A 135,394-nucleotide genomic window follows, 5' to 3' on the forward strand; every position below is an offset into this window, starting at 1 on the left:
TTTAATCCAGTCCTCTAAATGTTTCCATTAGACATTGAAACTCTGAAAATGTAACCAACAAGTAACAGAATTAGCATGTGGCCCACTCAATGACTATTTCAAATTTGCCTTACTGGCATCTATTCGCCTTCTTTTGTACTTTTCTTTCACCCCTTCAGTCCACGCCCCTCTACCGGGCAGTTTTATGTCAAATATACTGTTAACATGTTGGTCCGAGCATTATTTAATTAATGATGCGTCTCAATCCTAAAGACCAAAATAGCTCGCTGCCTTTGGCTCTAAACTGCTGGGCTGCCACCTCAAAGAGTACAATACTCTTCTGAGAGAATCAACAGGTCAATATGCTGAATAAATCTGAAAGGAATATACATAGACATTTATTTTACGGGAAATCTCCGGTTGAGAATGATTTGAATGAAGGTTAAATGTGCAGTGAAACGCACGCTGTGGCATCCCAATGCTGGTGTGATTGGATGAGATATGTTTGAAGAGCGAAATTCCTTTTTGGGAAGCAAACTAAAACAAACTGACCTTCTACAGCAACACCTGTGCTTCTGAAACACTCAAAGACAGAACATGTGAACAATATCTGACTCACTTGAAAAGCGCAATTTTGGTCCATTTTAACCAATACTAGTGCTTGTTGCTTGCTAGTTTGATGTGTTAAAAGCTTTGATGGGGAATACAATAGAAATGTAAAAGCCACTGGAAAAAAAGCCAACATAATCTGTTTCGTCAGGCTTTGACACTTATCATTTCTCATGCTGGCACTGACAAACGCAGCTGAGTAAAATTTACAATTCTGAGTCTTTGAATCGCATGTGAAAATTTTACCAAAATCAAAATATTCATGAAATATGAAAAGTATTGCAATTGATATGGATACTTTGGTGAATGCATGCTACACTTATCCATCAGGATCACGGAGGGGCCGGAGCCAAGAGCATATGATGAACAGAGAGAGAACAGTTGTCTTGGCCACAAAAGAAAAGGAAAACCAATAAAGCTACAGAAGTCTATAATGGACAGTATTGATTCTTTCTAGCATCAATCATTCATCATTAGCACAAATAAAACTTTTAGCTTGAATAAAGTTTTGTATACTATGATAAGACTTTAATTTATCATTTCGGATTTTACACTTGATGACAACTTTAATTCATAGAAAAACAATAAAGAAATCTAAATGAAATATTATTTATTGAACAGTAATGAAAGCACATGTTGTACATGGGAGGTTTCTCTCCCAGGTGATGAAAAAGTAATTGAATCTGATTTATTTCAAAATTTTTTGTCTCAAGTCATTCTTGGTATTTTCAAGTTTGAAGCATAGGTAACATTGGTACTAATTTAAACTTATATTGAAGTTCAGCACATATTCTGGAGCTCTCAGTTCATATGTACATAAAATCCTCTGTTTCAAATCACTACTGGACCCGTGTCCTCTGGGCTTTTTGGCTTTTGACTTCAGGAAAACATTTTTCTTCTCTCCCATGATAGTGAGAGCCTAATTTAACCCATCTAGTCCTTCAACCTGACCAGGTAGGGCAAATAATTTATGGAAACAGGAGATATTCAAACAGAGCAGCAGCTTCCTGTTGAGGATCATGGAACAAAAACTCCAGTTCAGGGATATGACCTTGTTTAGAGAGGTAAGTGAAAGTTAATTTTTACAGTCAACTCACTCCAAATACCCGTGTGTGATCTGGGTATTTGAACTCTCTCACCCTCAGGCATCACATACACACGTTGACAGTCAGGGGATCACACAAACAGTGACAAAAAGTAGCCCCATTCAGCTGTACTCAGGTAAAAACTTTATTAACAAAACAGAAGAAGGCAAAGCGCAGCTCAGGATCAATTTTTCTACAGCACAGTAGCAAACACTACCCCTCTGTCAATTGCTAAAAGTGCCACAAGAATAATAACATCCATTGTTGTTACAGTTAAATATTAAAATAAGAGTTAGTCAGACGTACTGCATACTATATCATTTTTACTCTAAAGATCTTTGCAACATTAACAGCATCTACAGGAGGAGGAGAGCCTTTGTCATGCTCATTCTCTTGTATTGTAGCGCCATCTAGTGACTTCTCAGCATATGGTTACAGCAACAAACACAGCAGGAGGAGGGGGAGGAGGGGGAAATCTGGAACAATCACAATTTGCACCTTAAGAGTTTTGGAAATCAGGCTGGAGGAAGGTAAATTCTACTATATGAAGGCCATTGGGTTATAGCTAGCATTTTCAAATATAATCTTCCTTTGCCCCGCACTGAGTCAGTTAGTTCTTCAAAGCAGACATCATCCTTTCTTAAAGCTACAAGCTAATGAACAGGAACACAGAGCTGGAAAAACACACCTTCACAGGGTTACATTCTGTATGATTCCATCCCTGCTCAGGAATTTAAAGGTTTATTTCAGGTCATCGTTGGCTTCCAGAAAGAGCACAAAAATCTAGAGTGCCACCGTTACATCAATTTTTAAAGGGCCCCTGTTATTTCAAATCAGGTAAACTTTACATACTGCACACCAAACCGTAGTTCAATATATATTAAGCTGTATAATAAATTACACACATATATTTATGCATCAATTTATATCATATTTCTTTGTTTTCAGTAATACATTAATTCCATGCATTCAGTGATATGAAAATCAATCTATTTTGAGTCACCTCTAGATTGTGGTTATCAGGCAATGGTTCTTGAGTCAGTCTGATTTAATAAGTCTGTTATTCATCCACCTGGTCAATAAAACTGTAAAGTGCACATGATTTGTAATTAAGGAGCTAGATCTTTGAAACATACCTGTCCCCTAAAATAAGTGTCATTTCGATTAAACAGGGTTGAGAGGAATACAGTTTAGGTTAGTAGTAACACTAAAATCGATGTGACAGTATACTGTGCGTCACCAGCAGCAGTTTACAGCTCAGGTGGTGTTTCAGTAGTAGATTTTTTTTTTTTTTTTCCAGGGAGCATTCAGGATTAACCTTCTGCATGGCAATAAGTAATTTCTCTACATTCTATTACAGACAGCTGGACATTAATAATAATTCATTTATGACAATGATGGTGCATATTGCATCCTGTGTGACCCAGTAAAGAGTGGTGGTTTTGTTATTTTCCAGTAGGCATAGAGGAGGCGCTGCCCCTGGTGGCAGGATGACAAAAAAGTGGTGAGGCAACAGGGGTTAGATGAGATGCTGGTCTCCACCTGTGTCGATTGCAGATGTGGTCATTGTTTTTCCCTAGGCAACCACCCACTGCAGGATGCTGGTATCTTTCCCGCCAGTGGAAATCAGGTGACTGTCGTCATGCAGGAAGGCAATGTTGGTCACGTGACTGCTGTGGCCACTGCACTCTTGGCTCGGAGCCTGTCAATTTGAACATAGAAATGTAAGGAGGATGGATACATATATACAGTATATACATACACACAACACACACACACACACGCAGGTGGATGTATGAATTACAACACTGATGTCTACTCTGAAGAGACAGAGGTTTAATGGCCTGCTGCCTGGGCACGGAAAACAGAGCCAGTAACAGGACTGAAAACAATGTACATAGTACATAGTAGAGGAAGAGAAACAGGAGGGTGAAATGCAGCAAATGTTGGAGGTTGGACTCAAACCTGGCTGCCCAACTTTGTTTTTTTAGAAGTGAAACCATGAACTTTTGGTTTTCATCATCAGTTGTGGGTAAAACTTTTAGGATGAGTTAATAATTTCAAATAACACAGCGTGTTAACCATTTTCTGTTGCTGTTACAAACTGCAGTGTTGGCAGCTCGTCTGAACAGAGAAATATGTTTATAACTACTGTTTATACATCCTTGGCTGAACACTAGAAGAGCTTCTAGAAAAGGAAAAAAATATTAAAATATCTCAGTGTTTGTGAGAAAAATAAAACACATGGCAAAAATTGGGTCAAGACTAGTTGTTGCTTACTTTGCAAAACAAGAAACATAACATAGCATAAAAGCTCAGCACAAACCACAGTGTTCATAAAAATCATCATAATGTGGAAGAACAGAGATAATGCCTAAAAAAAAAAAAAAAAAAAAAAGGAAAGCTGGGTGACGGTGTGGATAGCATCAGGACTTAAACAATTCTGTACACAAACACACAGGCACTGATGCTGATGTACAACTGAGTAAATATGACAAACCCTTGGCTGAGAGCAGGGGAAGGAGAACAAGTGCACTTTGCCAAAGTCATCAGCAGAGGCCAGCAGGGATCCATCATGTGACCTGCATACAGCATTGATGTCTGTTCCGTCTGCTCCATCTGGCCAAATTCCTGGGAGAGACAGACGGGGAGAGAGAGAGACACAGAAATAGAGTGAACAGTCAATATTGACATTTCTCCACCAACAGAAAAATAGAAAAAGTCCAAAGAAATCCTCCCAACTTCCATGGGCATCTCCCACTCTTTACATCTTCACTGCTCAACGCTTGAAGTGTCTATCAACTAAATTATGTCTGTTTGATTATCTTGTGGATTCAAAAGCTTTGGTTTTATAAAAATGTCAGGCGAGCTTTATTAACCTACCAAAGGTATTGAAGGCCAGAGTACAGGTATATGTGGCCCACTCCAGGTTGCGCACCAAGTCCATGTTAGTAACATGTTTACCACTAGATGCCTCCCCTGAAAAAAAAAAAAAAAAAAAACACACACACACACAAAAAAAATCAAAAAAATCAGTTTCACGCTTGTGAGACATGGACAAAGTCACTTGATCTTTGGAAAGTGAGTGTCGTGGGTTTCTATATTTTAGTGGAATTTCTTATTTTAGTAGCAAAATATAAGGAAAAAATACAAGGGTGTGAACAGACACAGCAGGTGGGACCTACAAAAGAGGATCTCGTAGTCCCCTGAGTTGGTGACGAGGTACTGGCTGTCCGCAGACCAGTCCAGGTGAGTGACGAAGCTGGAGTGGCCCTGAGGAAGAGAAATACGTTATCAAGACACATTTAGTAGAAATTTGTTTTGGTTTTCAAGGTCAGATCTTCTTTACCTTTTTTGTTTTAAACCACAGATAAGAAGATGATATTGATAAGCTGCCCTGTATTGCATAAACGCTGCTGATGCTGCCTTAAATACAAGTAGAAAGTAGACTTACAGTGCATTTCCCTACACGGCTGTACTTTCGGCCATTCTCCGTCACAGAGTAGATGTAAACAAAGTTGTCATGGGAAGCGACAGCCAGGAAGTTGCCATCTAAAGGCACAAGGTTACCAGTGTTAATGGCGCTGCCAGCAGGGAGGAGACAATAGAGATATTGAAGTGTTTTGCGTATGTCGGGTGGTGAAGGGAACAGGCGATGCTTTACCTGGAGAGTATTTGACGTTGGAGATTATCTCATTGCCGTCTGTGTGCATAGATACAAGATCCCGAGTGTCAGTGTCCAGCACCAACCACCTGCAGCAGCACACATGCACCCAAGATGTTTACAAATGTACAAAACAAGTTCACAGTTTTCGGTTGACTGATAAGCACATTAACTAATTTATCTTTCTGTGTCTATACACTTGTGCTAAAACCTGGAACACAAGATAGTAAAAATAACCCTGATACCTTTGTTTGACAACTGTTATATCAGATGAGATGTTTTTTTTTTGTATTAATGATAAGCATTGTTATATTAGTGGAGTTGTTGCTTCAAACAGTAAGCTGAAGTTGTACTCAATCATAATTAGTTGTATTACATATAAAAAGGAACAAACCCTTGAGTCAGAGACTTGAGATTGAATGTGTTATTAGGTTTTGACAAAAATTATAAGTGGTGGTCATGTATTACAGATGTTCCAAATTTTGTTAATGTTTATTTTCTAATGGTTGCTATGGGAACAATAGCTGGGATTGGCTCCAACACTCCCTGCGACCCAGATGGGTAAGCAGTTGAAAATGAATGGATGAATGAGAGACTGACCTTCCAGTCATGGTTCCTACAGCAAGAACAGCCCCACTGGGATGGAAACCAGCGGACCTCCCTGGATCCTGACGGGAGTACAGGAGAGGATAAACTTATGTAATTGACTTTGGTTTTACCAGTTGTTGCAATCAGCCACTGTCAAGTCAGTGCTTAACATCTTGATGTTAAATGCTCATCTTCATCCTCTCCTCCTTACCTCAACAGTCTTGCTCCAGAGGGGCTGATGGGAGTTAGTGTCCCAGAGGTGAACCTGCTTGTCTTGGGAGCATGTGACGAACTGCTCCATGGAGGGATGAACATCCAGCCCCCACAATTCATCTGTGTGACCCTGCAAACACAGCACACATGTAATTGCTAATTTCCCAACAGATGGACTAATAAAGGATTATCTTATTTTAATTCAACACATCCTGAGGCTATAGTGTTTATAATGGCAGCATTAATTTGCATTCCTCAAAACAAAGCAAACTGAAAAACATGGTGAAGAAGAATACATACATAGTAGTAACTGATTTAAAAATCTCTCTTTATAGACAATGACCATATTCAAATTTCAAAAAAATAATATCCCTGTGATATTATTTGATCAGAATATGTGAATTGTGTGTGTACCTGTACAACAGGAGTCAATGTATCAGGGAATGCAGCCCTGACGATGGCATTCTTGGTCGTTCCAACAAACAGTTCTCCCGGTTTTCCTTCAGCCAGAGCGCGGACAGGACCGTATGACTCACCCACCTAGAGATGGACACACACGGAGCAGGCTCAGAAGGGACGCTTCTCTCTATTCTGTAATTCATCAAAGGACTTCAAAGGACAGTACAGCACTCTAACCTCCATCTCAGCCTGTTTCCTGTAGTCATGGTCCCACAACACCACCTTGCGATCCTTTCCTCCTCCAGACACCATGGTGCCGTCCTTCAGGACACATATGGAGAAAATCCCACCCTCATGGGCCCCTTGCACCACCTGGCTGATGCGGTTACCGCCTGCAGATTAGACCAAAAACAGAAGTTTTTTAGATTTGGATTTTTGGATAATGTTGATGTTGACCTGCTCTACAAACCTGCAAAACACAGCTATCAGTATTTAGGTTGTCCATGTATGACATGACAGAAATCCAATGTTTTATTCAAATTTTGGCTGGTTACTAGAGGACAGCTAGGCTTTTAGTGTTACACAATCTCACCTCTAAATGTGTCAAATGAAGGGTTAGGCCCAGAAGGAAACATTTGGAGTTTACCTTTGGCCCAGATGTAGATATTTCCACTGGAGTCTCCTGTAATGGCATCTCCATTCTCAGCAAATGCCACACACAGCACATACTTTGGTTTCTCATGTTTCTACAGAAAGAGGGGAGATGAGTCACTGTGAAGCTGTCTGTGCTTAATGAGATGAGATCAACACAGGGATTTCTTTTCTTTTCATTTTTTAAAATTACTGAGGTTTAATATTTGTTGATTTTATATTTGTGGAGAAAAAAGTTGCTGTTATCATGGCCATACTTCAAACAGCCCCTGTCTCTTGCTCAGAGTGTTGCCCTCCATTGTCCAGAAATTGATGTGAGATTTTCCACAAGTGACAATCAAATTGGGGTCCATGGGATGAAACACAGCAGCCAACACAGAATCGTTGGAGCACTACAGAAACAGGAGACATTAAGGCATAAACATCACGTCGCTACTACAATCTTAAATAATATCCATTCAGTTGATCCTTAGTGTTTGGTCCGTTTTTGTCTGAGGTCAAGGCTCGGTATACCTTAACATCAGCCATTTGCTTCTCCTTCTGCCAGTTCCAGACTGACAGGATGTGATCATTGGCATCATCCACAGCACACAGGAAGGCACCGCCATTCTGAAGTGGGAAAAAAAACAATAAATAAATAACTCACTTTTAAATCAACAATCAATACTTGATTGAAGTTTGGATTGCCACGTCCTCAGTAAAATCCTCAAGGTTGTGGAGCTGCCTACCGACTTGGAGAAAGCTACACATGTGACTGCTCTGTCAAACACTCCCATCCCGATCACATGGAGCGTGTTGAGACTCACAGAGTCCCAAACACGGACATGAGGAGCCAGCAGCTGGAGAAATGACAGAGGGAACACTTGTCAGATAGACAGCTTTCATTCATAGAACCAAAAAAAGACTTACAATAATTTTTAAAGCTCTAAAGCTTATTGAAAGCCTCTCTCCTTATGTAAAAAAATCTGCTACCCATACAAAACATGTTTAACATTGTCCTGAATATTCTTACTATGTTTTGATTACAAGTTAAAGCTTTGTCTTTGTTAACACTGAATAAAACTCACCTTCCCATCTTTGGAGTTTCCAGCCACTTGCCCCGTTGCTATGGTAACCATGTCAGGGTGCACACTCAGGCTATGAGGAGAAAATATAAATCATGACTCAATTTTAATTTTCACCATTCCGTTTTAGTTTTTATGGTAAAAGGCGTAAAATGCTAGTGGAACTGATTCAGATTCAAGCAAAATGTAAGGTGTCACTGACGGAAAACGTAAACGTGTCATTTTTAAGATCTAACGTTATTTGCTGTCACTTCCTTGACAGGAGGTATAACTAGCTGATCGGGGACACAGCTGGTGACACAAAGCGAAAATCCTGACGCAAGCCTTCAAGGTCTATGACAGCTCTGAGGGCCACGTCTTCTGAGGGATGCAGCACCTGACTTAGGAGAAAGCTTGTTTTTCAGGGAACTTTCATTTTAAAAATCAAAAAATATGAAACATGTTTTCAAAAGCATATTTTGACAATTGCAAACTACCCCACCCCACAAAGCAAGCCATCTTGCCTTTCTCATTGCCTTTCACTGCAGAAATGACTGTAAGAGTACAGCAGGATTATGGCGTGGGAAAGGCCAACTGCATTGTTTCCCTGTAGAGATGAGTAGCTTTCCCAACATGCTCCAGTGGGATTCAGTTTGTTTACATCCCAATGGCTCCAGTCAGAGAGCTCATTCAGGATTTCATTAAGTAAACCAAAACTCCTATTAATGATAAACAAAGCTAGCTATATGACGCTGTCAGTGAATGATTGATGAACCCTCAAGCTGTGAAACATCTGGGCTTCAGGTTTAACTGAATAATATGTGTTGTGTATATATATATATATATATATATATATATATATACATATATATATATACATATATATATATATATACATATATATATATATACATATATATATATATATATATACATATATAACCTGCTGCCCTCTCACCATTTGACATCATCATTGTGGCCCAGGTAGTGTCTCTGCTGCTGTTCCTCAGTATTATACAGCACCACCACAGAGGCATTGAAGTAGACAATCTCTCCTGTGGGCAGCAGGTAGAGGTTGGAGCGACAGTCACGGCCACGGTAGCCATACCTGGTCCATGCCTAAGCTAAGGAACAAGGCAAGACATCCAAGAACGAACCCACAATGCCACTAATTAAGGCTTTAGTTGATGCTTTTTTACTGATGTAGCTTATTCACCTCCTGCAGTTACTAAATAATCAACAAATAAAGAGTAAATAGTGCTGTTGAAAATTCTGAGCTGAATTTCCAAGAAAAAACTAATTGCAAAGAGAAACAAGAACATTGAAGACATTTTAAATAAGCTATATAACATTAACAACATTGCTATATAATATATTAATGATAACAAATAATGTAAAATGTACCACTTTTTAACAATATTCAGCATACAGTGAGGTTTTGTCTGCTTTTTTAATATGCTAGCATTCCATTAATCTATCCATCCATTTGTCAATGGCAATAATAACTCATTGCTCAGTCATTACTTAAATGTATCCGCAACTCCTTCACTCAGTCTCGATCCATCAAAAGAACAGTTTCTCAGTTTCAAAGATACACCCATTGCAGCTTGAGTTTGCGGTCAGGGAGCGCCACCTTGTGGTCAAGGCTGTAGCTCTCCCTCCGCTGGTCAGGGATGTGCATGGTGACAGGACGACCTCGGAGGAACATCCTCACATAGCCATCCTCTGAAGAAAAGAAAGGAAGTGGAAATTTAAAGGGAGCAAAGGGAACAAGAAAATAAAACTCAAGATTCATGGCTACGTGAGTGAGACAGAACTAGGAATCAGAAAACTGCATAAAATGAAAGTTGTGATATTTTATAAGTTTTCATTCAAACACTGACAGGCAGCAGCTTCAACGTCATTTATCTAATTATGTAGCTCTCGAGTTGTGAGAAAAATAGCAAGAGTCACAGAAGACAACTGGCCCTTTTTTGATAATGATTAATTGAAGTTGATGAGTGAGGCTAAGGGACAAAGTCTGCAGTCTAAATGAACAGCTGAAATCTTGCCAGATTGAATACAGCCAAAGGGAAACTTAAGAACTGTCCCTTTATTCTTTGACAGTTCTTGTTTTTTTCTTTAATTTTTCTGTTTGATTGCCTTCCCCACTGAAACCAGAATTAGTAAAATCCTTTGTTAGTTATTGTCAGGCAATTCAAAAACAGAACTCACACCTTCTTATTTTGAGGCAGCAACAAATTGACAAAATAAACAAAAAAGATGCAGGTTTTGTGCTTTTTTGGTTCACTACTGAAAGGTTTCCAATTTATGCAATGCTTCAAGTGTCAATACTTTTACCCAATAGATTTTCAGTGTTTCTAATTGGTGTCATCTTCACAGCTAATTTAAGTGTGGCAGCAATTGGACTATGAGACATTACACACTAATGGAGTCTTAAATTGGACACACATTAGTTTACACACACAAAAATATAGACCATAATTCCAGTAAAAAAAAATCTTCTTACCTGCATTGAACGTGCATTCTTTGGATTTGCTAAAAATCAAAAATAAGAGACAAAAAAAAAATATATTATTTGCAAATGACCTACCGTCTATAATCGATAAAGGAAAAAAGATTATGTGAGAAGTTCTTCTGCACCAGTAATAACATCAAACAATACACATTGTGTTCAGTATTCCGCTCACAAGGCTTTGTTCCATAACATCAAGTCTTCCCATAAGATTCTGAATTATTTATTCTTTGTGTGCTGCCACCTTCAGCGCTCCTTTTTACAGCAGCTGAATAATAGGGTTGTCTGTGGAGGAGCTGCAGGAACTGACTGTTAAGGCAGCGAGAACAACAAAACTGTGCATCATCGGCTTGGTGAAGACAGGAATCACACCACGAGCTTTGCAGTTTGGTTTGTGGTAATTTGATGCATTTAAATTTTAATAGGAAAGCACAGCAGTTTTAGTTAATTTTAAAATGAATTTCCTGTATCACAATAAAGTGTTAAAAGTGTTTATTTCTCCTGTTGGAATTGAGCTCCATAATGCAGGTTGCTAAATATAACCAATTTTTTCTCCCACAGTATGTGATGCGACGTAATAATGTGGAAAATCAAAACTGATGTCTGCCCAGCTGTCAAACAGAAAAGCTAAATGTGTCAGCAAGAAATGGAATCAGTGATTCAGCCACTTTGCCAAAGTGCATAACTGGTCCTATCGCTCAGAACCTGTCACTGCCTCATCAGTCTGCATCAGCTGAGCTCCAGTTGCAGCTGCTCCTGACTCAACTCTCTGTCAACCAATCAGAGTCACCCACTGTGCATTTCAGTGCATGCTGACCACTCAACCCAACATGTTAAGGTGATGAACCAATCAGACTATCAGGCTGCGACAGCTGTCAGGTGGGTGTCACCATGGCAACAGCGGTAAAAGCAAGGTTTGATAAGATAAAGGGAAAGTGAAGGCTCATCTTTTCTCTGCTCAGCAATAAGAAACACTCTTTGTGTTTCTCTAAATACACACAGGAAAGTCAAGGATAGGAGAAAACACGACAGCAGTAGGTTACACACACTTTCTAAAATCTTTTATTCTTTATACAGAATTTATGTATAATGTCAAAAGTGTCAGAAGAGTAAACGCTTTCATACAACAAATTATGGCTTCTATTTAATGATACGCACACAGGAGAGCCAGTAAAGTCTCCCATTGATACATGACCATTGCTACCTGTACAGGGCACTGTTTTACTAGCGTTGGGTCTCTGGTTTGTTTATATTGAGCATCCCCCTTGAAGTGTGTGATTTACATTCATAATACTAGTCTTTGGTTCCACAGGATGGCCTCAAGAAACAGGATGAGCTTTACTGCTACTGATATTTGTATAACAGGGAGTACACTGGACCAGGCAGGTGATTAAGTTAAAGGATCAGCAAAAGACATGAAGCATGGAGCGTCTGAGGGAGAAGAAAAGACAGGCCACATAGCAAACAGACTGATCTGAGAACCTGGCCAGTGTCTGTTGTGTCTCTGGGCAACTACAGACAACCAGGCAGGGTGTCAGCTCTGAAACAGCCACATAAAAGGCCCATTTGTCTCTTGAACTGTGTGTGCGTGTGCGTGTGTGTGTGTGTGTGTTTTTGGTCTGCCAGGAAGATGAGGCGTGGCCTGGTTTTATCCAATGAGAGATGAAGACTGATCCGAAGCTAATAATTAGCACGCAGAGCATGCTGGGACATTGGCAGCCAGACAGGCCAAATAACTGTGGATCTAAACCCATGTGGCTGCAGTCCTTGTCACCAGGCTTCCACAAAGAGGGAACGCACAAACAGACATCTCATTAACTTTGAGTGCTGAGTGCAGTGTTGGCATTTTGTGCCTGTCTGCTCTCTGAAAACACAATGGGTTGTTGTAAGAGCCTTGAAGGGACTAATGAGCAACAGGGACCTGTCAGGGTTCCTCTGTTAAATCCTACATCATTCCTGTTACATGTAATTTTAAGCCATATCCACTGAAATTTGGTAGAAAGATTACCTGGCTCTAAAGTTAGGGTTAGCCATGCCAGAGGGCACGGATATAGCTCTGCAGGAGATTAGATCAGCCTTCAACAAACTGATGGGCTAGCCTAAAGACGTCTACATGAACCAAGCCTGCAACTGAGCTTGAAGTTTTTTTTAAACTGAAATAAACATAGCAGCTGCTCTATAGCGTTCTAAGAGGTGCCAAAGCCTTCGCTCTCTAAACCATTCACTCCTGACTGGATTTGGACCAACTGCGCTTGCATAAGCATTAGTGGATCTTCATAATTATCATATCTGAGCTTTTTAAATCATATTTTGAAAGTGTCTTCCTCCTTAAAACATCAATATGCTAATGCGTGGGTCAGATTATGCATGATGGTCGGTATATTCCTATATATTAATATTGGTTAGTTTGTAATGTTAAACCCATTAAATATTTTGTTCATGTGATCTGAGCATATCACCTGTTCAATTCTTTATCCAAATTCACAACAACTCATTCATCTTAAATTACATGAATTGATAAAGAGAGATGCTTTGTAGGTATAGGAAAATGCTTCAGTCGGGAAGAGACTGCAGTGGTCGCATTGATGGGGGCAGAGAGAAGAGTGATGCTGTGGTCTGAGTGATGGGGTAGTCAATTTCCTGGTCCATTATAGCTGAAGTGCTGCATTGGTTCAGATAATGGGCACAAGCACATTTCATCAGCTCATCGGTTTCACACATGCCATGACAAAAATACACCACAAGACTTAACTTTGGCTGATATAACATACTTGCGTCATTGTGGCAACATCAAACAAAATATACACAGGAGAGAAAAAAGGAGCAAGGGAGAGGAAGGACCTCATCTGACAAAAGGAAAAGATCTTCTATTCAACATGTGCAGATCATTTGATCTTTTCCTCAATCAGAATTTGCATGGTTTGAATAAGCCTGAGGGAAGGGTTTGTTTTGTGTGTGTGTGTTTTTTTATTTTTTTAATCTAATTGTGGAGGCTGTTAACATTTGTAAGGTTACACTGGATTCATAAAGGATGCTGTAAATTTTTGAATATGAAAGAATATGTATAAGATCTTTGGTGCACAAAGTTTTCAACCCCAAATCCAGTCATGACAAGAAAGACACACAAAAGATGATAAAAATCTTTTTGCTATTCCTTGTATTTGCATTTTAATTTCAGCTTGTTTATACAATCATTTAATTTTACCGAGCACAATTGGACATCGTAACAGTCCCACAGCTGCCTCAGAGTCAAGTTTGTGGTCTTAACACTGCACAGTGTTTATTAACAAACCCTGGCTGCAGGACTTCACGTCAACTCTCCTTTGCAAGAGGTTCCAAAGTCTTACAATACATGTTAGTTTAGGCACAATCCAAAACTGGCATAGCTTATCAAATGTGAACAAGTCCTATATTTTCAGTCACCATATAAACAGTTTAAAAGAACAATCAGAGAACTTCTGAGCAGTGGGACCACTCAGCTTCCAGCTAAAATTCATTCATGTGTGTTTCATTACTGAACACAGCCGTGACGTGTGTGTTTGCTCACACCATCATTAGAAGGCCAAGGACAAAAGAGCCACTGATGACAAATCATGCTTTAATCAACATGTTTGTATCATTATGAGGCGATTTATATGAAATATTAACTCCAGGAAAAAGTTGCAGTTATAAAACATTTTAGTATTGCCTCACCAGTCAGATTTCATTTTTAAGGCGACAAAATAGTTCATTACACAAGGTCTTTCTAAGCAGATTTAACATATTCAACTACACAATAAAAGTATGACCAACTCTTTGAAAAAACATCATTTTGCGTTTTGTCTTTTCCTCAGACCTGATTTGACATTTTGTGGTCCAGACACCGTTGACTTCTGCCCGCCCCTCCCCATACACACGGAAAGCCCTACAGACAGGCAACCTTTCCATATCAAACAATTTGCGTGACAAGAGCGCTTTAGAAACAGCACAACTTCCTCAGGCAGTTGTGAACACAGACAAAATAACTGACTAAGGACTTTGTTTCGAATAAAATAACCAAAAATATGAAATGATGAAGCCTAAATGCATTTTACCAACCAAAGGCATTGTGTCATTGAGCAATCTATCTACAATCTATTCTGTTGTCCATTCAATTGTAATCCAGTAGATTTTAACTGCTGATTACAAGACCAAAGCTGCACTTTCCTCACAAAATACTTCACTCTGCTACCTTATTTTATCATGGATTAGTAAGAAGACCTTCAATTCTTTTTAAAAAGCTTCACCCGTGAATCCTAACTGCCTACAGTCTCACACTGTGCTGTAAAGCAGCTATTTACCTGGAGGATCGCTTCATGTCTGCAAGCTTTCCGTTACAGTAACAGTCAGCAGTGAGAGCAGCTCCTGTCCCGTCCAACAGCCAAAGCAACACACCAACTTCCTCGTTTCTCAGCAAACTTTCAGCTCTGCCACCAGCCAATCAAAACACACTTCCTTATTGTGTAGGCCCACCCCTTCTGCCTGGTAACCACACCTCCCCCTTTTACCATGAGCTGCTGGAAATGTGACCCATCAGCAGAAATAAAGCGTGCGAGTGGTAGGTAGAAAGTGGGAGGGGGTGGAGAAGGTCCATAAAGTAAAAATAGAGAAGCGATAGATGCAGACATAATGCAATGGAAGAATAAAAAGCAAACTGTACTGTTAACATAAACCTGTTTACTGATGACAGGAGACCCATATGCCATATTTACTTGTGACATATGAATGCTTTACTTTTCATCGAACTGAGTCGTGGCATCGCAAAGACCAACGTCCTGTTAAGTGTTAGACCTAATGCACTGTGACATCTGAGAGTTACTGCAGGCCAGCAGGAAGTGCTGACTGTGGCAATCTGACACAGAAGAGGATGAAGATGATGGTGATGTGCAGATTCCATCTCTGTCTTGTCACAAAACCTGAATAATTCAAAACTTTCCAAAATACTGAGTTTGTTTTAGCTGCAGCTCCCACAAAGGCAGCTGTTAACATCAGACAACAACAAGCAGCAGTTCTTCTTCCTGTCCTTTATTTACTTGCGATTATACTGGATATCTACCCTTATCTACAATTTAAATGGGCTTCAAAATAATAAATTTAAAGTTTCACACCTGTGTTAAATTCAAACCATCCCACCACTGTCATTGCTGAACACAAGGACAATTTGTCTTGAATTGGAAAACTTTTCAAGACCAGCGTAAAAAAAATTGTATTGTTTTGTTTTTGTCCATGACCATGCTGCATCCACCAGCCAGAACAGGTAAGAAAATATTTCACTCAGCGTGAAAGACCACGATTGCATGGAGGTCTAAAATTACAAGTGAAAATCATGATCAGAATTGGTAACTAGGCTTTTCTTCCTGCATACGGCAAAAACTGAGTTTTATTTACAGAGTAATGAAACTGTCCCAGGTAGCAAGAGTTGTTGTTTTTTTTTGTTTTTTTTAAGAAATAAGGTGTATTACTTTGGAGGACAGTGGTTACCTTTTGCCACCAGAAGAGCTGCTAGAGGAGGTGGTTCGACTCCGACTTTCTGTTCCCATCTCTCTCCTCACCAGGGTGAGACGCTCTGTGGACATGCTCTTCCTAAACAAGAGGAGAGCAGAGCCTTTAGCAATCAATTCATGTAAAGTGTAGAAGCAAGACAACAAAGTGTTTGCATGCACAAATTGTTGTGGTTTTGTCTACCTCTTTATGGACTGCAGCACTTCTTTCTTGGGAGAAGAAGGGGAGGAAAGGAGACGTTTCTGTTGAACATACCCATTACTTAGAGGTCTGGAGGGAAGAGCTTGCAGAAGCTGACGCACTGAAATGGAAAAAAGTTAGCTTTATCAAATGAGAGATCCACAGAGCCTGTTAACAGCTGATAATAAACCTGAATCACTGACTGATGTGTTGGAATATAATTAAAATTAAATTTGCAGTACCAGATTTATTTTAAACCAGCTTATTTGAAATGCTGGAGCACTCAGCGATGCATCACAGACATACCTGTCCTTAGGTGGATTGAAGAAATTCTCTGGTCAAAACAAAACGTTACTTACCCTTGGTGGGCGGTGCTGAAGCTGTGCTTGCTAGAGGTCTCCTCCCAGAACCATGGACACTTCCCGGCTGCATCACCAGGCTTTGCTCCTCACAGTAGCCCAGTCTGCGCAGGGCATCAGCCAAAGCTGCTTTCAGCAGCTGGATTTCATCTTCCTGCAACTGTAACCTCTGCTCCAGGTGGGAGACCCGGTCCTCCATGTCCATGTTACTGCTGGCAGATACTGTGTCATCTTGGCAGGAAGTCAGTGAGGAGAGAGGGCTTCAGTTTCTATTTTCACCTTAAATGCTGTGTGCATCATAAACAAAACTACAATGCATCATTATACATTTCTGTTCAGGCTGCAGTGTTTGAGTTATGGTTAGCTTAATGTGGTCGCTTTGCTAACAACAGCAATGATTAATGTATTGTTAAAGGGTAATTTGCATTGGAATCAATGTTGCTACTTCAATGAGCTACAAAATCTGAATTCCCTTGACTGCAAGTCAAAGTGAAGGGAATAATGAAGCTTCTGCCCAGATAATTCAACATAGTTTAGACTTCCTCACTGGACACAAACACAAGCTGCCAAAGGTCTGTATGATGGAAATCTGCTGCTGCTTTGTCTTTCAATGGTTTTGAATTCCTCAGGGAGATAAAGAGCAGAACAGGAAACAATACTAGCTTTAATAATTTAGTGTGTGTGTGACTCAGAGAAAATGAGAAGGAAAACAACATCAGATACCAGCTTGTGTGGTTGTTTTGCTCAGACAATGAGGGAGAGAGGAAACAAAGACGGTTGGATGGAGACAGAGATGTCAACAAAAGAAACAAAGCTGTGTCTTCATTGTATTCCCATGCACATTCATTTAAAAACGTGCCCTGGAGATTTTTCAGCCACCATTTATTTACCTTTGTGCTATGGGTCAACATTTTGATTAGCAAGTCACCAAATCGGTATTATTGCTTGTACCATTTTATATGCATCACTATTCCAGCTAGCCCCAGAGGGAGAATAGCAAATGTGGGAAGAGGAAACTTAGAGAGCTTGATAAAAACTACGGAAATGCAACAAGTGGAAAAACATGCCGAATCTGTAGTTATGAAGAAACACACAGCAGGTTTGAGTGGGGGGAGGGTGAATACATTTTTGAAAAAAAAAAAAACAAAAACAAAAAAAAAAAAAACACACAAAAACAAAAATGAATGTCTCAGTTCTGTAAATGTTTTTTGTTTCTCAAATTAATTTCTGGGCTACTTGCAAAATTTAGTAGGCGCAAGATAAAATAATCTAAACTAAATCGCTGTATGTACTTTTTTTTTTTTTAATTAATATTCTTTAGTCACATCGAATTCCTGATGATGTGGTTGAACTGCTGCTGTTTCCATCCCCTTTCATGCTGTTAATCGGAACTCTTTCCAGCCTAAATGTTTGCCATCCCCTTTCCCACCATGATGACATTACCCGGCGGGTCAACCAGATTATCCATTGCAAACTCCCCAGTGTCCTGGATTATCTAACACTCACGTTGACAGATTACAACCAACTCGAAAACAAGTTTGTGGTTGGAAAGAACATCTTGTTTGTTCCAAACTCTAAAACTGATCTGCTCCCTGTCATAAAACCAGCTCTGTAACAACTGTGTCCTCATAATCAGAAACACAGATCAAAGAGATGGTTAGACAACAGTTGTGCACTGGGACAGAAGGTACCATCAGTTTCAGTCTTGCAAATCAATGGAGTCAGATGAAATGTTCGCACATATGCTTTCTTTAAGGGACAACAACATTCTTCCAATTTATATCATTACCTGTTCACACCATTCTCCTCAAAATTTTAAATACTAGACTAATATCAAGGTCAAAGTTGTGTAAATTATCCACACAGGTCTACTCCTCTCCAGAACAAACAAGCCAGGGGATTAAAGCAGTAGTGAGAGAGAAAAAAAAGTTGCTTATATAATTTAAACTAAATCAGTGTCTGCATCTCACCCCAGATGAAAGACAATATATTTTAGCTTTTCAATAAAGGTTAAATTAAAAGATTTATTCAGAGATTAAAATAATCTAAAACTGTGAAATATTCATATTTATCAGATTTCTTCCTCGTTAATATAAAGGTCACCACGTGTACTTGCAGTTTTGAATAGATACTTTGGAAATGTTGCAACAGTTTAAAGTATTAATTTTTAACCTTTAAAGAACATGACACTGCCAGATGAAGTTTTATAGGTCCCAGATCTTCACTGGGTTCTACGGTGCTCCCAGCATGTCAGTGCTGCAAGCTGAGCTGGGGGACACAAGGAGAACTGTAACCGTTACCATATCACACCTTGCAGTCAAATGAGGCAGGAACTGGCCACTGGGAAATAAAAGCTTTAGATTTACATACAGAAACCTTGCTCAGTAGAGATTTGCATGGCAGACTTGGCTGACGGGCAGACAGAACAACACTAACATTGCCTCGCCTATTATTGTTTCCCTTCTTTAATTTCTCCAATTTTATATATCTAATGTAGTGATAAGCCTATTTTATACATAGTTTTTTTTTTTGTTTGTTTGTTTTTTTTAACAAGAAATAGACTGCCCTCAAACAAAGTCCCAAGTGCCTGCATTCTTAAATACAGGGGATGGGAATAAAAGCAAGCAATGAGTAGAAATAAAATACTAATTACAATAAATTAAAATACGAACTGAATGAGCAAGCAAGGGAGCAGTCATTAGCTGAATGAGAGAACAGATGGTAGGAGGGAGGAGACAGCACGAACGGAACTTTAGGATGGAGAGAAGTGAGACAGTCAGATTAATGATTAACTTTTAACTGACAACAGCAATAATCATGCTCACATAAACTAAACTGAGCAGAGAAACAGGGAGAAGCAACGAAATGGATACAGAAATGAAATTAAAAACCCAGAGGAGTTTGTTTTACTTTTAAATGTCTGCGTTTACACAGATTTAGCATTCATTATATTACTACAGAGCTACAGAATGGAAAAAAGCCAGAGACCTCCTCAACCTGAGCAGAATATATAGGTTTCCTCATATAGACTGTTTATACCTATACTTAAATACAGCTGATACAACTGACAGGGATGGCAATGTAAGACCTTCGTTGTCATGTTTTGTGAGGTCCGGAAAGGAGAGTGGTGGAGATTCCGATCTCCCACACCCCTCAGACTTTAAAGAGACTTCTGCCTCCACAGAGATTTCCCAGCTAAGTGCCATCCTGGGCCTTTATCAAACAACAAATGGTAGTCCATGCCACAAATCAGCATAAACCTACCTAACCCCGCAGAGAGGTAACCCTTCTGACCCTCCACTCGGGTCGGCCTGATAACATTATCAGGCAACGGATACAAATTGCTGCTCTGGAATGCATACAGGCCAACAAGTACACAAAGATTGATATAATAAGAAATTGGACATTCCGATCAAATAAGAGGCCGCAAACATGCCGAACCGATTCCCCCAGCGAGAAGAGGACTTCACAGCTGAACCGATGGCATATTGCCTGAGCACCTTAATCTAATGGCTTGGTTGTTGCCTATAGCTGTTCTGTAAAAAGAAAAAGAAACTTCATACATAGCCCATAGTCATATGCTTCTGATTTTCCATAGCCAGTCAACACATGCATGAAAATGTTATTTTCTTAGTTCATTTGTTTGTGTGCTCTGTGATGTTGTGATTACCTAATAACCATTTAATTGTGTTTCACAGTGAATCAGATAAAACCATGTCCATCGAAGTAACTACAAGCAGAGAAAACTGTACTTCAAAAAGATCGAATGGATCGAATTCGCGCCGACCACCAGACCACACCCGTGGGTCGGCCCCCAAATGAAAGTAGTTTAAAATTACATTTTAGGGAGTTTTTGGAGAGTTCTGGGGAAGTTCTGGAGAGGAGAGCTTCCCCAAGAGACCTGACGAAGCAATAACAACCACAGCAGAAGTCAGAATTTAGCCGCTAAGCTACAAGGGCTAAGTTCCAACTTGAAGCTGTTAGAGACCGGAACAAGTTTGGCTGCACGGCACTCAGCCTCCAGCGTTTCGAGTTTCCGTGGTAACCAGGGCAGTTTTTGCTGCGCAAAAATTCGGATATTGTCTTAATAACCAAGACGATCGCACGAAAGACAACGCTGAAGAGGGACGAGCCAGCGTTTATCTGCTTCCCCAGCGGGTTGTTCTGAGTGGTGCGAGGCATGGATATTAGACAACAGTGAATCAAATTTTAGTTTTAGAGCTCTCCTTCCTCAGACAGACTCCCCCTTGTATTTTGATAAACGATCTGCCATTCATTCGTCCAAATCCTCAAGAATCACCAGTCGCTTAATTATCTTTGTTATATCATGCCACTCCATTTACATATCCAAGCTCACCTGTTTCACCTAGTTTATGCTTTGATTTGCACCTGTATATAATGAGCATTTTTTTATTTGCCCTTTTTAATTAATAAAAAAAACATAAATTAATTAATTGTTACACTCCTTCCTTCAGTAATTGTTCTGAAGTCAATCCACAGGAAAGAACATCCCTTCCAGATGGAGACTTGAAAAGAGGCAATACTATACACAATCCTAGGCACAACACATGTAAACAACAAACACAAGTTCAGTTTTGCTAAATGGCAATGGATAAATGAAACAACGGTGAATATCCTTTTGATGCAGGACTTGAACAGTGATCTCCTTTGAGTATGTTCTATGTTTTGAATGTCTTCCTCAACTACCTAACATGAACATGTCAATCCTGTCAACTACTGCAGCTGCTAGAGGTAACTTGAAAAGAAACCCTCAGTATGTGTTGCAATCCGTACCCCTACAGTGAAATTACAGGATAATTTTCCATAGCATGGCAATAACAGACTGTGCCAGTAGTGAGAGAACAATATAATCTTTTGAACCACTGGTGGAACACATAAAGGTAAGGTTCATCCTGAAGGTGGCACCAGAGAAACTGTCTTGTTGTCTTCACCCCTACTGGGCTTCTGCTGGGCTCAGGCTAAACCAAGGCTGGATCCACTGCCATCAGTCTGTGCCTTAACCCTTCTTTAGCCTGCTACCTAGCAAATGTGCTTTGCATTGATTTATTATGGAGCTGTGTCAGCATGTTAATTTGCTAAGCCCTTCCATGTCCCACTCCCTCATCTTACACAGAAATATATTATTGGCTATTGGGAATACCAGCAGTAATCTTGGTGCATCAGTGTGCCGTGAATAAAAGCCCTCTCTGTGTGTCCACCATGCTGATGCATGCACGTGCGGGGAGACCTTACAGACAGATTTATTTAATGATTTAAGTCAGTCTCCACACACCGCAAATGGAATCAAAGTCTCTGCACTTGATTGTATATTTAATTTGTTAGTTTACTGTTTCGCTTTACATTTAACTGACTAAAATAACAGAAAAATGAACTAAAATAAACTGTGACAAGGACTGGAAAATTACAGGAGGATGGAGAAAGAGGAAACAACTATGGGGAGATTTACAGGTTCCACCTTCATCTCACTGTCAGGACACCTGTTTACTTTTCAATTTGCCCTTGAGTTGTTGCACACACAGACTCACACACCGCAATGACTATGCCTCAGTTTTATTCCATTATGATATTCTCCTTATAAAGCCAGATGATATATTTACTCCTTATTAAGCGGACAACACAAACACACAGACACAGACACACACTAACTGCTATTAAGGGAACTGTAAAAGGAGGAATGACGAAGAGACAGACGTAAAGACATGGATGATGAAATCAAAACCAGGGGGAGTGGGCTGTGTGTAAGTGTCTGATACTGCTGAAGAAAGACATCAACACGGGCAATAGGAGGTTGGCGCAGGGCAATAAGAAATACTGAAGGCTGATGAAATATTCATGTGGCGTCAGAGTGATGAGGAAGGTGGAGCTGATCTGGCCTACCTGCCATCGTGCCACTTTGAGAGCCTGGTCACTCCTCCTGCCAATCAACCAGTCAGTCCACAGAGCAAACGCTCAGGCAGTTTGTCCACTTGCTCTCACTTTCCTCCCCTGGAGGCTCTCAATTCTTTGATTCGCTCCCCAAACCCTGTCTTTAGCCAGTGCTTGATCTCTCTCTCCCCGCCCCCCTTCCCTTTTACATGCAGTCTCTCTCAAACACACAAAATCTCATCCCCCATCATCTCCTGCTGGACCACTCCCTCCTCCATCTTCACTTTTTACAAACTCTCTTGCTTCCTGGACCACTCCCACTTCCACGTTCCATCCCCCTCGTCTTCTCTCCTCTTCTCTCCTCTTAGGCACCTCCTTCCCTTCCATCCCCTTTCTGGCTCCTCCTCCTGTCTCAGTAGCTATAGGCGGAGAGAACCAACCCAGAGAGGGTGGAGCATGGCTTAGGGCCACAGCCACCCCCACACACACACACACACACACACACACACACACACACACACACTGCAGCAAAATCTGCATCTGCACAACCAGGCACTACCAGGAAGAGATGCTGCTGTAGAGCTGGATTCCAGGATCAATGACATAAGCACACACCAATTCATTCTTAAACCAGCAAAAAAGTGACTATCTACCCTGTTGGAGATTTCCTGGTATAGGTTCATATTAGAAAATGGAAAAATTGCCATGGGGCTTCACCACTGTTCATTGCAAACTATTATAAAACACATCAACATCAATCAATAGGCACAAATAATCACAACTGTCCTTCACTAGCCAAGTAACAGAGCAACTGACTCACTCATTCATTCACTGACTGACTGACTTTATTTCCACCTTTGGCTACCAAAGTATCATGTGACAGAGATTAAGTTTCTCTGTTGGCAGTTGCACTTTCAAAAGATATGATGATTTACAGATTAATATAGTTCTGGACATTGTATTATAGTTAACTGAAGCTACCGGAGGAACACGCTGCCATTACAGCTAATAGACCAGTTTGGATACATTTAGCAATACGGCTAAAGGAGGCCGATGAATAAACAGAAATAATCAACTGAATAATTTAAGAGCATATCTTGGAGATACAAGTTTCAACCAGACTGTGGCCAAGGCACAAAACTAAAAACCCAAATGTAATTTTCTGTTTATCCACAGCGGGAATGTGTCATGATTAACAGCTTGTGTCGCAGTTACACTCAACTGACTCAATCATCAATCTGAAATTGAAAGAGCAATCTGTACTGCAGTGTTCATGTTAACAGGTTGCACACAGTCTCTGTAAACTATGTTCCTGATGTCACCACGCATTTGTACAGAACTGCACAGAGCAAGATGGACATAATGTTTACTGCTGTTTACTGGATTTTAATATGCGGGAACTGGCAGGTACCCCTTAATGCTATTTGGAGCTAGTATGTTATTGTGTGTAGTCCAATTTAAGTGACTGTAAAAATCCTATGTTAAAGTTTATTGTAATACTGCCTTAAAAACAATGATCAAATTTTTTTTTTTTTATAATTTTTATGCTACGTTTATTTTCATTGTGGTTCTTATTGAAAGAAAAAATGCAATTTAAAATTGTGTTGAATAAATCCATTGTGTTTGTTTTAAGCTTCCTGGCGTCCCAGATAGGTAAAGTCAATGAGATCATTTCAATGAAACCATGGAGGTGATCGCTAGGAGAGCTAAACTAACTGATTATATCACTCTAGGTGACACAGGAACCTCCGCCTACAACAAAACTATTAAAACTGTAAACGATGTGGAGAAGTGCCCTTGTGATTAATGAGTGCATCTGATGAACATGGAGGATCTAGTTACAGTGTGCGCACAGATGGTAGAGAAAGAGACAAACTGAAAGACAGGAGGCAGATGGGCAGATGCAAAGCAAAAAGACACCTTCCAAATAGGGTCTGCTCTGCTATAGTCTACACCAAGTGCCGCACAGCACATCCAACACCTCTTCACCATCTCTCCAGCAGACTTCATGGTGTTCTCAGGTTTCATTAACGCCTCGCAGACGCTTATTTCAGCACCACTTTCAGCATCAATTGATTGTTATTCCAGTCTCATAGACCAAGATTCAAAAGCAATTCTGTTGAATTATTATTTGTTTATTTCTTCTCAGTCAAACAGCTGGAAATAGCTCAACATTGGTGTGTCGATGAATGGAAATGGTTTCAAGAACAGCAGGTGTACTGCAGGTCACTACCACAGGAATCTTTCTGTGTAAAGAAAGACAATGAAGAAGGACGGGGTCATGCCGAGTAGAGAGTTTGATCTCAAATGTCTAATCCGTATTGGCTCAAGAGAGTTTGACATTTTAACTTTGGAAAAATATATGACATCTCAGGAAACATCAGCAAACCCACCCAGGTCTATTTCCCTGCTCTTGTGAGGTCCTGGACTGAGAGCTCCTTGCTCTGAGCAATTATCTTCATATAATTCAAGTGAACAGACGCTAAACAACGCCCCAAATCAGAACTAAACCTTTAGAGGCACAGGGATAGGCAAAATCATCTTCCTCATCTTTCTCTCTCTGACGACGTTTTGTGATTGGAAAGACAACAACACATGCACATACTTCATCAATCAACCTTGTATCTCACAAATCAGATCAGATCAACTCATCAAGTCAGTTTTATTTGCATGGCATCAATTTATCTCAATGGACCTGGGTGGGATGGAAAGGCAGGAAAAATAAACTTGTAACCTGGGAACCCATCGATCACGATCTATCAGTAGCTCTTTGAGACTTTCCCTGTAGCCCTCCAAAATAATTGAAAAATAGCTTAAGAAATACACAAACAGCCAATGCCCGCGTTATTAATGTTCCATTTTGTAAGCACCTCTCTCTCTCGGTCCAGATGAGCGAAGGAGCTCGATAGCTAGCATGGTGGAGGTTTCGCGTAAAAGGCAAAAACATATAATTTCCACCTATAATGGGAAGAGGAATTTTTCATTTACCTTACACTTTCATTTGTTCCTGGAGACATTTTCTGTATCTTTGGCTTTATGTACTAACAACTTTAACTAACAACATCAATTTGAATCTTGCACCAAATTTGCATGTAATTCAAATATAGGCCTAAAAAAGGCCTAAAGTTGAGAGCACAGTGTTAGCTGTCTTTTTCAATTAACAGTTCAATAGCACAGATCTTGCCTTTCATCAAGGCCAAGATTAGGGCCCTTTGGAGTTAAAAAGGTTGCCTGCCACTGCCTTATCACTACTGAGAGTGTGAGTTAGCATTAGAACATCCATTAGCACAAACAGTCACTGCCAGACACAAGCTAACAAACAACATGAACAGATAAAAGATGCTCAGCATGCTACCTGCTCTGATGCATCTGATTTCTCTGATGTTGCATCCAACCGTATCTATCTGAAGACTTTCTGCTCTTTCAGTAGACAACACAATCCTGTCAGTGAGGGAGAGTTTGCTTCAGCATAGCTGATAACAGTCACTGCCAGCCACAAGCTTGTGCTTTGTTAGCTTGCAATGGAGGGCACAAACAGGAGTGGTCAGTGGGCTTGAGCCTGATCCATATTTTTCAATGAGGAAATGAACATAGGTGAGTTCTTCAATTTCCATTTTTAAATAGCATGTTACCTCATCTACTTAAAAATACTGGGAGATGGGAAATGATATAACATCCCACACTGGACACACACACACACACACACACACACACACAAAAGAAAAACACTCATCATAATATCTGTCATTGAAGAATTAGCTATCACTTACAAGCACTGGCATTAAAACATTTTTATTCTATGTTATTGTCTCATATTTGTGCAGCTCTGGTGAACCTTGTTGGTCCGGAGCCTTTGCATCTGACCTGGGGAGAAATAGGATACTTGGGACCATAACGCTTACCAAATGGTTTAAGTGGCACGTGTTACATCTTGGATAACCAACAGAATAGAATTGATTAAATTCCCATGACCCCTTGCTGTCTCTCCACCTGCCACTCAGTATGGCTGTCTGTAAAGTTTAGTAGCCTGCAGGGACAGCATGTCAGACAGTTCTCTCAGTTAACAGTATCATTTTTAATGTTTTATGATGTTGACACTGTGTCGCATTAAGAGAAACAAGGCGTCTACTTTGTTTGAAACAGCTGGAGAAACCATCCCTACCATGCTCAGCTTACAGAGCCTTTATGTTGCTTTTTTTTTTCAGCCACATTTCTCCACGCAGTTCCCACAGATATAATCATGCTTGTGCTCCCATTATATTTGCAAAGCAGGATGTGACAGCTACAGAGACACAACGGCGCATGAGTGAGAGTTGACACAAGTGCTACTGCCAAACGAACACTGGGTATCATCACATAATCAAACACTGAAAATGTTTAAAAGGTTTCAGGTGGCAATTTGTTGTTATAATAAGTTGTCACGATTGACTGCCATTATTCAACCAGCGAGTTAGTGATTACAGATGAGAAGTGATCTAATAGGAATGTTACTGACCTCCCATTTTAAAACTTATTTCTGTAATAAAATTCATAGTTTCAACAGAATTAAAAGTACATATATTTAAGTACAGTATAATGAAGGAAACGATGTCCTTCCTCACTGTAGGAAGAACAATCAACAATCAAATATGTCTCCTGTAAATCCTGACCTGTTGTGTGTCTGTCTGAATGATTTTCCCTAAAATAAAACGGCCCTACTGTCTTAGGCGTTGGTGTCATTTTATATTAAAAATGAAAAAGCCTTAAGCTTGTTAAAAATAATGACAAGCAGAAGAGTGCCTGACATGGTAAAAAATCGCATTCATATACGATGCAGGCCCACCGGCCTAATGTAAACAAAACCAAACCATTCATTCAATATTTTTCCCTCCATTGAATGATGATCATCAATATCCGCCGGCTACTTTAAGGATTCATTTCATGGAGTCCGTTCTTGGGAATCTGAGCCGTTTGTGTGTGTGAGCACGGAGCCGCCTCTTTCGGACTGGTGCTCGGTTCTCCGCCGTGTGTGATGGACTGAGGCGGGGAGACGCTCACCGTTGTTGCAGTACTGTAGCAGCAGGTTGCTGCTGTCACACAGGCTCCCCCACGAAGCAATCCTCTCCGACATCCTCCCTCCGTGTCCGTGTCCGTCGCGTCCTCCTCTCCGTCCGCTCCTTTGTCCGACTGCTCTTACCCGTCTGGGCGCCCTCTTCACGCCACCGCCGCTTCCTTTCTCCCCCACATTCATAAACAGACACACACCTTTACCTGCCTGCCTCTCTCCCGCTCCTTCTTCGCTGCCAAGTTACTCGCTACATAAAAAACTACACTTCCGCGCTCTACTTTCAAAATAAGAGTCGCAATGGACGACGTATGGCGTGACAATTTTTTGAGGAATCTTTATGGAGTCCATCTCGTAATTTAGAGATTATCATTTCTTTAACTGTTTTTACTTGATAAGTACCATTTTAAAAATGACCCTATCTGCTTGTGAGACCGTTTAGTCAGAAATTTGCTTATCATTATTTACTTTATTTGTTGATCTGCCCTCTTTTATTAAAACTTAAGTCTCCAAATGAAACAATCTTTCCTCACACATTCACACTGATCATCGAGAGCTAATTTTTGTGTCATTTTGATGCTGCTGGTCTCACATCCCACTGTGGCATCCTACATCAATATGTCTAGATCAATTACCAAATCATCATGCATCAATCATGATTTCACTTCAGACTAATTAATAGCCTAGCCCAGTGGTTCTCAAACGTTTTTGGTCATTCCCCACTTTGTGGGGATTTTCAACCACCACTTGACAAATTACATTTTATTTTATTGAATTGCAACCGTGAATCCTGGACCCAGATAGCTCTCATCATATTCTCTTTTCAGTTGGGTTTTTGGTTGACTTGGCCCGTCGGTCTTGTGTATCACACATGTATCCATGTTGCTCTAGGCTACCTGCTAAATTTTCATTTACCTTTACATTTTCTCCCGGTATCCTAATGCTCATTAATCATTTTAGCCATTAATTATTACTTCGTTTGGGTGTGGGTGTTTTTGTTTGGAGTGAATTGTCTTTATTGTCAATAAAGAAAAGCATTTACAGTAAGATGCGCATGAAATTCAAAGTTTCCTCCCATTTGTCGCGGCCCACCTGTCATGTCTCCATTCCCCAGCAGTGGGTCACGCCCACTTTTTGAGAAGCACTGGCCTAGCCTATTATTTTCACCAACATGTCTTCATTCATTCATCCTTTGCTGCTTATCAGTTTCCAGATCAAGGATTTGCACAGAAAGGCCCCAAGCCCGGGGACTGAACCGCCGACCTCCTTGTTATTAGACAACAGCGCTAACCACCTACAAACACACACAAATATTATCTCATGTGACCATATCACTGCAGTTAACATTGGAGCCTTTCTTCCTTTGACTTTATTAATTTCATGATTTTACTTTGAAACAAGAACTCTCACATTTCCGGTAATGATCTGACTCATTCTCTTTAATTTGATGTCGCTTGTATCGGCCCTACAGCTGTTACTATAGCAACAACCTCTCGACTACCTCCGTTCGTTCGTGATGTTTGGAGGCGGCAGAGAGAGAGAGAAAAAACAAAAACAGTAATCAACAAAGTTCTTAAAAAAACTGGCAGCCCTATGTTTGCACATTTTATCTAAATCTTGCTAACAGATGATCTCTCATCTGACAGAGGCTTTCTGTGTGATCATCTTAATAATTCATTGAGAAACGGTGTGCTACTGCTGGCACACGTTTCAAATTGAGGCCAGAGATCATTAAGTAAAGCAGAAGGTCTAACCCCTTCTTTTTTTTAATTATGTGAAGCAATACCATTGCGACTGTGTTTGCTAATCGATAAATTGCCAGTGTAACTATTTCAGCCCAAGAAAGCGCCTCCATAAATTAGGCCATTTCAATTAGTCAATTAAGACAGATTTATAGTCGCCTATAATAACACTAAACATCCAGCCTATTATTGAAATTGACTTAAATCCCTTTGTGACGTCACATTTATGTTGGAAGTAGCTGTATGAAAATTGAGCCTGCCATGCTGAGATGCATCGGCTACACCTTCTCTTCCTATGATATCTTTTTTTTTTCTGGTTTTCAATAAACTAAGATGGCGACGGCAAAATCACAATTCGGAGCCATCAAAATTTCCACTCACAAGTCATGTTTGGCTTGTGAAATCTAACTAGTTATAGGCTACTTTGTTTTAATGTCCATCACTGTGATCCCTGGAGGTAAACAAACTTGACGACATGACAATCTGTAAGTGGAAAGTGTTGTTGAAACAGCTTTTCCTTCAAACATTCATATCAGTACCAGTTAAACATATGTGTGCTCATATGAACAGTGTTTGTCATCTTTGTCTCAGATCACAAGTAGGATTGTGGGTAGGAGCTTCATGAGGTGCAATGCTAGATTTATTTAGAATATACTGACAAAAGTTGAAGTATTATGCCATGTCGGATCCTAAATATGTTTTCCTGATGTGTTTCATAAGAAAGACCATTAGGGGCAGTTAACACTCAAAACAAAGCAGTTTTAAAGGTTTTTCACAAAAATATTTTACTGATACCAATACTACTATTATAACACAGATAATGGCTTACACACAAGTGCATGTTGAAGCCAATGAGGCCTGCGTATGTGTATTACGTTAATTTATCATATGCTGTAGATCATGCTTGAGTGGAAACTTTATATAGTTCACACGTATAGATGTTTTTTTTTCTCTTTGTATGCGGATTATTGTTTAATGATAGTTTATACATGTCAAAGTTTAGAACTCCTGCACAGTACTGTAGGGGCTAAATATATCATTATTTATTGCAAACTGGAAGCCCAGTCGTTAGTACTAACATCGATGGATAGTTGTAAATGGTTTGCATCTCTTGCAATGGCATAAAATCAAACTTGGTAAATGCTCTAATATGATATGGAGTCTAATATGGAGTAGCCTGTGCCCAGATGCAAACAAAATCTGCCCTTTTTCCACGTTATTCATGTTAATATTTTAAAAAATATAGAAGAAAGGTTTTTATATTTTGATGTATATAATATAGGTATTTGAGATGTAAAAAAAAAACACGTCGATGTTTTCCTGAAGCAAATAATTAAGTCCTGACGGCTCATATGTTTGGTCCGACCGGAACAGACAACACTTGGGTCAGCCAGCAGAGCCATAACGCGCATGCGTGATGACGTAGTCTGTTATTGTCATGTGACAGACTACGCGACACTATCACTTGTTGCCAAGTAATACTTTGTAAGTGAAACATGATGAAACACCAGAGAAACCATTCTGCCGGTTTGTGGCTGGGGTTCAACATCCTATAAAGGAAAGGAGCGGTGAACGTTAAATCCTTTAGAAGTGGATTTGAGCTGCCAGGTGAGAACTAACATAAAGTTAGCATTAGCATTCGTCAAAGCAACGGAAAACGAAAGTAGACTAACCTGACAGGAAGTGTATTTAAATCCATTAATGGCACAGTTGATAATGGGTCAAAAGCATATTCTTATAAATAATGAGATACGTTGTTGTTGTTAAATCATGATGAGTTTTCAACATTTCACTCTGTTCCTAATGACTGAATGAGTGAAGGCGTTTACATATATAAATTCTGAATGTAATGTCAGTGTTTAACACACATTCCCTGGACCAACGGTGAGTTTTTAGCTTGTTGTAAATGGAACAGCTCTAAAACATAAAACCTCGCAACTTAGATTCATAGTTATTAGTGTCTGATTGCGTCTTAAATATTCAGTCTTATACTTATCCATGAGCGGTGGATAAGGGTTGTCTTCTCAAAACTTTTATGAATGGCTGTTTCAGAGTCGTGGGGCATCAACAGCAAAACCATGGCAGTCATGTTTCTGTTCTCTGATCTGAAAAGGTGGAGCTCCCCACCTCCCCCCACATTACATGGCACAGCAATTCTGTTTCATGACTCCTTCTCCTTCAAATGTTCTGGTTCAGTGAAAATAACTCAAAACACACCTGCTTCTGCACAGGCTTTCTTTTAAGTATGCGTTCTCGACAAAGGACCTCCCATCTCGGACTTTTGCTCCTGGCCTCTCAGCTGTTTCAGGTGGGCCTGGACAACATTCCACCCGTCACTTTGGCTGTCCTGGCTCTCAATGTCTACCTTTATCTGTTTCCTGCAGCTCCACTGATGAAGGTAACGCATTAATAGAACACTAACACTGTAAACAGTTTATAGAAGTCACTATGAGAGTTGTCAAATACAGTGTATTTTAGTTAAAATGACTCACAAAACTATTATTTAGTCAGTTGAAAAACTATTAGGGATGAACTTTAACCACCCTATCTTCTTGTCTAATATGAAAATGCTACTTTCTTTGTTTGTTGTCTTAGTAAAGAGTTGATAAATAAATACATTAAATAAATAAAATTAGGTTATTTTACATACTGGCTCAGTCATCAGCTGGACACGTCAATAGTGAAAGGCACTACTTCGTAGAACTGCACAGAAATGATATTACTAATATGAATATTACTGTCTATCCATTCCTCAGACCTGTGTGAGCGTCCAGCAAGCATATTGGCTGAATGATTGGCGTCGTCTTCTGTTATCCCCACTGCATCATGTTGATGATTGGCATCTTTATTTCAACATGGCATCATTCCTCTGGAAAGGAATAAGGCTGGAGCGACGGCTCGGTGGAGCCTGGTTCGTCTACCTGCTGTCTGTTTTCTCTCTGCTGACCGGATTAGTCTATCTAGTGTTGGAGGCATTACTGACAGAGCTCACTCAGGACCATTCCTATAGCATGAGCTGTGCTGTTGGCTTCTCAGGTATGAACTCTCTGCAAAACTCCAAGATGACCTATAGCATAGTTGGGATGAAAGCTTCAACTATTATAACTACAAGTACACATGAAAATAAACAAAAATAATTGAGAGCAGTATTAAAAAAAAAAAAAAAAAAAAAAAAAGCATATTGAATGACCTCGCCATACTGCAGCCCACTGCAGATTTTTTTTAACAACATCAAGCGACATTTATCTCAGTGTATTGTTGTTAATCTGATTGTGCTTCTAGGTGTCCTGTTTGCTCTGAAGGTGCTCTGTAACCATTACCACCCAGGAGGTGTGACCAGCGTAATGGGTATCCCTGTGCCAAATCAGTATTCTAGCTGGGTGGAGCTGGTGCTGATCCATATAACATCACCTGGGTGAGTCTTGAAATGCAACTTAGCAATATTAATAAATATGTTTCATCTCCAAGATATACTGAAAAAAAAAGTGTGATGGATGTACCATGTGCTAGCACTGCCAGGGTTAGCGCTTCTCTCTTCAATGGGATGACCCCATGGTAAAGGACCAGTTTATATATTCCCTTTCTTGGAAAATTATCCTTTGAACATAAATAGATTTAAAAGACCAAAGAGGCGGATCAGGTTTACAGCTTTTCTTAGTAAATAAGCAAACACAGGGACAACAGTGATCCATGAGAACAACCAACTGATGTGGTAGAATGTCATTATACTGTGCTTTCTGAAGAAACGGAACTGGTGGATAGTCACACATCATGTTTACAAAGACAACTGCTTCCTGAAGCATGTTATTACTTTTTAAATTATAATTTGCTACCAGTCATTAACTATCTTAGTTGAGTTGCTAAAGCTACCTTATCCGGTGACATTGTTCACATGATCAGTAAAATCCCCATCGACCCACATCTTCTGCACCTGGGCTGCAACATAAAGAGCTGTTCATTGAGTTCTGGCCTGTCTCCAATCCTACATTAGCTGATGTTTCCAGTGCTTGTGTTAATGCTTAGAGAAGTTGTATTGATGCATGCTGTCCGCTACAATAAACTCAACAGCCCAAAAGATGGCAGTGTTTCATCAGTTAAGCCTTCCTCTGTGCTCTACTTCTTCAGGACCTCATTTGTTGGTCACCTGGCAGGCATCCTGGTGGGTCTGCTCTACACGAGTGGACCACTGAAAACCATCATGAAGAAATGTGCAGGTTTGTTAAGTGACATAATGATTTTTTTCATGAGGTTTACTTGCAAATTAGGTCTTACATACACAAATCCAAATACACGTAAAGAACCTTCTCTGAACTGCATTACTTCGTTTGTAAATATTTTCATCAGTGTTTGTGACATCGAATGGATATGCCTCCCCACGCAGCGCAAACAACAACTCTGCAGGATCTTCAGGTACTAAGAAGAAAGTTTGTGTATGTACACTGTATAGCCTAAAGCTAACATTGGCCAGACCCCATGGCCCCATGACCCCAGACCCCAGAAATAATTTTTGCATCCAGCACTTGATATGGTGTAGCTCATTGCTCTGTTCGAAAGATTTAATAGAGTGTATGTACTTACAGTGTGTCTCTTTGTGTTCATGTTTATAGGCTACAGTGAAGGATACTCAGGGTACCGCCCATATGCACGAGATTATGCAACAAACTATTCAACATCTTATATTGATGGACTGACGGAGGAGGAGCAGTTAGAGATGGCTATCAGAAACAGTATGAATGACAGAGGTAAAAGAAGAGTGTGTGGATGAGTAGAAGGTGATGGAGTGACGCTGAATTAGGAAGTGTATGCATTGAATAACATTTTGTTTTGTAGGACAAACCAGCCAGAGCGGAGCACCTCCTCCTTATGGTTTCAACCTCTCAGAGGAGGCAAGAGCTGAGGAGATCAGATGGAGAAGACTGAGGAGGTTTGACAGTTGAACTGCTGGGCAGTGGAGGGGAAGGAAGCTTTGATGATGTGACAAAGGAGGATCCAGACGCCGCTTCCACAGCCTGAGAAGGAACACCCTGAAGCTACAACCACGCAATGAGATGCATTTCTACTTTATCTTAATATGCCTGTGTACCAAAGAGTTAAGGTGAGCTACTATGAAAGGACTGGGAATAATTCAGGGGTCTTGTACAGGACTCTGTAACCTAAAATAGGTGCTTTTCAAATAAAATGGCATAGTGCCAGAGCATGTACAAGAATTGATGGATGATGAGCTATGGAGACCTTTTTGCTTTCACATATTGAGTGTTTTTTATTTTGTTTGTTTTTTTTTTTATTTGGAACTTAATGAAAGAAAAACTAACTTGGTCTGGACCAGGACTTAAAATCTATTGCCAAATAACGAAAGGCAGTAAACCAGCAGAAATCCATCTTGAATTTAAAAAGTTTTATGATAATGCTAATTAAAGTTTTTTTTTTATGTTAAAGCTATTCAGTATTTTCAAGTGAGGTATTTGTAACATAACTTTTAGCATACTTTCTTAGTTGATGAATGCAGTTTAATTCCATGTAAAAACAAAAAGAAAAGAATGAATATATATATATATATATATATATATATATATAAAAATGATGTGTAATCACCTCTTTTAAAAGGCTTAGCCCTGTGCTAGTGTCAAACTCAATAAAAATTCTCCATGTTCAAAGGAGAAAGTTACAAAAGCAACATCATAGAACGTTCCTGGCTCTGATTCAACTGAAGCCCTGAAGCATGATGGGATGTAGGACAATTTAAATTAGAGCCAAGAAACCAAACCAGCTACACATCACCTCCCATGGGACTCAAGTCATCCCTCATGATCAGGCGGTACATCCCAGTCCCTAAAGATAGTGTCTCAAGTCAGGATAAAGGGAGTAAAGGTTGTGTGTTAAATATCCAGACTCAGCGTTCCAACATCAGATGGATTTGACAGTTTGTGTAGTATGATGAATGTGGGAGCTGAGTGGAGGACAGGGCCTTTAGAGAACACCAACAGGGGGAGCTGTGGAGCGACAGAGGGATAACAGGACAATGGACGAGGATGCCACTGCAGTCTCTTTGTTTTATAGCATGGTTGTTTGTCAACGCAGCGTCATGGAATTATGTATGTAAGAGTCGGGGTAATTTACACCTACTTTGTAAAAAGATTGGAAGAGTTGTTTCTGTGAAGTTCTCAACTTGATACAACAGTGTCACTGAGCATTCGAGACAAACCATAAGAAACTAGGTCTTTCTGGTTTACACATGGAGGCTAGAAAGGGAGCTTCAACTACAGGATTCTACTTTCAGGCAACAGATCTGTGTATATATCCCTGAGGAAGACTGTATCTGACAGAATGAAACGCAACATTAGAGGGATCCAATTGAACTTGTTCTTTACACAGATGGCATGGAACAGAACAAGAAAATAGCACTGATGTTTTTCATCATCTTTTTAATGTTGATGCTTTTTAACTGTCACTCAAACAGTCCCTGTAAAGTTTACATGTAATTGAACACAACCTGCCTACTGTACCTTTACTTGAATGACATAACCCTAACCCAAAAGAGTATGAATGATTCATAGTTAAAGAGCAAAAACACTTTCTTTGATTGTAGAGAAATATGCCACTATGGCAGAAAAATCCACTGTGTGCCAAGTAGAAATGTCATCTACCTCTAAAAGGGCATTAAAGGTCACGTTATAGAGATCAGAGCAGTGAGACACAATTTGTCGGCGCTGTTAAGGTTATGATGTTTGATTAGAATGTCAGCTTTTCAACACGGTATCTTTGAAGCCGCGAGTAACCCAAACACACCGAGACAGGGCTCAATTTGAGACAGGGACATGTTGGTGGGCTGTGAAAAGGTTTGACCTAAAATACCCTGCAACTTCCTGAAAGAGCTCAGCAGAGACATGCCACCCCACTGCCATGGTATGCATACCCACTGATCCCTCCAAAGAAAATGACACCCTCCAATAAATCCAACGTGAAGGTCAATTTGTCTTTGTGTCTGCCAATACCAGCTCTGATCACGATGCACTCCCACAAGACCAATTAGTGTGCTAATTCATAAAGAATACAAACCCAGAGTTTTGGTTTTGATTAACTTCATCACAGAAAAATCCTGCTCTGAACTCATAAAGTCCCTTGGAGAAGGGTATTAATTTGTGTAGCGGTATAAACCCAGGGCAATTTTTTTAGAACAGTTCTGTCACTCGTGTACCAGCGTTGCACAATGGAGTTGATGACTTTAGAAACTTGCCACTCTGTTTATAGGATAATCTCATGAAATCCTCCCATCACTCCCAGCCCACCCTCACCCTCCCACTTATAAATATCCTGCTGACTTTGTTCTCCACGTTGCCTGTTCTTTCCCTTCCTGTTAAGTAAACAAAGGCAAATAATTACATGGGTGTGCAACCCATGTAATTATTTGTTGATTTAGGCTCTTTTCTAATCATCCGGAATAACCAAACTCGCTGTACAGTAAAAACGTGTTCTCGCCTTACAGTATTCAACAGTATGATGGGCTTGCCCTAATCTCCTGGATCTGGACCATCATGACGACAACTTGTGAGAAATCAATGTGAATGCACTTGATTATTTCTCCATTATAAATAGTCTTGAATGTCTCATCAGCTCAAGGTTACAATCATATGTTGCATTGTAGTCTGTATGACTAAACAACCAACTATTCAACTTACTTAACTGCAACAATTATGCAGTTATTTATAAAATGTGTTTTTGTATTATGGTGGTCAGTGACCAGTCTTATCCACCTCATCCATCATCAGGAGTAGAAAGGAGAGAGGATTTCCTCAGCTAAAGCTGATGTTCAAATTTAGCTTCTCAAAAACTTGACTCAAAAAGACAAAACAGGAAAGGAGAAAAAAAAACATACAGCCCAAACATTCTCTCCTTCATCCATCAGCATCATCAGTTAAAGCATAAATTATTCCTGTCTTAGCTCTCTCTCAGCCACTTTATTCAATGGAAATGTTTGACATCTCAAAGCTTCTAACTTTTTTGCTTCTGTTTATTTCATCCCTTTTTCATTGAGATATTCAAGTCTCATTTATATAGATCAATATAAATTCTGAATATACTAGAACAAACAGAAGGTAACCAACACACACAAATAAACAATAATAAAACAATCTTAAGATGCACGTCAAAAAAACAGACTGGACGAAAAACTAAACCCATTCGAAGTGATTCTAAAATTCAGCACATTGTACAGATGTCCCGTTCTGAAGCAGTGCATGTTTCTGTTTTATATTTAACCACCAGACCAACAGTAACTTCACAAAAAGGTAGCAGTCACAATACATCTGTGATAAGTTAATATGTGCAGACACATTGACCTGGCAGGTTTATTGGTCTGCCTTTGAAACCTTCTTCAGTGTTGATCTTAGCTGAGTTTAGTCCACCTTCTTCGCTTTTTCAACTTCTGTGTCGGTTTTCTAATAAACTGCACTGCCAAAGTGACTTTGACTACATAGAAAGAGCAGAGCTGAAGACTGACACACATACAAACATGAAACTGACTGCATCCCTAGAGCACAGCCAACCTCTGATGTTCCTAAGGTGGAACATCGACTGTCCAGAACTTGACTACCTCCTCTGCAGCGATTTGAGGGGTTCACAAGAATACTTAACACCATTGTGGTCACACCTTCCAGTGTTATAAAGTAAAATTTGCTCTTCCACATCTTTTTTACCGTTACATCCTGTGCCGCACAAACTCCCTCTCACATTTCTCTTTTGTACTCTTCTGTGCCGCAGCTCCTCTATTTACTGCCTTTGGATTTTTTTCCCCTTTGAATTTTCATTCCTCCCCGGTGTCAGCACTCGACTCCCACTTTTTGTAAGTCTTTAGTCCCCTCTCCGCTCTGTATCACTGCATTTTTTGTGCAACTCACTGATGTACTCCTACTTCCCTGATATTTCTTCTGTTTGTCTCCAGATTCATTTTCACACTATTTGATCTCACACTCCATACCTTATTTTTCACAATTCCTGTCTCCTTCACACACCCACACAAGCTCAGACTATATCTCTCCTCTCGAGTTGCCTGCAGAGCCAGTTTTTTTCTTTTTTCTTTTTCTTTTTTTGAACAAGCTGAGTTACTTGCACCTTGATGCATCTCAGCTTTCTGGGTGACCCATTTCTGCAGAAAATTACACATTTTCATGGTGTGACTTGAAGTACTGTAAAGTGTTTTACCACTTCAGTTCAACAGTACACCTTTCACATTCCAATATGGAGTACCCGGGCCTGCATGGGAGTCTGACTAAAGACACATTTAACGATAATCTAACTGGATAAGTACATTTTCCTTTTGTCTCTGATGACACTGAATCGAACTACCCACTGAGAAAGCCGAAGTCGAAGCGACGTCTCCCGTGGGTGCAGAACGTTACGCCAGGTGACGTCTAATCAACGTCTATTATTGACGCCCACAGGATGTCCGTATCGGGTCTAGTTGTAGTCCAAATGTGTTCGTTGTGGATGTCATTTGTATGTCCAATGTAAACTCATTTTAAACATCCGTTTTTTATATTGCTCCTGTTCTGTGCATAACTGTAGTCCCATTTCAGAAGGTGATATACTGTTCCAGTTCATTTTCCTATTACTTCATTTGATTGTCTCAGCAGCAGATCAGTAAATGCATACAAAAGGTGTAATACATTCCCACTGCTAACCCGCTGCTGAGCCAAACGAAGCTAGAGGAAACAGGTCCTCTACCTTCTGGACACATGGGACTAGTCAGGTTTACCATAAATCACAATCCAGTCCCAACTTGTTTATTTCTATCTTTATTGCAAACAGGTCTGTAACACAATAAAACACAAATATAATAATAAAACTTGATAAACCGGAAAAGGTGAAATCCTGGAATCTGAATGGTTGTTAACTGTGATATATTGCGCATGTACCACAGCTAAAGCCTTGTCACAGCATATCATTCCGCGTCAGGGAAGCAACAATGTATCTGTGACAACAACCAACTGTTACAACAGGTAGCAAAAAGTAGCCGTTCTTCGCTCCAACGCCACTATGTTTCCATGACAACAACCAACTGATACACTCACTCATCTTCATCCGCTTTATCCATATCAGCTCACATCGGGCGAGGGGCGGGGTACAACCAGGACTGGTCGCCAGTCCATCGCAGGGCCATCACACAAGGTCAGTCAATTTAAGACAGACAGAGACAAACAACCACTCACGCTCGCATTCACGCCTACGGTCAATTTAACATCGCCAGTTAACCTATACATGCATGTCTTTGGAGGAAAACCGGAGTAGTAGACACAGGGAGAACATGCAAACTCCGCACAGAAAGGATCCCGGCCGGGAACCGAACCAACGACCTTCTTATTGTGGGGCGACAACGCTAACCACTACTACCTGCCAACTGATACAGTAGGTAGCAAAACTAAGTGGCAGCGTTTTGACGGATTTGACAAACAGACTAAATCAGTTGAATTCTCATGTTTAAGGTTAAATTTGACCTCCAGGGAGGGTTGACAACACAGGCCATGGTACACACTCATTGTACCACAGCTGAGGGGCCTCAGGTGATTAAATAAACAATAAAAATTTAAGTTCTACTAACAAGGTAAAAATACAATAATATAAAAAAGAACCAACCAAAAACAATACAGTCAATACAACCTAAAATCAGTGACTAGATAGAGACACTGCTAATGACAACATGCAGTCTGGTCCATACCCAAAAGGAAAATAAAAGTTCATACATTGAAAATCCACATATCACCCAAAACTAACACAAAATGAACGAATGTAGAAACACACCTGTCTAAGACTTTGTGGACACAGTCCTTTGTGTTCATCCCTTCTAATTTTTGGAATTTGCAGCACCTGTTGAAATAATTTTGATTGGAGGCATCACTGTGGTGGTGGGATCTGTGGTCATGTGGACCCATCACTGGGCGATATGTACAAAACGAATATCGCAATATTTTTGACCAAATACCTCAATATCAATATTTTGAGAGTATTGCAGGGATGGCCATTGATGCCTTCACAAAATATTTACACACTAAGATTTTTGATAAATGATCATCTGTAATGTGGATATAATGATAAAGTGGGTGAGATAAATAGAAAAAAATAGAACAGTTTTGTAAGGTGAGAAAATGGCGTAACATCTTTTTACTGAAATACAGTGCTGGGACCTGGACCTTTCAGTGCATCTCGAGCCATCACTGTGCTGTGACTTTGACCTGGACCTGAATTGGGAGAGATCATTCCTTGGGACCATATCATAACACTCAAACAGACTAACTACTGGTTGGCCAACAATAACGGCTGGAGACCAACCAGTAGCCAGCCGCTACTGACACTGTCCCTCGTATTGCTTCTTTACCTTGAGCGATAGCTATCCATGGCATGACCTTTGGCTGCATGTTGAGATCCTGAAAAACACAATGTTCTTACATTTCACAAGGCCTGATAAAACTACAAAGTAATGCGATTAACACTTAGGGAGTGTTGACAGGTATCAAGGTGCGCAGTACTACGCAGTATCTTCAGAAGCTAAGGCAAAATTATTAAAATGTAACAAAAAGGTGAGCATTGCTTCTGATGAATACTTGCTGGGTGTTGACGGTTCCCTTCAATCAGCATCCTCCCCCTCAATGCAATCAATTTTTGAGAAATGGCATCCTTTTGCATGACAGATAGACGACAGAATTTTTAGGCCACGATTTAAGTAAATTAACAGGCATCTGACTACTCCCAAGCAGACCATGTGCATGTAATCTAAGACGAATGAGCCAGCACAAGGAGTTCCTGCAGAAAGGAAGGGGCTAACATCACTTTGGTAGTTCCTGTACTCAATTCTAGAGAAACAGTCATCTGTTTGAGAAGTGCATTCCTAACCCTCTACACAAGTACCTCTGATTACACATCTCTCATAAGAAGCACAACCTTTAATACATTTGAGATATGCCCTTGCTGGTGCGTCATAGATGAGAGCATCAATTTTAACAGTGTAGGGCTGGCCTTTATCAACTATGAGATTGTCTTTGAGATGTTTGTACTCTGTCAAAAAGTCTTCCAGATAGTCTTCAAGTGGACTTGGCTTACTTTTTCCACTAAACATTGCTGCAAAAGGGCTTCAAACAGCCACACTTCACCAGTATGGGCCAAAATTGGACTCTGCTACTTTTGAAAAGTGGGATGCCATCAATGTTTAGAGTGAGGTGCACATCATTGTTGTCCAACTGACTTGAATAATGACAGATGCGCTTTTCTAAGCCATAGTATTTGTAGTCCCCCCCACATCTAGGTTGTGGTGTAGAATCTAAGTTCAGTTTTACAGTTTATTTCACTGGGACATGTGCAAAGGGAAGGGGAATGAGGTCACAGCCTGTACCTTGTTTTGGTAGCTTACCTTCAAAGGGCTCCACATTCGCAATGAAGAGGACTGCACACGACCTGGAAGGATAACACTGGTTAAGAAATACCCAGCTAAAGCTTCACAATAGTTAATTGAAGTAAAATGTTATGCATTTGGCTGCTGACACAACCTAATAATAGTCAGTAAACCACACTGAACATTTGTTAAATGTTCAAAAATGATCTCAAAACATGCATTTTAAATAGCAGCTATGCATTATGCGATAAAAAAGTTTACTGTTTTGAATGCAACACTTTTACTTTATTAAAGGTATTTCAGAACCTGCCACATCACAAAATAATTAAAATACTATTCCAGTCAATCTTCAGTACATGTGACTGTTGGCCAAACCACATAGTAAAAACTGTTTGCGTTGCTGTCTCGTCATCAGTCATTTAAAATGTAATTTAAATTATTAAACAGGCTTTTTACAATTCACTTGCTTCTGATAAATTCGGCGTCATGTTTTACAAACATGACTGTGATCTAATGAAATTATACGTTATAAAAACTGTGACGTGCTGACGTGGAGTGCAAATGTCAAACTAGAACATATCACTTCTTCCTTGACTCAGTTCACAGAGAGCTGCTGAAGTCTTTCTTTATGAGTCATACAAAGTCACAAGTATCTGTGGATCCATGGCTGTGACTGCGAACCCAGATCTATTAAACTGAGCAATATGTTTAAGTGTCCTAGCCTTTAGGCTAGGCTAACATCAGGCTAGTTAGTAAAGCAAATGCAAAGAGTCAAACAAACAGAGAAGCTAACATCAGCAGCAGCAGTCAGAGCAGCTTCATTTCACTGTCAGCAGGTTAACTAGAAACAACCAGCAGCTTCACTGACACACTATACCAGAGGTGTCAAACTCAAATTCACAAATTCACAGTCTCTCCAAATATGTAATATTGAAGCTTTTCAACTTTAGTTTTACGTAAACATTGAAACTGGAACAACCAAAGCTTAATATTTTTGACACATGAGAAATTAAATTTGAAATAAAACACATATCAGCTGTATTTGTTTCTTATTATGTCTCTCTCCATCTGCAGCCTTTCAAGATCCTATTTAATGTAAATCTTTAACAGGCCAACAACAAATCAACCAAATATAATAATTTCCTTTAATTGAAAATTCAATTATTAACAGTCCATGCCTTAGAGTGGAAAAGGTGCATTCATTCAAGCTCAGTTTGTTCTGACTTACTCTGATGCACATTGGTTGGAGCCCGATACCTGACATCTCTTCTTAGATGCAAGTGCATGGATGTCTTGGGTTAGGCTCTGAGATGAGGAAATCCTCAGGACTGGGCGAAGATGTTCATCAGTGAGCCGACTCCTTGATCTTCATCAGAGAGAACAGTTGCTCGCATAGACGTGCTGCCGAACTTCAGAGAGCATTTGAGCAGCTTGGGCACGGAGTTGGGGAGGAAACATGGACACTGTGCAGCACACACAGACTCATACTTTCGTTTGAGCGTGTCACTACAGTGGAGTTCGATCAGCTCCATTTGGAGGTTGGCTGGTGCACTTTCCACGTCAACCGCAAACGGTTTACTGAGCAGTCCAAAATCTGCGTTTCTGGGCTTCAAAGTCGGCAAATCGCCGGGTAAACTTGAGTTTTTCAGCAAACTGTGCACTAGGCAACACGGGGGGTGAGCTAAGTCCATCCAAGGTGCCTGATAGAATGGATGCTGAAGATTGTCAACAGAAAGGGAGGGGGCGCTTAGCGGTCTCGGCTAACGCGACATCGCAAAGCATTCTGGGATTTGTAGTATTAGTGGTGTATGCGCTATATACCGGCGGGCCAGCTCTAATACATTTCGTATGATCTTGCGGGCCAAATATAATCACAGTTTGACACCATACCTACCAGGGACCGAAATTTTGATTTCAGGGGTGGGGGGGTCTGGTTTCCTAAGTAATATGGTTTAATCACAAATAATCTATAGTCGTATTTATTAATCATGTTGATAACAATGTGGTTATTTCTTCCATGGACGCCCACTTGTCCCAAAAAGATAACTAGCTCGACGTTCAAATGTCGAACTACATATTGACATCCAAGTGGGGTCGTGGCTGGACGTCCAAATAGCGGACCTAATCTGCACGTCGTGTAGGGGTGCAGAATCGGTCTGCACGTCCATCAGACGTCTAATGTTTAGTGGGTAGTGTCGCCTGTGCAAGAATATGCAACAAACCCTAAAGCTGCTTTCACCACTAAATTTCAATCACTGACAAATAAGTGGGAGCTCTGTTTACTAGGATCTATTTTCACTGGTAAAAGGACATCGAAGCTTGTAGCTACTTGAAGCAAACAGAGAAACTCGCCTGTCACCTGCCGCTAAAACAGACACCTATACCAATTCTCTTTGAACTTCCTGGTCCAAAAACACTGTCTGCACACACACACACACACACACACACACTGAAGTGACTAAGACAACCGCCCCACTCAAGAGCTCTAATGATAAAGCCTTTGGGTATTTGCTTTGTATTGATGACAGCTCTAAGACATGATATGAAGATATGAAGATATTTCTTCGATTTTGGCTGCAGAATAAACAAACATAAGAATTTTAGGCTATTTAGCTGAAGTGTGCAACAATGCAAACTTTTTATTGATGCATTTTTTTTTAATCTCCGTTCCATTAGCAACTGACAACCCAATACATTTTTGAGGCCCAAACATAGAAAGATCTCATAAAACATCCATTGCTATACCTGAAATTAAGGGATCAAAGACAAAATTACTGGCTGTCATTGATCCGATCACCTTTCTCTGCAGATTAATCTGAAGACATTCCTTTACATGCAAAGCTATATCACCACACACACACACGCACGCACGCACACACACACACACACACACACACCAAGACTTCAGATTTAAATGCATTGTATTTTAGCTTCTGTATTCAGAACGAGCGGGACAGTCTGACGGAACATTCAAATGTGTTTTGTCTTTTTTTTTTACTTAAAGGCATCTGCGAGGATTTTTTTCTGGCTCAGGGCTTCTCAGTCGTATCACTACTGACTTCTATTAGACGCAAAGGAGGAGGGGAAAAGGGACAAGGACTTGATCATCTCCTCTCTGTTCAATTATTTAAGAGCATCTCTTCCTCATGCTCATTATATGCCGAGGTCTTTTGTTTTGCATCTTCCGTGCACGATCTTAAAATGCAACCTAAACTAACCCCGGTGCCCACTGAAAGGAGAGCGGATTGAAGACGACACGTCGGCGCAGTGGCTGCAAAACTGCAGTAACGCGTCTCTGTTTCTTGCAGATTTATCTTTGATGTCCCGGTTGCTGAATTGGCCCTGCAGCCTTTTCGCACATCGCAAGCACAGAAAGACCTAAATCCGTGACTCGTCCGCTGCTCCTAACCACCCCCCCCCCCCACACCCCCACCCCTCTGCCCCCACTCCCCCCGCCCCTTCCTGACCTCAGCATAACCATCACCGCTTGGAACTCCGGACCTCGGTGAGTTTTTAATGGCTTTTGTGTTCAGGAGATGGAGGGTTTTACTGGTGCTGAACGTGCTTGCTGTTGCCGGGTTCATGACTTTTTGGGCCAAGTGCAACACACGCAGTGTCCAAGCCGCCGGCCCGGAGGCCCAGGGTGAAGGCAAGAGGGCCCAGCATCAGCCATGAGGTGCTGCTGAAGAGGCTCAGCTCGCTGGAGGACGTGGTGTACAGGCAGCTGAACGGTGAAGTACAGTATAACATTGCAACTGAAATAGCATGTCTGATTTGTGCAAGAGGGGGGAATGTCAACTCCATCTGACTTTGCCTGGAGTTTCACTTGGTGGGTGGATTGACAATATATTAGAGAGCAGAGAGGGAGGCCCCTAGATGTACCTTAAAGAGTCATTTCACTTTGAGTGCACTTTGCATGAGTCTAGTTCCCAGACAGTTGGAGAAATGCATAATCTATTAAGAATAAGCTGCTTCACCTCTGTAGGTGCTTGGAAACACCCTTCAGTAAGTGTCTTTAGTGCATTTACTTTTGCTTGCAGTGACAAACATCCTGCTCGGCATCCTGCCATTTGAAACACTTTGAAAGCCTTGAGGCTTCATTAACAGCCAGGCGCCTTAAAGGTTTTTGACTTTCAACGTCAAAAACAAAGGGTTTCATCAAGTGCATATTTGAGGAGACCCTGAAACAGGCTTGTTTTACACATGCCATCTGTGTAAACTGTCCTGTCTTGTAGGTATTCTGTGTGAATCCGTTCCAATGTTTACATTTCACAATATTGCCATCCACTGATTGCATCCTGTGATGAGGAGGCGGGTTCTCAGCAGTGAGCCACAGAGCATGTTACTATCAGGAGAGCGACTGAGCCACGATAAAGAATCCTGACACGTAATCTCCCCCGTTTGTTTCACCCAGGTCTGTCCAAATCTTTGGGCCTGATAGAGGGGTTTGGTGGTCTGGGTAAAGGTGGCCTCCCTGCCACACTGTCTCCAGCTGAGGAGAGTGATGCTAAGTTCCTGAGGGAGAAGTACGGCTACAACGCCTACCTTAGTGACAGAATCTCTCTGGATCGAAACATACCGGACCACCGGCCCAGCAAGTGAGTACATGTGAGGTACTGAAGCTTTACTGTCACGTTTCCAGATCCAAGTTTTGTTTGTTTTTTATGGTTTGTTTTTTTTTCAATAAACTGTATAGTTACTTGCTCCTTGATACATCTTAGCTTTCTGGGTGCCCCATTTCTGCAGAAAATTACACATTTAATGCTGTGAATTGAAGTACTGTAAAGTGTTTTCATCATACATTCATTGTGTATTCATCAAGTGTATTCATTAAACGATTAAAAAAGACGATTATCCCGATTGCGGATTTCTGGGTAAAGCCAGGTAACTTAAGGACATCCCCGGTATGTTAATCAATTTCTGTGATACAGGCTCTAGATGAGTTTGGATTAGAGCATGGTTTAGAGCAGTGAATGCCTTGTTGTGACATCACAAAGTTACAGAAGCCGTAAAGGTTAATTTTAAGGCCCACTTTCTGAATACAGTTGTAGATTTCTCTGTTTACCGGGACCTTTAATTTTATTAATATTGAGCCTACAGCAGCCCCTTTAGTCAAAAATAAATAAAGAATCCCATTGATTTCAGGCCTATAATAGCAGGTAATTGAGTGCTTGTGAGGAGATACCCCACCCAGCCCCCAGTCCAGTGAAACGTCGCCGGTTCCACGCCCCTGTGGAGCGCTTTGCGGCTTTAAGTTCTGCTCAGAATAAGAGGACGTAGCAGGACCCAAAGAAAGCAGAGGAGTGAACAGAGACCTGTGCCGCTGTGCGCCGGCAGGATGAGAGAAAAGGCGAAGGGAAATGAGGGATCGGGACTCATTTCTTTCTCCCGAAGCATCCCTGCCTTCAGCGAAGGACGCTGCATCCTCAGAGCAGCCACCGTCTGCTCATAAGCCCCCTCAGATCGGTCTCCCGTGATGACTGGAACCAAGGAAGACCGCCTAAGAACGAGCGGGACGGTCTGACGGAACATCCAAAGGTGTTTTGTCTTTTTTTTTTTTTTTTTTTTTTTACTTAAAGGCATCTGCGAGGATTTTTTTTCTGGCTCAGGGCTTCTCAGTCGTATCACTACTGACTTCTATTAGACGCAAAGGAGGAGGGGAAAAGGGACAAGGACTTGATCATCTCCTCTCTGTTCAATTATTTAAGAGCATCTCTTCCTCATGCTCATTATATGCCGAGGTCTTTTGTTTTGCATCTTCCGTGCACGATCTTAAAATCGTGCTTGACTTGGCTCTGACACGGATAGACACCGATGGCCAAGCGCCCCCAATTTCTTCAGAAGGGGGATGCAACCTAAACTAACCCCGGTGCCCACTGAAAGGAGAGCGGATTGAAGACGACACATCGGCGCAGTGGCTGCAAAACTGCAGTAACGCGTCTCTGTTTCTTGCAGATTTATCTTTGAGGTCCCGGTTGCTGAATTGGCCCTGCAGCCTTTTCGCACATCGCAAGCACAGAAAGACCTAAATCCGTGACTCGTCCGCTGCTCCTAACCACCCCCCCCCCCACACCCCCACTCCCCCCGCCCCTTCCTGACCTCAGCATAACCATCACCGCTTGGAACTCCGGACCTCGGTGAGTTTTTAATGGCTTTTGTGTTCAGGAGATGGAGGGTTTTACTGGTGCTGAACGTGCTTGCTGTTGCCGGGTTCATGACTTTTTGGGCCAAGTGCAACACACGCAGTGTCCAAGCCGCCGGCCCGGAGGCCCAGGGTGAAGGCAAGAGGGCCCGGGCCAACGGGACGGTGCAGGGGCCCAGCATCAGCCATGAGGTGCTGCTGAAGAGGCTCAGCTCGCTGGAGGACGTGGTGTACAGGCAGCTGAACGGTGAAGTACAGTATAACATTGCAACTGAAATAGCATGTCTGATTTGTGCAAGAGGGGGGAATGCCAACTCCATCTGACTTTGCCTGGAGTTTCACTTGGTGGGTGGATTGACAATATATTAGAGAGCAGAGAGGGAGGCCCCTAGATGTACCTTAAAGAGTCATTTCACTTTGAGTGCACTTTGCATGAGTCTACTTCCCTGACAGTTGGAGAAATGCATAATCTATTAAGAATAAGCTGCTTCACCTCTGTAGGTGCTTGGAAACACCCTTCAGTAAGTTTCTTTAGTGCATTTACTTTTGCTTGCAGTGACAAACATCCTGCTCGGCATCCTGCCATTTGAAACACTTTGAAAGCCTTGAGGCTTCATTAACAGCCAGGCGCCTTAAAGGTTTTTGACTTTCAACGTCAAAAACAAAGGGTTTCATCAAGTGCATATTTGAGGAAACCCTGAAACAGGCTTGTTTTGCACATGCCATCTGTGTAAACTGTCCTGTCTTGTAGGTATTCTTTGTGAATCCGTTCCAATGTTTACATTTCACAATATTGCCATCCACTGATTGCATCCTGTGATGAGGAGGCGGGTTCTCAGCAGTGAGCCACAGAGCATGTTACTATCAGGAGAGCGACTGAGCCACGATAAAGAATCCTGACACGTAATCTCCCCCGTTTGTTTCACCCAGGTCTGTCCAAATCTCTGGGCCTGATAGAGGGGTTTGGTGGTCTGGGTAAAGGTGGCCTCCCTGCCACGCTGTCTCCAGCTGAGGAGAGTGATGCTAAGTTCCTGAGGGAGAAGTACGGCTACAACGCCTACCTTAGTGACAGAATCTCTCTGGATCGAAACATACCGGACCACCGGCCCAGCAAGTGAGTACATGTGAGGTAGTGAAGCTTTAACTGTCACGTTTGCCATGTACCTACAAACGTGTCCTTTTGGTTTCAAGATGAGGTCTTTTTTTGAGATTTCAGCTTCCACCCAATACAATATTATATACAATACAATACACTACAATCGTAGTGTTTATTCATATGTTGCTAACAGTATCCAGCAGGAAGTGTTCCCAGCACTGGAACTACTTGTGGCTCTAGTGAAAACTGTTTACTGTGGGCCCCAACTGTACATTGATTCGTCAAACCAAATAGAAATGTTAATGATGAATAATTAAAATGGAGCAAAGTGATTGCTCAGGCAGTGCACAGAAATTCCTTTTGCATTAGCTGATTGGCAACGACTGTTTCATTCACAATAAGTCACGCACAGGCATATTTACACGGCTGTGATACAGCCATTACAACCTGATGCCTCTGCTAATTGTGATGTGCCAGATGCGTGAAAGACAGATGGAGAGACACACTCTCTTATTCCACAAATGTTCTGTTAAAGAGCTGTCCTGGGCCTACACTGCTACTTAAGCAAGTAATGGCTCATCTCTTTGAAAGTCAGCAGTGATGCGAAATCCCTCACCCTGTGGCTGCCACCAGCTTTGTGTGTTTGCGTGTGTGTGTGCGCTTGTGTGTGTTTTGGGAATGGCAGGGTGGAGGAATCAGAATCCACTGCTCTCATTTGTCACTCGGGAGGTCTTTTATGTTGGAGGGATCAAAGTGGTGTGTGAAGCGTGTTGGGGTGTTTTATCCTCGGGCTTAGCACCAGGATGTAAACTGGAGTCTGAAGAGTCTCCCATGTTTGGCTGAGGGTCCCTTTACACTGCAGAGCCAGAGGTAGTGGTGAAATGAGAGAAAGGGAGAGAAGAAGAAATGAAGAGAACCAAAGATGAATTATTTAACCTCAAGTATCAAAAAGACACACTGTACTTTTGGTTGCGCTCGATTTGCTCAAGGTATTTTAAGGAATATTACATTGTTTTGTCAGAGCCTAAGCACTAAGTCGTCACAGTCAACATGGGTATATGGTTGAAACAATAAATTCTGGCAGCATGGGCTGATATGGAACAAAAAGCTCCTGTATAGACAAATGAAAGGAAGAGTCATCAGCTGATGTTATGACAAGCTCTCACTCTCACACCTTGCTCTCCTCTTTATGCTGCTGCTGTTACTGGTTGCTCTGATTTGCACCATCCATCCATGCCTCCTCCATTCTCACTCATTACTATAATTGCTGTGGCAGCTAATGCCCTTTGCATTATGTATATGTACTGCATTGTCTAAATCTGTTTCATATGTATCTGCTGGGGGTTTCTCTGCAGATTGTGTCCTTCACACTGTTGCACTGTTAGTTGATTTTATTTGATGTCCTTCGCTTTTCATCCACCATCTGTTTGAAATATATTTATAACACACACATCTTTGTCATCTTTATGTCAGCGAGATAAGACTTATTACTCATTATCTAATAAAAAACCAAATTTGTTCAGTTTTTCATGCCTCATCCATTAACAGCTACATTGGCATCTGTTTCCTGCCAAAAAAGCCTTGAGGAGTGTATTCTGACCTGAATTGAATTTACAAGTAAATGTCTGGTTTCTTAAAGAAGATGATATAAGAGTCAAACCCCATTAACCCCGCCTCTTGACTCCTCATCAGTGCTTTTTTGAAAAAACACAGCAGCAAAAAATAAGCCTTGTATCTGCAGCGGAAACACTGTGAATTGGGTGGGTGGGGGATAAGACGTGATTATGGTTGAACAGGAAGCAGCATTTGGTTGCAGCCTCTCAGCCTCATCAGGTGAGATGCCAGCAACTCCATGGAGGCAGTTTGTAACAGCAACGATAAAGGACAAGTGAAGTGTGCAGAGCCCAGAATGTAGGCTTCATAGGTACGCATGCAAAGCTTTTATTTTTGCAATGTTATGAATTGTTTGCATGTCTTTTGGCAGATGCAGAAAGGTCAGCTACCCAAGGGACCTCCCCCAGATCTCCCTCATCTTTATCTTTGTCAACGAGGCTCTGTCTGTAATCCTGCGCTCAGTCCACTCAGCTGTCAATCACACACCAGCTCATTTGCTCAAAGACATCATCTTGGTGGATGACAACAGCGATGATGGTCAGTAAAAATTAAATATTTACTAAAATGTTTCTGATTTGTTATAACTCAAGTAAAATATAGTTTTATCCCAAAGATTGAATAGAGAGAACATATAGAACAAGAAGTACAAGAGTTCCAAAAAGGCTCCCAGGTTGCCTCTGGCTTTGATACCTCACTATAATTATGGGGGAAGCAAAAAATGTATATAGGACAGATAAATTTAAAAAGTTGATTGAAAGGTTAATTACAGGCATCTACATTCAAGTAAAATGTTGTCCTGAGCTGTCAGTGCTACCAAATACGAAATGATAAATTACAAATTACACAGCCAGTTGAAAACTTTTTAAGTTCCACAGTTTAACAATTTTTTCCACCAGACTGCTCTAGATTTAAGATGAGAAGTTCTGTTTCTCAAATCAAACCGTTTTTTTTTTATATAGCACCAAATCACAACAAAGTTACCTAATGGCACTTTTGACATAGAGCAGGTCTAGACCGAACACTTTGTGGTGTTGTTAACGAGACCCAACATATCCCTCCATGAGCAAGCAGTTGGTGACAGTGGCAAGGAAAACCTTCCTTTAAGAGGCAGAAACCTTGGGCAGAACCAGGCTCAGGGAGGGCGGCCATCTGCCTCGACAGTTTGGGTCGAGAGAGAGAGAGCTGAGGGTGGCAGAGAGGGGCAGAGGCAGTGAGTAAGAGACACAGTGAGAGGAAGCGTGGAGGAGGGGAGGTGGGGATGGAGAGAGATGGAAAAGAACAGGAGAAGAGAAGAGGCTATGGAAAATACAAACAAAACATACAGAAAATACACAGTGATTGCATCCCGGTAGCACTAAATGTGAAGTAGTAAATATCAGCAGTAACAGAAGCGGGGAGAAGAAGAGGTTACAATGGGAAATAAGTATTAGTGTGTAATGATAACCAAAGGTAACTGTTGCAGCAGCAGGTACTGAGAACATGGAGCAGAGATGATTCAGCACCTGTAGGACGGGGACAGGAAGAGAGAGGACAGGAGGGACAGAAACATACTACAGGAAGAGATTAAGTTAGAGAAATGATGTAATGTACTTGCATGTGGGAGAGGGAGAGAGTGAGAGAACCACAGAGACACAGAGAGAGGGACGGAGGACGGGGGGGGGGGGGGGGGGGGGGGGGATGCTTAGTGCAACTCCCAGCAGTCTAGGCCTATAGCAGCACAACTAAAAGAAAAAGAGTGCTTAAACCTTAAACTTTTAGCTGTAGGCTTTGTCATTAAGGAAGGTTTTAAGCCTGTCTGCTCCCCAAACTCATACTGGGAGTTGGTAACATACTGTTGAACAGGAGCCGGATAGCTGAAAGATCTGCCTCCTGATTTACTCTTGGAGACTCAAGTAAACCTACATCCAGAGAACAAAGTGACCTCCTGGGGCAATAAGGAACTATGAGCTCTCTGAGATGATGGAGCTTGGTCATTAAGAGCTTTGTACGTTCGAAGAAGGATTTTAAATTCAATTCCGAGTTTTACTGGAAGCCAATGAAGGGAAGCTAGCACAGGAAAAATCTGATCTATTTTTCTGCAACAGCATTCTGAATCAACTGAAGGCTTTTCAGAGATTTGTTGGGACATCCTGATAGTAATGAATTACAGTAGTCTAGAGGTAACAAAGGCATGGACTAATTTCTCTGCATCCTCTTGAGATTATTCTGATCTCTGTAATATTGTATAGGTGAAAGAAGGCTGTCCTAGAGGTTTTATATGAGGGACAAAGGACATGTCCTCATTAAAGATGGTTCCAAGATTGGAAGATCATTGACAAGTTGAACTGAGTATAATCTGCATTACACTGAAAATTAATGCTGTGCTCCCAGATAATATTTCCTAAGGGAAGCATATGTAGGGTGAAAAGGACTGGTCCAAGGACAGAACCCTGTGGAACCAAAGTGTGAGAGGAAGAGCCCTTTGTTATCATGAACAAAGTGATATTTGTCTGAGATGTATGATTTGAACCATCTTAGTGCGGCTCCTTTGATCCCAATTTCATGTTTCAGCCTTTGTAATAGAACATTATGGCCAGTGGTGTCAAAAGCAGCACGAAGATCTAACAAGGACAAGTATGGAGGCAAATCGGTTGTCTGACGTCATCAGAATGTCGTTGGTATCTTTTACCAGTGCTGTTTCTGTGCGTAATGTACTCTAAGTCCTGACTGAAACTCTTCAAATGAGCCATTCCTATGCAGATGTTCACATAATTGGCTTGTAACTTCTTTTCCAAGAGTTTTGGAAATGTAAGGTGGTTAGATAAGGGTCTATAATTAGCCAAAACATCTGGATCAAGATTAGGTCTTTTGAGGAGAGGTTCAATCATTGTGACAAATGGTTCCAATTTTGCAAGTGATAAAGACATTTTGGGAAGAATGGGAAATGCATTCATGGATGGACCCGCAAAGTTTTATGCAGCTTAATTTAAACAGCAGATGAGCTGATGATGCTCACAATTTTAAATGAAACCAATCAGAAGGCAGAGTTTATTAGCATGTAGAGTTTGACCTGGATGAAGGATTGTTGACTGCAACAATGACAGAGCTTATAGTTAAAAAGTTAAAGTCCTCGACTCTTTAGCAATGCTGCAATAGGCCTAGGGTGCTGGGGGGAGGAATGAGCTTCTCTCTCTCTCTCTCTCTCCCTGTCTCTCCCTGTCACCCTCTCTCCCCCGCTCCCTCTTTCTCTCTCCCTCCTTCTCGCTCGCTCTCCTTTCCTCCCCCCTTGCATGCGTTGATAAGAACCATCCTTCTTAAAAAACATTTATACTGCATTTACTAACCATGTTCTGCCAAAGTCTCTGTCTCTCCCAGTTCCTCTCCTCTCTCTCCCTGTCCTCATCCTGCAGGTGGTGACTCATCTCCATCCCATGTTCCTGCAACACCTGCTGCTCCCATATTTCATGAATTCTATATTACAGCTCAACTCCATCAACTTCATGCAGCAACATGTTCCTGCCTACACCCCCCCCCTCTCCAATGCCTGTCTCACTCTCTCACTCTCTCTCTCTCTCCCACTCTCAACCCAACCGGTCGAGGCAGATGGCCGCCCCCCCTGAGCCTGGTTCTGCTCGAGGTTTCTGCCTCTTAAAGGCAGTTTTTCCTTGCCACTGTTGCCAAGTGCTTGCTCATCGGGGGATCTGTTGGGTCTCTTTAAATAAATTTATAAAGAGTTTGGTCTGGACCGGCTCTATATGTAAAGAGCCTTGATGTAACTTTGTTATGATTTGGCGCTGTACAAATAAATCTAATTTGATTTGATTTGATTTGAACAAATCCCAGCTTTTCTACCCGTTCAGATCTCATCTGACTAATACCGGCAGGAAAGTAAACTCACGGTGGCACAAACATCATGATGAAAAGCCCTCCCAATCTGGGACTTAAGATGGGGTTGTGGTCCTGGACTAGTGGATGACTCAATGGACCCCTTGAAACCAAAAGCATGACTTGACTAGATAATTTGCAGTCTCTGGTGGTGAGTTTAGGTTGAGACAAGAAAGGATCTTTAGAGAAGAATTACTGTGTCATTTATTTAAGAGGGTGACATATTTTGGTGCAACATGGGGTCATGTGTAACTTGGTACTGGTAGGTGTGAAAGAAATCTCCCAAATGGGTGATGAGAACTCTCCCCCCAGCACACTGAATAACCAGGGAAGGTCACGATTTTCACTTGGCCACCAGAAATCAGGATGTCAAGTGTCTGACTGTAACCAGGGTTTCAGGCAAATTTGGACTAATTACTCTACTGAAGGAACTGGAAACACATCTTTGATCCCAATGTAATCCCCCATGTGGTGGCTCCACAGTACATGTTTGTGCAGATATGTTGGGCTAGATCCTGGATTGCATCCTCAGGGGGGAACTGGTGGGAAAGACAATCTGGCCTTATGTTCTAGGAACCTGGGCAATAAGTTGAGGTGGCCAAAGAATTGATGAGGCGTGAGCATAGACTAGACTCTAATTTCTTGGCATTTTTGGGTATAAATTGGGTTGAAATGAATCGCGTGGGCTCTTCCCCCGGAGAAGTGATATCTGTTTGGTGGCTGTGAGACACCTCTGGTAGAAGATCTGGTAGACACCTACCTAGTTTTACAAAGATTATTTAAAGACGCAAGAGAATCATATTCATCCTTTACTGCCAACTCACATGTTTATTTAATCCTGAAAGAAGCTCCCTGCGGATAGCTTTATCATTCCACAAGCCACATACAGGTCAAATGGAGGCAATAGCCAGCAAGTGTTAGCATAGCGCAAAGACTGGAAACATGGAGAAATCGCTTGCTCTCTCCAAGAGTAGCAAAATCCTGCTAAAACAGCTTAAGATAATGAATGAAATTGTGTACCATAAATGAATTCTGTGTTGAATTATTATTTCAGTAATTGCAAGGCAGCAAATATAAACTTCCAAAAGTCAACTACCAACAGACAGTTATGAAAGTGGTATCAGTCTTGTCATCTCTCTCGCTACCAGAAGGTGAACATTCCCCTGAATATGCACAACTTACAAACATTATCATCTGTGCTAGAAGAAATAAACAGCAACCGGACAACAACAAAATTCCATAAGTAAGATTTTACCACACAGCCCAAAAAAAACACAAAGCCTCTGTTTACACTTGTGCGTTATTCAGGATTATGTTTTTTAAATTGTCTTGCTAATGGGCATCATACTTGTAACAGTGCTTTGTTAGCATGACAAAGTGATGACTGTCTCCTTGACAAATGCGGTGGTGATTGCTTTTGAGGTACAGCTTTTGCTGAGGTGACTGATGAGGTGCTGAATTTTTGCGGGGCAGACAGGCAGATAGAGGTGGAGTGCCACAATTGGATGCCACAGGAGAGATGTCCCCATCTTATTTATTGGGTTTGGCTGCCAAGTCGAGGACAGGGAGAGATCAGGGTAAGGGAGGGAGACAAGGCTAGGCAGTCAAAAGTCAAAAGGAGAGAGGAGAATGTTAAAAAAAAGAGTGAAGTGAATGAATCCAGAGGAATGAGATAGAAAACCAGGTGATTAGACAAAGTGGCAACTTCAGGCATGGCACAAATGGGAAACAGAGAGGCTGAGATAAATGAGGATAGGAGGAGAGAGAAAATATACCTGAGTAGAGAGATATATAATGGGGAAACCGAAAGAGAGATGTGGAATTCAAGGATTAGCCTGCTTATATTCTTCTTTTCTTAATTGTCACACAGAATTTTTTGAAGCCCTGTCTGTTTCACTCATCCTGAAGCAAGTCAGTTTTTACATCAGAGGTGAACCTTCAGGGCCTTCTAAAAATTCTGGACCCAAAAATATGATTAGCCATTCAATTATATATATATATATATATATATATATATATGTGTGTGTGTGTGTGTATATACTTGAATTTAATACAATACATTTAATAAATTTCTCTGATCTGCAATGAAAGGGTTACTGTCCTGAAACACGTTATCCAATAAGAATTGTCTGTCTTGGATAGCTGGCTCATTAATTGGTTAGGACTTTACAAATCCCGGGGAAGGCTAAGCTATGTGTTATGATTTGGAGAGTGATGGGCAAATTGGTCGATTATGGTTTGATTTTAAGTGGGCGGGACAAAAACAAAATATCGTAGGCCTTCATGAAGTCCGAACTGAGTCCGAGCAGTGGGCAGAGTGGTAGCAGTTGAATTGTATTGATGTTATTGTCTGTTTGTTAACAGCCTTGTCATTGTTAACTACATGATTGCAGTTGTCAAACGCTTTCAATTGATCGTACTGTGCCTTTTTTCCGTGATGATTTCTTTTCTCAGCAATATGAGGGCTGAGGTGAAGGCCCATCTGTAGTGCTCACGGTTCGCCACTGGAGTACATTAACCTTAAAAAACATGTCATAAATATATGGTGTCATTTTCTAAAAACAAAATAATGACAAAAATGAATAATTGGCTGGAGTGATTTTGAGCAAGTGGCACTCAAGCAGGAAGTAGAAAATCCATTTGTTTATGGTTTACTTTCAGGCACCCTGAAAGGACTCAGGATTCAGGTTTATTACAAGTAGAGTCATACTTTTAGTCACATTTTCTTTGCCACAAAGTAAATTCTGCTCATTATTTGATTGCTGAGATCTAAAAGGAACCAGAAGGAATCATACGCGGAGGAGGAGGTGAAGCTCAGGAGGAGCGAGGGCTGGAGCTGACCTGCAGTCCTGTCAATCGCATGATAACCCAGCCATTATGCACACCCTGCTTTATGGCCTGTTTTCTACTCACTAGGGCCGTGATTTAAATAATGGATGTCATGACTCGGACCCCTCATGCTTAGTGATCATTAGATAGAATGATGAGGTTTAAGACATTATTGGCTTCACTTTTTAGAACCAGGCTCTACGCCCATTTATGTGTGGTCTATGGTGGTAATGGACAAAAAAAAATGTTTACACGTAGGTTTATAGACCCTCGGTTCACTAGTTGGTTTGGGATTGGCTGGTTGAAAATAAATTAATCAACAGCAAAGCAACATGTCATGATGTGAAATGGCAGGTCTCACTCACCTTCATCCATATTCAGTTCACAGGGCTGCTGGAGCCAATCCCAGCACACATTGGGCAAGGGGCGAAGTACGCCCTAGACAGGTCAACAGTCGCAGGACCAACACACAAGGTCAATTTAACATCACCAGTTAACCTATCTATACGTGCATATCTTTGGACAGTGGGAGGAAACCAGAGTACCTAGAGGAAACCCACACAGACATGGGGCGAACATGCACACTCCACAACCAAACCCACGACCTTCTAATTGTGGGGTGACAGCGCTAACCACTACGCCGCCGTGCTGCTGCCCTAATTTTTGGAAAAGGTGCGGGGTCTTTGCAGGGGATATTGTCAGTCACTGCTGGTTGGCTGAGAGCCAGCTATCAGTCACAGAGGGGATGAGATTTCAGCGGGGTAGAGGAGGATGCCCACAAATAGCAGAAACCGCTCCCGCTGCTAACGTGAATGGCCCAGCTTCGTGGCCTCACATAGTACGTAGCCAAGTGTGTGCACAGTGGCTGATGCTCAGGAAGCTGCAGACTCCATTTGGAGGCTGCCGAAACTCTGAACAGCTCCAGAGAGAACAACAACTGTTAGCTTTCCGATTCCGTGCGTTTGTTCATTTTCATTAACAAATAGCTACTGTTTCCTTGTGGTTGAAGTTTTTGCATCTTGTTTATGTGTGTGTCTGTCTGGGGCTACATGGCAGGGATGCAAATCGTAGTGGTGAGCCTGTAGAGGTCTGAACTCATACATTTGTTAAATTGTTGTTTTGTTAATTCATGCAAAGATTCACATCATTGGCAATCGTGTATTCGTATAAATATAGGGGCCTCGCTAAGCCTTCATTATTGGACAGTGCAGAGTGTCAGGAAGTGAAACAGAGAGAAGAGGGAATAGCATGCGGCAGAGCTACTGTTTTTTTTCTGTGTATTGTTCCACTGAGAGGCAGAGCCGCTAGGTGGTGTCACACAGTCAGTGTCAATCAATGTGTTATCAAGTGCTAAATTCAATAATAATATTTAATAACGATCATAATTCCATTTAGAGTGTTTCCAAATTTCAAACATTTGGTTCTTGGTTGGTCAGATTGGCGGCATAGTGCTTAGAGCTGTTGCCCCACAACAAGAAGTTTGCGGGTTTGACTCCTGGCCTGAGGCCTTTCTGTGTGAAGTTTGCACTTTGATTTCCTCCCACCATCCAAAGACATCATGTTTGGATTAAATGGTGACTCTAAATTGTCTGCAGGTCTCAGTGTGAGTGTGAGTGGTTGTTGGTCTCTGTGTGTTGGCCCTGTGATGGACTGGTGACCTGTCCAGGGTGACCCTGCCCTCACCCAGTGTGAGCTGGGATTGGCTCCAGCACCCCCCACAACCTGGAAACAGATAAGCGGCAGAAGATGAATGAGTGGTTCAGAGCTCTCACTAACTATCTTCAACCTGTTGTTTTGTGATGTGTTCTGAATCCAATTTTTATGGAGAGTAGAGCAGCTGAAGGGACCCCTGGAGGAGTATGTGAACAAGCGCTACCCCGGTCTAGTGAAGATCGTGAGGAACCAGAAGAGAGAGGGTCTGATCCGAGCCAGAATTGAAGGATGGAAGGTGGCCACTGCAGAGGTGGCAGGATTTTTTGATGCCCATGTGGAGTTCACTCCATCCTGGTAAGTCAGTCTGGAATCGGAAAGGGAATGGTTTGGAATCAAATCTTCTTAAAACATACTCAAAGCATCTTCAGTACTTTCGTATAGCATAGTTCAGATATTATTATATGTAAGACTGTTTGGATTACAACAGCAATAACAGTAGTAGACTTTTCAACACATTTCATGCATGTGTGTGTGACTGTGGGTTCATCTTTTTTTCTTTTTTTTTTTTTTAGGGCTGAGCCAGTTTTAGCCAGGATAAAAGAGGACCACAAGAGGATCATTTTGCCCTCCATCGACAACATTAAGCATGACACATTTGAGGTGGAGCGCTATGAGAACTCGGGCCATGGTTACAACTGGGAGCTGTGGTGCATGTACATCAACCCGCCCAAACAGTGGTGGGATGAGGGGGACATGTCCGCTCCCATAAGGCAAGCCGACTTCACCTTTGATAAGATACATTCACACCATATACCCCCCCAAGGACACAGTTTGTGTTAGTATATATGTATTAGGATATATAAATATATGTGGATTATATTCATTCATGATATTTATTTGCTGAAAAGGACAGATGAGATCCTCCGGGGATGCAGAGTTTGGCTTGCATTTGCTCAGGCTCATTTTTTAGCATTAGTTCATGGTTTAAAAATAAAGATAAAAGAAACAATTAGTAGAAACAGTTCTCAGTTAGTCTCAACAGATTTTTGTGGGAAAAAGCCATAAACAACGCAAATCTTTTCCACTAGTCACATGATCCCGATAAGATCTGGTAAAACTGGATTTATGTCAGCAATGGAAAAAGTCAAAATCACCGTTCAGATCTGGGCAAGATGGCAGCAGCAGACATAGGTATTTAGTAGTTCTGAAGTCAGCACAATGTCTTGGGTAAATTTCCACTCCTGATCCTGCTGAGGTGTCTTTCAGAACCAAACACTAAAAACACACCTGCCACATGCCCAGTAAAGCACTGCAAAAGCAGAAACACTGCGGCTGCACTGAACTTGAAGAAACACACGTGCTGCTCATGCATGTAAGGCTCATTTTATTGCGGTTTTCCCACTGCAGGACTCCCGCCATGATTGGCTGCTCCTTCGTGGCTAACCGCAATTACTTTGGCGAGCTCGGCTTGCTTGACTCTGGCATGGACGTCTACGGAGGGGAGAACATCGAGCTGGGCATCCGGGTTTGTGTGTCACCCAGTTTCCTCTCCTGCCTGCTCCCTCTTTGCCCCTGTAGGTTTGTGTGGAGCTATGGCCACTGCAGCTGGCACAGCTGATAAATGAGGCCCCATTAAGAGTCCTTGAGGACCAGTCCAGTGTGTGCTGCTCACAGCAGGGCGATGGAGATAAATAGGTCACGCCAAGTGAGAAGGAAGTGTATATTTTGATTAGGCTGGAGTTTGTTATTGTAGACTCTCTCAGTATAAAATTCTGGCTGATCAGATCAAGAAGTCTGACTGTGCCAAAAGATACCACACACAATTTAGCATTTTTACCATTTGTGCATGTAGACAACTGTCTCATTTGTACTAATATGAATTCACTGCGTCTGGTTTGTAGACCTTTACAAGCTGAAATTCATGAATGGATTAGTGACGTCTGCCATGTTAAATCTGATTTAGTGAATGAATGCAGCTTGATTTTATTTGTCCACCTGCAGGTGTGGTTGTGTGGGGGGAGTATGGAGGTGCTGCCTTGCTCTAGGGTGGCTCACATTGCACGGATAAAGAAACCTTACCACAGCAACATCGCTTTTCAAACGCGGCGCAACGCTTTGCGTGTGGCTGAGGTTTGGATGGATGAATACAAATCGAATGTGTACCTGGCCTGGAACATTCCCATGGAGGTGAGAGGTGCCAACAGCTCCCACACATAAGCTTATGAAGCTGATGTTGTCATATTGCCTGGTAGTGTTAAATATACTAATGACACTAATACATGTATATAGTGAGAAGCTCTTTTTGCGCAGCATCGTGTGTTTAATCATTTGGTTGAATCATTACTGTTGCAAATCAATTGCAAAATCTACATTAGTGGCAAAACTTTCTAGATTGTTGTTTTCAGAAGTAATGTGGAAAAAAATGACAACTTCCTGTGCTCATGCAGAACCATGGTATTGATTACGGAGATATCTCTCAGAGGGTTGCCCTGAGGAAGAGTCTACAGTGTAAGAACTTTGAGTGGTACCTTGACAATGTTTATCCAGAGATGCGGAGGTACAACAACACGCTGTTCTACGGCGAGGTGAGTCAGTGAGTCAAACTGAAATAAGGGAGGCAGAGGATGGAAAAACAAGCTGGTGCATACACAACTTGCACAAACAAAGGGTCAACCAATGAACAGCGTTCAATGAGGGTTCAATTTCAATGTCTCAACCAAAAAACAGGCACACAATCATCTGTCAGTACTTCTCTGTACTACTCTGCATTTGGCTTGAAATCTTTTAATTTACACTTAGTTGTGCTGACTGACTGATTATATTAAATATCTAAATGCTGTGTGTGAATAGTAGGAAGTTGTACCAATTGAAATTGGGTCTGACTGTCAGATACACGTTTTGATTTCAGGTACGTAACTCCAAGGTGAGCCATCTGTGTATGGATCAGGGCATGAAAGAGAACCACACAGCCACGCTGCATCCATGTCATGGATGGGGTCCTCAGGTACACAGTGGACACCACACACTCAGCCAAATTGTCTCATTAGTGAGTTTCAGCAGTGTCATGATTCCAGTTGTCTTGTACAGGCCTAGCTGAAACCCTCTCAGGATCAAGTTCTGCTCTCAGGATGAAAGTTTTAATATATTGCACTTTTTGTGCTGATGCCTTGAGTCAGCCAATGTCAGTTCCTGGGCCCCCTCGGCCCACAAGGAAAGTCTTTTTAGCTTGCAGTAGTAAACTGGTGCGAATGCTAACATTCAACATTACAAATTCTTTCGGAATGCAGCAAAATATTCCCTATGTGCTGCCGGTAAATGCCCCCCACAGTGGCCTTTGGTAAGTCCAGAAACCCAGAATAAACCTGCAACCTCTCCTCGATGCAGTGTAAACCCATTACAGCTGGAAGCAGCCTTTCTAGGGGCAATGCATGCATACATGCAATATCTTATTGAACACCTGTCTGGGTTTAGCTCAATACAACTGGGGAGAAGAATCGTTGTTTGCTTTTGTTGAAGTTATAAAGTGCTTACCTTTTTAGTTGCAGACTTACAGACCAGAGAATCATAAATAACTGAGTATCATATTTCCAGTAAGGCATTAATTCCGTTTTCCGTTTTTCCGAATAAAGATTTTAAGAAGGAAGCTTCTTGTGTTTATTTGATTTCTCCAATATGGATGCAGAATTTCAGAGTTGCTGATATTGGTCATATGTTTTAGAATTTAAGAAAGTTAAATAAAAGAAAAAACAATAGTAAAGGAAATGTAATTGCTGCCTTCTTGTTTTCATCTGGCTCTTCCTGTGTTTTTCAAACCAGACAACACTGGGACAAACCAGTCTTGGAGATGTCAGTGTGCTGGGACTTTGTTTACACAACACTGGGTCTGTTAGACTGATAACACAGGCTGAGGACCAAGGCAATGCTCCCATTAGACTCACAAGCTTATTGATTATGAAGACAACTGGCCAGAAGTTATTGTTTGAGGTGCAATTTTCACCAAATTGTAGGGTTGCAGCAAATCGCAGCAATAATTGTGTATTTTGATTATACGGTTCAAGTTCACAGCTCTCACTGATGTTTGTTTAGTTGGATGTTAGGGTCAGCTCAGGTCATTACTGCAGGTTGGTTATCGTTGTTTTGTCACATTAGTCCAAGACTGCTCACAACCTCTGATTAGTTTTGTAATAATGTGAGCTGTTTGTCCCCAGCTGGGACGTTACACCAGAGAGGGCCAGCTGTTCCTGGGCCCCCTGGGCAGCACCGGGGACGACACTCGCTGTGTGGTGGATGATCAGATCAGCAGCTTTCCTCAGCTCCTCAACTGTGACAAAGTGAGCAACATGAAGCAGAAGACATGGACTTTCTCCCAGGTAAGGATGAGAAGGGGAACCGTTTTCTTTGTGTGTGTGGATGTTTTGTTGTTGTTTAGTTTTGTTTTTTTCAGTAAAGTGCTGCTCTTGTTCTATGTGCAAATTTATAACACCAATGTTAGCAAAGGGCACAAAGACGTCTCATTGTGGACCTAAATATGATTGTGATTTTACTTTTTGAAGTTATTTTAAACAAATTTAGAACATTTCCATTGCAGTTTACTTGAGAAAATTTTGTGTTGAACTTAATATGAATCATTAGTCATTTGTCATTTTGTTCTGGTTTAATTAGGCTAAACTATCATGAGCCCATTTTCGCCTCAGCTTTTACTTTCTCTTTGTTTTTGTTTTTGTTTTTTCAGGGGAAAAAAATATTTATGTTGCCCAATATTTTTCTTCTTCTGTTCCACCTAAAACAAAAATGTTGGAGTCAATACTTTTATTTGTTCGTTTTGGATGAAGGAGGCACAGAGTAGACCCCCTGTTCCAGGGGTCCTGTGTCATTTCCATACTGGTCTTGTTTATTAACAGTGTAATCAATGACTTGAGATTAATGTTGCAATGAATTACTGTAAGTGCATCGACATGTTATACATTTGTTCAAATCAAATGTAGCAAGGAGTTTTTCTGTTCATTATGGGTGAGAAAACTTGAGTACATAATGAAGTGCATGACAGAGATTAGGCCATATCAGGCCTAGGTCTTGTCACATGTGATGCACAGGTCATCTGTTAACAATGTTCAAAGCAGCACGTCATCTTCCCCCCCCCCTGCAGAATGAATCCATCACTAATCGAGCCACGGGGCGCTGTCTGGAGGTGGTGCCTGCAAATGTTTACTTTGGAAACCTGCTGGTCCTGCAACCCTGCTCCGGGCAGAGGTGGACCATCAAGAACACCATGAAGCAGTAGTCAACTGGCCCAATTTCACTGGAGCCAATGATGCCAGAAGTAATTTCCAAAAGCTGCCAGCTGACCTAAGCTTGGCCAAGCCACGCCTAATGAGACAGAGAGGCTTCACAAGGAAAAGTTGGTGAAGGTTTGAAAGGGATATGGGCTGTAACCACCTCAGAGATACGGGTTTTTCTTTTGATCTTTACAAAATGATGCAATTTTTGCATGAGGACTATTTCTATCTTTGAAATTGACTAATTTGAGTGTGACGTTGCCATAATCCCTGTGTGTGCCACCTCCGTGTTTTTAAAGAATGGTGAACTGATCGACCATCCAACTGTTTTAGCTGACAAGGGGGAAAAAATTTTGTCTATCTTCATCATCAAAATGTCTCCGATTACTTCATTCTGTAATATAACAGTATGTCATTCAAGATGTGTAAAAGAATAAAACACCCAGAGTTAAACTTTCAGTAATATGAATACGTCAGTATAAACAAAAGAGTGCCAATTGAGGTCAGGCCTCAATTTATCCCAAACTTTAAACATTAATACTCCTGATGTGTTTTTTTTTTTAACCCTCCTATTACAAAAGCCCAGACCCTGTAAATATTTATACTTAAAAGAAAAAAGCATAAGCAATGACAATTACTTTATGTGTTGAGGCTGACACTTTTGCAATTTTACCTAAAAAGTACGGGAGAAAATCATGGTTTTGATGGTTTGATTTATCATTTGTCTCTTATTGTCATTTTTATTTCAAGCATTTCTGTAGCAACAAATGCAGTACAGGTTGTAGCATGATTGTAAGTACCGTGTGCACATGCGGACAAAGTTTAGTTGGCCTGGGCTGATTTATTCTGTTGCGTGCCGAGTACTTTAACTGCTGCAGAAGGCCAAATACTAATGGAGCACTTTTTTGACACAGAGGAAGAACATTCAGCTCATGGGTGGGGAAAAGAATCAGTAATGAAAATATGCACACATATATAGATTGTGGAAAGGCCTGAGGCCTTCAAGGGCAGCGTTGTTAATGTATTGATATGTATATGATGTCATATTTGAATAATTCAGTGTCATCAGTTGGATTTTTGCTCCTGAGATTGTCTTCCAATAAATAGCGGGTTTCCTGATTTCTGCACAGTTACTGTTCCTGAGGACAAGGTTGCAGTTTTTGAATATTTAGACTTTAAGAATTTTTGTTTTTTGGTCAAAGTAAAACTTTGCTGTCACTTTTGCAACATCAAAAAATGGTTTGAGTTTTGTGCAATTTTGTTTGCTGTTCTTGGACGATTTTGGTTTTAATACATATCAACACAAGTTCTTACACTAACATTTGACAAACTCATACATAAAATCAGTTCATTTGTCAAGCAAGCTCAAATTTAGAGCTACACCTTGTCTTATAAATAGCTTGATCGCTTATCATTTCTAAAGTGCTACACTACAGCATTACACAGCATTGCCTGAGGCAGCCAGTTGCCCTGACATTGGAAATACTACTACCCCATAAATTGAAATTTATGGCATTAGTTAAGCAGCAGCAATGTCCTGTGTGAAGTGTCCTTGAACTAGAGGCTGAAGTCCTGCTGTTTCCTCTTGCTAAACTGCTCTGGATGAAGCATCAGCTAAATACTTAAGATGTAAATGAACCAGGAGGGCCCTGCTGGGAGCACAAGGGCCTGTTTTTAATAGAGGCTGGTGTGGCTTTGGGGGACAGAGCCTGCATGCAAACACAACACTGAAAACTGATCGCAGGACTGCACCCTGCTGCCTGCCATACAACAGGATTAAGATATGGTGGTAAAAATCCTGCTACATGCCAGTCACTGGTAACTGTAAAGGGCATGATTTGATTTGTTTACTGTGTGAATTAAAGTATTAAAAATCACACGAGCAGTTAGGCTCCATGTTGACATTATCTCCCTGTGAGCAAATAACAGCAGCTGCTATGATTCAATCACAGGACGGAAGCATCACTCCTTTCCTTCTTGTATGTGTCTCTGGATGAAGATTTGCCATTATCTATATCAACGCCATCACTGGACAGGAAAAAGAAAGAAAAAATTCTAATCATGGTTATAACACAAGATGTTAGCTATAACTCCCCGCAGCTCCACTACACAGATTTAACACCACAATGGCAGAAAAGCTCAAGGTCAAATTACATTTATTTTTCCTGAGTGCAAATTCTGTTTTTGGTTTACAAAATAAACAGGCTGGTGCACGATTTTGTATATTTACACAATCACTTATGCTTGTGGTGAACTTACAGCTGATGTAAAATTTCTGTCAGTATCTTTTTAGCTCCATGATATCAGATGATGCCACCCTCTTGTGGTGTAAATGTAGCAGACTAATATAGATAGGAAGACAAACTAAGGTTGCACATCTCACAGAAACTTGATGTGCCCGCAGATGGGTTGTGCACATTTTCTTCATGGACTTGTCCACTGACACACATCGACAGCCAAATTTCTTGATCAAATGTCCATCCAGACGGTGCCAAGTGCCAAACAGCCTGACTTACAGCAGCATTTCTTCCCTCATTGATCTGTCAGTGCTTTCATGACACCTGCTCCGCCTCCCTCTCTACCCCCCAGATGGTCTCATCCCCACACAACGCTTTTATTGTATCACCCTACAACAGGGCCTGTATTCATTAGAGAAATGTAAAAAAGGACCTTTATCAAGGATTTACACCTTGAACTGATGTGTAATGCCCTCATGAGATTTTTCTCCCATATTCTGTTTATTAAATTCCTCTGCCTTTTCATGCCATTTCTGTGTGCTAATAGTTTACTTGACCCACGATGGGTCAAAAACATGTGCGTTCTTATGGTTTTCTATAGAACTACACCACCATAATATTCCCATTCACATTAAATTAACATTGATTATCTGGTTGCCATGGCGCCTGTCATGTATTAAACAGCAAGTAAACATTTTGTTTGAAAATGGGTGGAAGTGTATGAATGTGAGCAACTTTGACAAGGGAGAAATTGTGATGAATGGACAACAGGGCCACACATACCACCTGCTGAAACAATGTTGCAGACTAATTGAGTTTCTTCATTGAAACAGAATCCCCTAATGGCAGTAGCCTCTTCCAGCAAGATATCATGTCCTGCCACACTGTAACAATGAGCCAGGAATGATTTGAGGAACACTGGTTCAGGGTTTTGACTTGGCCTCCAAATTTCCCAGATCGCAAAAAATCCAGAATCTGTGGAATGTGTGCTGATCCTTGGAGCTGTAGCCTCCTAACAGGACTGAAAGGATCTGCTGTCAAAATCTTGGTTCCAGATCCCACAGCTTACCCGAAGAAATATGGCCCACGCTTGTTTTCTTCTGGTTCCACAGCCCAAAAGTAGATTATGATGATTATGATTATGAAATGCTATTTCCACATTTAAACCAATTCTGGTCCAGACATGGAAAATCTTCCAGCTGCCAGTCAGTACTACTCTGTTCAGATATTCAAGCATATAGGCCCGTCTTGGGTTGAGGACCCAGGCATATGTTGCAAATTGAAATGTTTAATGAGGCACTTGCTATCTTCATCGTTTACATTTTTAAGGAGACTATTCTTTGTGCATCTAAACAATTTTGATAAATGTTCAGTTGTAATATTTCATACTCCTGGTTCTGCCACCAACCATGGACGTGAGAATCCAATCCTGATGCAAGCGGGTGTAAAATAACCCACAAGGCATGTTTAGAAAACCCTCTTTTATTGCATCAATGTTTAATTCTTTCACATTTGTACATATTTCTGTATTTACAATTTTAGAATTATTTTGCCTATTAAATATTCCAACAGAAAGTCTTACTCTAGTCTACATGTTTAAATATTGCACATGCAGTATGTGTAGTATGTGCTTGTCTAATAGATATATTAGGTTTATACAAAGTCACATAACAAAAACATGGGATCCAACCACCATGCTACTGAAGAGACACTGTGCATTTTCCCTTCAAAATAAAGCTCTACTTCAGCCATCTAGACATGCAACTGTTCAGCAGGGGTGGGGACAGTTTGATCACAGTAACCGTTACTCAAATCCCCAAAATAAAAAAACAAAACAAAACAAACTCAAGTAAATCATCTAAAAAAAAAAAACCCCAAACACAAATGAAGCACTTTTCAGGTCAACCACTGTGTGACAGCAGTAACTAGCTGGGAAATTGTCTCAAAAGAGTGACAGCTTTTAAAAAACAACAGTGAGTTTTTATTGATTAAAAAAAAAAAAAAAAAAAAAGCCCAGTGTGACCTACAAGGTTTTGGAGACTGTTCTCTTTTTTTTTAACTCAGTCTCCAAAATGTATCATTGCTAAATCATCTGTGAATGAAACCTTTTACAGGTTCAAAAAGAGCTTTTCTGCCATAGGCAAGATATCTATTCCTATAAATAGACAGTTTTTAAATACGTGTTTGTGTACAAGTTCTGCTCTACCTGCAGCGTCGGTAGAGCAAAGTCCAACTATACACTATACATAAAAATCCTCATATTTTAACATTGAGTATCAACAATTTCCAGGCATTGTGAATATAATGCTGTGAGAGTCCTGCCTGACATCACATTCCCACAGTTCTCGCTGTATTGTACAGTATGCACACACTGTGATGCGACAGAGCATTAACGATGTAGTCTCATTGTACCTCTAGATGGCAGTCTTACACAAACGTACACACCCTCCTTGTCACTTCATTGGAATGGATGACAGATACAGTGAAAAAACAACGGGAACAAACCAAATCCTACAGAATAGACATTTCTGCCCGAAAAAAAAAAATTAAATAAAAATAGAAAATGCCCGTTTGATCTTGTGTTTCCACGTGAGAACAAGAAAAAGCATCTATATTGTATCGTCTGGTTGATCTCTGTGGAGGTCTATGGCTTTGGCAAGAAAAGTTGAGGGGAAGCAGAAAGGGCTGTCACCGCCTGATGTATTTTGTGATGGAGCAGCTGCCCACCTCCGTCTGCTGAGCTCCCTCCCTGCATCTCTGAACCCCAGAGCACCGAGAGTCATGCAAATACAGAGATACTACACACCTTCAACAGACACTTGAGACACTTCAGACATGGGTATTTACAGAGGACACCAACTTGATTGCATGCACTTGATAATATGGGTGTTTCTGGAATAACGTGTTGAGATGAGTCAATACGGGGGTTCAGAGCAGGAACGCACGACAGAGTCTTTACATTTAACAAAATGATGCCAAATGAATGATCAGTGGTCTGTGCATTTCTTCGAGTCAAAATGAAGTGAAATGAAACAGTGTTAGAGTAAGTTACAGTACAGCTTCACTGAAAGTATTTCTGTCTTTAATTCTATTTTTGAATCAGCAGGTTTGTAATCCCAGATTTCATGACAACGGGCCTGAACCTTCATCTGGAAGAGGTCAAAGTATCAAAGCAAATATTCACTATTGAGATGATAGAGAAGCTTATCGTGGGAGTTTACTCAAAATGGGAAAAAAAAACAGAAAATCAACTAGGTAGAAAGTATTTCAGCTTTGCAACCAAATGAATTATCATACTGATGTGGTTGGTGCAATCATGTTCTTATGTTTAAACTGTGTTGTGTTGCAAGGTGTTGCTGGAGTTTTGACTTCTATCAGAAGTAATCTTTTCTCTTTCTTCATGTACCACGGGAGTGGTGAAGTTTGTGCCAGAAACCAAGAACAGCTCATTAGGTTGTATGTGCTGTTACATTTTAGATTTTAAACCACTCTGAACTAGTTAATCAAACCGAATGTAAAAAAAGAAATAATGGTGCAAAAACCTTGAATTGTCTGATGTCAAGGAGGAGATGACATCTTTTCCGAGCACTAAAAGCGTAGATTCGTCAGTTTCAGTTACGGTGATTTCAAAGACAAAAAAAAAAAAAAAAAAAAAAAAAATCCACCCTGATGCACTTTGTCATTTTTTAAAAATTCTGTCAGTGATGACAGCCATCCATTCTTTGGTTATTTTGGCTATTTGGTCATCAGTCAGATGTTTTCCAAATAGATCTGAATTTGAGAGCAGATGTTTCAAGTGCCCAGGTGTTTTAGACATTAACAGCGTTTGGGTTGCTCTGGATTTTAGTGCAACAGCTTGACTTAGAAATTGCATCAACAGAGGTGCAGGTAGAAAGTAAGAGGTAAAAGGTGCATTCAGATTTTGTCTACTGGAAAAACCTCTCGCACGTTAACACACAACTGGGTGTGATGACTTCATACCTGCTCTCTGGAGGTTTCTCCAAAGTCATTCAGGAAATCTCTGACAGAGTCAGTGGGTTGACAAAAATAACTGAATGCAATCAGCTCAGAAAAAAAAATCTCCTGGATGCCACGTAGCAAAAACAGATAGATGGTATAATGTTACAGGGGGCAGGAGGGTGGATTTTTTTTTTTTTTTTTTTATTAAAATGACACAGAAACCTCTTCTTGCGCTTTGAGTAGTAGTCACCCAAATCCAAAATTTCAGAGCTGTTGTAATCATTCATGAATATCAAATGGCTAAAACACAAACCTTTTGACATTCTCCTCCCTTGACTGCTTGGTTTGTAGAGTTGTTGAACTGATACCAGCACCTCATCCCAGCCTCCAAGATACAGGAGCTGTGGCTTCACATTTACTGCTCCTTCTGTTTGAGTGGTGGCAAGCTCTGCCATCATCCCTCTAGGAACTGTAGTAAAAGGGGGTTTGCTCCTCACAATCCCGGTCATGGCCCAGACTGCAGCCCTGGTGGGTGACACACACCGGCTGAAAAAGGAAGCAGCTCTGAACTTCTGCACTCGGTGTTTTTACATTATTTTTTATTGCATTAGGGAAACAGAGATGATGGAGCATTATGTGTAATGTCAGCCCTTGAGTGTCCCTGTCGGAGTAAAGTGGGAGGAGTTCTGCGTGACTCCTCATGCTGGCTTCACAGTCTCGTTGGATGTCGGGGGGAGAGGCGCCGCTCGCTCAAAAAAAAGAGGAATTTTAAGAATGAGTCTTGTTGATGATTATTTTGAGCGTTAAACTCCTTGTTGTCCTTCTCCTATTAGCAGGGACATGACCTCACCCACTGGCATGCACATGCAGGCTGGCTGGTTCCCTGCTGACAGTGACCGCGGCTACTCCATGCCATTCCTCAGCATCTGATTGGCTGCGATGAGCATAACGCTGATGATGAACGCCATGGCAAAGGCGCAGATAAGGCTCTTCCTCACACACGTCTGACGATTCTTCTTTGAGGGGTGGACTGAAATGAGAGGAAGCGGAGAAATGAAGGACACGGATCAGAAAGAGTTAGTCAAGTACAACTGCTGTTTGTGACAAGTCTCTGTATGATCATCTCCTTCAGCCAGAGACTGAACAAAATGAAGACAAACAGAGGCTGTTCTGACACCCAGCAAAATCCTGTGTTCATTTGTACTGTGAAGGCTTTCTGTTACACTTCCCTGGTTACCTCCTCTCCCCTCAGGGAAAACTCTGCTTTTCAACTTCAATAACTGCACTTTAATGCCCCAAACTTTTAAGTTTCTCTTCTTCTCCTAGCATGACATCTGCTTCATCTTTTGTTAGGATGAACAATTTAATTGAAACCAAGTGCAGAAGAATGACAGCAAAAAGCAAAGACTGTGGATTACTATAAAATGGATAATGGAATCTGCTGTCTGGTGAGCCTAGAAATAAATACAATGAAGCCGCATACATATATATATGGTGCTGGAGGCAGTCTCTGCTCACACTAGGTGGGTGGAGTCTTCCTGGACAGGTCGCCAGTCCATCACAGGGCCAACACACAGAGACCAACAACCACTTACACTCACACGCAGACCTACAGACAATTTAGAGTCACCATTTAACCCAAATATGATGTCTTTGGACAGAGGGAGGAAACCCACACAGGCACGGGGAGAACATGAACATGAACTCCCCATAGAAAGGCCCCAGGTCGGCAGTCGAACTCACAACCGTCTTGTTGCGAGGCAACAGCACTAACCGCTATGTTTCATTGCTGCCCCTGTGTGTGTATGTATTTGTATATACTGTATATATATATATATATATATATATATATATATATATATATATATATATAGAGAGAGAGAGAGAGAGAGAGCTTTCAGCCTGACAAGACAGCATTTTGTGAAATCTTTGTTGGTAAACAATCCACTCAAACTTTGTAGGCTTTGTTGCTTTTGTCCACAAACCTGGTCTGTGGCTACAGTGAGACCCTCCTCTCTGCTCCAAGCCAGAGGAAATCACTTGAGGTGAGCTCTAACAAGCAGTGTTGCTGGGCAGAATTAACTGCTCTGCTCTAGATCCAAGTTGAATGAACAGCAGACTTCTGGGCAGTGACCAGCGAGGTAAGCGTCACAGTTCACAGGAGCAGACTGAATGCACGGCAACAGTTGGGCATTCTAACATCTTTACAGTTCACTAGATTATGTGTAAACCATAAAGTAATACACATGAGAGTGGACAGGGTCACACCAATAATTTTGCACGAGGTCCATCTCACTTGCTATGATAAGAACTACTCAACTTGTGCTGCAACTGTGATAAGTCATTAAAAATACAAACCCAAAGCTGTTGAAGTGGGCATGTTTTCAGCTGGAGACAAAAACAGAATATATCAGCCTCTCTTAATGTGGTGCAACTACAGCTGAAGAGGTAGACGTGTTTTGAGGAGAATGGTAAGCACTGCTGTTGAATTGTTTATACCAATGGGGACTTAATATTGTGTCTTTTCCATGTTAATATATTATAGTCCCTTAATGTTATAAAAATGAGTGTTCAGTGCGATTTTTTTATTATAAAGCAGATCAAGGAACGATAAGAATACTGTCAAAGTATGAAAGCATCAGTCCATGAAGAAATATGGGCTCCATCCTCATTTATGCAACAAACTCAACCGGGCAACCTCACAAGATTTGGTCTTTCTGACTGTTTACCTTAAATCTGCTATATTTTTATTAGATGACTCAGAAATCTGCCCATCAGAGGACAGCCTCAGAGCTTCTCTTCTGATCGGCTCAATGATCTGTTGCTGCTTGAGCACACGAGAAACCCCCGAGAGAGAAAATGTAAAATTACACTGGCATGGTTTAAACAACATTGATAAACACTTTAAAACTCACTAAAAGTATGGCATATAATATATGGGAGCTTTTTGAGTGCTGACTAAATGTTAGAGAACTGATGGAAAGGTCAGAGCCTTCAGCGCGCAAATGCTCAACAGCACAAATGGCCATATGCCAATAGATTTTTATCCATAATAATAATAATTTAGGCTGAAGACAGATGACATAAAAGTGCAAATGAATGACAGTACTGTATGTCGAACATAAGGACATTATATACAGATATCCAAGGTTACGCACACTGTAGCAGAACAGCAGTCCAGCCTCCCTCGAAGAGACAATTTTCTGCTTCAATCAACCTTTAGCACCAACAGTAACTCAGCAGCGGCAATGCAACTGGCTGAGATGATTTTACTGGGCCACGGTAATTATGGGAGGTGGGAAAATGACCCACAGCCACACAACTCTCACCCGCTCTATTTTTAACTCTGAGGTACTGAAGTCAAAAAATTTGACTCCACGGAAAGTGAAAGGTGGAAAGTAGGGCAGAAATTGCTACATCTTTTTTTGGCTGAGGCGTCATGAGTTGGCACTCCGCAGTTTAGGAAAAAATAAAAAAAAAACTTTTCCAGAGTCTCATATAATATAAAACATGACATGACTTTGGCTCATCTACTGTGAACATTTGGCCAGTTACCAAGGTGATATAACATTTACTCTCTGAATGCTGCGGTTTTATCCTGGTTGCTTTTTACGCAGATGTCACAGACAATATGTTTTTATCTTCCTACACTGATTATTACCCAGTAGAGTTTTATACCATTCCCACTTTAAAGCTGCCTGGTAGAGCACAGGTTGTCTTAGCAATTTGTATCAGAGCAGGGGAAATTGAGGAGGAAGCAGAAACGCACTCTTTTTCACTTTACACCATTACCTTGATTTTAACGCGAGAACATGTGTTGAGCTTGCTTCTTGGACTGCAGGGATGGGTGGAGAGTTCTGGTCTAGACATGAGTCCAGTCGCCTGAAACTGCTGTCAGCCTCATAAAACACCTTCTCAGCCACCTGAAGTAACTACACCACGGCCAAATATCCACCGGGGCTTTTCTTCAGTGGACCGCTGTGCTCATAAATGTAATGAAGTGTAAGTGGGTTTCGGCACTCTGACTTACGACTGTGGACAGTAACATGTGCTTTAAATGCATTGCTTTGTTCTATGGCTTTTCAGCAGGGACAACAAGAATCCTGATTTACTTCATTGCTTTTCTTGTAATTACCCTTTAATTTCACACCTGACACCTAGCATGAGGTTGTTGCTGTGACATTTGGGATAAGGTTTGTCAATCAATAACAACCTGGGGGACAGTAAATTAGTATTTTTCCAGGTTTAATTTGATTTGTAAGTCATTTTTGCGAGCAACCATTTATCTGTCCATCTGTTACCAGGTGCAATGTGTCGTTCGGATGCTACATCTGCTTATTCAGTGGTAGAAAACAGAGAGATTTGAAAATGAATGAATGATACAGGTGTGTGCTGATGCAGCTTTCGTGAGCACTGCCACAATACAGGAACTAAATGCGGGTTAAAGCAATGCTACACAGGTGAAAGCTACAGCTAACAGCTAACAGACTGTTGACTTTGTGATGTCATGATCTGAGATTTCAGAAATGGGAATTAAGAAATAATCCTTAACAGAAATGCTGGTCTAAAGGGAGATTTGGTTCATTTTAAAAAGCAGCTACTATATAGCAAGTGCAGGGGAATTTAGTCGATCTTAACTGAAAATGTTAAAAGCATCATCCTGAACATTTACCAAACAAATAATAACAAAGTTCATATTGACATAAATGAAAAAGTCAACAGTTAGACCTTGATTGATGTAGGTTTACCAGAAAACGAGACAGATCATGGGCATACTGGTGAAATGAGGGCCCTTGATACATCCATTTAGGATTTGTGGCATTGAAGAATCAATGTTGATTCCCACGCTGGCATCGGGCTGTCAGGTGCATCATGGACAGCTGTTGCTCTGCACTTTGTGCAATTGGATGTGCTCATCAATGAATCAGTGTCTGCTGAACTTCTATGGATCAGTGGTTACATTCTTCATTCTGTTGTTTTTCAGCTCCACACATATTGATTCCAGGGCGAGGTAAAGCCGGGGGGAAATCAAGAGGCTCTTATGCTACCTCATATATCAGAAAGCTGAAGCAGTAAGTACTGGAGGAGCACGATAAGTGGTGCTCGGTATGAATTGCACTGTGACATATTGTATTGATTTCTCCATGACTGAGCACATTTTGGTGTTCCCCTGAGATAGCTGGTATGCATAGACCTCTGGGCAAACAGATGCGATTGCAGTGCATGGTCCTGCGGTGGTCAGTCTTCATCATAAACCCAGCAGAGACATGATGTAGTTATCACTCCATGTCTATTTAAAGACTGATAAAGAGCTGGTTCAGTCTAAACCTTTCCTTCATAACCCGCAAATCTGTTTTCACTTAGGGTTGGTCACAGAAACAGGGGCGCAGTCTTCATGTGTTTTGGCTCTTATGGAGCAGCAACAGGCATCCCTTCAGATGTGCACATGTGTTTGTGATACGTGGCAACACATCGTGTGTACTGAGCAGTGAGAAACTACGGTCTCGGAGTTTCGCTGTTTACATGTGAATGTGTTATGTACATTCAGCTCCATTTTAGTTTGGTTAGCTGACCAGAGGGAGAGATGTTGGCAGACCTCGAATACTCTGTGTTGCTCTGTCATACATAAATCTTGGGTGGCTAATTTTGCAGAGCAAGAGCATGTATATTTCATCTGTGCCCCTTCAGGGCAGGTGACGATCCTCGTCACAAAGGCTCTGTTTCAATAAATTATCAGGCGTGCTGTGACTCTGTCGGCTGTAGATCCTGACGAGAAAGCTAAAATTCATTCTGACAGGACGGATTGCGTCCTCTCTCACCAGGTACACACACTTCAGTATGTCTATCACACACACACACACACACACACGCAAACTTGCATAAAGTGGATTCGTGTGACGGCATCAGAGGTACTTTGCTCACCTCCCTCAAACTCTGTCTGACAGTTCCCGGAGTTTTCCTTCAGGCTCTCTTCCTCATTGATGATGATGTTCTCAATGTCCTTCATAGTCAGGTGGTCCCGGAAGGCGTAGAACAGGATGTGTTTCAGCTCCTCCAGGGTGATCCTCTGCATGTCAAACTGCACAATCAGGGAGATGAGATGAGAATACATATTTTTTTAAAGGCAACTTTCCTTGTCACATCTGTGAACTGCAGGACAGAGAAGAACCGTATAACTCATGTATACAACATAAGAAAAAAACGCTCTCCATCTGCAGGCTTCAATAAAACAGCACCAATAAAAACTCACATCACACTGTCACTCATTAAGACTTTGCTGGCCACATCTTACCATAAATAATGCACAGAAAAAGCCAAACCAATGTTTCATCTCGCATGTTCTCATAAATCTTTGCTATGATGCAGCAGCACCTCTTACAGGCGACACTGTAATGCATTCACTCTAATCAGCGCATTGCACAAAGTTGGTGCCTTGATTAAATTAAATGTGGGAGAGTTATGGGCTAATAGTGATTGATATGTTGCTAAGTTTGAGCCTTTGCACTATTCAGATCCAAAATAAGGCACACACATGTGCACAGACACACACACTTGGCCCAACTTGTAAAGGGCTTTGAAAGAGTCACCGACGGCAAAGACCAAGTTTTTGGTTGGAAATTTCAGAGGAAACTTGACTTTCGAAAAACACATTTGAGGTCCTGTATCCCAAATCTCACTTGAAAGTGGTACTTAATGCACAAGGTGGTTTCTGTATTAAAAGTATGCAATCAGCTGACCCTAGGCCCAATTATTTTAATCACTCTAATTTGGCCAGGTACACGTTTTAAAAGATGGTATCAAATAATTAATTACTCTTCGTGTGGCCAGCAGGATGCCATCTCTGCCACAGTCCAAAAACAGCCAGTGAATCTCTTCTTACAAAAGGTAAAATCTTTTGACTGTGCATCAGTAAAGATGATGAAAAAGGTGATTGAAGGTGACTGAACCTGCGGTGGATGAAACAATGGACATTGATATATTTTATGGTTCTCAACAGTTAACAGTGTTACTTTCAAATATGCTTGTCCACGAGTCTTAAAGGTCAGCTTGAGACAGAAACAAATTTTCTGGCTTTGAGCGATAAGATGGTGATTCTATAGATGGAAGCATCACCTTGACATTTTTATGTGTCCACAAAGACAAGGAGAAAAGATGCCATTTTATGTCATCAATTTCCTCAGTAAAGAGGTGTCACCCATTTCGAGTTAATTTTGCACATCCCAAATCCCACAGAGGTAGATAATTACATAAATCAGTTCATAAATCACGCGTACCTTCACTGCCATTCGTTATCTCTTCACCTCAGCTGAGATAATGAACACTCACACCAATCAGACGTGCATAAAGACTCATTATTGAAGCCAATTAAAGCTGGAGGTCAATGTTATATAATTTGCTTTCTGCAATACTAATCAGAGGAGAAAATGAACATAAATGTCTGAAGACCAAGATAAAAGAAACTTTAATCCCATATGTACATATTAGATGTGGGTGGTAAAAAACACACGTGATAGGACTGAGTGTTTAATTTTAATTTTTCATTTGTTTTCACTTTGCAGTAAAGTAGGCAAAATGAAACTAAAATGAATCACACTTCATTCAGAATTGTGCTATCACCTCCACTGCAGGCATCAGTGCTACAACTAGCACATAACATGCTGCCACCATTAGCACTTGTGATATATTAGTACGTTTATTGCATTCACTACACTAATCTACAAATTCATCTCTTCCCTGCCATTTAAAGGTCCCATGTGATATAAAGTGTCTGTTTTGATTATAAAGCAGGTTTATGTTCTGCATTAATGATGAGAACAATTCAAGGCATTCAATCCACAGAGACACGTACACAGAAACAGAGCTTGAAGACAATCTGCCAGGGCCTCTGCAACGTCATGATGTCAAAACAAATCAGTCACCAGCCTCGAGCCACACCCCAATAACAGCCCACCAGGAGCCCTCCTCACAGCGCCAGGTTTCTCTGGCTTTTTACCTCAAAAAGCTGTACTTTTTATTACTCAGAAAACTGGCTCAGTAACCTGATTTTACTGGCTCTTCGGAGGGGAGTTAAAACTACACAGATGGTTTTGTGCTCTCAAAACCACAAATACATTTTCTTCAAGTATCAACTCTTCAAATAAAACAGATGCGTTAAAATTGTGGGACCTTGAATGATAGTAATTGCATGCATCTGAAAATAATCCAAAAGCTGCAGCTTTTAAATGTCTTGTTTTATGAAAGAGTAAAGGAATGTGTCAAGCATATCAACTGTAAATAAATGTCCTATATGATTGAGAAGTCTGAAACCAATCCAATCCATTCCAATCTGGTAATTACCACAGGTCCTAAAAAACAATGCTAACAACTTCTCCAACTAAAGTATTACGGAGAATTCATTAACAGTCAACGATAGTAAATCTAAAGATGAATTATTGTGCCGCAGAACTAAGTCACATGATGTTTTATAATGAAAGACTCAGTAATCATATGAAGGTTTTCTGATAATAATGAGCTGGAGCACAAAATTTCGCAACCTCTCACCAAGTCTTTGTGTGCCATATTCCTACAGTCTCTCATGTACTGTTTGTATGTTTTTTTGTTCTCTTAGAAACAGAGGGCACACCCTTCAACCAGCATTTCTTCTCTTTGTCTCCACCTGGTAATCAGAGGTAGACTGAAAGTCTAACATGTCCTAAACAGCCACATTCTCCTGGAGTGATCCTGCAGCATCTGCCAGTTAAAAGTTACAGCCAGTTCCTGTCACTCCTCTCCGAATGGAAAAAGGTCGCTGGCCAAACTTGTCCTGGACCAGAGGACGCAGAATAACAGGGCAGAGGTAGGAATGATGCTAATGGTAGCTTTACCGGAGCTTTTCCGGCAGGAACAAAAAATACAAAACAACTTGTTTGCGGCACAGAGACCTCAGGCAAAGACAAAAAATACAAGAACAGACACAGGTCAGAACGATTAAAAAAAGGCAGGGAAAGCAATGAGCAGAAGCACAGGTTACAATCTGGCAAACAACCAAGGCAACTGACTGACTGACAGACAGGTAAAGGGGACAATGAGACACAGGTGCAGGTGTGGCAAACAAGAAGGAGGCGCGTGCATGGGCGTGGTAGGAGCAATGGAGGGAAAAGGCTGGCAGAAGTTGACTGGAGGCTGAGCAGAGAGGTGTGTGCGCAAGCTGAAGCAGGGAGGGATTAAGAGGAGCAGGGAGCTCCAGCAGTGTTCATGACAAAACTGTGTTTGTGTGACCTTCGGCCCACCTTGCTGCCTCCTAGTGACGCCATTGAAGGGAACATCAAGAGACAACCGGCACTTCATTTGCAAGGGAAAGGAGGAAAGAGCCAGCGATAGATTCATTCACCGAGCACACCAGCAGCAGATAAGAAAAAAAAAAAAAAAGCCATTTTATTTCCTCTTCCCACATCCCTCCAATTTGCTCACACTATATTCACATTCAAGCTTGAAGTGACCTTTATGAGAGAATACGGGGAACAGAAAGAATGACACCCCTGCACCGAAAGTGACTCCAACTGAAAAGCTGTTTTGTTGGACACCCAGTGCTACGTGACCTACTCTTTCATACTGAACCCATGCATAGGCAGGGAACCTGCGGGAGCTGTCTTTGTCATGCAGAGTTCAGCCTGAGGCCAAATAACATACATCAAGTACAATGTTATTCAAGGGAAACTCTGAAATGTCACATATTCTTAGGCCCTGGGACCAGACACATAAATAATGTATACACACTCAAACCACTCTATTTCCCAGAATGGTCATATGGCTAGTGAGACTGTGGCACCTCAAATACTTCCAAGTAAATGTTGATATAGTGAGGCGAAAATGCAAACTAAACAGGAAGACAATGAATTAAAAAACAAACAAACAAACAACAAAAAAAAAAAACAACACACACTTTATAAACTTCAGAAAGATTATGATCAGATTTTTTCTGTTCACAAAGCAAAAACCATACGACATGTTTGAGCTCATTGCCTGCATTGTCTTCAAAGACAGTTTTATATGATGTCAGTCTATTTGCAGTGACACATTCCGTTAACTGTTTCATCATATTTACTCACCAGTGTCTGACCTGTCTGCTGCCTGATGGAGACAATTCCAGTCTTGACAATTTAAATTAAATGAAATTAACAGAACTTCATTGCGCCCAATTATTCAAAAGGTGGCATGACATCACAGCGCGTGCTGCATTGTGAGATAACATCATTGTTTCATACTTTGTTGTTTAATCATTTACAGCTGTAATATAATTAGCCCATATTTTTAGTGACGTAGACCGGACCTGTCTTGGTCACCTCTGTTAAACCTAACACTGTTTTTACATAACTGAGTATGTGCCTTGTCCCTCCTGTCCTACTGTATGTTTTGTCTGTATTCTCCATAGCATCTTCTCTTCTCCTGCGCTTGTTCTCTCTTCATCATTCTACCAAGTCCCCCCCTCCTCTCCTTCACACTCGCTCACATTGAGTCCCTCTCACTGCCTCTGCTTCTGTCTCCCCCCCCCCACCACTTCCCAAACCAGCAACTGGTTCTGAGCCCACTTCTGCCCAAAGGCTTTCCTTGTCACTGATGCCAAGTGCTTGCCCTTGGAGGGATCTGTTGGGTCTCTTTAAAACTCCATAAAGAGTTTGGTCTAGACCTGCTCTATTTTAAGTGCTTTGAGGTAACTTTGTTTGATAAATAATGCTTTTTATTACATTTCATTTGATTTGATTTGATCTGAGAGCCAAGGGCAGCACAATCGATATTACAGAATGGCCCAAAGAAAAATAGTCATGGACAAGCTGTTTTCTGCTCTCTTAAATCAGTGTCATGTGTTGCTGTATGTCTTTGGATTAAACCATGAAGCTTTTTGAGCTTTTTATTAAACTGTATACATTGCTTGCTTGCTCTTCACACTGCCAAGTGGATTTAGGGTCAAGGATGTGAGAAGGGAGTCACTCCAAAGAGAAAGCTCTGTTCTTCTCCACACTCATAAATGAGGTGTGTTCAGTCGCTCACACAGTGATGGGGAGGAGGTGCCAAGAGCAACCATCCATCCATCTGTTCAGTTCAGCCCTTTGCAGAGCAGCCAAATGATGCATTCACAGATAAGGCTCTGCAAACACTGTTGAATCCAGTGATATGCTTCTGCTGACGGAAATGTTTAACATGATTGACAACAAGATTTGAAGTTATTTGTTACTTGCTGCTCCCAGAGGGACTGGACTGAATTCAGGGTCTTATAGCTACAGACACACAGACAGGCTGCTGATACCTGCTGATAATACTATGACTCCAAACTAAATGTTATTTTTTGGAAACAAGTAATCTGCTGAGTGCTGTTTGGCAGGTACATGACTCAACCTTTTTAGTACAATCTAATAACCATCAGCCCACCTTAACATCACCCATTGGTTTGGAAATTGCTGTTTTGAAGCCTCACCATTTGGGACTTAGCACTTTTGGTTTTTAGGAAACCATATTTAGAGGAGAAGGTGGAGCTGAAAAGGAGTGACAGCCAAATCTGACAGACTGTCAGGGAGGTCAAGCATATGGTAAAGCCTAATCACACAGTAGCTATGCCCTAATGCATATGGTGGCTCTCAGGGCTTGGCACCTCACACACTCCTGCATCAGGGTGGTGGGCATGGAGAGCCGGGACCTCTGACCTGACTCTGACTCATGCCCACTTGCATGTGTGGTGTCACTTGCTAGCTTGTGTTGGGGCACATCATTAAGAATTGAGGAATCCTGCCTGAGCTGAGCTGAGCTGCTCTTTCATTCCATCACTATGTACCCTATCTTTGACTTGGCTCCTCTGTTGGGACACCTTCACCTTTCTGGACTCCCATCTCTCCACAGTTCTCTGCATAAACACTCTGGAGCACAGGAAAAGCACAGCATCCTTCATTCCACCTGTTCTGACAGCACCACCTGCTTCCCTTCCCCTGTCCATCCTTCTGCATCTTCACTGTCCTTTATCCCCCCCGTATTCACCGAGGTGTAGCACTGCCCTCCCTGACACACAAAGGTCATTTCACTCAATAAAGATCAACAAACTAGCTAGGACTAGGGAGGACTAGTGAAGGTCATACACACTGGAATAATAAAATATTTAGCTGCAAGACTGGAACTGCATCAATCTCATACAATGTTGACACCCTGTTGTGCTTAACTATGACAATGCAACCAAAAAAAAGGAAAACTGAAGAGATGAGTTCAGATAGAGATGGAGGCTAATATGACTGTTAGATGCAGATGTAACTATTTCACTGTGTAAAATATAACTCATTTATAATATAGCTATACAGAAATGCAAAACCTTTCTGAAGACAAATGCGTCAATAATTCACTTTATAAATGCCACACACAAGTGTAGAAGTGTAGAAAGCCATCTCAAATAAGGCAAGAGAGACCACAAGTGTTCAAAACAGAAATATTATAATAATATTACATTATTATTTAATATTTTCGTTTGTAAATAAGTAACATATATCTGAGTCCTGTAAGTTCTTTCGGTTGTTGCAAAAACACACTGCAGGTCTCAGTGCTGTGCTCTGAGAAATCAGTGGCAACAGTGTGATGGTGACTCAGATGTGAACATTAACCTCAAGCCTGTACAGACCTGTTTATGATCTCTGTACACTGTCAGAACATGAACAATGAAGGTGAAGGCTAATCATGTCCAAGCAACTTATTCTGACGTCCAGGAGAAGGTGACAGTTCACCGACCTCAAAATAAAACTGCATCCTCCTTTACTTTGGGAATCTGCAGCTGTCATTTATTTAGGCCTCAAAATCTCCTTTAGATATTTGTACAGACATTGCTCTAACAAGTCAGGGTTCATATACTCAGCTGAAGTCACCGTCTGAATATTTGTAGACAAACTTAAAGTACAGGTTCTACTCAGCACTGACAGTGAAATGAATGCAAACAGGTGAGGCCTTGACAGCCCCGCCATTAAGCAGTGACCCCATTAGCTGCCTTATGTGAGAGAAGTTAGAAAGTAATGACTCGTCATTACTCAATTCCATCTGACAATCTCTAAGCAATAACTTTTCAGGACATCCGTGCTGCAAACCTCTCCACTTCATACTGCTGGTAAAAATTTATTGCCAGGACATTTATTATTTACAGAGCAGTTTACACTCACTTGTGCATTATTCAAGTTCAGTATCTGAATCTGCTGTTCTCTTAAATCTCACATTCTCCACCTCTTACGTTCCTAACTTATTCCGTGTTTCTCCAGCTACTACATTTCAAGCTTCTTTCCGTAGTTTTAGTGCAACAATGCACTTTAATGTATTCCGCACATGCCTAGGTCTAGGTAAAGTAAGTTACGTCTACACAATGGGCCTGTTCACATGTGAGGTCCTGTTACTATTACAACATGTCATCACAGTAAGGCTCTTTGTTGATTGTTAATATAAATAATATTCACATTCACTATCGCTGAAACTGACAGGATTAGTTAGTTATTAATTGAAAGTAGAAAATGTTTTCCAAACCCATCTATTGATACAACTAATTCATCATGTGAATTTTGAGCAAAACTATGTAAATTGTTTTCAATGAAAATAATTGCTGCTTTTCAAAATTATCTCAGGTTTGAACTTTTGGCCAAACAAAAAGAAGTGACAAGCTGTACAATGTTATGTCCACGCCAAACACCCAGGTCCAACATGCAGACATTTGTTTCCTCGCTAAAAATGAATGGACAGCATCTTTATTGATCTGTGCTTAAAAAAAAAAAAAAAAACACATAAAAAAGTCCCAAGCTTCCAGCAGAAATTTATGTCTCCATTACCACAATGTCGTCCAGCCGTCAAATGGCCAAGATAAATTAAAATAGAAAAAGAAACATAATGTGCGCCACAGGGGTCACAACAGGTGGGAAAATAAATAGGTGTTCATATCTCAAAGCGGTCACTGGACTGCTGAATGTGACAAAAACATTGGCCACATGGCATTCTGATGAAACTGAGTCATTTTGATATAGGTGGAGCAAACTCTTACACATAACACCAAGAGGAAACTAGTTAGACATCTCTGTTGAGGCATGAAGTCTCTTTGCTCCAGTAAATACTTGAATGCAGTTAAAGCCCTTTGAGCAATAAAAGTGTTTTTGTGGCTTCATTGGACACAAGCAGACAATCAAAAGTTCTGATGAATGGGGCAAAAAAGAATGCTCACACCAGATGTTCAACAGTCTGTGAACCCCTCAGGGAAATCCATTGAAACCTTGATGCTCTCCCTTCAGAAGGTTCACTCTTCATCTGCTGGAAGTGCAATGACATGATGTCTTTGCCAATGGCAATCCATTCAGACAGCAGACTTTAAGAAACTTAGAAGAAATATAGAGAAATGAGTAGAGAACGGGATCACACAAAAACTACTGAGCAGGCTATCAATAGCTCATTATGTAAGTGAGATTAATCAAGAAGAAAATACTTCCATTAACCCCTGGATGGAGCTGACTAAAGGAGCAGCCTGAGGGTCACAGCCCTCATTAGTGGGATTCAGAGGATCTATATGCCCTGCCTCGTGTAATTCATTGCTGTTGCTGAGGAAAAGTGATGGCCAGAAGCGAAAGTGGGCAAGAAAGATGGCAAAAAGAGCAATGAGTCGGTGACAACAGGAGACGCAGAAAGAAGAAAAGGATACAAAATTAATTTAAGCACAATTTCATATTCAATCAGGGCTCAATACAAAATTGAAAACATTCAGTGCAAGCTTTAATTAAGTCCACAGGGAAGCAGTAGCTTACTTTAAGAACCAATGATAAACCATATACCTTTTTGGGGGTTTTTACTTTAAGCAGAACCTAATAATAACCCTGTCTGGCCCAAAAGCAGCAGGTCTGGTTGGCTCACTGAGCAGGTTCTAGACAACTTACTTTATTCAGTCAGATCCTTTTTAACCAGTGAATTGTATCAGTGGCTGCTCCTCCTGGGCTCCTGTAACCTCTAAACCTCACTCATTTACTCGATATCACAGCTATATTTCTAACAAACTAGGCAGAGTTAAACAGTGCCCTTTATACATTTCCTATATTCAGAATGACAGCAAGCGTTCTGTCGGACTCCTTGTGTAAATGGATAACATTTTAGCATACATCAAACTTTCTGATGTCAAAATTTGGGAGTAAATGTCTCATAAATGTCCCATCATTCCTTCATATTATAAAAACAGAACGCTACCCATTACAGGAATTACTAACTCAAACATTAAATGATAAATGATGAGCGTGACACTTTTGAAGCAAAGCATTCACCCATTCACTATTCATCCTCACCAGCCTTGATTGGACTTTGAAGTACAGATCAGAGAGTAAAAAAAAAAAAACTGCATATCAGCTGATGTTAGCACACTGATATATGCTGTGAAATGATGAACAACGAGAAGCGGATGTTTTACAATTGCATTTAGCTGAAAAAAAGATTTTCACCATCTATCTACAAAGGATTCTGCAGTGCAATTACTAAATGAAGACGCTCCCCTGAGGAAATCCAGCACGTCAGTATAAAGCAGTCGAAGGCATTTATTTTGATTGACAGATACATCATTTAAATTCTTGGCATTCAATAACACAAAATTTTCCAGTGTGTGTTTTTGTGTGTGTGTGTGTGCAACTATGTGTGTTTTAAGTTAAGGGACTGTGCAGCAATGTGTTGCTAACAATATCAGAGCTGCAGTCTGCATGAGAAAGAGCTGCGATGAAGTGAATCACTAAGGTAGCTGAGTCAACTCAAATGTAATTAAAGCTCCATGGCACCTAAGAGGGGGAGGGGTTGGTGATGGGGAAAGGAGGAAAAAAAAACATGTCACATTGGGGGGGGGGCTTTTTTAAATCATGCAGTGGGCCTTAATATGATTCAGAGAGCAGGCAAAAGAAGGAGACAAAGTCAGACGAGCTTCCACTTCTCAGGAGGCCTGAGGGTGTGTGCTGTTGCTGCTGCTTTTCCACCAGCTGGAAAAACTTCAAACACCGCCGCCCATGTTTTCTCAGCGCTGGGAGACGGAGAGTTATCAGTCCGACTCAACGCACACGACTGATTGGCACAGTATCTCTGTGCAGCCAAACACTCTTGCCTTCCCATCCATGCAGTGCTTTGGATTCCAGCTCAGATGGTTAAGGCTGCATAAGGTGAAGCCTCTTACTGTGCTCTGTGTTTATCCTGTTTCATTTCTTTAGATTAATTCACAAATACAGACGTCTTCCTGCACCCAGAATGATACTCAGCAGTTTCTCATCAACAAAAGTCATCACCTCATGTTGAGTCCTGAAACTGACATCAGTGTGCGTAGAAGCTTGAGATGCTCCTGACAAATACAGGAAGCATATTAAAGTCTCTTAATGGGCATTTGGGCCTGCCACAGCAGGTCCAGTGCTGCTTGTCAGTCTTACAGGAGTGATGTGTCTAACTGTACTGAGATCTGGTAACTGTGAAAGCTCATGATTCACATCATTAACCATTTACCTGCTAATGCTATACTAATATTTCCAGCTTTTCTTCCATTGTCTCTATATCTATACTGGATATATACACCCTGTATAAACACATCACAGGGTATGTAGAGGGCTGCAACAGCTGTGAAGGCTTAGTCATCGTACAGCATGAGAGGTACTTGGTTGTTAATTCCTTACACATAACTGGAAACTTCTTAAATGTCCTCAAGCACTACTATGAAGTCCAGTTTTCCTTCATTCAACTTATCTTATAGATGTCCGTTCTGCATAGATCGTGCTTGTGTATTATTATTGCACTGATCCCAGTAAAATGGTGAAAAAACAAAACAAAACAAGATTCAACAGCAAAGACAAAAAGAACATATACTGAACATCTACAACTGGACACATAAGCAATAACTCTCCACCAGCACCACTTTTACACATAATTCTATTGTACACAATTATATTTCTTGATAATATTTTCAAATATTTTCACTAAGTTCCTTTATTTTACTGTTACATTTTCCTATTTATTGTTAACACAATCATTACTTTATCACGTTTTTTGCACCAAAAACACTGAAACACTGTAAATCTGCTGGGCCATAAATCAGGTTCAAATTCTGACTGGTGTCATTATTCTGATTCACCACTGATTTCTACTCTTTGACGTTAACCTGAATTTTAAATACTTGGTAATATACCAAAATTGGCAATGCTCAACAAACCTATTGCCAGAAAGGATTATGATGCAAAATAAAATGAAGCTAAATCTGGAGTATGGCTTAAAAAAATGGGACCATAAACAAATCTTTAAAACTCCCAAAACCTAGAGCTACTATTCCAACATTTAAACAAAGAAAATATATTTACCCTGTGTACACTTGTCCTGACCTAGACCATAGCTCTGCAAAGCCCATCTTAAGCTTATTTTGAAAACCCTGTTCTTTCCCAAAGACCTCAGGAAAGAAGAACTTGGCCAGGGATCAAAATGTTGCTCCTTTCTGGCGTAACAGGACTGTATTGTTGGGCCCAATTGAGACAAATGGGGTCATTTTCCCTTTGATAATCTTCCATAAGTCGCGCGCCAACCTCTGCTATGGAATCTGAGAGTGAGCGGGATGACAGTCCATCTGAGTGTGTGGGAGGAGGTGGATGTATGCATGTGTTTGTGTGCATGTCTGTGAGTGTGTTATGTCACGTCTCTGTGCCCCCTTCATTGCTATTCAAGGCCATGCCTGGCTAAGAAATATGAAATTTTCTCCCTCTGCTCCCCTTGCAGAAGGCATGGAAATACCCTTACAGCGTGTTTATATCCTGCATGGTGGCCTGAATCCATCAGACGGCAGCAGCTTATGCTCCTCATATCACCTGCCTGGAGCTGAACTTCTGACAGTCAGCAGCTCTTCACTGGATGTCTCCATCTGAATCTCAGAAATTTAGCAAGGCAGTGTGGAAAACCTGGAGCTACGCCCACCTTGGTGCAAAGTGTTTTCATGCCGAATGCCTCCGTCCTGACCTAACGTCCAGCCTTGCAGGATTTGGTTTCTCTGTTTACCTGAAAAATCTGCTATATATGTCGGATCAGAGCCTTTCCACTGATTGGCTCACAACCTGTTGTTAGTAGAGCAGAGAGAGGCCTGAGGATGCTAAAACCACACATGTATCTCCCTACTGATATCAACGAGCCAGAGAGACACTGGCAAATTGTATAATGTCGGACTGTCAAAAATACAAATTGTAACTAACCCCTGTTTTTTCTCCGTTGTTGCCATTGGCAGGCTGCGCTTTCTGATGCATAATTTTCAAATGGCATGTCATTATAACAATTTTTTGACATGTTGGCATGTTTACATCAAATACACACTGGCATAAAAGCAGCAATAGTTTCCAGCTCAACTGTGAAGATGTTCGATCCAAAATAAAAGAGAGTAACTTTACTTGTGTATTTGGTTAATGTTAGTATTGGCTGTCCTGACAGAAAACCGTAGTTATACGCAAACTGTGCAAGAAATGGCTCACATTGTCTGTGGGAAACATAATAAATCTTTACTTTTAAGCCGAATCATCCAGTTGAGAAGCACAGCCAGAAACTGCATGAACAACAGGCAGCATGTAAACGGCGGGCCTAAACACACACTTAGGCATTATTGATAACTGTACTAAAATAATCAGAGCAATAATTAACTGTGCTTTTACATTTTGAAAACGTCTGGATGCCTAAAAGCAAAGATATTTAGCGAAACACCATTGAATTTTGATTTCCAAAATCCATGAAGTATTCATTTTAGGCAGCCAGACTTGGGTTTATCATTTGATTGAATACAAACTATGGGAATAAAAATGGTTTTTGCTGTTGTTTTTGAAATAAGGGTATCTGCACCTCTTAGCAGAAGCAGCAGGGCGCAGTATGCTGCTGGCCATGTGCAGCACACTCCCTGTCTCTCCTTAACATATTTCAAGAAAATGTGAGATATAATAAGAATCTGACAGCGTGACATTTTAATTTATTTCTGGGAAATAGGGCATTAAATAATGATGCATATATTTGATGTGTATCCCATATAGAAAGCCATACTGTAGAAACGATTACAGAGACATGACTTACACCTATTTTCCACAGCATCAGGCTAACTCTGGAAGAGCCAACATAAATATAGGCCTCCTCTCACCTCTCTAGAAAAATCATTGCAGCCCATGTATAATTCATCACAGATGGGTTGTTTTATAGTCATTATGGATCGAAAATTGTGCCCTGACACAAAAAGAATCAAGACAAAATGATTTATGGATCTGCTTTAGGACAGAAATCTGCATTGATAGAGCTTGAAGGAGGAAGGGCTCCATATTCAAATGACCATGTTGGAAGCTGGAGTTAAAAAGACCTAAATGTGGTCTCATAGGTATAAAGTGATATTTCCATAGATTATTTCCATTATAAATTAGGTCTAGGTTGTGTGTTAACACCATAACACTATCAAAGAAATGTTCCCAGTCTGTAATTAGAAACGGAGCCTTAATGTGCCATCAGGACTTGGAACTTTGGGATGTCACAACAAAACACTGACCTGTTGTTATTGGAGCTCCTGTGAGATGAGACCTAAAACAACAAGGAAATGGCTTTTCGGTTAAAACCATAAATGAACATTCTTGTGAATATCACGCTGCAGATAGGACAACCTTCAAAAAAAGTTTCTGTTACAGAATAGATGGCCAAAAGATTAAGTATTTATGCTTACATTATATTTACAGTACAGGCCAAAAGTTTGGACACACTTTCCTTTTCATTTGAATATGAATACTATATATATATAGTATTTATATTACATTTATATTCATTTATAGGTTTTTCAAAATTAATGCTGTGCAACATACTTTCTGCTTACCAGCATTAGCTGTTTATATTTTGAATGAAGAACTGCTTTTCTCTGTCTGCATAAACTGCTCATTTGTCACAGCTTCCTCTCTAATTAAAAAGCCAGATTGGTCACTATACCGCATTTAGAAAATCAGTCAGCGGAAATAATTAGATCTGCAGTGTTGATAGGTCAAGTGCAATTTACAAATGACTGAACTACAATACATTTGAGTTTCAAAAGTGAAAACAATCTGTTATTTCTTTCTTTGTATTCACTAAATGGCAAACTTTAAGCATTCAAGAGAAGGTTCTGTTTGCTGATGGTGCTGAGACTTTAATTCTAGTCTGTAGCTAGATTTAAAAACTGTTTTGATTTCTCTAGCTTTTTTTGTTTCATTTCAAATCTTTGAGGGACGTCACCAAGACTACATTCATCTTTAGAAAAAGTCTGATTTAATTTAGTCTTCATGAAATCCAATGTAATTATTTGAAAAAACTAGACTCCATACTAATAACATTGGTCTCCTGTATATTCAGTGAACAAGAGAGGAAGCACACCAATTACATACAGAAAACAGCCAATTCATGATTAATGCTGGTCTAAAAAAGAGGAAATCAGGTCAAGTACTGACTGACCAGCGAACCCTTTTTCCAATAAAGTTGTTTTCATATGATTTTAGTCTCTTTAGCATTGTTTGGAAAATAGTGATAATCAAACACACACTATCATTAGCCCACTCATTCAGAGTGCCTTTGTCCTTTATTAGGGAGGGCTTAGAAGATTGCACTGTGCATTCTCTGAAATTCTTAAGTGGTGTTAGTGTAAACTTCCAAACACAAACAACAGAGCAGAATGGCACTCAGTGGAATACAAATCTCTTCTGAAGCAAAACAGTTCCCTCCAGCAGATCTGGGATAGATTGTTCAAAGTCATAGATTTAATATAATTAAGTGAGATTTTTCCACATCTTTAACCATAGCTGCCATCAACTGAAAGGGTTCTGCCCCATCCCCCCTTCCTAGTGCGGATGACAAACAGCCAGATATGGGTGAAAACCAAAAGTGTCAAACACAGCAGTGCTTCCAAAGGCCAGCCATGGACATCTGAGCGATCAAATCATTTACTAATCTTATCAACCTTAACCTGATCAAGTTAAGGTTGGATAAGGTTTTTTGTTCTTTGCACTTAGAGATGAAAGAAAAAAAAAGATGATAGGCAAACTGACAAGACGGTGGGCCATTAACCTTATTGTTGTAAGATAAAATTCATTTCCATAAACATTCCTCCTGAGGGCTGCAATAGCACCTCTGATGGAAAGTGGGCGTGGGGTAAAAAAAGCACACAATGATTATAGTGCATACAGCTCTAAAATAAACCCACTCATGCTGTTTTGTCAGTGATTGAATTAGTTGTTTGTCCTGGCTGTCAGTTTACCTGTGGGACACATGGCTGCAGACAAACTCAACAACAAGGTCATTAGTTTTTTGCTCAGTTTGTCTTGTTGGACTAAGTTTACAGAAGCAGATCATGCTTGAATGCTAATCCATGTTACATCAACTAGACCGAATTATCAAGCATGAATCTCTACAAATCAATGAGTCTCAATGAAAAAGAAAAAAGAGAACAATTCTGCGTTGGTTTCGTCCATCCTGGCTGACAGGCACACTTCACCTCTTCTGTGACACTGATAACTGAAACTTTCCCACTTCTAAAGAAGTGTAAACATTCCAAACCATTGCATCAGTATAAACCAGAGCTGCAGCTCTCAAATGAAAAAGTTAAAAAAATAATAAGCCAGATAAGTCATGAGTTTGACACATAAGCATCTAGTTTATGCCACCGATAGTGCTTAATACTTGATTTGGATTTGTCGAGATTTGATACATTTTGAAAGTTTATGATTAAGCTATGAGTATCAATTTGCATTTCAAGCTTGTTGAGGAGGACATGAGGAGACTGTATTTAAGAGATTATTTTTGAAACTGCTGAGAGCTAAGACTAATACTTAAGGTGGTGTTCGTTTAGACACTGAAAGTCGCTATGTTTTCTTAAAAACAGAACTGTAAAGTTAACATCATCAAAAACAGAGTGCGGATGAAGTTGATCCTGAATCAAACAGCAAAAAAAAAAAAAAAAAAAGAAGTTTCAATTCATTTTGGTCATATAATTTAAGCAAGGACACAATGACACTTTCAGATTTTCAAAAATTATATAATTATATAGTGCTGAAGAGAAAAGCTGTTAAGAAGGAAAAAAAAAGGTGTTTCAGAAAATTGTGCTAAAAACCATTCCACGGATGCTGCTGTTCGGCTCAGGCTACATATTTCTGTCCAAACCCAGTCTGAGTCTGGGGGAGTAATAACTGCTGGTGTGTGGTGGTGATGTTTACAGAAAGGCAACAGCCAACTCCCAAGTTTACGCTCCCCATCTAAATCCATCAAATGTGCAGTATAGAGGAAAAACATCTGAAAAGAGCCATTTCTACGCTAATCTTTGGCAGGTTTACCATTAACTGACAATGAAAGAGTGACAATATATAGTAGAATCCTGATACAGTACTGTAAATGTACAGTAAAGTGTTTTTTGTTTTGTTTTTTTGCATAGCTGGCCTGTTTGTCTCACGCGTGTGGGCAACTTGCAACTGACTGTCAAGTCTTTTTTTACGCTTTAAGAGACACACACCAAGTCATTGGCGGCTCTTCACATACACGTACAATAGATTAACCCATCCTAATTAGCAGCCCAAAAGCCTGGAAACTATTTTATAAAGTTTCTCTCATTTGGGCTAGGGTCGAAGATCCAGCCTCTACTGCATATTAGGAATGAGGAGTGCCCCACTATCCGCATCTGTTCAACCATCTACATTATCTGTATCCGCATTCGTACTGGTAAGGGGCGGGGCTCAAGATTGAAGAGGGTGTGGTTTATACTAAAGTTGTATTTTTAAGCCTGAATCAGAAGTTTCAATATATTTTTTATTTACAACTTATATTAAAGCCATTAAAATGAAGGCAAGAAGGGAGAATGAGGAAGACCCACAGATCTGAGTTTTTCATTGTACCATTTTTTTTCTCCGGTACAGTTAGCGTGTTAAAATACTCATTTGACATGTTGAAATAATATTTTAAGCTAACTACTGGACAGTGCATTTTAAGAAATGTGCCGCCGATTGTTTTCCCCTCTGGTGGGCGTGGCTTTAGGAGTATGACGCGTTGCTCTCTGTCCTATCACTGATTTTCTTTCAGCTCAGCGGGATATTGACTTGTATTACTCGTGCTCGTCAAAATTGCTAAATCGGTACCGGATACTCGTTTCAGCAGAGCATCCTGCCCAACCCTACTGTAGCCTGATATGAAGTCAAGAAAAATCCAGCACAACATTTCCTTACATTATGAAATGCTGCCATTGTTGCCTTTTCATGAGAATCCATTCACTTGTTTACAAGATGCCTTTGAATATTGAAATCTGTAACTGAAATGCTGTCTGGATTTGGGGACCATGAAGGTCTGCAGCAAATTTCATTATGAAAATTTTCCAGAGCGACTGCCTGCATGGTTTGTGATAACTTGAGGCAAATTACAATCAGCTTGTCTGGCTTGATGATTTAAAAAAGGGGGTTCCTGAGACCTTGAAAGGCCCTTAAGGTTTCTGTGGTCCACAGCAAATGAGGAATAATCTATTTTTCACTATATAACCATTTATCATTAAGAGAGACAGTTTTGGTCATGAATCTCAAACTCTTTCTTTAATAAAACAGAGAAGCAAAGACCTTATTAAATGGGGGACTTTGGGACATAAACTTAAAAAATCAGGGCCTGTGGTCTGATTTGTGAGTTTAGGAGTGAAAAAATTTTACATCACTGTTCTATATAACATCCTAAAAAGGTTTTTGTTTTGGACACAGTCTCTGTTAATTATGATTGACCGTGAATAAAAAACTAGAAAGAGAAACCATAAAAATAACAATATATTTAGATAACGGAGGGATAAAATAATAAGAAATGTTCATCTTGGTGCATCTTGAATATTCATTCATTCATTTTCTACTGCTTGTCTGTTTCCAGGTCACGGAGGGAGCCAATCTCAGCTCACACTGGGCAAGGGCGGGGTACACTCTGGACAGGTCAACAATTTAGAGTCATCTATTAACCAAACATGATGTCTTTGGATAGTGTGAGGAAACCCATCCAAACTCCACACCAGAAGGCCCCACGCTGAACCGAACCCGCACCCTTCTTATTACAAGGCAATGGCGCTAACTGCTATGCCGCCAGGTTGCCAGCAGTTCGAATAATGATTACCAATATTAACATAAAACCTATAGCAGCTCAGAAATGGAATACACTGTGTTTGACTAGTAATGTCTTATGTCTTTCAACGCATACATGCTTATGAGTTTTCACAAGTTATGAATTACGTCAGCACTTCTGTGATCTGAGTATCCCCCAGACATCTTAGAGTCAGTGGCAGAAAATCACCATCAGGACTGAGGGATTCGTTTGTTCAGCCTGAAGGACATTGACTTCTAATCAGAGAAACTGCAGTAAGTTCCTTAATGCAACTGCAACACTCTCAGTAATTACCACACACAGGAACATATTCTTGTATGCGACATGTGGAAATGTGGAAATATGAGGTTAATGTATTTTGCAAATGAAAGAAATGCAAAATGGCTGACATTATGTAATTATTAGAAATAATAACCCAACCTCGGAAAAGTGGATGAAGATAGATGGATGCATGGATGGATAGAAATAGAGTTGAGGCTAGTGGTGTGTTTATTATTCTTTTTGCTAAATGTCCAGAAAATGATTAACAAAATAGAGGAAAATATGATGTTTACAGTTGTTCAATTATGAACTCATAATTAACCAGGCAAGATAATTAGATACAATAACACATTGTTCAAAGGCAGACATGACTGAGTAGGAAGGTGAGTGTATGACAGGGGCTGAATAATAATCCCATCACTCCAGCTGGTGAGGATGTGACACAACATTAGTGCAACAAGAAAATCTCTGAGCTACAGCAGGAAGTGAGCTGTTCTCATGTTGAAAAAAAAACTGGAGCGGAGCATGAGACGAGGTTCATGTGGATTCGCCGGGATCCGCATGGGTCACAGTCTTGCAGGGAGAATCCTGTGCCACTCTGATGGAGACAAACTCTGACAACCTTGGCCGGGGAATATAAATACTTAATTGTAAAATCTTACAAAATGCCAGATGGAGGTAAATTGGATCTGCGAAGTGCTGTTGAATGCTGTGATAACTGGATTTAAATAAGAATGAAATAAAACCCCTCCAGCTACATGCTTTCAGCGCTGCACCGCCTCAGTTGGTGTTTACAGAGAGGCTGCCTATTCAAACAAATCAGTAACAAAACAGCAGAGATCTGTGGTTTTATAAAACGCCTTCGAGCTCTTTGTTCTCACTTCTTCTTCCTGTCTCCCCTCCTTTCTACGATGAACATGAAGGTTAATACAGCTCAGAAACTCAAGAAAAATAACATTTTCTCTTTCTGTTGAATATTCTAAGAACTAAAAAGAACCATCACCAACCGAGTCAGTCAAGATGAGTTCAATGGGTTTTTATTCTTCAAAGGCAGATCGTTAAAATGAGACGTGTTGGATGAATGTAGTAAAGTTAAAAGAGGATTCAAAGAGGAATTTAAATTGATATTGACTCTTCGTGAAAAGTTCTGCTGACCATTTTGAGTTAGCTGTGATTAAAGAAAAATTGATGAACTTAAAGGCAACCAGTTAAGTACTTCAAGTAACCCAAATGTTTACATCAATTCTCAACCCTGAGAAATCTGTATTTAATCATGTTAATGGTCTCCTGTCGATGATGTACCTTATCTCTTCTGGCCATTCATCAGAAAAGAGTTTGCCTGCTAACTTCTCCATACTTACTTTTATCCACTCTTATCCAAGATGTACTGATTCCACCTTGCTCTTCAAGTATATGCTTTGACTGAAGAAATGACTTTAGTTATTGGACGTCTGGATCAGAAGTTATCAGAGAAAAAAGCTGACAAATGTTAGACAGTTGAGCTCTCATCTCCTCTGAGACGCCCTGATGCCCTCTGCGTGGGTGAAGCACTGATTTATAATGTGCTGCTGTTTTATTCTGTTATGGACAAGATGAGACCTTGCTGCTTGATTCAATACAAACCTCTTTTATATATAGTTAATAAGTTATTAGAGAAACCGTTAAAACAAATTTTATTTGCAGTCTCAGCTTTTCAGTCCCTCGCTGACATCTCTTTTATAATGTATGGATATTTAAATAATTCACTTTGAGAAAGTGGTAATTTTTGCAGATTATTTTTATACAAGAGAAGTAGAATAATTGCATTTAATAATAAAATTGTACAATACAATACTTTTTAAGTAATAATAAGCTTTAAAAATGATACTATATACTATATTATTTTAATAGTATATAGTATGCAGATTTATTTTTTACATGAGTGTTATATAGAACTGTGAGGAAATGTCATTACACTCTGTAATCGAGGCTTATGTCTGACAACTATTTTATTTTATTTATTTATTAAATTTTTTTGAATGCCATGATAATTGTAGGGGATTTTCGCTAATCTCCCCAAGAAAAAAAAAACAAAAAAAAACACGACCTGATTTGACCTTGACTGCCAGGTTTGGATTTCATGGGGTTAATATGAGCGTATTTTATTCAGTGCTTTTACTAGAATGAACCAGTCTGAAACAGGCTAAAGAACGAAGTGATTTTTTACTGATCTTCTCTGCGCCCTCGTTCGTATTACACATTCATTCATTCGTTCATCTGAAACTGCTGATCCGTTTCTGGGTTGTGGGGGGTGCTGGAGCCAATGCCAGCTCACTCTGGGTGAGGGCGGGGTACACCCTGGACAGGTCGCCAGTCCATCACGGGGCCAACACACAGAGACAGACAGAGACCAACAACCGCTCACACTCACACTCAGACATACAGACAGTTTAAAGTCACCAGTTGAATCAGACATGATGTCCTTGGACGGTGGGAGGAAACCGGAGTACCTGGAGAACATGCAAACTCCACACAGAAAGGACCCAGTCTGGGAGCTGAACCACTGACCTTCTTTTTGTGGGGCAACAGCACTAACCACTACGTCACCGTGCTGCCCCATATTACACATATTAACACATACACATACACATATTTTGTATTGAAATATCAGCGAACATAGAAATTGTTATTTTATAAGCATGAAAATTGCTTTGATTGAAAATCCAGTGGAAGTGTAGTTTGGGAATCTTGACGAGTGGGCCAAAGTGAGCCAGCAGCATGATTTGTCACCCCTGATGGTTTATTCAGTGTTTGTTGAACTGTTATGAAGCCATTTGAGCAGATGGTGCTCATCTTCTTTTTGTGTACATCCATTACTAAAATCATTTTCCATCTTCTATTGTCTTCAAAGTTATCCCCAGAACAGATTTGTAAAAAAGATGGTAAAGCTGGGTTTAAGCTGTAAAATTGTATGGTGTGCAACTAGCAGGATGTTGAGCCAAAATGCTTTACCACATCCACGCAAATATTTCATTTCGAGCAGGATGACTGGGCACAAAACAAATATGTAGAAAGGGTCTGAGTCATACACCACAGTCCATTAACAAGCTAAACAAAGCACAAAACTGTAAAACCTCATGCAAGTAATTGTCTGTGACACATGTGTAGAAATAATCATGATAAAGGTTGGCAGCACATTTTTCCCCCTTGAATATGCTCTGCACATCAGACAAACTGTTTGCTGCCAATTCTTGCTTTTAGGCAAAAAAAAAAAAAAAATCGGGTTCATATGTGTCGAAGAAAGCAGCCTCAACTCAAGCAACAAGCCAAAAGCCATACGACGTAAAAGGGAATGTCAAAATTTCAGGCACATGCCAAGGTCATTGCAGCAGTCAAATGGGACTGGCAGCACATTTCTGTATTTCTGTATCACAAGTCTGTATTACTACCTCAAAAGAATCATGCCTCCATGATGTAAACCATGAGCTCCTGCCCCCGCTGAGGGAAAGGCCAGGTCAAGCTAATAATTACATTAACAAGTCAGGAACTTGCCAAGTGTTGCTATTTGTGCCAAGGTTTCGATTCTTTCCCTCATGCCTGCTTGATTCATAATCATTCCCATCTCATTCTTATTATCGTCCACTCTCTCCTCAGTCTGTTAGTTGATCAATTTCATTGTGCTTGTGATATTTTCTCAAGTCATTTCTGATGCTACCAATTCCAGTTCTACTGAGTCGCCTCAGATTCTCAGAGCCCAGGTGACCAGCACACATATGTCAGGGTCACTTTTAATCATCATCAGCGCTGTATCTCACACATTTGTTTCCCGCTTTTCTGTAAAAGGGCATAAAAAGGCTGTGAGGGTCAAAACCGGGTCCATAAAAGTAGACTGAATTGTCTTTACAGTGATTTATAGATGGCACTTTGACTGAGCACTTGAGACCAAGCCTAAGATAGCTTTTATTTTAAGCTTGGTCTTTTTAGGCAACCATCACTCCTCTAATCGCTGCTTTGATCACACCAGACCATCACTCATCAGTGACAAGTGCTTTATAAAAAAGGTGAAAGGTGAAAAAGGAAAGACAAAGAAAAAAGCTCCATTCCCCTAAAATGCAGTTTACAAACCGTTTGTGTTTTTGGTGAAAGTCTCTTTAACTGGCACTATAATCTGTATCATATGTTGTAAAACGTTATGTCATAAGTTACATATTTTTTTATGGATGTGGTTTTCACATCTGGTGTCAGACAGAGAAACATTTCAGTTGCTTAATGTCAACCCCTGCCCACAGTTTTAATCCAGAGCAACGCAAGGATTATTTCCTTGAGTCACTGCCAAATATAACAGGACCTTTCATTGGAAACAAGCTTTCTGGGAAAAAAAAAAAGTGAAGGGTGAAGAATGAAAATAATTCTCTGGCTCTGCTATGCTGCAATTATTGTTCAGCTGAGACATACAGCAGTTTTTAAATATGTAGTTTAGTTCAAGAGTCGTGGTTCGGTAAATTTTACCAAAGAGTTATAAAGAACGTTACCTGCCAGAAGATGTTGTCTATTGTGCTGCCCAGGAAGCCTTCTCTTGTTTCAGATGACAGGAGTTTGGGTCCAAGGATCGTCATGAACTCTTCAAAGTCCACCTGTCCATCACCTGACACGGGAAAGCAGATATTATTGATAGCCGAAGGATAAGTGATGCGCCTGTCCTGAGCAGCAACTGCCGCTGACCTGAACAGTGCACTCAGCTGTTAATGGCCTGTAGCTGGATGTGTCTCACTGCTTGAAAGGGAAGCCAATTGTCAGGAAAAAAACGGACACCGCCATGAACTTTTCCTGCTGCATCAAGCATGCATTTGTGACTGCAAAAGATTCCTGTAGGTTTCTTTTTTCTGACCCAGTGTGTTTGCAGAAGCTCAGTTATTATCCATAGTGTTTGTGCTTAAACTAAAAATCTAATTATATTTGTGGACACTTCAAGTCACACAGTTCCTTCAATTTACTGTTTAGTACTGAGATAGGGGATAAAAAAAAAAAACTGTGATCTAACATTGTAGTAGTAGATATGAAGCAGATCAAAGTTTGCAGCTATTGTATCACTCACAGTACGGAGTTCCTGCAGCGCATATTGATTCAAACAACACTGATCTGGGAGCCGGCTGAAAGCCTGGTTGTTGAAGCTGCTGCCAAAACAAAGCATCAAATGTAGCAGAAAATAATTCCAGCAAACAGAACATTCCCCTTTTACTGGAATAATTTTCATTTTCAGTCCGTAGGTGGAAAATTTTGTGATCTGTGCTCAAGGGGGTCTGTGTCTGAGTGTCTTTTTATGACTATAAAGCAAGGCGCTGTATAAATACTGTGAAAGTTTGAAAATATACAATCCAGGATAAAATTAATGTGGCTTATTTTTGGAGTTTAGAAAACTGCATGGAAGTTTTTGGTGCTAAAAATCACAAATACATCTTTTATGAATATAAGCACTTGTGAAATTGATGAAATTACAGAAAGGTCGAAAAAAATTGAACTTTAAGTTGAAAACATTTCAATGAATCAGCAATTTTTAAGTTTAGAATGCAGATAACTGGAAGTTTTGTATTATTAGAGTGAACCGACTAATAGTCAGTAATTACAGAACAAAGCCTAGTTTCATCACTCTTCTTGCTGTCTCATCTTCCTCTGTGTGTCCCTGTTGTAAACTCCTGTTCTTCTTGTGTCTTCCGATGAGGCTGTGACTTCGCCAGTGGAAAATTACAATGCAGGATAATTCAATCTGCCTTGCACCCAGAGAACCATTTCATGGTATTGACTGCACTTGCATCTATGCATATTCAGTAGAGCAAATGCGGGGCTATTGGCCAGGTGAAGCAGTGCTGAGACTCAGCTGTGTCAGGATTTGGACAGTGGTGACAGTAGAGATTAAGGTGGGCTGAGAGAGCTGGTTCAAGATGAGACAGCTACCAGCCCCTCAGAAAACAGTTGAGCGGCTGTAGCTGCAGACCAGACATCTTTCCGAACACGTAGTTTGTCGTATGTGCAGAGCAGGACTCCGGCTAAAGTGGAAATTGAATTTGAAGTAATTACTATGCTGCTCTGTATCTGCTGGGTGTGGAAGAAGGCTGTTTGTTAGTCAAACACATGGGATGGTATTCTGCTCATGATCTCTGTGTATTCGTGGCTGTGTGGTGCTCAAAAACATGTTCATGGCAACTTTATTTACGCTTGCACTCTCCCAACGAAATTAAATACGTCTCCTCTCATTTTATAAATCTCCATGTGACATACTGTGATGTGCATCTTTCATGTAATGGACAGTATGCTGGCTCTGTCTACAGCTCCTGGAAACGAGCATATGAATGAATGATAAAGTGCTGTGTCTGTGGCAATCCATATTTTTCCTGCTCAGAAGATCATTGAGCTCCACACGCAGTATGATAATGACTGTACGATAACAGGTTAATAAAACGTTTAATAATGATCATTTTTTTATGGCCAGACTGTTGGTATGGTAAAATGATGAAATGCTAGGTTTTAATACTGCAGTGGATTTTTGCTTTATTGCTTTATCATAAGGACCAAAACACTGCATAATCAAGTTGGACGTCAGTGGGGCGGAATTCTAACACATAATGATTACATACCTCCTCTTAAGTTTGAAACAGCTCAACATTCATTATGCACAAGGTCACCGAGAGACTTTATGTGCCTGTCCCAGTCGAAGCCACCTGCTTTTGACAAGCTTCTTCATGTGTTACATCACAACTGAGCATCCTGTTTCAGCTGGAGATGGGACACTGAATTATTGAAGAACTATTGGAAAAAACACATCTCCTTTGGCCAAAGACAAACAAGTTGAAGGAAAAACAATACAAGCGTAGCAAAGTCAGGGCTCAAGGTCTTCAACACTCAAAGAAAAAAGAGGCACACGTGCAATCTATTGCACATTGAAAAAATGGAGGTTGCTGCAGCACTGCATTGTTGAACAAAGAACTCACTGTGAAGGACATACCGAGCTCAGAAACAATCACAGGGACTGGCCTGACAGCAAAACGAGCGAGGCAGATAACCCAGAGGTTTCTTTGAGAGATCGGCTGGACTTGGCTGATTGGCACGGAATCAATGGCCAATAACAAGGGTCTAATCCTCACAGCTACTAACTTGGCCAAGATGCAATCACTATCATCTGCTCTCATTCACCAGCTAATGCCCCTCCTCCCCCTGCACAGTGTCCATTTGATTACTAAAACTTTATCACTGTCTCCACACATGCACACCAGAGGATCATTTCCCTTCTGTTTTCTTAATAACCTAAAATGAACTGCTAAAATATTGAATAAAGACATTATTATTATGAACTATTGTCCTGCTTTTTCTTGACAAAATCCCATCCAATCCGTCTGTGTTGGAGCCCCCTGTAGCCCCCTGTCTGATAAAGAAATTGAGAAAGAATGAAAGCTATATCTCAAGATCCAATTAGACAAACAATTTATTTCCTGATGAAAATAATTAAAAAAAAAAGTCCAGTTTAACAAATCCTGTATTAGTTTCTGGTAGCGAATAACACTTTTATAAGCACAGTAGTCTAGTCTGCTCCACGGCTGCCGGCTCCCAGCTAATCCAGTGTACGGGTAAACAGGAGGAGCTGGAGCTCAGACTCTGGGCAGCAGGGGTTTATTGCAGACTTAAAGCCAAACTGAAGTGGACATTGGAGGAAATAAAGGTGTAGGTATTTCCGCTTTGGCTTCAATTTTTCAGCCCACAGATTTTTTTCTTGATGAGCTTATACTGATACTGGAATTTTAGCTTTGAGCAGGCAAAGCCTGAATGTAAGAGTGAGATTAGTAACACTCTCTGTACCTCCCTTTTCCCCAGCTGCAGCTTTTATGACTTATCGTAAAAGTTTACTGAAATGCACCATCTTAATTCAGTCACCCTGCTTTGCACCTGAAAGGCTTTCCAGACATGAGGTGAGTGACCAACTGATTGATGATGTTGAATAAAAGTTCGTTTGTGCTTCCTGACAGCCCTGGCTTGGCAGCCAAGATATTCAGTAAAGTTGAAATTTTGCTAATGGCACCAATGAATTCACATGAGGGGATCTGGATCTTTCAGTGAAAAATAGAAATTCCAAACACACTCTGATCCAAGGCACAGAAAGGATGATGAGAAGCCAACAAATAAATAAGCAGCGGCAGCACACTTAAGAGACTTCCTGAGACAAAAGCTGCTGTGACCTTCAGAGGCTCCTGAAGAGACCTCGCCTGTGTCCTCGAACTGCAGCAGAAGATGCCATGAGAGCCAGTCCCATGACACAAAGGTAGCTACACTATCCTGAGATCCTGATGAGTCAGAAGAGGAATAGAGGCAGTAACTTCTCAGACTTTAATATTCGGCCTTGAACATTTACAGCATTTCTCTTCTCTACAATGAAGCTGAAAAGCACTTATCAAAGGCTGTGATAGCAGCACGAGAAATTTGAATATTTTCCCACTGATGTGACATTTGCATATTGCATTTTTCCACCTCCCTGCCTCATGCAATTTTAAGAGACTATAGCCTTTAAAAAAGTGTCAATCAAAATGAATGCAGGAGACTTTGCTTTCTGCAAGAGACAGAGCTGCTTATGGCTGTGTGAGTGTCCGCTCCTAAGAAAAAAAACCCATTATATATATTATATACATTATACATTATACATTATAAACATAAGGTCATACCTAAGGTGTTATTTTTTTGTTTTGTTTTTTAAGAAATACATATAGCACAATCTACTTAAAATCTATTTCATCTAAAACAACTATAGCATTTTATTAACGGCACATATTTCTTCATTTAGGCTGCGCTCTCCCAGCATAAGTTTCACTTTGGTACATTCATGCGTCAAGTAGAAACAGCACGGGGTTGATACTGAAGTAAGTACACACTCAAGCCTACATGAATAAATGTTTAATGCATGACACAGAGGAACAGGCTTAAGTGCATAAAAAACGCTATAGCTTCCAGGAAATCAACAGGACAAGCCTGTTGATAAGGCTGTGTACCTTGGGGTGTTTCCATGTTGATATGGTGATGTAAGTGGCATGTTTTTATGTTCGTGCACAATGGCAGAGAAATGTGCATTTATATGTGTGTCATGTATGGGTGTTATACGTGTGTGCGTGTGTGACTCACCATCCATGTCTAGTCTCTGCATGATGATGGCCAGCTCTACCTCACTGGGCATGTAACCCAGGGAGCGCATGGCCATGCCCAGCTCCTGTTTGGAAATGAACCCGTTTCCGTCACGATCCAGCACTTTAAATGCCTCCCGGATCTCTGCCAAGGAAAACAGGAAATCGACTCAGCATCTATAAACAATGCCTGCCCCCCTTTAGTGCTTCCAAGATGTACAAACACATACTTGTATTCCTGCTCATTCATGTGTACTGCCAAAAGGAGCGTCCTCCTTATTTCTTCCAACTGCCCTCCGTATTTTTGGGGTTTCTTTTCTTGGCAGTGATACACTACATACTCACAACTTTCATCATTTAATGAAGGTAGCTGGCATTTCACCCTTCCCCCTCATTCATTTTCATTTGCACACTTCTCTCTCTCTCTTCCCATCTGACACAGCACGTTATACAATTGGCTTCGCACCACTGCCTCGATTTAAAAAGATCAATTCCACCCATCGATTCATTTTCTCCACCTGCTGTCACGTCCACCAGTTTTAAAGCTTTCACCTTTTTCACTTTAAGCGTGCTTTTTTATTCTCTTTTGCTTCCTTTTTTACATTTCACCAAACATCATTCAGCTTTCAGTTTCATCTTCACCTGAAGCAACATTTAAATGGTTAATAAGTCATGTGTGTTCTTGAAAGGGAGAGTCAGAATGTTCAATCCTGTTCAGTGCAATTAGCAGACACCAAGAAATCTCAGCCTCTGACACATGATCTGAAATGATTGATTGGTTTATCCTGACAGGTTCTAGTGGAGGAGAAAGTCAAACAGTTCAGAGGAAAAGTAGCAGGTCCCACTCAGTTTGCTTTACAGTGTACTGGAACAAGTCCATCAACTGCTTTTGGGGTGGTGGGGTCCAGAGTTACGGCTCTCCTTCTGTTACAGCAGAAGCTTGACTAGCGTCTCTGCCAACATCCTTACTGCTGACACCAGATTTGGTCCATTTGGGGTCGACATCTCTTCATCGTTGGGTTAACAGCAGTTTTTAGCGCCATCACCCTCCAAAGATTTTTGTTGCACTTAAAACAACAAGCCGTCAACCCGTTTCTGCTTCACTTTAATAAACATCGTGTGACCCCTCAGATTTAAATGGGGAGGGGAAGTCTGACCTCCACTGCAGTCACACCAGATCAGATGACTTAATGACAGGTTACATTTGTTGAAATCAAAAATGCTCAAATGCTCAAAATAATGATTGATGGTACAACCGCATGAACACTAAACTAAAGGAATATAATTTATTGGACAGCAATGGTAATTTTTGCAGATTTACTTAACAATTAATAATTCTGAAATAATTATGAAAAGACAATTCCCATTCCCATGACATTCCCCCGATCTGGGTTGCTAGTAATATTCGCCGACATCAAAAACAAAAAGAAAACTGAAAACCAAAAGTCCCATCATGTGTCAAGAAGAAAAACCCGAACTCATGAAGGCAACAAAAGACACCTGAGTCTGAGGGCGGCTGATCAAGACTTAAACATAGTTACGAGGATATCCACGGAACACCAGAGCTAAAACATGAGAAAAAAATATCATTTTGTGGGAAGCACTGGAAGATCCTCTTTACCTTTATCCAGACATTACAGTTCCTGTAATGGGAATATTGCACCAGCATTACAACAGTTTATTAAAAAATAAAAATAAAAAATGCATATGCATGGCACGACACAGGAGAAAAGCAGAAATTAAAGTGACGTATCTTCTATCATTATGTCATACTTTATACTTATATATGTTATAAAGTTATATGGAACTTTCCAAGGTGAAGCACAAAATGTTTTCCAAATCGAAGGATTAGATGCTAAAAAATTTTAATATTTAAGCCCCCCACCCTCCCTGCAAAAAAAAAAACAAAACAAAACAAAACAAAACAAAAAAACTTTAGCATTTTTAAAGCAAACAGCAGTGAGTCCCTCCAGAAACTAAATTTTAATTCTTGAAATCAGCCAGCACTTCAGCAGTTATGCACATCAATATCTCGCCGCTTCAACCACAGAACGTAAATGTTGGGCTGCTGTAATGACATTTTACGAAGATGACTCACTCTCGCCTCACTTGTACACCGTTGAGTCAGCAGCTGGTTCACTAGCTGCTTGATACGTGATCAAGTCACCAGTGAAAAGACTCAGCAGGCACCACTGTATTTTAATGAATGCATATTTCATAAGTAGACTAGAGGGTGCGTGCTGGAAGAAAAGACAGACTGACAGTCATCTGGTGTTTTTAAACAGAGGTTAAATGTTTCTCCTCTGAAGAAAATGAAAATTGTGCGACATGCATGGGCACACCACTGGGCACTGAAGGATTAAGAACTGGAGACTGGAATGGATGATAGAACCACAGAAGAAGTATTTGGCTGTGACTGAGTATGTGAAGGGAACCCAGGCTCACATAGAGAACATGCAAACGCCCCACAGGAAGACCTTAATGTGGATATGGATGGATATGAACATGGATATATTCTGTTTTTTGCAATTTTTTTCAAGCAGTAAACAAGCTTACCTGACTTCCTTGCCTGACTGTCTGAACCACAAACAAATCACTGACAAATAATAAGGTCAATCATTATATTACCGGCTGGGCTCCCACATTCCTGAACCTGCTGGTAAATTATTTGGACCAACAAAGCAGAAACGGCATGCAAATCATGAGTTGTCTAATAAAACTGAGAACAATGTTTTGACCCTGTTAAATATCTGTCGTAGATAAAAGGTCGCAGTCTCCATTAGAACATCATGTTATCGTTTCTGGAAACAGCTGGTGCTGAGCAAATGGAGCACCATCATCATTTGTAACGATACAAAGCTTTGTCGTAAAGATAACTTTTTTGCCAATGCAAGCACAGAAATGCTAACAAGCACACATCAAAGGAATGGAAGATTGTTATCCCTGCGCTGATATAAATGAATAAATCCTTCAGGGATTCAGTCTTTTATTGACTACTTTCCAGTGTGCTGATCCATGTAAGAACAGAATAACAACACAGCACCAAGGGTTATATATTCATGTGACTGAGTCTATTTAATGCACAAACGTTCCTTTCTATCAAGACTCAAGACACCACAGGGAATTCAATTGGATCAGTGTTTCTACCAAAGGCACAGACGTGACAAATAATGTTGCAAAAAAAAAAAAAAAAAAAAAAAAAAAAAAATCTGACTCGGATTGGACGAAAATCCTTGAAGTGCTGAAATGTGTTGACTTCGTATGCAGATGGGGCCATGCAATTTTTAATGTTAATGACAACATGCACTCACTCTGACTGTGACTATGTGGACTTGAATGGCTGTTCCCTGTTTGCTTGCAGTATGCGATGTGCTCTCTCTCACATTCTGCTTGACCTTTCAGATACAGCAGTGATGACTGGCATCAGCACACAACTTGTGCATGTGCCTGTGCTGTCACCAGAACTTCATTAGCAGGAATGACACACTCGCGAGGACAAAGAGAAAACCTCAACAACTCGTGGCTGCAGCTCTTCAAGCTGCATCCAAATATGCCATAATCTGTGACAAGAGGAATCCTGACATCTTCCTTTAGGTAATAGTCTACATACTGTACCCTGTTCTTTTATACACAACATGATAATGTTTGTGTATAAATGGTGATACATTGAATTGTAAGTATTCCTCTGTCCACCATTTGAATTGCTTTTAATTCACTGCAAGATCCTGGCACTGACACTGTTCATTTTGTATCTGTCTGACGAGGCGGTGTTTCCCATAAGTACTTGGGAAATTATTTAAGCTGATTGACAATGATCTAGGTGCCCACTGATCATCATTAAGGTAACATAGTGTTACTGTTATTTGTACTGTTGACAATGATATAGATATTTTGCACAACCATAGAAACTTGCTTAGAATTTTGAGGTAGAATCTTTTTCTTTTTCTTTTTTTATGTTAACACCTAGCTGCAAATGTGGTATTTCAAATTTGTGTTATATAATCAATATGAAAAAATCTATAAAACACAAAGAGGCAATAAAGAAAATGTTAAGATGTTTCTGCTTGAAAAACAAACCAAAACAAAAAAAAAAACTCTTAAGAAGATGAATAAATTCTCAAAATAGCTGGTGATTCATTCTGTTGTCATTCTCATGTTTAAGACAGAACAAACAGTGTGTATTTTTCTCTGGGTTTTGGGGATGGATGCATTCAGAATGATTTTGATGTCTGGCAAATACTGTGTCTGACCTGACAAAACATTTGCTCCACGTATGGCTCCTGGCAGCACAGGGTTATGGCAATGACTTTGTGTTATGGTGTTCCAGTGGGCCCGAGGAGAGGGCAAAGCCCATCAGTACCCTGGACAGCTCCCAGAGCTCAGGCCATTTAGTATGTAGTTGGTGTTTGTTTGTTAAGTTTTGAGACCAAGTGTCTACAGAGCCCAATCTGCCGAGTGGGAACTGCTGTTTATATACCTATGGACACAGAAACAAGTGGGTTATAAGTCTATAAGTCTCCCCCGTCCTTCAAGAAAAGCTCAATTCTTGTGGGTTGAACAGACCTCCCCACAGGTTTCCTGTTGTTTGGTCAGGCTCAGCATGTTTAGTGAAAGAAGAGCCCGAGTGCCAACTATGAAGGATTTCTTCTGCTGCCCTTTCATCAAAACTTTGATAGAATGACCCACTTTAGGTTTTCTTATAAACCCTGTCCCTGGGATTCCTCTATTGTGAGAACTGCCCAAAATTGGCCCTGAAATTCCCCTGTGGATTCACATTCAGCTCTGCATGTTGTGGTATGTCTAGCTACTAACCAACTAGGTCTACACTACAGTTTAGACATGACATCCTTTGGAAAAGACACTGCATGAAATTGCAGTGGGTGAAAATAGAAGAAGTCACTTCTCTGTCACAAACACACTGAAGTCCTGCTCTTGCTAAATAAAATTTTGGCTAATGTCCCTGTGGTGGCCATTTTCTGTTTCCAAGATTAAAGCATGAACGTGCTCAATGCAGCCAAGCTTGAAAGATTTAATGCAAACAAACATAAAAAAAAAAAAAAAAAAAAAAAAAAAACACGACACAGATAACATTAAACAGTTACAAGCAAGCAACAAGTCAGAGTCGTATCTCACTAGTCAGCTGAGTAGGGACAGAGTTCTTTTCCCCAGGTGGGTAAGAGAAGTCTTACAGTTACCCTGTGAGTACAGTTTTATACACGTAACCTCTGGGGAGAACTGTTTCCCTGAGAGGGGGTCAGATTAGCTTTCCTGTTCCTGTGTCCTGTGTTTATGACCTCAGGTGCCAAATGCCACTTCCTGGATATCTCCACAGGATCTTCATAAATGAGGCCTTCGATGACCAGGCTAATGAGTTGAAGGGGTAAGTCAGGAGCCATATGATGAAAGAAAACAGGGCATTTGGGCCTTTAAAAGTCTATTCCACTCAGTCAAAGTTCCTTTACCCTAAAATATTGCAGGTCATGAAATGTGACACGAGAGTGTTGGCTCGGCGTAACTTCAGTTAGTTTGGGATCTAATGGAAAGTAAAAAAGGTGATTCTTCATACCTGTAGTTTGTCCCTGTATTATATTACTTATTAGACTGACAGAGGAGCAGATCGACTCTCCTGCCTGCAGTACCATGGAACAAATGTTGCATAAATTGGTTCATGAAAGTGACTCAAACTGCCTTCTCTTAAAATAACAATGGAACTGGCAGAAACGTACAAATCGCTCTCAGAGAGCACATCAGATGTCCTTGTGTCATAAAGCAAGGCCAGTGAATTTCTAGAGAGTCGAGTGTGGCATTAATCAGAGTGCACGTTCGGATGAATCAATGACAGCTGTGACCGTGAAGGTGTGAGCAGCGGACATCGTTATACAATTGGTTCATTACTCTGAGAGGCAAACAGCATTAACTGAGACACCAGATTAACTGATGTTTGAGCCCAAAGGAAATCCATAAAGCCAGTCTTCGTCTCTGTGACAGAGAGCGCTCCTGGTTCTGGGTTCTGACTGACCCAAAGACCAGAGGCTTGGCTCTAAAGCTCAGGTCAGCAGGAATGTTATGTTCACACAGTGATTCAATGTGAATTCAATGTCCAAACATTGCATGCATTTTGCATACTCTGTTCTACATATCAACCCTTCACCTTTAAATGAGATCTGCGGCGCTGTACTGTTTTAAATATGCAAACAGCTGGCTGCTGTAATGACAAGCGCCACAGGTAACAAAAACAAAGGTCATTATAAAATCTTTCAATTTTATGATTTGTCAATTTTAGCAAACAGCAAAAATCAGGGTCATGGTGTTACCAGTGGAGCTCACATTTCACAGTTGCCTGCGGCAATTAATTGAACAGATAAATGCAACGCTGAGAAAGACCAAAGAGCCAATTGTTCTCCATATAAATCCCAACACACAGCAGCAGGTTCTCTGGAGAGACATTAACAAAAACATATCAGCTGACGGATGCTTCACCGCTGGCCATGTGACGGCCAGGCCTGTCGTGCCAAGATGTTTAATTGCTGTGGATGTTTATTCATTCATCTTCTACTGCTTATCTGTTTCCAGGTCACAGGGAGTGCTGGAGCCAATCCCAGCTCACTCTGGGTGAGGGCGGGTTTCACCCTGGACAGGGCCAACACACAGAGACCAACAACCACTCACGCCTGCGGACAATTTAGTGTCACCAGTTAACCCAAACATGATGTCTTTGGATGGTGGGAGGAAACCCACACAGGCACAGAGAGAACATGCAAACTCCACGCAGAAAGGCCACAGGCCAGGAACCAAATCTGCAACCTTGTTATTGTGGGGCAACAGCGCTAACCACTATGCCGCCGTGCTGCCCCTGGCCAACAAATACAGCCAATTTCCACTTTAAATATTGTAAAGTAGAAATGTTGAATGTGCTGAACGTGGAGGTTGTGTGAGCTGCAGCTGCACTGGGGGGAAAGGAATCTCTGAGGTGTTGCTGAAGAAGGGTGACTGGCAGGTAAAGCTGTTTCTCACAGTGTCTGATTGAAACCACGTATGCTCAGATTATTTGCTTGAATAGCATCACGCACAGATTGCAACATGCTAATACTGTGTGGTTTTTAAAGCACATCTATATACAGTTGGTTGCATAAAGACCAAAGACTTTTGGACAGTTAAGGGCCACGTTTCTTGTACAGAAACACATTGACAATAAAACAAAAACATTTGTAACGTTTGTATTTTTTTGGCTATTCATGAGAATTTACTGATAAGACAATGGAACGGAACAGAGTGTAGGGGATGACATATAGCCAGTAGTCCATCTGGCATGTTAAACAGGAACATGCACCCCAACCAGGCAGTTCATCCCATACAGGGACCTTATCATGGATTTAGCAGCGCCTATGAATTACTTACTTACTTCTCTTATTGAATTATAATTTTTGTGGTTATAGCACTGGTCAGCTGGTCCAGCGGGTGGGGGGTGGGTTTGGGGTGTGAGATGTTGGTGGCGGGTATGGATGGCTGGGTGGTGTATTCACCGAAGTGTAGCACTGCCCTCCCTGACACAAAAACTTGTTGATTTTAGAGCAGTTTCATTTTACAGAGGTTTTTGGTGGATCGGTGGAAACTTTTTCTGTACCTCACAGAAGTCCCTGGAAAGAGTCATTATTGTAAATCTCAGCAGTGCAGTGTTGGTTCTGGTACAGAGGCAACAGACTCTAGTCTGTGTATAGATGACCTCATGTAGGCCCTCTACCCACAAGCCATTACTTATTCACCAAACAACATGAAGTGATGAAATAAGACAGAGAAATTCATATGCTGAAAATTTTTTCATGCATATTAAAACACTACCCTGAGTAAATACCGTGTTCTGTGCAGCCAATTTTCCCAGCAGCGATGTAATGTTGCATCAATGGATTCATATTTTGTCTGCGTAGTTTTTTTGCCTGTGAAGCTGCCACTGCTGACGCTGGCAGACTGTTATCGATGAGGTTTGTGTTCTACAGGCCCTGGTGATTGTTCTCAGATTGACTCCAAAACAGAGGGTTCGTAAACACAGTCTCAGCTACAGGCCTGGAGTCAGACAGAGAAGCCAGCAGACCATGAATGCTCCAGGTGAGATAAGCTACGTGGGCAATAATGCATAATTGTGCTTTTCCGGCTCAGATGAGGAGGATGCTGCTGGTTCTGTAGCACCGTATAATTCCTCAATGCATTACAGACTGTAAAATGGAGTGCTCTGACTTGGAACAGCATCCGTCAATCCTCCAAACAAAACCTGTCACAAGTTAATATGCTTGTGGCTCTCTGGTTTTCCACATCAAAAAAACATCTCTTAAGTAAATGGAAATGTTCTCTGAAAAAATTATGCTCCATGTAGGTTTGCCATCCAACTGTGTATATAGGCTTGTTGCCTAAAACAGCAATTTTTTTATTGCAGTGGCCCTCCCCTGGCTGATACACCTTAAGATCAGATGACAGGCTTTGCCTCTCTTCTCAGTTTTTTCCTACATACAGTCAATGATGCGCTCAACATTCCCAAACATTGCTGCTGCTGTTCCACTGCTGATGTCATTTACCTTTGGTTCAATGTCTACCATACTTTTGGTTCTCCAACCCCCTGAAGCTGGCGTGAAGCAAAACTAAAGATGAAGCTGCAATGAGTTCATAATCATACCGAAAGATGCAGCACCATATTCCAGCTGTAAGCTTTTTAATCCAACTTTTCTGTCGTTTTATGCCGACCTTAGAGTTGCCACCTGGAAGTAAATTAACCAAAAACACAAACATATGGTCTTTTTTTCTGTTTATATTGTGCGAGTTACTGAAAAATTTCCTTAAGTAGGAACCTCCAACCTTGCTGGATTATGTTTCTGTGACTATTTACCAGAAGTCTGCTGAATTTTTATTTGATGACTAAGAACACAGTCCGCCTTGTTGACCTGTTACTAGAATTCCAGAGAGAGAGAGAGATGTACTCTACTGAGATGGTTTTTGGTGCTAAAACCACTAATATAGCTTTTTATGAATGTACAGACTTCAAATAAAACAAAAGAGAAGTGTAAAATAAGTTATTTCTGCATGCTGACAACAGACATTTCACTGAGGACACTTACCATCAAGCTCCTCCACGGAGATGCTGGCTAGGACGTCGCTGTCACTGTCTGATAGTGAGCGACTCAGGTAGTTCCCCTTGTAGAGCAGGCCTGCCGTCACATGGTGGAATGGCATCTTTTCCCTGAGAGACAGCAGAGGAAAACACTTAGACAGTAGCACAGGCAGCAGAGAGGAGCCAAGAAGGACATTTCTCTCATGGGTTTTTTGGAAGATTAATTCTGAACACCAATTAATAGCTCCACACATTACATATGTTTCTGAACAATGTTTGTCATCAGGAGGGAACTCCCAGTGCAGCATTTCATGGTAATTGCATTCACATTAGCAATTTATGAAAATATTAAGGTGTGAGGTGCAAAAGGGCCTTTTTCAAATAGAGTGGCATTTAAAATCATGTGAGCAGCATGAAATGTAATCAGCTGCAGGGAGCTGCCCTGGCCCTGTGTGATATTAATGAAGCTAAGACAAATTAATGTCCAAGGGCCAAAGTGTAAATGAGCTCTAAAAGACAGACAGGACTCTGTTAGTCCAATTCGATAAGTGGGAAGTCAAACAGTCAGGGCAACTCGTGACAAGAAGCAAATGCAGTTAACGTGTTTGTGTGGCTGCATGAACGCTTGGGCACGTATATGTGTAAATGGGACCGAGGCAATTAATTATTGAATAAATTCAAGCCCAGGGGAATAGAGAAAATAAGTTCACATAGAGCAGAGGAATTTGGGTGAGCACTTCCTTTCTCTAATTGGATTTTGTTGAGACAGAGCAAAGAAACGGAGAGCAACATAGAACAGTGTACTCCTCCAAAGAACAGTTCAGATCAGTCACAGTTTACACCAGTTAATGTTCCTTTATAAGCAAAAAACATGGAAAACTTGTTGCTGTGTTGTACGCGGATAGAATCCCACAGGCAGGCTGCTGATCCAGGAACCGGACAAATGAACAAAAACTCAGTAGACAAATTGAATTCTTTTAGCTTGTTGTGTTGCTAATTTTGTCCAAATCTATCTTTCAGAAAAAATGGCATAGAACATATTCACCATGCAAATCACTACCGCACAACAAATATTGTTTTACGATGAGCCATACAACTGGCTTAGAGCAAATGTTTTATGATTTTATTCGTACTTCATCAGTAAGAAACCATGTGAAGAACCTTAGATTAAGCTGAGAGCCAAACATCCAGAGTGAAGTTGGATGCTGAGCTCTAAATATTTGTTGGAGACTGATGACTAAACAGTTAAATTAGCTTCATAGCAAAAGCAAAACAAAGAGTTGCTGTCAAGTTAGTTTGATGCAGTAGCTGTCCATAGCACTGTTTATTAATACAAACGTCAAGCCTCGTAAGAAAGCCTTTTTTCCCCACACATAGCACACACATACCTGCTAAGCATGAAATATGAATTTTCTGTATGACCATGCAAAAACACATATGTTTAAACCTGAACTATGTTGAAATAGCCATCCAGTATCCAGTATCCAATGTCCATTTCTTTTTGATGCTCACACTCAGCCATCTATCCACATTTGAAATTTTGTTTTATACTGTGTCCCCCTACTTGCAACAGCCAATGCTTCACTGGTTGGAGCTGCCAGCCATCCATTGCCTCACAAATTAAAAACTGGCCCTTGCATCTTTCTTGTTTGTCAGTTTAATAAGCATGCATATTAAGACGTCTGGAGCTCTGCCTATAGCCCTTTCCATGACCAGCTTTCTTCACACATAATGTCAGGATATTTCACTTCCCAGTTCATCAATTATTCAGTCATGTCTCAGCTGTCATTATGAATATTACAATCATCCCTCTTGTCCGCCTTTTTCTGATTATGATTATGAAGAAATCCATTTATTGTCGGCTGTTTGTGTATGTGTATGCTATCCTCGGTTTGTGCTGCAGCAGACAACATGCCGTTGAGTGATTTAGCATGCAGGGACAGAATTTACATATTGGCACCCCTACACTTCTGTCAGATAATGCACGACTTCTGCCTGAAAATCACCGCAATTGTAAAATTCTTTGGTGACATGTTTTTTTGCCGTTGTTTTTTTTTTTTCCCCCTTTTTTTCTCTTTTGAATTGAAGTTACAGAAAAAAGACACAAAAGAGCAAAGATCTTAATTTGATCTTATTCCACACAAACCTGCAAAAATGAATTGAATAAAATTATTGGCCACCTCAACTTAATGTCTGGAAGTGCATCCTTTAAAATGAATCACAGGAATGAATCTCTTCCTGTAAGCATACCTGGAAATGTTTTTTGGGCATCTGACATGCTGGAAAAGCCACAACCTCTGATGGGTTAACAGTGGGCCCTATATCGTGCTCCAGAATTATTTGATTTTCTATCAGATTTTCTGAGCGAGTTAACCAGTTTTTTTGTGTTACTTCAATGTAAACAAAAGAAATAAACATGTGAAAACCACAGCAGTTGTGGCAGAGGTGTAAGAGTACCAATATTTTTGACCATGACTGTATAAACGTTTCATCACAATTTCTGACAAATATGTTATGCAACTCAAGCTTTTGTCTTTACAGTGGGAAAAGTCAGCTGTGCGTATTAATGTGATGTGTGTGTACTTGTCTGTGTGTCGGGTTTAATTTATGGATTCACATTAACTCACGATGTGAGTTTTCACACTTTTCTAACACCTTCAGCTCTGCATCTTTAGGTAATCTGTTTAATCGGCTAAAAGCTCACACTCAGAGGCATTAAGCAGGGAGGCTTGACCTGCCATTTAGCAACCAGAACTGTGATTTTGTTGATCACCACACTGAGATATATCTTGGGAGGAAATAAAATCTGGAAACAGAGGTAGAGAGCAGTAAAGCATTTCCAGTAGATTAAAACTGGCTACATTCGTCTGGTGGCTGTAGTTACAGTACAGTTCTTTACAAAATGTGGCAGAAACTAAATGATGGCAAAGCATTGAGGTGTTTGAGGAAGCAGTCTCACCACAAACTCATTCTGGAGCAGGTCTGGTCTAAATGGACCTTGTGATTATGTGGTCCTCGGCACTGTTATTATTCACTCACTTGGGGTTAATTATCAATCTGCTTGTGAAATTTAATCGTTTTATGCTTTTCTCAGTTTCAGACTGCGGTAATTTAAATTGCATTGGGCCTCGGGTTGCTGCTTTGGGTCAAAAGTCATTTCAGGATACAACTGATAAATTCAATTAATCGTATAGCTTTTCAGGCTGAGGACTGGAGTCGCCAACAAGAATGCTTAATGCTCCTCATTCCCACTTCAACTATTTGAGAAGTTCCTCAAAGGGGAGAGCTTTTTCTCACCAATGTCAAGTCTACAACCAACCGGCACTATCGGGCTTTGACAGCCACATATGGCCAGTATAAGGATGATTTGACTTCTGAGACTCAGTGGCACAAACACATCCTTTGCATCACTGAACAATACCTATTAAATGCAATACTACAGACATCAGCTCTTTTCAAACTGCAGAAGAGCAAGTTCACCAAGGAGTGAAAAATCTGACTGAAAAACAAAGTCTCAGACAGAGATGTAGGGGCAGAGACAGACAATGGTGAACATGAACAGGAGATGTGATCTTCACTGGAATAGTTTGGTCTGGCATCTCACAAGGATATTATATTGATAAATGCAGGAGTTAAAATGTGAATGAATTCTCTGAATCAAGTAAGACACCTGATCTTCAACCCCTGAAGACGACGATGCGGAGCAGAGCAGCTCAGAGATTTCACCATCATTACACTTGAATAAATTGATTAAGGCCTCGACTGAACGAGATAATGTACCCATCAGGAGCAGAGCACAGTACAGTAATCAGTGAAATCAGCAAGTGATCACTGCAACGTTAACTGTCTCCACATGTAATTTTTTTGTCTGAAAAAAAAAAAAAAAAAAAAATTTCTGCAGGCAGTTCTGAGTTCAGTAGGAAAGAGGCAATGAATCTGAGATTTAAAACTCAGACTGAGCAGCTGATAAAATTGTGTCATAGAAAATGACTTAAAGATAAAATCATTTTCGATGGCACCTAAGCATTTCCCTGAGCCAGTTACTTTGGCAAATCCTGAATCTCCAGCTGTCTGAAGAAACACACTGCTGGTATTTAATCCCAAATCACTTCCTCTATAAAATAAAATAAGATGATGAAAGTTTATCATATGTCCATCCAGACTGAGAAAAAACTTAATGTATAAAACCTGACAAAGGAACGTGACACTAAAAGCGGAGCTGCCCTCATATTATGGGATAGTAACTCAAATGTTGATGGCAATAGCTGATGCAGTTGTCCAAAGTGGCTTTCAGCAAGGGAGGGAGGCTGGAGTCGGAGTCTAGACTCAAGGACACGTTAAGCTGACAAGATGTGTGGCTGTCAGTGGCTGCACTAGTTGTAACTGGACCTGTGGCATTTATTCACGGGGCGAACCAAGATCAGGGCACGGCCACCTTGGTATAAAACATCAGGAAGAATAACTAAAAAAGTTTCCAGCACACACAGCAGCAAGCTTTTGGTGTAAATTTACTGGTCTTAGCAGCCTCCAGTCCCCCACCAGAGATCTGAGAAACAGCTGTTCGTGAAAACAGCCTGTAATGATGATGACAAATGAAATCTGTAAAGGTTAGATGAGAAGTGAGGTAATTCGGTCATATCTCAGTTTTTTTTTCGTGAGCCACATAGTGAGGCACAATTATCCATTCATCTAGACCTTGACAGTTCACACAGTGAGCCTTTGATAATACACTATCACAGCAGAAAACACAAAGAAGGCTACAAAAACGGTATATGTACGAAGTAAGCATTTAGTCTAGTAGGTCATTACTAAGATGGTTCAGTTACTCACTGTTTTTGAGCCGTAGGTGTGTAAAACTAATGCCTTATTCAACAACAAATCTGTCCCTGCAACGATGACAAATATTACTATGGATCAATGAGACATGCCTGAACCTTCCAGAAGAGTAATCACTGGTTCAATGACTGTGGCGTGCTGCACGCTGTACGACACAGGTACGAAGGTGCTTGGAAATGCAGTCAAGTGGGTACGAAGACAACCCATGAAGCCACCATGTCAAAGCAGGAGTCAAACGGTCCCCAAACTGAGAAAAGAGATGGGATCGTCCCACAGAAGTGCCACCTCTCTGCTCACATCAGCAGCTGCTTATTGCAGCAGCAAACCCTTCTCCTTGTCTCTCTGTCTCTCCCATGCTGATTCTTACCCATACTGGTGGCTGTGATTGTACTCAGCAGGATACTGCAGCATCACAGGCTCCCTCGTCGGACTCTCCATCACGTCCACTGTCCCGTCCCTCAGGTACGGGTTCCCTGGCAAGTCTCCGTTTACCTCTGAGTGCGTCCCTGGCATGCCAGAGGACTCCGCTGTCTGAGGACTGGGCTCCGCCGTCTGGGGATCGGGCTCAGTGACCTCCTCCTCCATCAGACTCTTAGATGCAGTGGTGGCTCCAGCAGCGGCAGCAGCAGCGGCAGCAGCAGACTGCCTGTCTACAAACCACTGAGCCCAGCTGCCTCCACACTTTGGGCTTGTCCCAGAGCAGCAGCATCAGTTCCCAGAAAGCCCTTGTTTAATATTTGAGCAGTGAGAGCAGCAGGTACAACAGCTCCTCTCACGCTCTGCTCCTTGGATCCTCTCTCTCTCCCTCTCTGAGTCCCTCTGTCTCTCTCTCTCTCTGACTCCCTCTCTCCCCCTTTGCTCTATCACTCCCTCTCCTGTGCAAACATTCCTCCACATGGGGAGACAGAGTGGAGGACTCATTAGTGAGTCCCAATGACAGACTCAGCTCTGTCTGCAGCTGTACTCACAAAATACACAGGGAGGGGAGCAAGAGAGAGAAGGCTGGGGGGGGGGGGGGGGGGGGGGGGCGGTAGACAAAGAGGAGCCGACAAAAGATGGAGTAGGCAAAACTGACGGCTGAGGTGAGACTTCAAATGACACTTTGTGCATGTATGCAGCAGCAGCAGCAGCAACACGCACGCACGCACGCACGCACGCGCACACACACGGACACCCACGGCCTCCATATCCCTGTGGATTTGGCTCACAGTGCGCTCTGCAGGTCAGCACTGTGATGCTCAGTAGGGGCGTCACAGAGAAGCAACACATCTCAGTCCATGACAGCGTGCGCCACCGCGTGGAGCAAGAGCGGACCGTGCGCACACGGTAGAGTGTATATGCGTGTGTGTGTGTGTGTGTGTGTGTGTGTGTGTGCGTGTGTGTTGGGGGGCGGGGGTCCACAGTGACAGCCTGTCGAGCCCCCGTCACAGTTCCAGTACATCGCACACACACTTCCTGCAAGCTGCTACAGAATCTCGGTCGATGCGCCAGCGCCTATCGTCACCAACAGGCGGTTTGCTCATGAACAGACTGCTCTCATGACGGATCAAGTCAGTTTACATAAACCGGCTTCGATTCAACTCTTTAGCCTACATGAGGGAGATATTAACAAACACAAAGCACTTACAACATCTACAATACGCAATTGAATTTTTCAAGCCTACTTCTCACACACTCTCCCCAGCATCCACCTCTCAGTTAATGCCTCCTTTGTCCAACATACCTTTGAGGGCGCTGAATGTCTGAGGCTGATATCAGTCAAACCTGCCAGGCAACGTCCGCAGCGGGTTCCAGTTTGGAGACTTGGTGTGGACTCTTCCGGCCTCGTTCTTCCAATTGCTCCTGTTATTATGATTCAATTCATTCCTTTCTTTTATGTGGCAGTGCAATGGTTTCTTCCCATTGTCCGAATATCTATAAAGAAATCCTCCCTTTTTTGAATTCTAATATCAAGCCCACCATAAAACTTTAAGTCGAGTTGCACTTTTATAGAAACTGATCAATATTCTCTTGAATTTCTCTTCGCATCCGGTTCGAATCACGCACGGGTCCGGTAACTTAAAGTTAAAAAAAAAAAAAGGAAAGAAAAGAAAAGAAAGGATGACAAATAAATAAATAAATAAAATAAAGAATAAATCGATGGATTAAAGACCCAAACATAGAGAGAGAGACACACAGACAGACACATACAGGTGCCGAGCGTGGATGAGATTGATGAGCAGCTTGCCAGTCGAAGAAAACGCTTGGACCTGAATCAATACGCAACCGAGCAGGAGAGCCGTGATTGGCTGCTTTGACACCTGTTCTTCTTCGTCTGTTTATTGTGTCATTTCCTACCAGATAAAGTTGCTGTGTCGCTCAGTTAATTTATCTGAACAAAGACGGGACATGATAAATCTTGTTACGCTTCTTCCTCAGCTCTAAATCCAGAGGAAAGATGTGTAAAGTCAGCCAACACACACAACATACATTTCCGGCAATCACTTTCAAAATAATAACCTCCTAAATTAATAGCGCAAACTTTATTTCCCGGTTATACAGATTATTTCTCCTCCTTGTTGCTGTCTCAAACGGAAAGCCTCACAGGTTTATGTAGGTTTGAGTCTCATCACATTCTCTGTTTGATTTTACTATTTTATTTTCAAAGTTTAATCGTACAGTTTCCAGTGCTTTCTTATTTATGTATTTTACTTGACAGAACAATCAAGTACGTTTTTGGGGATAAACCTGTACGGTAAATTTGAATCAGTCTTGGAAGTACATTGATGAAAAACCAGCAATCGTTTTAATCAACTTTAGTTTTTTGCTCCACATTTCAATTTTCTACCAGATTTGTGCAGCAAAAAAGTTTAGACCTTCAGTGTTTCTCCTCTGCGTTTGTCCAAAATCATGTGAATAAATGTTGTGGTGAGTGGACAAAGACAGTAGAACTGTCAGCAGCTGTTGTTGCTGAGTGAAAATCTGTCCTGGTTTGGAGACAATAAAGGCTACATTGGACAAACTGCAACTCGTCCATGTGAAATTATGACTAAGGAAGGCAATGGATTTCCATCCAAAGAGTTAAGTTAATGGGTCCCGTGGACACTACCTACAGATTTTATAGCGCACCTCTGAGACAGACCGAGAGCAGCACCTGCAGCTGAAACTAAGTCTCCGGAGCTCTGATCACTACATCAACCCGACAAAAAGACAGTTGACTCCCCTCTTGCTAACACACATAGTTACACATAGATAAAAAGCACCTGTTTGTTTGACACTCCTAAAAATAAATAGGTCCTGGTCATAAAGTAAAGGTTAACAGTGAAATTCACAGCTCCAGGTTATGTGTAAGAAATTTTTAACCCCACCAGTTTTGATCTGCATATCCATGGTCATCTTTGACCTTCGACTCAGGTCTTAAGCACGCAGAGGAACAACTGCTTAGGAAGCATCTGGTGAAGAAAATCAAAAGTGTTTAAAGGGCTAAACACCTGCTACAAGTTAGTATTTGACTTCTGAAGGCCACAAGGTACATGTCAGAGTACTCTTTGTACACCCACTCTCATTCTTTATTCTTATTCCTGACAGTGTAATCGAAATGAAATGCGTAAGTATAACAGTAGGTCAATCTAAATTCAAGTTAATGTGCCCACCAAGACTGCTAGAGCACAAAAAAGTCCCCTTCCAAAATGATACCCATGTGTTCGTTGTCATGGTTACAACTATTTTTCATAATTTAAGGCATTTAGAGGGCTCTCGCCCCACGAGACTTCCTGTGATTCAGCAGTTAAGAGGCATGGACATAGCTGACCTTTTAGTTATTGTAAAGTCTCAGACATGCTGGACACACCAGATGTGATATACATATGTAATGTCTGACCACAGCAATTAAACTCATTAAAAAGTGAAACAGGCCCATTACATAGGAAGGAAGTTCAACAAAGACCGGGTCCAAAATGACAGACAAGAGGCAAGCTCACGAAGCAGAAATAGGTCATGCACTGGGTAACTGGAAACTGTTTGACAAAAACTGGACACACAAGGGGGGGAAGGAACCATTGAGACTGAGTACTCTGGAGGAGGGGAGTCAATGAGACAAAGGTGAAGCACATCGGCCGGGGCAGATAATCACAAATGAGCAAGGAATGGCAGGCGATCATTCAAACGAATTAGACAAAGACAAGAAATCCAGATGGAAGAAAAAGTAAAAGTTTCCATTAAGCACCTAAAACATTTGATTGAGAGATGTGGCTGTTATGTATCTCATGATCAGTTTGATGTTTTTAAGGTAATCCCAATTAAAATGTGAGAACTGTCCAGGGTGTACCTCAACAATGCCCAGTGTGAGCTAGGATCAGCAGTAGTAGATGAATAAACGAATGAATGATTAAGATGTTTTTATAGAATGTTTAGTGACATTAACCTCAGCACAGTAAAACAACAAAAACACATCGGGATGTTTTTATCTTGGGAACCTGGTGTGTGTCTAAGGAAATCTGTGTGTTTTTTGGGACATCCTGGGCTATGGAGCACTTTTTATCTTTATGTTTCTTATTTTATCTTCATCTGATCATTTATCTGTATCATGTTTGGGTTGTTATGGTTACATGTTGTATCGTATGTATGGATGTCAAATCACTAAAAAAACAAATCTACCTAACGGTGTAAATAAAGTAACCTAGCCTAACCTAACATGACTAATGCCTAGAAAATGAAAGAGACAGGGTATAAATGGTCCCTATAGCTTCTGCTTGGTGCACACTAAAGCAATTTTCTGCTGTACTAAATCTTACGGTTTATTTAACACTATAAATTTTTACAGTGCATTTATTCACCACAGTCAGAGCATACAATGTAAGAAAAACACTGAGTCACCTGATTGCAGCTCTGGCCTGTTAGTGGCATTCAGAGTGATGTGAATGTGTGAGTCTTCGACCACCATGAGCGCACACATACAGATTTTTAGCAGGAGCAATCTGTGACTTTATCATTTTCTGTTTCTGTGTGAATGCACTTTTGAGTCCAACATTAGAGACAAGAAGCTATTCTAATTGTATCTGAATACAACAGGACATGACATAGGAGGTAAAAATGTAAGGAAGCACAGTCCGATATGTACTCAATTCCTGCACCAGTTCAGCCTCAGAAAGCTCATTACCATGAGGTGTCCTAACGTGCATGTGCATGAGGATGACTGCATATATATATATATATATATATATATATAGAGGCGTGGGTGAGTGTGTGTGTGCGTGTTCCTCGCAGATTGAGTCACAGTGTGTGTGTTACTGCGGTTGCTTCATCTAACTTATTTCAAAAGAGGAATCTAATGTGGTAATATGTCTGCTCTCCATTTGCTGCAGTAAACCTAAAGCCCGGACTGATTGAGCCTGACAGCTGCTGACGAGCCCAGAGCTGCAGAAAGATCTGAACCAAACTGCACTGTGATGCGTTCTCACACAGTGAGCATTAAATGTTTATTATCAAACCTGTGATCCTGGGTGCCACAAAAATAAAACGAAGACTTGTAGGCAATATCAAAAACAACATTAATATGACTCCTCACCAGTCTGTATATTCACTATAGCAGCTGGTTTCTCATTCAAAGATATGTAGGCTAAAGACTTCCACATGTGTGATGCAAAAAGCAGGAAACACCTGGGACCTTTCACCAATCCATCACACATACAGTCACACATTCACACTTACGAGCAGTGTAGTCTGTTCAGAGTCATTTCCTCCCACAGTAATCAGACGCTCAATAAATTAGCTTGTAACTCTTCATTCTCTCGCCGTAAGGGGGTAATACAAAGAATATATGTAAACTTCAACCAACCAAAAAAAAAAAAAAGCGCCAGTTTTTATGGATGAACAGTGCAGTTAGTTTATATCCCACGGCTATTTACCTTGTACCTACCCGGAGGAGCTGGAACCAAAACAAAAATTGGCCACAGCCTCTCCTGCTGAAAAACCTCACTGACGAGGTGAGACCTGATGCCAGGACCAGCATGTGGCTGCTGCCCTGCTAGAACACAGACGGCATTTAAGTATAGTAGATGTTATTAGTGTCACGTAATTGCACCAGCACTTTAAATACAATGCAAATTCATTAATACATTCATAAATACATGCATATATTGCCTATATATTGCTGTCATGACCAAGCCATGACAAATAATACTATATATATATATGTATACAACACAAAGAAGCTCAGAAAAACCCATCACTGCAGTGATACATCGTCTTAGTGGTGCTGGTGCATTTGTGACTGTCGTGAGTGTGATGAATGAAGCGCGAGAGGATGTTACCTACATGAATGCAGAAATACAAACAAGAGTGCAAGACTTTGTTTGTCTGAAACATTTGCTTTCTGTCGTGCCCCTCTGACCTGAGGAGAATGGTATCTCTCACTCATGGATTCTGGAGGAGTGTTTCCTATGGAATTGACATACATTTGGTTCTGATTAGACTTCTTGTATCGTGCACATATTTAGACATTCAAATCACAGCCATGGTTGTGTTTACAGACAGACTTCGTTAGCTCAGTGAAATATTATTATTATTATTTAGTGCCACGGGTGTGACACACTGAGGCATTACTTATTCTTGTTCATACTTAATATTTATTATTCTTCTGCCAAATTTCAGCACGTTTAACTCGTCCCAAGAGAACTCTGGAAATATGTTGATTGGGAAAGAGGTGCTATAGCTTCTGATGTTGATATTCCAATTTTTCCCAAAGTTATTCCCAAAAAAACAGCAATAATTTCCCATAGGAAATGAATGGGAATGTAAAAAACCAAACAAACACAAAACATTTTTTCCGAGTCACATAGCTCGCTCATACCTGCACGTAGAAATTAGATTACATTAGATAATACTTTATTGATCTCCACTGGGGAAATTCAAAAGCCACAACAGCACAAGGCAAGAGAACAGGTGACAAAGAAATTAAATAGGACACAGAGGAAAGGCGACAAAAAACATTTAATAAGACAGAAACAACAATAAGATTAAAAAAAAAAACAGCTACAGAACAAAGTGACAAAGTTGCAGAAAAAGTGACCTGCAGATAAGTGACCAGAAACTAAATAGAGATCAGCCAGTTAAGAACTGTGTGCTGTCCGAACTGCTGTTGTACAGTCTGATGGCGGTGGGCATAAAGGAGCGTCTGAAGCGCTCAGTTCTGCACCGGGGTGGGATGTTAAGCAGGCTGACTGAGCTGCCCACCAGCCACAGCTCGTCGTGCAGAGGGTGAGAGGGATTGTTCAGTATTGCACAGTCTGTCCTTCACCCTTCCAAACAGTCCAAGTTCAAACCCACCACCGAGCTGGCTTTGCTCACCAGCCTGTTGACCTCACCAGTCTTGGCACTGCCCCACCAGCATACTACAGCAAAGAAGAGCGCGCTGGCAACAATTGACTGGTAGAGGGTAGAAGGAAATGTGAAATGTGATTCAACCTTTAAAATGGAGGAAAACTTCTGCTCTCTCGAAAACACCAAACTGTTCTTACATAAAAAGGAAACTTTTCAAACTATGAGCGTTGAAAGGAGGAGTGGAAATCACCTTTTCTTCAAAGCCAGAGTGCAGAGCATCAGTTGGTAGACTGGAAGAACTTGAGCTCACGACCAAACCGTAATAAGGAGACAAATAATTTTTTGTCAGAATGTAGACATAGGCGTTGGGATTCATAAAATGTGACTTTGACAGGCGGGGTGTGATCAAAATTAAAACAGGGGGCCGAGACCGGCAGCAATACCTGGGTAGGTCAGTCAGTTTTATTCAAAAGAATCTCACTCTGTCTTTGCACTGAGCTTACTCACTCATTTTAAGGAGTATCTGACTCAAAATCTTTTAGAATCTGCTAGCTTCTGTGTCCCTCACACTGTTTTTGGTTTTTGGATAGGAGTTATGGTTTTCTCACAATTTGCAGTAGGCGGGACCTAGTCAGAAGCCAAATTCTGGGGGATTTTGACTCCTGAACCAATCAGATTCTCATATTACTGTGGCAACCGCAGGTCCTGAGCTGACCTCTGTTGGAACCAGCATGTATCAAACCCACCCCTCTTTCGAGCCACACTACGATGTCACAGAAACATGGTTCAAAATTTTAATGGGTCACAAGACTTTGAACTCTGTTGGTGGAAACAGGCTTTTTGATACTATTACTACTACTACGGTTATTACATAATCATAATTCATGTTTTCTGAAAATGTCAGCCCTTCTCAGATTTCAGAATGATGTCAAAGAGTGTATGTGTGTGCGCTTTGTGGGTCTGCTCCTCCCCCCTGCCTCCTGTGTTTGTAGTGCACCTGTTGATTGCCTTGATTAGCGGCACCTGTCCACTGAACGGCAGCAGGAACGTCATTCAGATGGAGAGCTCCATGAAGATCCAGCTGGAAGAAATGGAGCGTAGAATCAGCAAAAAGAAAAAGAAGTGGTACCAAAAGCCCTTCTGAGCCCAGCTCCAGAACTCCACCATCACCACCCAGAAGAACAGAAACATCTGTTCATGTAAATCCTTCCCATGATCCTCTGCCTTCTTTGGCATTCATGGGGAGTTTTTCCATTTCTCCTCTTTGGGCTTTGAAAAAATAAACATTAAGAAAAGACCAAAAAAAAAAAAAAAACAACCCAAAACCCCAATGCCATGTTTGGTTTGTTGTAGCTGAGGATCATAAGTTGGACCACAATAACATTAACACAAAAACTCTGAGTTTGCATCTAAAAAATATAACATTTTAATTATTGTCATAAAAAAACATTATTATCATGCTGTAAAATGCAGGACAAAAACTAAAATAAAAGATTCAAGCTGCAAGAAAACAGCTGTAAACTTTGCCTTCAAACCTTCAGATATTGATGCAGAGAATTGTGTTTTCCATACTACGGAGACACAGCACACGCACATTGGTTTGAAGCTTGTCTTTCAAAATAAACTCTAGTCAGTTGAGATCTCCTCAACATTGCTGCAGAGAAGGCCTCTGAAGAAATTGTGCTATTTTTCTTGAATTATAGTTTCACAGGTGGGTTATCCACAAAAATCAAAAGCAGTCTGAGAAATGCAAAGGTACCAAGATTATTTTTCATACACATCTTCTTTTCTGAAATTGGAGTGGGAGCAGGATAAACCCTGGACTCAGCTGTTAACACAGAGAGGTGCAGGTGTGTTGCTTTCACGTTTGCATGTACAACACCTCCACAGCGCAGATGCCATTGATCCATGTTAATCCATGCTTTCATTGGCAGATATCACGATTTCTACATCCCATTACTGATTTGTCTTAGTTTGTATCAGTTATACAAATGATCTTTGGTGATCCCATCTCATCACAATTGTATCACACCCCACTTCAAATACTTCTAATTTCAATGTATATTTATATATATATATATATATATTTATTTTTTTTTTTTATTATTATTATTTTTTTTTTATCTTTCCCTTGTCCAAGATTAAAACACTGGAGGCAAATTCCTAGTATGTTTACACATACCTGGCAATAAAACTATTTCTGATTCTGATTCACTGAGCCAGTCTGTGATTTCAATTGTTTGTTTCAAACCAAAATGGTTCATCTTATTTGGTGCAGTTTTCGCCCACAGGACACTGGCTGCCAACTGTCCAATCAGGAATCTTTGCAAAAAAAAAAAAAAAAACATCCCTGTAGAGGTCTCTTACTGGGTAATCAGATATGTTTAACTGATGGAGGACATATGGAGCCTATTTCTATCAGGAACAAGAGTGCATTATCCTGCCGAAGGAGGCCACAGCCATCAGGGGATATCTTTTCCATGAAAGGATGTGTTTGGTCTGCAACAATATTTAGGTAGTTGCCAAAGTAAGATCAACATGAGAGGCAGGGATCCCAGCAGAACATGGCCCAAAGCACACACTGCCTCCGCTGACTTTCCCTCCTCTCATAGTGCCATCTTGTTCTTCAGTTGTGTTGCTCTTGCGCTCGTTGTTGACAATTTTGGTGCCGGACGGGGGGCAGCAAGATCAAACTGACTCGTCTGCAATGATCTCAAACTGATGAACTTTTTTAGCGTTTCTAGCTATAGTAGCTCTTCTATTGGTTCTTTTAATTGTTCCTATTACAACTCAATGCTTTCTCAGCAATTCACAGCTTTTTCTTCCCTGGAAAATTTTGTGTTAAGCATTAAGTTTGGGTAACGTCATCTAGCTATCACTATTTGTTGCTTGAAAAAGTCCCTCAAATCCTCACACTTGCCCGTTTTACCTGCTTCCAACACATCAACTTCAGGGACAAAGTGCTGACTTGGGGCTACCTAATCTCTCCTACCCAGTGACAGTTGCAATGGAAACACAATAATCAGTGTTGGTCACTTCACCTCTGAGGCCGTCATATTCCTCTGGCTGATTTGTGCATGAAGGGCAGTTCTGTTCACAGAGTTGGTATTTCTCTAGACTGACAGCAGCCATGTTGACACGTTTCAAGAGTGTGGCAGCGTGATTGGTATGCTGCAACATTCAAGCTGAAGCATTTGTGGAGATGTCGGGGTCGTGTCTTACTCAACTACTGTCACAATCAGTCACTTCTACTACGGGAACACCTCCTTTACATTATTCACACTTGGTGGATTGTGGATAGAATCACACAGTCCTCCTGCTCCTATATTTTGCACATCACATGTCTGCCAGGCTTGCTGCTCACAGACTTGTTGCGTACAGTACGCACAGTTTCTCCAACTCGCAAATGTGAGGCATCTGTGTTCTGACTGCTCGTGTGTTTAACACTGTGTCCATGTGTGCAGACGACAACATCACGGCATTAAAGACAAAAGCTGCACCCAGAAACAGAATGATTCTAGCTGTCCTGCTGTCAGTACTAAATGAACTACTAACCCTACTGTGGCAGTGTCAGCAGCACTAAGGAAGGATAATACTCATCTGATCCCAAAACAGACATCACAGCAGAAACAAAGATGAGGATGCAGGTGAATTACAGCAGAACATACTTATGATTAAAGATTGTCAGCTTCATTCTATTAACACTGCCGTTGCTCAAGTGGAATAAATGTTATCATGCTGACTAATGGCTGCGCAGATTAACAATTATCTATTTGCAGAAGTGTATTTACTCCTGTAGTATATATGTGTAATCAACAGTCCTTTTTTTAAAAGTGACCTGGTGTTTAACTGGAACTGGCCTGCCTCTGGAAACATCTTCTGCGGCCTGATCTGTGGTCTTTCCTCACAAATAGACCTGTAAGGCCCAAAAGTGAATTTTTCCTAGTTTATAAAGAAAACCCTGTTGGCTACAGGCAAGTACAGTCAGTGAAGCAAATGCAGAGCTCAGCACGTTTCGGATGAGTTCAGGTTATTGAGTGTGCAGGTAATTCCCATACGCAGGCTCTCATCAACTTTCCATCTGTAGCATAATGTGTACAACATCTAAAAGGCAGTCACTGTTATATACAGCATTGCATAACAGTTGCACTTGTAATGCAATAAAGCATAACGTAACACAACATTACACAGCCAACAACATTTTCACCTTCATGGTAAATAATGAAAAGTGGTGATTCATATCGTCTGACTCAACCACTGCCAAGTCACTTGTGACAGGAAATATGCCTCCAATTTGCTATTTTATGAATTTATGAACAGAGTGTGAATCAGCCCTAAGACCTGACTTTATGTTAAACCACCTGCCTGAAATCCATACATTCAACTGTGTGGCATCCACAGTGTCAAGCTGTCACAGCTCTGCTCTGCTGCTCAGCCACACCCCTCAGCAGCTAACTGCTTCCACCTGCTCGCCTTCTCCAATCAAGTCAGTATATATGCAGCTTCACTCCGCTCACTCCTTGCCAGATTCTCATGCCTGACTCTCCAGCGTTTATTCCCGGACTGCTTATGTGGTATCGACCCGACCTTTGCTTCACGTCTCTGCCCCAGCTTTCTGTCCCTGACTGCAAGTATTGCCTGTGTCTTCTGCTTTTGGCTGGGTGGCATTCAGCCTGTTCCTGCTCAGTCAAGCCTGTCCTGTGGTCCTACACTAACCTGCTTACCTGGCACGCAGGAGATCTGGGTTCGAGTCCTGCTGTCCTCGCCTCCTTTGCTCTGCTTCTTCTGGTTGCTGTGTTCCAGCTAAACCTGCTGAATAAAGTCTGAATTCCAGAGATGTGGTTTCTTTGTGCTGCAGCTGGGTGCACTCTACCCCTGTGACAAACAAAATGGCTGCTGGGACAATCAGTGTTAAGGAGTGAATAATGTACACTCTGAATTATGAGATTGGAGGTACCCCAAAGCATGGAAACAACTAGATATCCCATCAGGGTTGGCTGGGATCCCCAGAATAAGCTAAGAGAAAGGACTGGATGAGTAAAACATTTAAATCAAATGCATTTATTGGGCACCAAATTATTAGAGACTAACATTGAGGCACTTAATATTGAACAGGTCTTGGCTCAACTCTTTATAGAGTTATTAATTCTCACCATGAGAAAACATGGCACAGGTTACATTACTGTGCAATCAATGCACTGCAGAATGAAAATGAAGGGATGAATATGTTTTATAGTTAGAAGCTTCATCACTCCACACAAGCAGTTTCATTTAATTATCATTTGCATAGCTAAACTTTACTGAGCACTGGACACTAGAAGAAGTGGAACCAGACCTTGTTCGATCTTGAGTAACTAAATCAGTGATAAACCCTTGGTGTGTGTCATTTTATTTCTCTGTGACTATCAGTGCCAGGAAGTCGCTTTGATCACTGTTGTGTGTCTAAAAATGTGCAGAACAAACTGTGCCTGTTGCAGCAATCCTCCATCAGTGACAGTGTGCGTCACACATACAGACTGACTATGGAATTTCATTCAAGAGTGCAAAAAATAACACACTTTTTTCTTATGAACAGGTTGTGTAATACACAGGTGGCATCAGCAGCCTTGTTTTTCAGTTACAATAAAAAAATCTCTCAGTTGGAACTGATTCAAGTGCCACATGTCTTTATTTCAGTCCTTGTGTGTGATGGATAATAATCAGTTCGATGGGATTCAGCTCACAAACTGAGCTGACTCCACGTCTGCCACCTGGCTCTGATTCATTCATCAGTCAGACTCTCTGAGCTCCATAGCACACAGCGGAGCCCAGGACATCAAGCTTACAATATACTCCACCTGATCAATGTGACACATGCGTACACATGCACTGTCACTGCAGGACCATGGTGTCCTCCGGCGTGAAGGAGAGAGAGAGAGAGAGAGAGAGAGAGAAAAGTTTAATTCATCATCTGTCTCTGTGCTTTTTTGCTCTCCTCTCTGGATTTGCTGGTTTCATCCACAAGGTTGACACCACATTTATCACATTTATTTAAGGTCTTTGCTTGTTCTAAATATTTTATATCCTGAAGCAGTAATTCTTATTTCAGTGATTACGACACTAAAGAAACAAAACTATCTGCGCATCATTTACAGCTTCAGTCGTGGTCACTAGTGGGCAGGGATGCTTTCTTAAGTACAGGACAATAATGACCTCTGCTAAAGACAGAAATAAACAACAGTTCTTCATTTAGTATAAAAATCCACCTGGGTGGACATGTGTAGGCATAAAAAGAAGTTGACTGGACAGTTGCTCCTCCTCAGATTATGGTTTAAATGGATCTGATTGTCTTGTCTTTGTAAATTCTGCCTCCATGCCAATAAAGCAGAGTAAAAAGGCTAAATTGCCTCGTTCAGCACATTAGCATATGTTATCTACCATGGGAGTACAAAATTTTTCACCTAGACATGCAGTCTGTCCTTACCAACATTCATTAAAGTAATGGGTTGTTCTAAAGGGGTGACTGAAATAGAGTGTGGTCCTGTAATGGGATGTCACTGCTGAAACAGCTGAGTTGATCAAAATTTCTTCCCTCCTAAACATGCCACAATAAATTGCCAGTGGTATCATTTCAAAGTGGAAGCTTTTAGGAAGCACAGCAACTCAGCCACCGTGTAACAACAGGCCGCATGGGCCATCAATGTAAGGCGTGAATAAGGTTCAGTCTGGATGTTCATGACTGGGACACAGAAGCAACTGGAAGGACTGCATACGTTACGGGTCCCAAGGGTGGAGGACCACAATAACAAACATAATGCCTGTGTTAAGCAGGTGAAGCAGAGCGGTAAGAAAACACAGTCGGTGTCATTGATTTTCCAAAACGTGTCTGTCTGATTTATTAAATCACGTTTCATTCACCGCGGTCACATAAACACAACACCTCTCTATTCCCGATCCCATTTCACCCAGCTCAACATACTCTTGAACTCATCCTCAAATCATTCCCATCATATCCACATACACTCCCATCTCCTCTATTCACAAGTCGATGCTCATTAATCGTGATTCAAAATGGATCAGCATCCTCTGTAACTACAGCACACCCACTGAGGATAAACCCTTGATGTGCAATTAAACATACAGTTTCCAGTGTTTCATGCACCCCTGCATGTGATAAATCATGCACTCTCTCTCGGGACAGAGTTAGGATTCAGGAATGACGAAGTGCTTGTGTCATGAATAAACCCACAGCTACATGTCAACACAATGCAAAGCAACAGCACAAACAGTGATACTGGCTAACTGCTGGTCCGCCGGGCGCAAAATGGCGGCCTTGCGATAACACTTTTCTGCATGTTTCGGTAGTTTTTAATATAAATAACATCCTGAACACAACTCAAACTCTATGAAAGATTAGCAATAATTGTAACGACACAGAATATGTGATATTTTATGGTGCTTAGTCCTTTTACTGACTAAGCAGATGAAGCAGAGGAGTAAGAAAACACCGTCTGTATCATTGATTTTCCAGAACGCCACCCCCTTTACCTGTCCCCAGAGCAACTCGTCCCAGCACAGAAGCCCCCCCCCCCCCCCCGGATCTTTAGCACAAATGTCACATAAATAGACAGATAAATGAACGCAACCAAAGTAATTACAAAACCTTCAGCACTCATTCTTAACTGTGGATCGACCTATTTTTGGGAGTACCACACATATCCCATCAGGCTTAGATGGGGTCCCTGAAGAAAAGATGGGAGAAAGGACAAGGACTGGGCCACTCTGCTGCTGCTGACATCTGGACTGTGTAGACATTCAAAACTTGAACATTGCAGTCATAAATTTTAATTGTTATTCATTTCTCAGTGTCTACACATTTCATATCTAAAAACATTTCAAAGTGAGAGCGTTTTTTGAATCACAGAAACTCGGCCGTAAGTTACAGAGTGATGTCACTGAATGTTGTGTAAATGTTGCCAATGCTCTGCTGACTCACTAACTGTGTCCCCAACCTCCCCTGGCATTTACCCAAAGATTGCACTGGGGGCTTCATGGAATGGATTTCCATGACCGAGCATCTGGATACAAGCCATCTGTTACTGAGCGGGGGAAACGTGGCAGTCTGACGGGTGAGTCTCGGTTTGGTGAATGCCAGGAGAACAATACCTGCTACACCGCATTGTGCTGACTGTAAAATTTGATGGAGGAGATTTTTCTGGGTTGGCCCAGTCCTCGTAGTTCCAGTGAAGGGAAATCTTAATTTCTTGGCTCTTCAAGATATTTTGGACAATTCTTTACCAGGCCATACCATACATAGAGTGATGTTGTGATATATTGGGCACGGCGCATTCAAGAAAGGGACAGAACAGCATGCTCTGTGTTTCACAGACAAAGGAGGGTCCTTGAACTCAGCCTTCCCACAATGCTCACCTTTTCACACCCATTTGAGAAGACAACCACAAACTGTAAATCCAGCTGCTATTGATCACTGTATGGCATGTGACCCAGGCCCACTAAAATCTGTGTTTGTTCCTACTCCCACGCCCGTTTGGGCCCCTCTCTCTTGGTTCCTGGATCTTCTCTGGGCTTGGATTCTCTGAGGCCTCCCTTGGATTAGCGCTCCTGACTCGGAGGCTGGCCCTGACAAATGTTGCCAGGTCTGATTGTTATAAGCAACTTTGGGCTTCTTGTTCTGTAAAATCGCTTCCAAAGATTATCCGTTGTGGGTCTGAAGTGTAGTTGCTTATTTTGGCTTGCGTTGCTGCATACTGCAAACTCTGCAGCTTTCTCATCATTTCACAGTCTTACAGTCTCATTACTAAATGAGTCAAGGCAAACAAGTGAGTTGATGGTAATGTGGTAGGTTCAGGTCACCAGTTGTGGCCCCAGCAGCCATCTTGTTTGTAGATTCATTGTCTGCCATTTGGTCACTGTCACTCACTCACACACACACATACATTGCAGATTTGGTTTGTTTGCGGCTTTATAATAAACTGTCCTATTTGATGTTGCACAAAAAGAAATATTTCCACCCTCTTCTCTGCAGAACCCTGAATCATTCTACCTTAACATGGTCATTTGGCTGTATTTGCTAAGTTGATTATGGTCAGAGAACCAAAGACTGAAGTGGTGATTTGACCCTTGTTTCCCTTTATTGGGTGGTGCCCCAAGGTTTACTTTGATATTAAACAAAGTTATCATTTACCATTAATGTCTTTCATATTAATAGTTTTTATTAATATATTAATTTTTATATTATATATTAATATTTTTGACAGCCAAACACCAGCAAACTGTGTAGACGTATTGTGGGCATACATGTTTACTATGTACAGTGTTGAACATGAAGTAAACCAAATGATTTCTCAGAAAAACATCCATCTCCCTTTGGAATGATTTACTTTCCATGGGATCCCGTACAGTAAAGCACCTGGACAAATCAGGCTTAATTATTTATTTCAAATTGGGTCAGCCGGTAGTAAAGACAAAAAGGAAGTTTTCGAACAAACTGATTTACGATCGAGGCCACAAAAATGAGCACACCCCGCTGAATGTCAGCATCCAGGAGGTGAGTGTTATTTCTCTGAGAAGGAAGAAAGAGATGCAGCTATGTGTCGTCACCTTGTTCACTCGGTGCCTGGAGGAGTTGGTGCTGTTATGACAAATTCAGTAGAGTTTGTTGTGTAAATAGCTAATTTAAACTAAATGTATCATTCAATACAGCACATTTTTCCTCATATTCACTGAGGAATAGATACATGTCTTAACTGACTTATTCATGCTGACTTGGGTATATTTTATTTATATCCACAAGTTTAGTAGACTTCTATTTTGTCCTGCATTATTGTAGCCTGTGATGGTGCATAACTTCTGCATAGACTGTTCCATTTATTCGATGAGCTGTGAAACAACCCGTATGACAGCTGAGCCTGAGGAAAGGAAGAACATTCCAGGACCAGGACACACAGCAGGCAATTAGCACATATCCCTCCTAATCGCGCCACGCTCCACATGTATTTAGCACTTGTTATTGAGACAGATCTTCTCTGATTCATGGCACTGCTGTGAAAAACCAGCAGTCAGTTTTTTCGGTAAGTAATCACTGCGCCATTAGAAAGCAAATCATCCTTCAAAACAAACGCATCAA

At 41.0% G+C, this 135,394-nt stretch overlaps 4 protein-coding genes across 9 annotated transcripts; 2 read left to right on the forward strand and 2 right to left on the reverse strand.

The window, feature by feature from the left end:
• Positions 1 to 1,804: 1,804 nt before the first annotated feature.
• On the reverse strand, positions 1,805 to 27,921 carry eml2 (EMAP like 2). The gene is made up of 22 exons (XM_029517158.1): positions 27,729 to 27,921; positions 16,806 to 17,036; positions 16,450 to 16,567; positions 16,246 to 16,347; positions 10,741 to 10,769; positions 9,827 to 9,956; positions 9,190 to 9,339; positions 8,256 to 8,325; positions 7,917 to 8,027; positions 7,702 to 7,797; positions 7,446 to 7,580; positions 7,184 to 7,283; positions 6,775 to 6,929; positions 6,553 to 6,678; positions 6,137 to 6,268; positions 5,938 to 6,005; positions 5,338 to 5,426; positions 5,128 to 5,225; positions 4,859 to 4,946; positions 4,557 to 4,652; positions 4,174 to 4,304; positions 1,805 to 3,375 (listed from the first exon to the last, which is right to left on the reverse strand). The coding sequence occupies exons 1-22, from the start codon at positions 27,919 to 27,921 to the stop codon at positions 3,250 to 3,252; spliced, it is 2,574 nt and encodes an 857-aa protein (XP_029373018.1). The 3' UTR covers positions 1,805 to 3,249.
• Positions 27,922 to 30,925: 3,004 nt separating this feature from the next.
• On the forward strand, positions 30,926 to 34,676 carry rhbdd1 (rhomboid domain containing 1). Its single transcript, XM_029517159.1, has 8 exons — positions 30,926 to 31,085; positions 31,709 to 31,875; positions 32,234 to 32,513; positions 32,760 to 32,892; positions 33,603 to 33,691; positions 33,822 to 33,887; positions 34,085 to 34,219; positions 34,308 to 34,676. Exons 2-8 carry the CDS (start codon positions 31,723 to 31,725, stop codon positions 34,412 to 34,414), a joined length of 963 nt encoding a protein of 320 aa, XP_029373019.1. The 5' UTR covers positions 30,926 to 31,085; positions 31,709 to 31,722; the 3' UTR covers positions 34,415 to 34,676.
• Positions 34,677 to 46,251: 11,575 nt separating this feature from the next.
• galnt17 (polypeptide N-acetylgalactosaminyltransferase 17) lies at positions 46,252 to 64,856 on the forward strand. Of its 5 annotated transcripts, none has more exons than XM_029517199.1 (12): positions 46,252 to 46,454; positions 48,022 to 48,245; positions 48,929 to 49,112; positions 51,079 to 51,245; positions 59,234 to 59,408; positions 59,627 to 59,824; positions 60,462 to 60,579; positions 61,056 to 61,241; positions 61,502 to 61,639; positions 61,963 to 62,058; positions 63,263 to 63,424; positions 64,201 to 64,856. In XM_029517199.1, exons 2-12 carry the CDS (start codon positions 48,071 to 48,073, stop codon positions 64,333 to 64,335), a joined length of 1,734 nt encoding a protein of 577 aa, XP_029373059.1. In that variant the 5' UTR covers positions 46,252 to 46,454; positions 48,022 to 48,070; the 3' UTR covers positions 64,336 to 64,856. The 5 variants fall into 5 exon arrangements, with proteins under 5 accessions (XP_029373059.1, XP_029373058.1, XP_029373057.1 ...); XM_029517198.1 differs by having other exon boundaries at positions 46,389 to 46,454; positions 47,812 to 48,245; XM_029517197.1 differs by lacking the exon at positions 46,252 to 46,454 and adding an exon at positions 47,171 to 47,394 and having other exon boundaries at positions 47,812 to 48,245.
• Positions 64,857 to 71,312: 6,456 nt separating this feature from the next.
• Positions 71,313 to 119,910, reverse strand: caln1 (calneuron 1). 2 transcript variants are annotated; one of them, XM_029518044.1, is made up of 6 exons: positions 119,693 to 119,910; positions 113,141 to 113,262; positions 104,038 to 104,181; positions 99,411 to 99,523; positions 76,450 to 76,606; positions 71,313 to 71,557 (listed from the first exon to the last, which is right to left on the reverse strand). In XM_029518044.1, exons 2-6 carry the CDS (start codon positions 113,253 to 113,255, stop codon positions 71,430 to 71,432), a joined length of 657 nt encoding a protein of 218 aa, XP_029373904.1. In that variant the 5' UTR covers positions 113,256 to 113,262; positions 119,693 to 119,910; the 3' UTR covers positions 71,313 to 71,429. The 2 variants fall into 2 exon arrangements, with proteins under 2 accessions (XP_029373904.1, XP_029373903.1); XM_029518043.1 differs by lacking the exon at positions 119,693 to 119,910 and adding an exon at positions 118,337 to 118,554.
• Positions 119,911 to 135,394: the final 15,484 nt, after the last annotated feature.

Source organism: Echeneis naucrates, chromosome 13 (assembly GCF_900963305.1).
Source record: "Echeneis naucrates chromosome 13, fEcheNa1.1, whole genome shotgun sequence".
NCBI classification, from domain to species: domain Eukaryota; kingdom Metazoa; phylum Chordata; class Actinopteri; order Carangiformes; family Echeneidae; genus Echeneis; species Echeneis naucrates.

Excerpts from the sequence above, each read along its gene's own strand:
- eml2 (XM_029517158.1), bottom strand. The coding sequence starts at position 27,921 with ATGAATGTGGGGGAGAAAGGAAGCGGCGGTGGCGTGAAGAGGGCGCCC. Across the intron at positions 9,957-10,740 it reads AGAATGCACGTTCAATGCAG|AGGATGGCTATGTGAGGATG; the intron begins GTAAGAAGATTT and ends TCTTTTCTTCAG. Across the intron at positions 4,947-5,127 it reads GCCGTGTAGGGAAATGCACT|GGCCACTCCAGCTTCGTCAC; the intron begins GTAAGTCTACTT and ends TCTCTTCCTCAG.
- caln1 (XM_029518043.1), bottom strand. The coding sequence starts at position 118,554 with ATGGAGGAGGAGGTCACTGAGCCCGATCCCCAGACGGCGGAGCCCAGT. Across the intron at positions 113,263-118,336 it reads AATCACAGCCACCAGTATGG|GGAAAAGATGCCATTCCACC; the intron begins GTAAGAATCAGC and ends GCTGTCTCTCAG. Across the intron at positions 104,182-113,140 it reads CTCCGTGGAGGAGCTTGATG|AGATCCGGGAGGCATTTAAA; the intron begins GTAAGTGTCCTC and ends TTTCCTTGGCAG.
- rhbdd1 (XM_029517159.1), top strand. The coding sequence starts at position 31,723 with ATGCGTTCTCGACAAAGGACCTCCCATCTCGGACTTTTGCTCCTGGCC. Across the intron at positions 31,876-32,233 it reads CTGCAGCTCCACTGATGAAG|ACCTGTGTGAGCGTCCAGCA; the intron begins GTAACGCATTAA and ends TCCATTCCTCAG. Across the intron at positions 34,220-34,307 it reads AAACAGTATGAATGACAGAG|GACAAACCAGCCAGAGCGGA; the intron begins GTAAAAGAAGAG and ends TTTGTTTTGTAG.
- galnt17 (XM_029517198.1), top strand. The coding sequence starts at position 48,005 with ATGGCTTTTGTGTTCAGGAGATGGAGGGTTTTACTGGTGCTGAACGTG. Across the intron at positions 48,246-48,928 it reads GGTGTACAGGCAGCTGAACG|GTCTGTCCAAATCTCTGGGC; the intron begins GTGAAGTACAGT and ends TGTTTCACCCAG. Across the intron at positions 60,580-61,055 it reads ACATCGAGCTGGGCATCCGG|GTGTGGTTGTGTGGGGGGAG; the intron begins GTTTGTGTGTCA and ends GTCCACCTGCAG.